The sequence below is a fragment of the Talpa occidentalis genome, unplaced genomic scaffold, assembly GCF_014898055.3.
Source record: "Talpa occidentalis isolate TD23 unplaced genomic scaffold, MPIMG_talOcc4v2.1 talOcc4.6, whole genome shotgun sequence".
NCBI lineage: Eukaryota > Metazoa > Chordata > Mammalia > Eulipotyphla > Talpidae > Talpa > Talpa occidentalis.
The window spans coordinates 114878044-115022222 of NW_023604972.1; the positions used below are offsets into that span (position 1 = coordinate 114878044).

General features: G+C 37.3%; 1 protein-coding gene and 1 long non-coding RNA gene across 2 annotated transcripts; one reads left to right on the plus strand and one right to left on the minus strand.

Moving 5' to 3' along the window:
* Window positions 1-2667: 2667 nt before the first annotated feature.
* ISL1 (ISL LIM homeobox 1) lies at window positions 2668-13611 on the minus strand. The gene is made up of 6 exons (XM_037530156.1): window positions 13083-13611; window positions 12065-12254; window positions 9182-9441; window positions 7064-7350; window positions 5685-5852; window positions 2668-3637 (listed from the first exon to the last, which is right to left on the minus strand). Exons 1-6 carry the CDS (start codon window positions 13108-13110, stop codon window positions 3521-3523), a joined length of 1050 nt encoding a protein of 349 aa, XP_037386053.1. The 5' UTR covers window positions 13111-13611; the 3' UTR covers window positions 2668-3520.
* On the plus strand, window positions 12798-61242 carry LOC119260979 (uncharacterized). The gene is made up of 3 exons (XR_005128874.1): window positions 12798-12895; window positions 12983-13065; window positions 61209-61242. It is a non-coding gene; the product is annotated as an uncharacterized LOC119260979 (long non-coding RNA).
* The last annotated feature ends 82937 nt before the right edge of the window (window positions 61243-144179 follow it).

The following is a 144179-nucleotide window of genomic DNA, read 5'->3' on the forward strand; positions in this document are numbered from 1 at the left end:
GTTGCACTAAATTTTAGCTTGCTGAAGCTAGAGGAAATGAGTCATAATGTCCAGAAGGAAGAATTCAGAGTAATAAGAGGAGGGAGGATCAAAGATAATACCAAACAGGAGGAATTTCATTAGAAGCGCGCAGCTTAAAACTAGGTCTCCAGAGGTGCGCAGAGAACAGGAGAGAATGTGCAAGAAATGGTTTGCAAACAAGAAGACATTTCAGCTACACATTTTAGAGCGCATGCTGAGGAGTCTAGAAGGGAACACACCTTTCATATGAATAATACAAAAAATGAGAATGTTATCGACCCATCAATCCATTCTCAGTCATCAGGCAACAAATATCTTGAATCTAGCAAGTGAAACCAAATCATTCATCACTCCCTTCCCAAATTACTGTACTTAAATTCAAGCTGTGGACTTCAGAAATAGACTGACATCTATATATATATAAAACATCAACTCCTTCCCTTCCCACCCCCCACCCTGATCTTAGAAATAAATGTCAGGATGAAAAAGCATCACAAAGCACAAAGATGTGCCTCACTTAATTCCTTTCATTGCATTCAAACTCTAAATAAAGTTTTTTTTACATCTTTGGGTCCTAACTTTCTCCAAAGCTCCTCCCACCAGAGGCTTCTGGCTGAAGAGATCTTCAGGGTTCCCAACTTCAGGTCTGGGCTAGCGATAACTTTGCACATGTGACACCAATATTAAGTTGGGCCTGCCTTCCTTGCCCTTATTAATAGTTAGCCATCTCAGGTATGATGGTGAGGAAAAAGTAAAGCTGAAAAGAAAAGCAAATAGATGTAATGTGCTGGGAGCTAAGAGTCAAGTCCGGTGTGAGAGACTGGAGGAGACCAGAGAGAAAAGAAAAGGAAAAAAAAAAAAAAAGAAAAAGAAAAAAGAAAAGGGCCTTTTCCGAGAAGATCCGTGTGAGATAAGACATAACTCCTGTTTTTCTCAACAGACTAGACTACAAGCCATTATTACCGCCGGCCAAATTATTACCCCTCTGTCAAGAATTAGACACAACAATCAAAGTAATCAACGGGCATGTCTAATGCACTGTAACATTTTCAATGCAAAGTTTGTTTTCTCTCTGCCCCCACGTTAGAGCCTGTAATTAACCCGTTATGTAGAACGATGCCAAACAAAAGCCTAATTGAGGCTCGTTTCCCGACTTGCGGCAGGTTGGGAGAGGGTGGAAGCGACTTGAGAGCGGGGGAGCCGTGGGGCTCACCCAGTCTGCAGCCCAGCCGCCACCCTACTCCCTGTAGGGGGTCCGAAGGGGCACATGGCACAGGACACAGGATTTGGGTATGTTAGCTTTCGTATTTATTAAGAGTTATCAGATACTTAAAAACTGTATTACACGTACGCATACAAAGGCATCCATTTTCTAAAGAGTCAAAGTAGGGAGGAAAGGCGACAGGGTGGTGCCCCAAATCCGAACTCTACACCCGCAAACGAAGAAGTGACTAGAAGCCTGATTTCGAGCGGGACCATTTATCTGTCCCTAGTACCTGGCTTTCACGGAGATCTAGTGCCAAATGCCAGGAGGGATACAGTCTTTGAGCGCCCATGTCCAGGTAACTCTGCCCGAAGCCCCGATGCAGAACAACCCACCGGCCCCCATTTCCTAAAATGCGGTTTTCCAACAGCCTCCGCGGAGGTCTCTGCCCTAGCCAGTACCCCCTGGCATGGGTTTTGGAATTGGAGTTGGGGAAGAAAAAGGAAAGGGTGGGGGTAGGGAACAAGTCGGGGGCGGGGTGGGACGCAGCAAAGATACACTGGCTGGCCTGGGAATTGCTGAGAAAACTCCTCTCTGGGCCTGTTTTTACTGCGCAAATAATGCAGCATTTCTCAATGGACTGACAGCCGCCGCTGGTAAATAATGGTCATACCTCACTGGCCAGGCAGAAAACCTCTTTTACCAGCGCTTATACCGCTTTTACCTAAAAATGTGGGTCATTTCAACAGTCATAAGGTGCAGACTTAGGTTTAAAACACTCTAAAGAAGGTAAATAGTGACTCAGAACCAAAACCTACTTTGACCAGGACTCTTCCTAATTTGGGTGAAGTGCTGGGCAGTGGGGGTAGGGTTAAGAAAAATGAAAAAAAGGGGGTGGATAGGACAGAGGGTATTATCTCATTTAAAGACAAAACAAAACAAAACCCACCAATAACGTTATCACAGCTGAGGGCTAAGTTTCCAAGCAGTTTTGAGCCAACTACTGAAAAATGCAAACTTGCAAGTGCAACCCTATTTGCAATAAAACATCACACCTATTGTATGTCATTTTACCCCAATTCACATGCAGTCCTTAATTTCAGACATTTTAACGACTTACTTGTAAACATATAAAAGAGGGACCCTGGATCATTGCGTTTATTTATTTATCTATGCCAAACGTTTATTAGTGAAATAGTCCTGAAGATATAATTCTACATATGGCGCTTTGATTTCACATAATATTTAAGAAAAAAGACAAAACACATAAAATTCAACATATAATTCAAAGACCACGGTACAACCTTTATCTTTTTTTTACTTCAGCAAACAAAAAAATGTCAAATGACATGAAAAGTGGCAAGTCTTCCGACAATAAATAATAAATTACTTTATAATTTTTGCAATGCAAGAGCAAACAAAAAAAGTTTCCTTTTTTCCTCTTTTATTTCCAGAGAGAGCGAAAACAGTCATTTTAACCAATAACTATACACATCTTTGGGGGAAAAGTTCTTGGACAGACACAAGTCAAACACAATCCCGAGACGCTTGTGGCAAAATAGAGGTAACCTTGTTGCAATGCTTTATAAGTTGGTTTTTAAATCTGAATTCAAAAACCTTTAAAGTCGATTCAGACTTCTTGATAGAGGAAGGATCTCAAAAAAAAAAAAAAAATTGGGGGGGAGGGGCAAAAGTAAAAAAGAAACCAGCTACAGGACATGCTAAGAGACCCAGGATTTCAATTAACCCCTTGTTAAGTCAACTAAAAACATCACAAACCAATGCAGCTCCACCTTCCTGAAAGGACTCTTTCAGCCTAGGAGGCCAGTTTCTCTTCCTGCTCATTTGCTGGAGCTCCTGTTTGGCAAGGCAATGACCAATATAGAAACAGCACCATTCAGATTAGGATGGACTAGAAAAATCTCTATTTCTGCTTTTCTCTAGATGTGCAGTGAAACGAAAATGCTTTTTTTGAGATCCTTGAATATAAATCCTCTACGTTTTAAAAACGTCTTTTTTTTTTTTTTTTTTTCAGTACTCCTAAGGTCATTGGATAGCGTATGTTGGGTTTGGGTTTTGTTTGTTGTTTAATTCTAGTAAAATCCCATGATTGTCTTCACAGTGTTGCTACCATATCACCTTGTCATTAAAACAGACTTCGTGCATTTCATGGAGCATTCATTTCTTGATTCAGTTTTCATTGACTGGGTTGTTAAATACTTTTGTTTCGGAGTTCAACATTATAATTTCCCACTTTCTCCAACAGGGAAAAAAATACATCTGAATGAATGTTCCTCATGCCTCAATAGGACTGGCTACCATGCTGTTAGGTGTATCTGGAAGCTGAGAGGACATCGATGCCACTTCACTGCCAGTGGAATTAGAGCCTGGTCCTCCTTCTGAAAAATTGACCTGCACAGAAGGTTGAGAAATGAATAAAGTAGGCTGTGATTGTATTCAGAAAAGGATGATAAACTTGTCATCTATGTGTATGTGCATAAAAGGGTCTGTGTATGTAGAGCTATGCAGAGACATCTGCATCTACAACTGAATTGTAACAGGCTTAAAGGAAGCCTGAAGGAAAAAAAAACTTAAGAAGAAATCATCTTGCTTTCCCATCTTCCAGGAGATCTCTATTTTAACTCAACTGAATTCCCAACATTATGTTGTATCAAATTATTTAAGGACAGATGTGTTTCCTACTCTAAAATGGCATGGAAACTCTACTGTGCATGCTCGAAATAAAATTATCCTGCTGGCTGCATGTTGCCCTGGGAGCAGGCGATCTCTGTGCCCGCACATCAGAGCCTTTCTTCTTGAGTTGGAAAATTCATAACAAACTCAGATCTGGTGACAGTGTGACAGGAGATTCAGAGGAGGCTCTGCAGAAGAATGATTAACTCCTCAGAGGGTTCATAGCATGGACTTTCTTACTCCTTGTAGGTCCTGTTGCCTTTTGGCCTGTCTCTATGTTTTCTCACCCCCCTCTCTCCTTTCCTCTCCACAATATATTTTAACATCATGGCATTGTAGATATCTGCCTCCTTCTTTCCAGTTGGAAGTATTGTGTGGCTGTAGTACAACTCTTCACCCTGACCTGCCCTACCCCCTCCTGCCTAGGCACCCTTCCACTGCTCTCATGTGACACCAAAGTTTCAGAAGGTGCAAACACTTGGCTGTCCTGAACCTTCCTTTTAACTGCAACTAGTGATCCAGGTTTTGCTTGAATAACTCATAAGAGTTATAACCTGACGTGAAAATAAGTTATTTTTCCTAGTTCCAGGTTCCACCGTTCTTTCTTCCCTAGTAAGCCTTTCTATTGTGAGATAATGTGGTTTCTCAAATTTGCTTAGCATTTAGACTGGTCCATTTACAAACAAAAGCATGAGGCAAAACCCTTTCAACCACTGCCTCTGGCCTATCACCTAACTATGGTTGAAGATACTAAAAATGCCCTCCAGGTAAATGTGAGGGTAAAATTCTAACCTCAATTAAAACTTTATTTTGAAAGGAAGGAAACATTTTAGCCGACATCCTATAAAATAGAACAAGCATCATTGGGCTGTTTACTACATAAGAAAAAAAAGAATTATACATATACAGAAGGCTTATGTTTAATAAACTTACTGATATTGACTCTTACAACTTTTGTAGGAGAAAGGTAAGTCAATTTTCTTTTCTCTGCATGTGCAAAATATACAAATGTTGAAATTTGTTTTCTCATATTATCGGAGTGGTAGAGCTCATGTTCCTTTTGCTATACATGTCACACCGTATGTGACTGTGACTGTTATGACAATTGAACTCATGCAGTTAAAAATGAGGCTTGCATTTTCAAACTGTCTATATTTTAGATTAATAGATTCCCAGAAAGGGATATAGTAACAAAAAATTTCAATCATATGTTATACTAAACTATGTTAATGATATAGGTGAAAATTGTACCCAGACAGGTGTCTGCTGCTCATTGATAACAACATTGATTATGCATTACAACACCAATGATTATTCCAATCACCTTGACCCGGGTACTAAAATACACCATTCTCCAGGAGTTGAGAAGAGGGTGAATTTACCAATTGCTCATCAAAAAGCCAAGGTGATCTCTGAAAGCCCTTCCAGTGCAGAGGGTTGAAGAGGGACCACTGGGCAGCCCCGTGCACTTTCCCATGCATGTCTATCTAGTCAGTCACCTTGAAGCTAATCCCTCAAAGAGGCCCTGACTGATAGGAAATTCAACCTACATGGTCAAATGATGCAGCCTCCTAGAGAAAGACTCATAAGCTTTGTTTTCTTTGCTCTTGCCTCCTTTTCTGCAACACACTCCCTCATCTCTCCCCAACCCTGAGGCCAGGGAGGCACTACTCCCTGCTCCCCAATCTTTCATTGTGTGACAGTTAAACCAGAATCTCTTTTTTGTTGGAGATTCAGCTTCCTCTCACTGGGAGTTGACACTTACCAGTTGCTGAAAAGCAGGCTGATCTATGTCACTCTGCAAGGCGAAGTCACTCAGTACTTTCCAAGGCGGCTGGTAACTTTGTACCTCCACTGGGTTTGCCTGTAAGCCACCGTCGTGTCTCTCTGGACTGGCAGCCACCATGGGAGTTCCTGTCATCCCTTGGATATTCTGTGAATAGCCCCCACCCCAATCCCAACATGTTAATGAGCAAACACCCTCCCTCCATTGTCTCCACAGACTAAGCAAATACACCCTGGAATTATCTTATCTATATAGTGGCTTTTATTGACTCAGCTAATCCGCTGCATACTGGCTATTAACTGGAGTTCAGTTTGTTTTATTGTGTTTTGTTTTTCCACTTCTGTGAGATGGACGAGTTGGTATTCTGGACTTCACTAAATCTGAGTCTACCAATTTTCTTTTTTCCCTTATGTTCACAGCTCATCCCAGTTCCTTCCATCTGCCTTCTAAGCCTCAGCATTCCACAAGTAGAAAACTGAGGCCCAGTGAGAGGCCACCCTTGAGTCCTTGCACATGATGGTTTCCTAAGATGTTTCAGTGAGTTGAATTTCTGGTAAGATTTTCTCCAGGCAGCTCTCCTGGCAGAGTAAAGCCCCACCTTCAAGCATCTGGGTCTGGTGGTTATTGTGCTATTATGTACTAACCAACTTAGAAAGTGCCCTGGCCCAGTCTTGGCTGGTCTGCCAAGTTTAATGACAGCAGATTTTATGGCATTTAAAAATAGGTCCAAGGCAGTAAAAAGAAAAAAAAAAAAAAAACACAACAAAAACTATATAGCTTAACTTAACCAGGAGGCCTACAGGATGGGTGCAGCATGGTCCTGGAATGATAGTGGATAATAATGCCAGGAGCCAGATGTTTCTGGAGAGCTGGGCAGAGGTGCCCTGTTTCCCAGTATTACCTTGGGGGCCTCACTGGCTTACAGGCACTGTACCAGGCCTTGCCTGCTAATCTGTGTGCACCCAGGGGACCTCCAGGGTGATTCACCCACCTAATCCCTGGATTACACAGGAAGCCAAGGAGTTGTCCTGTCCCTCTCTCCTTTCTGGTCTTTTGGGGCTCCAGGCTGCAGTCAAGGATGAAGGGCAGGAGTTCACCCACCCAGGCTGAGAGGAGCACTACTCCAACCCACAGGAGGGTTGTTCCTGACCAGCCAGGCCTTCAGCAGGGTGGAGGGTGCTAGCTGCCTCTCCAGTGGGCATGAGTAGGGGGTGAAGCACCACCTGTTAGGGTGTCTGCTTCCTGCTTGGGAACAGGGTGGAAAACAAACTGAGGCAGGCCTGGGGGGGCTGGCGTACCCCTCAGAGCCCTGTGCCTGCTTCCCCTCCTGCTCACTGCAAGGTCCCAGGGCCACTCACAGTTTTGTCATTCGGCTGCTGCTGCTGGAGCTGCTTCATCATGATGCTCCGCTTCTTGTCCTTGCAGCGCTTGTTTTGAAACCAGACCCGGATCACTCGGGGGCTGAGGCCGGTCATCTCCACCAGTTGCTCCTTCATGAGCGCGTCGGGCCGGGGATTGGCGGCATAGCAGGTCCGCAAGGTGTGCAGCTGCTTCTCGTTCAGCACAGTCCGCACACGGGTGGTCTTCTCAGGCTGCTTGTGGACATGGGGCCGCAGGGCCGGCTGCCGGGCGGAGATGGGCTCGGCTGTGGGGCAAGGGGCTCCGTGAGCACCGGGCCAGGTTGCTTCTGTGCCCGCGCTACTCCTGGACAATGGCCAGTGCTTTGCAGCCTCCACAGACAAAGCATGGGAGGCAGAGGTGAGTGTGAGCGGAGCAAAGGGGAGAATAAAAATCTCACTCTCTAATCTCAGAGGTCAATGCTGAGTAATCCGGCCCTGAAAGCAGCTTCCTCCCTGCTGGTGTCAACACAGTATTAGCAAAAGAGCTCAGGTCTCAAGGGCTGCCCCCCTGTTCACAGCAGGGGTGGCATTTTTCAGCATCGTTCCTCTCCCCCAAACCTTTCTTTAGACTGGGCCCAGGTTCCATGCCCTCCCCATATATCCACACCCTGGGGTGAAGACAACAGACTGTACTAGGGAAGGAAACAGAACCTCAGTGACAGGGACACCCCACCAGCTGGGATACCGGAAACAAGAAAACCCAAAAATTCTACCAGAAAGTCATGAACTTTGGTCTCCAGAACAGTCATGTCAGTGGGCTAGAGCAACTCGGTTATTTCAGCCACCTCTCCAACCCTTTCTTAGCACTAAATCTACCTGAAGATTCCGAGATACGTTCACCATCCTAAGCAAAGGAAAACCAAACCTCTGTTGAACTGCCTAAGCTCTAGATAAACTGACAGCTGAGATGCCTTCTGTCTCCTCCCTCCCTCCCAAATATTTCAGCCTCCTGTGTTTTCCCACAAGCAGAGAGAGCATAGGGTTCCAGGAACAGAATTTGCTACCTCAGGCCTCATCCCCTTGCAAGCTAGTCACAAAATTTCTCTGAACAGAATTCTTAAATCTGCCAAAAAGCAGAGGGGTGGTGAGCAGTAATTTCCTTAAGGCCAGTGTTTAGTGCAAATGAATACTAAAATGCAAGGGGGCAGATCTATTCATAAGAGGAAGGCAGATTTGTAAACACTGTCTGCCTTCTTACCCATGACCTCCCTCCTGGCCAGCTTGCTCTGTTTCTACTTTCCTTCCTGGGGAAAAGGCCCTCAGTTCAATTTGATACAACTCTAGCACCTTCCAGGACCCCCTAGTTAGGTCAACACCTATGGGGTCAATTTAGTGTTATAGCCTGCAGGCCCAAAGATGAAATTCTCACCAAATCAGGTAGAATGAATGGTTTAAAGAGGCAGGCTCCCTTTAAAAGGCAATTACTGCAGATTAGCTTGTTGACAGTTTTAAATTACAGCTCTGTGCAATGGCCTGCAGTTATTAAGACTGTATCTTTTCAGGTCCATTCTCCCACAAAAGGGTAAAAATAAATTTAAAAAATGTTTTGGGGTGTGGGGCAGTTCACAAAGAACAAGAAATTTGGGAGGTTAAATGACTTGAGGCCACCTAAACGTCCTTCATTGGGTTAAAGGAGGAAACTCCTGGGCCCAGAGCTCCACCCCTTTAATTAGGCAGCAGCAGGAGACTACCTGGTGGGGAGCTGAAGCCCTTTTTCAGTAAGTCATGGCTTGGAGGCCAAGGTGAACTGGAAGTGCTGTTTGGGCGTGTGTATACCTGTATGCATAAGTGGTGTACATTAACGTGTGTGTACCCACCTATAGACACGGAAGTGTAGGTGCGCTGGGGCGTCAGGGGGGACAGTGCACTGAACCTCCCTGCAAGAGTGAAGCACAGGGCAAACTCACTCCCGAAGACTTTCATTTAACTGCCTGTCGCTGCCTCAGGGACTGCCCAACTGCCCAACCGGTGGCTGCAAGGGCTGCAGTGGCCTCCCGCACGTAGGCAGGAGCCGCGGCGCCGGCCCAGCCCAGCATCTGTCGCCCAAGCCGGGCCTCTCTCGAGGCCAAGGAGTACCTGCCATTTGCAGCGGCCGTGCCGGGTGCAGAGGGCTGAGCGGGTCACCGGCGCCCAGACTGGCCCTCTCCACTACGTCGTGGTCCGCGCGGCAGAAGAGCCCGTCCTCCCGCAGCGCGAATTCGTCCCCCGGAATGAGCTGGCGGCTGCAGGCCACGCAGCGGAAACACTCGATGTGGTACACCTTGGAGCGGGCGCGCATCACGAAGTCGTTCTTGCTGAAGCCGATGCTGCACTTGGCGCATTTGATCCCGTACAACCTGCACAGGGCCAGGCCCCAGCCAGGAGAGAAGCACAGGGAGAGGGGGGTCACTTCAGGGGGGCGCTGCCCAGGCCCCAAGTCGCCAGCGACCCCGGCCACAAAGCCCTGAGACACTGAAATCTGTATTAGCAGACAAGCTGGGGATGGGGGACGGAAATGGTTAGATTTCTTCTTTTCTCCCTCTTCCTCCTTTTTACCCTTGCTATGAACCTTTGTGTCTCTGTAGGTACCTCTTAGCGCAGAACATCAAGGACAAATTTTTGATGTATTCAGAACTTGAGCCGCTGTTCTAGCAACCAGCCAGTCCTGGCTTGGCCCTTTCAACTCTTGGCAGAAAGGTTTCCACGGGACTCCAATAGCCACTGGCCCCACACTTTTACCTCTTCGTCCCCCATTTTCCACAACTAGAAATGTCTCTTAAGTTGCGACAAAAAGTCCTCCTTCCAGGAGAAAAAGGGGTTGGTCAATGAGATTGTCACTCCACTCAGTTCGCAAACACACAAATGCACAAGCAGAATAACAAAACGAAACCTCTGAGGGTTTCCAGCTCCCTTTCTGAACAAGCCCACTGCAGTTTTTTCCAAGTAAACATATTTTTCTTAGGCAATAACCTTAGCATAAAGTTTCTTCCTCTCTATTCCCTTTTATTATGCTCTAAAGTACCCATTTCTGCACCCTCCATCTTTTTCAAGTGAAAATTCTACCTCTATCTCCATTTGCTTGAGAGCCATGGCCAGCTGGAAAAATGAAAAGCCCATGTCTAAGGCTTTTCTAAATGCTGACCTTTCCTCACCAAGGGACAATCCTTGCAGGTTCCATCTAGGGGGACCTGCCCAGGCATACTCTCCAAGTATCGGGAATAACAGTAGCAAGGGCATTCCTACAAACTGAGAGACTAGAAGCCAGGAAAAGAGCCACACAAAAAGGGGGTTGCAGAAACCTTTCTCCCCCAAGGGAAGCAAGGCATTTAGAAATCTAAATGGTCTCTCTGTTCTGCTTTTACAACAGGATTTCAAAGACACACACACACACACACACACACACACACACACGAGTTGAGAGTGCAGAGAGTAAAAGGTAAAAGCCATTGGCTCCTTCTACAAACGTGTATCTAGGCACAAGGTCTGAAGGCAACTGAGCAAAACACCCTCTCCATAGGAGTAAAGATACTGCTGGAGGTGCGAAGTGGGATTTCCCTCTCCAGAATCTTTGAGTTCACACACCAATCAAGTAAACAATGAAAGCGGCTCATTTGTCAGAGGTTAGAAGGTAGATTCAAAAGTTTTTCTTCCCTCCGCCTACTCTGTGTGAGATCTTTCATTTCATAGGATGAGGACTTTACCTTGCCTGTGACCAAACAATTTAGAAAATCCCTCCCCCTTCCTCCTGTTTCCCACTTGCCCTATTTCCTCCCACCCTTCTCCCTCTTCCAAAAGTATTAATAAAATTCATCTGACCCCGGTCTATCAAGATTAGACCTTACAATTTTGAAATAAGAAAAAAAATGCTGTAAGTTAAATGAGCGAGAACTGTGATTACACACTTAAATTTAACTAAACTTGAATGCACATTCCCAGCTTCATAAACTCTAAAATTAACAAAGCTCATTGGTGGTAATAAGTACTGGAGAAAAAAATTTGAATAACATTTTAATATTGAACATAATAGAGATGTTATCTCTTCAGTCTGTTATTAAAATAATTTTCTCTAGAATTTCTACTCACTTTCTAAACAGAAAATTAAGTTTCTGACATAGATACACGGGTCAGAGAAAATTTGAGATTAACAAAGCTTGAAATTTAGACAGAACAAATTGAAGGGAAAAAACAAAAAGTTCCTTACATGCTTTTAGTCTTGTCAGTGTGGACAATTCGCTCATTTTATCAGTTACCAGATTTTAATGTGAGAAAGGAAGCTGTTCAATTATCTAAATATACCAATTGTTCGTAGACAGATGATGGGCAATTTGATCTGCTCTGTCTAATTCATCAGCACAGATAAGATAAGAAAGAAAAGACAGTCAGATGTCACCAAAGGGTTAATATTTAAAAAGATTAAATTTCCGGTCTTTTTGCAGGGAATATTTAGGATGGCTCTGAAATTTTCCAGAAAGGAAATCTTACCCCCAAAGTAAAAGTGCTAATACCTCCACTAGCTCTTTCAATATGTACATCTAAACATGCTAAAGTCAAACTTTTGTTTTTATTTTTTAAAAAAAAGAAAAACACTGCCTGATACAACAAAAACCAAGCTTTTAAAAAAAGTTTAGAAACCCTAACTTATCCATCTTTAATTTTTTGTTTTGAAAGGAGGGTGAAAAGAGGAAAACAATTTAAGCATCACAAATTCCAATAGCAATTAAAACAAGCTTCAACAGCACACAATTTATGAAAACCACTATTGACTTTTAGTGTTTTCTTTCCTAGGAGGTGAAATGAACAGCATAGTTTAATTTATGTAACACACTTACAGGGTAACTTTTGCACGCTGCACCCCACCAAGGCAAACTTCGAAAAGAGACAATGCTCTTTTCGAATGAGTGTGTGTGTGTGTGTGTGTGTGTGGAGGGGGAACGGGACAGGAATTCTCACAAAATTAAGGAAGCAGTGTAAATGGCGTACCTGATATAATCTCTCTTACAGTAGGTTTTCCCATCTCTAACAAAGCACGTACAGCTCTCGTCCAAATACTGATTACACTCCGCACATTTCAAACATGCCGCATGCCATTCCAAATCCGGCGAAACCCTCAGTATATACTGATCGTGAATTTGATTGCCGCAACCAACACATAGGGAAATCAGACGTTTTTCTGAAATGAAAATAAATACATGATTGACTAACCGTTTACTTCCTACAGAGATAAACACACTTTTAGTGTCGTTCTCTTATAGGGCGTACTCCAGGATTTTTTTTTTTTCCCTTTCTTTTTTAAAAAGAGTATTGCACTTTGGGATGGTAATTGAAGTGTGCCATCAAAACCTTGACTCATTTAAAAAAAGGAGGTGGAACATATGTAAAATGCAGATCTGAATAGTCTGCATTTGTAAGCCTCGCACGCAATCAAACCCGTTCATTTTGTAGTTCTATTTTCCTTCCCCTCCCTCTTTGCCATAATCATTGGGAAAGATTATGGATAAGTCAAGTCAAAGAAAAGGTTTTGACTAGAAGCGTTAAGTGAACGCGGGGATGTCTGTATTTTCCAGGAAGCACGCTCTTAAATAGCGCATAGGACTGGATATTGTTAGCAAGAGCAGACATCAATACAGTTGTCACTCGCTCTTTTTTTGCAAGTCTAATGCTAATTCCCATCTCCGGGCATTGTATGTGCAGGCAGACCTTAGCCACAGAATAACCTTCTCGGGGAGCTCCGGCTTCCCGAGGAGCAAAACCACCGCTCCCCACCAGCAGGCTGGGGCTCTGGCGGGGTCCACAGGCGAATTCAAACCCAAGGTAACGCTCAGTTTCCCGAAGATCGGAACCGACAGCAAGCATGCAGGCGTGGCGGCCACAAGAAAAAGCCACTTTTTCTCTCTCCAGGCCACGACTCCAACTCGGGAGGAGCCTTGACACCCGTGCCTGAGAGCGACCCCCGCACCAGACCAGCACACGAGCCCGACAAGGTAAAAGAGCCTCTTACTTTTTGGTGGATCTCCCATGTCTCCCATATCTGTGAGAGGGAGTAATGTCCACAGTGAAATGGTGGTTGTACAGTTGGTGACCAGCCCACAGAGAGGATGCTGGAGCTGGGGTTAAGTGGGAAACAGTGGCCCCTGGGGCTGCCAAGGCTTGGAGAGCCGCTGCCCGGCTGCGCCGCGCCCTCGCGGAGCGGGGAGTCCAATTTAAGCCGGCGGAGTTGGCGGAGCGGAGGCGCAGCGGCGGCGGCAGACTCGGCGCGGCTCGGGCACCTCTCTTCCTTATCTCTTACTCAAACTTCTCTGCTCCAACTCAGCTCCATCGCCATTGGTCTGACGCAGCGCGCGGGGACGTCAGGCGAGCGCCGCGCCCATTGGCTGCGGGGCGCGCGGCGCAGCTGTTCTGATTATCATATTTCAGCCTCGCTGTCGCCGCGCGCCACTGACCGCTCGGCGAGCCGGCGGGAGAGGATTAGGGCTCCCGAGGCGACTCGCTCCGGGCTCCGGCTGGGGCTCCCCGACGCCCGGGCGGCCCTCTCCTCTGCGCCGCGCCGCCATCCGCCCCCCCCACCCCTCGCTCCTTCCCGGCCGCGCCGTCTGCGCCCTCGCCGCCCGTCGCGCCGCTCCTGCGCCCTGCGCCCTGCGCCCCCCGCGGTCCGGCTGGCCGTGTTGCTCGCGGGGTCACTTTTCTGTCGCCGGTGGCGAGTGGCTGGTGGGTAGGTCTTCCTGTTGACGAGGTTCCCCCCCTCACCCCCGGGTGCGAGAGAAGGGGAGACTTGGAACAGGCCGTGTGGCTTGTTTTGCGCCGGGGCTCAGGTCCGGGCCCGGCGCGACTCGCCTGCCGGGGAGGGTGAGTTCCCTGGACGGGCTGCGCACCGCGCTCTGCGAGCTGCCCCGGGGGGACAGAACCGGGATCGGGAAGAGTCGGCCCAGAAGTGTTCGCTGCTGCGACTTCACTAACCCGTTACCTACCTTCCTACCCCCACCCCACCCCACCCCAGAGCTCTCCAAAAGCTGGGGTGGGAGGGCAGGGCGCTTCTTGTCTGAGCGCAAAGTCAGTTTGGAAGCGCACAGGTGAAAACGAAGTGGGCTCTGAGAGCTGCTCTTTCCGATCCACTGGTCTGTTTGGCAGTGGGGAGTTGGAGGCAGCGCACTAACCCGAAGCCAGAGTGCAATGATCTTCTGGTAGCTTCCAAGTTTGCAAAGTGATGATCTCCTCTCCAGTTTCTTCGTTCTGCTAAGCTACTCCACTCTGTTTTTAAGCAGACGTAGGTAATTTAGCTAGTGGTGTTTGGATAATTATAACAAGTCTCAATGTCTCTAGAGATTTTTTAAAATGCGTTAGTCTAAGGGCGAGAGTAGTGGGGCGCAGTCTAATACTACAGCGGGACAGTAAAATGTATGTTTCACGTCCCCCGGAGTGTTTATCTGATCATTTTCTCTTGAGAAACAATCTGGAGAGAGAAGAATGTTGACTGCAACTTGCTGGTAACCGTTTTTCAATAATGTCGTACAAGTTCCCATCATCTTTACAGATTACCCCCAAACACAGGAAGAAGCCCACATTGCGTCCAAAGCTTCTAACTAGCCAGACCTTATCTATTGTGGCTGCCAGTTTTATCTAAAGAGACCCACAAACCCAAGTGTAGGAGGCTTATTTTGGGTGTCTTGTTGCCGCGAGAAAACCCAGTGTTAGGAAACTCCTTTCTTTGTATCTTTCTCCACATCTAACCCTCGATCAGAGCTGTGAGCCACCAAGCCGGCCCCAGTGGCTCGGTTTGCGTGGATATACTCCTCCAGAGAGTTAAGAGATGCAAGATGCATTGAGTTTCCTCCTGACCTAGCTGGGCCTTTACCAGGAACACGTATTTGTTTTCTTTTGTTTTCTCTCAAGGAAGATTTCTAATTGGATCTCTCCCTTCTATTTTTAAATTGTAAGCTCTATCAAGAGTGCGCATGTGAAATCGAAAGTTGGGTAGACATAGGTTATACATTTACCAGATTTTTTTCGTTTTTTGCTTTTACAATAGTCAAAGTGTCTAGTCTCTGGTATTGTATGCATGGTAGCTTTTTTTTTTTTAAAGGCCACTTTTGCAGTAATGATGCTGCTAATAATAATACGAAGCAAGTTTTCCTACTATAGGAGTATGCTTCCAGTATAGATAACCAAGTTGACGCCAGTTTAAAAAAAAAAAAAACAACACAACACTATAACTCCAGAAAGTTAATAGAGGATTTTAACCAATCATATTCCATTATGCCACCTTTAAAACATCTAGTTAAACAATGGAAGCTGCCAGAAGCCTGATGACTTACATTTGAGATCCACAAAGCACCCTCACTATCCATCCTCCTTCATACCAGTCAAATACACAATGTGGTATTTAAGTCCTTAAACTAATAAGCTAGTTCAAAGAATTATTGACAATGATGATAGCAATTTCAAATAGAGAAGCTGGCATGTGACTTTGGGGAAAATGTTTAGTAGTGAGCAATTTCATCGTAATGGTAATGAAGAAAAGACAAGGTGTTTTCCTTTTTTCAGCTCACTCTGTAACCTTACACAAATATTTTCTTAATAGGTTCTTAAGTTGATAGAGGTAAATATCATACAGAGTATTCCCCCTGATAAAAGGGAGAAATTTGAGGGAACCCCCAATTTTTTTTTTTCCATAATGGATGTGCTCTGTATTTTGTGTGTTGCAAATACATTTTGCATTACAATCAAAGTCAGGATAGCAGGCATTGTTTCTCTTCCCCTTCAAGTTCAAAGTGATCACACATTTTTGCCCGGTTTCCATAACTGATTGCTATGTGTGCATTTTAATGCATCAAATATATCTTAAAAATTTGTAATGTTTTTATAGACTACATCAAACTGTGATTAGTATTTCCTACCAGTGCTTGATCACAGGAGCGACCTCTTGTGTTCAGAGGGGGGAATAAGACCCTCTATGGTCAAATATGGACTCGTTTTGACCTTTGCATATTGTTGGGTCAAAATTATATACTTCAAAACAGCAGTTGTGTGAATGAGTTCCTCTACTGATGATAAAATGCAAAGAATATACGTAGTTAACTAAGTTTAATCCCTGTTACTTTCAGGCTACATCAGTGTATGGTGTCTGAATATAAAATTGATGCTAAGATTTCATTTCTATTGGCTTTGGTGTCATCTACCCATGTGCATTAGCAAACATGTTCGAAAATACAGCTTTTAAACCTAAAACTTTTGGTGGGCTCTTATGTCTGTGTCTTTGAGTGTTATTGCTTTCTTTCTGTGCTTTAATTAAAATTTAAACAGTTCACATCAAACTTAATGCCAGATAGATTCCTTAACAACATGTTCTCAAGCTATTTTTTCAAAAATCTAAAGAGGTTTTCATTGCAACTGAGAAGTAGCATTACATATTTAGGTTTTATTATTCCCTAGTAAGCTCTGGAAGATACGTGAATTTTAACTTTTTTAAAAGAAATGTTGAACAATAAGGAACACTTTTTCCCAACTAAAGAAGATGCGGAAAGCGAGCTTTTATCAACTTTCCCTGGATTATAGATATATTTGGGCACTGATACCTAGGGAGGTGATGCTCTGCTTAGCCGGTATCAGAATCCGGTTTGAGAGAGTCAGAATAAAACAATTGGGATGGATGCCAATTTCTGTGAATAAGGTACTTAGATGGAAAAAATATAAGGGAAGGACTTATATTTTCTGATAGCCACAAACATGGTATTTGGCGGTCAAAATGAAATGTGGACATATTTTATGTTTACGTGTGGAACATACGAGTATGTATCTCACTTCCTCTTTATTTTTTGTGTCGTCTAATTGTGTAAAATGAGATTGTATAAACCATCAGCATCTTAAATCACATCCTAGGGTCAGATAAAATTGTACGTGTTTAAAGGGAATCAAGATTAACCATTTATATTCCACTCAGAGTGGGTGCGGGTGTTCAGAGCTAATTTGCCTCTCTTCCAGTTGTTGGTGGCTTACTGACGATGCGTCAAGAGAATGGACACTCTTATTTCAGAGAAAAACAGAAAGGATCTCCTTTATGTACCATTGGATATGAATGATTATCTTTTTACCTTTTTTGAAAAAAATGATACTATGCAATGATAATAAAAGGCAGTTGTTAACAAACCTTTAGGATTCTCATTTTATTGCCGAGGGGAGGGCTCCTGCTGCGCAGGCTGTTTTGTTGAGTGTCAGTTGCTTCATTAATCGGTTAAAACAATCTGGGTAAATTAGCGCAAAAAAAAAAAAAAAAAGCAATCTTATGCACGCTTCGTTTCCTATCCTGGGTTTCTGAGTTCTGGGAGCTGTTTCTGTCATCAGCGTTCTGGGTAGGTATTCTTTACTGGCAGACGGCAGCCCGGGAGGCAGCGTTCATGTGCGGTCTGCTGCTCGGTTCGCAGCCGAGGTAGAATTCCACGCTCCCGGCAGCAGCCAAGCCGCAAACCTCACTTTCGTCTAGAGAATGCGCAAATGCGCAGTTCATCGCCGCGAGTAAGTCGTTCGATCAAGCGAGGATAGAAATTTGCACCCTCCCTTTAAAACCGTGCTTTTGGAAGTATTTATGATTTCTCAAAAGCGGCTAGCAGTGTCAGGTAAAACCTTTTCCTATTGAAGTTTTTGGTTGGTTTTATTTTTGAGACCCTAAGTGGCTAGGAACAGGCGACTTTTAACTGCACCGAAGTTCTGCGTGGAGCCTAGGTTGGAACCAATGAGTGCAAAGTGCTGACTAAGAGGTTCTGGCCCAAGGACACGCTGAACCCTCCATCTGGCAAAGCCGACTTTAAATGGATCGAATTCTCGCGGGGGAGTTTGGAGAGGCGAAGAAGCTTTATCTACCCAGTCCTGGGCGGTTCAGCCGAAAGCTACCACATCTTCACTGAATCTAGCAAAACACCCACGGCCCACCCGAGCTCTTGGGGAAGCCCGAGAAAGTTAAACTGAGTGTAGTTGATCAAGTGACATCCTTTCTGAAAGAAGTGACACCCTTTTTTTCCCCCCCCACGCAATCCGGGCCATCGGGCAGCTCTGAATTTGGCGCCAAAGGATTGATTTCCACCGCCCGCTAGAGGTTTACGGGGAGCCCGGGGGGGAGGGGAGGAAGGGGTACCTAGGGGGAGGTCAAGAGGAGGAGGAGCAGCAGCAGCAGAAAATTACCAGCTAAGCAGGGGAGGGAACTGGAAGCCGGGAACTCTACCAGGATGCCTCAAATAACCTTGCCTTAAGTCTCAGAATGCAGCGCTGGGAAAGCCGCCTGCTGAGGTGCGCTGGCTGGAGTCCTCGGGTGGGCTGCGGAGGTGATGTCAAGTGTTACAGTTACTTTCTGGGCATCTGGTAGCTACAGCGCGTTGGGGTGGTTCAGTCTAGCAGAGAGATGCGTGGGTGGGGGCTATGTTTAAGGGGAGGGGCAGTAATTAGTGGCTTCTACCAGCAGAATCTGAGCCTTGGAGAGACGGTAAGGTTTCGGAGCTGGAGAGAAAAATCTTCAAATCCCAGTAAATGACTAGTCAGTTCGGGAGAGAGAGACTAGCCATAATTTTGAAGGTCGCCGTCTGCTTCCACTCTCTGGAGGTGAATGGGAGGATGAGCTTCAGACGTGAGTGCATTTAGAATTACCTCCGGATCCTTGCTGTTAGAAAACGCATCAATTCTTCTCGACTTCAGGTTGAGATAAGAATCTGCCCAGCCCCTCTACTTGCTAAATGCCAACTGAGAAAAAGAGCCCTGGAGGCGACCCCTCTCAGAAAGAACTACATTTGATCAATTCAACTGATTTAATAACTTGCTTGTGAAAGGAGTTAAGAATGCCTTTCCTTTCCCCCCACCCCCACCCCGCGCAGCCTGGCGACACCGAGGTCAATTGCTCTAACCAGGTAGCCTCTCTTGAAAGGCCCAGAAAGTCCTGTCCTACGATTGTTTTCGGGCTCAGAACTCTGTGATCAAGTTTCTGTTTTTACCAAGAACCCTACTCGCTGGCGTTCAAATGTATGAGCTCCTAGAAATTTTGCCTCACCGGAGTATAGGAATAAGAGAAGAAAAGCATGAAACAGAGACACCCTTACCTGCGAGCCCCGCGCCTCACCTCCCACCTGCGCCCTCCCCAAGTTCCAATTTGCAACCTTCTAGCTGGTTTACCCCAAAGCTATCAATGTTCTCCGCTCAAGGGCATTTTTCTGTTATAGCTTCCCAAATGACACAAGTAGAAAAATCATTCTGCACCCCCCTACCCTAACTCCAGCTAAACTTAAGGAGAAAAGCTAAGTCACGCCGCCTCTCTCCTTCCCGCGATGAGACCACTCAGCTCCTAGTGTGAAACTGCTTTTCCACCCACATTGGGGTCCTGAGTCCTAGATGGCCTCGCCTGGGGCGCGCAGTAGTGGGCCTGGGTGGGGACGCGAAAGCAAAGGTGAGTATAGTCGCCTGCGGCACAGATCACTAAAACTGGAGGGATCCCTGCCTACCCTCTGGGAGCTCTGCTCAGACCCTCCAGCCTCCTAGACTAAGAGAAGGAAAAAAATAAATAAAACCCGCAACCTCTGGAAGCCGACTCACATGCAAGCCTTTCGGCAGGTTATATTTTCAGTCTTAACGTTGCCCCCTCTTTCACTCATGCCCCAACCCCTAGGGTTTCCCCCAAAGTGAATCCTCCTATGAAAATGAAAGAATCAGGTACCTTTTTTAATTGCTTCAAACTTTCTGTCAAATCACCTCCTAATTATCTGCCAGAGGCTCAACTTTCTCTAAGTGCCTACATTCCAGAAAATTGTGAAAACATTCCCTCTGCATTTGCCTTGATGATAGGATCGGGAGATGATAGCATATTTGCTAGTGCATTTGAGCGAATAATTTAATTGTTAATATCACCCCACACTCAATTATGAATATCAACTAAGTATTATTCAGCATTTTTCTTGGGGTTTCTTTTATACACTTTGTGTTGCAAACGTTTGAAATGTAAAACCAGAGAAACACGAAACCTAGATTCAATTCTGTATTTTGCTGTCATGCAGGGGTTTCACACCGACTGATTAGCCAGAGAGGCGGGTTCCTTTGTTGATTTAAGAGTTCATCAGTCAAGATATTACAATTACTTTGTTGCCTTTTCTCAGTTGTCTGTTGTTGACTTATATCTGGACCGCCTCCATTGTAAAAAATTGAAAACAGAAAAATATTATTTTAAGTTTATAAGGTAATAATCATAAGAAACGTCTGTTTTAACTAGCTTGGCTTTTGGATTATATATGCCTAACACACATATTACCTAAAGACTTCGAAAGTGTTAGCATGTCTTTTATGTATAAATTGTGTATAATACATGCTAATAATAATATCATTTAATATTCCAAGATAATCCCATAAAGATAAGCTTGAAACCCTATTTCTAATATAAATAACACCTTTCTTCTAAGAAAATAATAGCAGGCTTAAAAATAATATTGAGGGGCGCTTTTTAAAAAGAAAATACATGAAACTTCATGAACCAAAATATTAGTAAAATAGGTACTACAGGTTATACTATAAGAAAACATGCCTCTGTTCTTCAGTCTCATTTTATTTCAGTTATGCATTTAAAATGTGTATCTTGCCATTTACAATTCTGAAATATCCAATCCCATAATATTAGCAGGAAATAAAATGTGAGTAAGTCCTAGATCATGCTGAAGGGAGAGCTGATTAATTTCTAATTTTTGTGTTTTTACTATATTGTACTCATCATTATTTAAATGTAAACATTACTATATTGAAATTAATAGGAGATATCACAATTTCATAAATTATAAGAAATTAATATAAGTTAAAGAGCAAGGATAACACATCTAGTTACTAAAATACTGATGATGTAGCTAAACTGATGCTGTGCCATATTTTAAGACTGTTTCCCTCCACTCCCCAGATTATATTGAACAACTTAAGATCACTGTAATGCTAACTTGGTAGTTGTATTATTACCCATAATTAGCATCCTGCTGGCTTTCACTTAAATATCAGAACCCATGTTATTTTATGTCTCACTTTAGAAAGTCCTACAATGTGCTTTTTCATCGTGGCCAGTTTTTAAGATTATAATAAACTTCCCTTATTGTGACCTTTAAAACTGTTGGTGGGAGTGATGAGAAACATTGTAGATAGTTTCATTAGCTTTGGATTCTCATATAGTATATAGGAAATAGAAATCCTATCTTCTACATCTTGGTGTGGTGTGTTTCTTCCAGCCCTGAGATGTTGATTTAGCTGTCCAAAATGTCACATGATGTACTTCTGCATAATCCTGTACCCGGGCTATTGCAGATCTCCTGATGTGACTTTAGATATGCTGTGCCAGGGCAAATATATTCTTTTTAATTATGCCAGCAGTGAGGAAAAAACCTAAGCAGAGCTCTCAAAGGGAAGGAAAAGGTTAGTGTATGGAAAATCACTTTTTTTTTTATATGGTGGTAGGGGAAGAATTAAGTCTTCATGACTTTATCAGCCATCAAAAGAGAGGATAAAAGTAGATGTTAGGCTAAGGTGACAAAAACATTCAATTTTGAGAAGAGAAAAGCTTATTAAGGAAAAGGAAAAAAGGTGAATAAATGTCAAGATTAAAAGAAAGGCATGGTCTTGGTGATCCTGTTTATGCTGATAGACAGTACATTTAAAGGTAAAACACAGATCTTTATTAAGGATGAAGATTAAGAAACTAGGTTGAAAATGGGAAAATGTAGACTTTATAGTTATTTTAATTTGCCACTTTAGCACTCTATGAGTTTTTTTGGTAGAAAAGTAGACTTTGGCAATAATTTTTAACAGTTGCATCTTTGAATATATAATAGAATGCTTACCAAAAGTAAACTTGCTGTTGGTAAACTTCATCAGCACAGAAAATACAAAGTAATAGTACTAGAAATACCATAGAATGAATTCTAACTTTTTGAAAAAAAATTTGCTAAATTCATTTAACAGTAAGACTCAGGACTCCAGGACTCAGCAGAAAAACCTAAACCCCAGAAAGATTTTTCAGATGGCTTCAAAGTTTTCCACTTTTTGTTAGCCACCCCCTCCTTGTAGAATGTAGTATACCAAAAAGTGTAATTCACATATTTGGAACTGCTCACTTAAACCACAATAAAAATGGAAAGATGTTGTGAAAACATTGCCTTATGCTCAGATTCATGCCAGGCAACTTGAAAGGCTGCCAGCAACACTGCTGCTGTTAGCGTTTCTGACCTGGCTGCATGTTCTTCTACACTAGTTAGCTTCTGATGTGAGAAGAATGTAAGCCAATGCCACGAGGGAACATTCTTCGCACCTATGTACTTGGGAAGAGTTTGAGTGTCCAAAATATTAGAAAGGTCATATACAGTTGTTCTCATAGACTCTATTCTGGAGGTCACAGGGTCAGAATGTCTGCACATGTGCATAAATGGACAGGCCCGTAAAAGCTAGAGAGGAGGCAGCAGTGCCCCATAAAAGGTCACACCCAGCCAGAATCCAACAACATTGAAAGGTGTCTGCTATAGAGACGAAATATGAGACTGACAGCATTGGCGGCGGCAGCAATAGCAGCAAAGAGAGATGGATGGGGATTAATCATGGTAAAATACTGAGCAAAAGAGACAGCGGATTCTGCCAGGCATGAATACTTCTCTACTCACATGTTTCACAAAGTACACTCTTCAAAGTACTAAGCCAATTGGCCAAGGTCAGGTTGATCTTTGCTAGGCTAAAAGAAGCAGCTGCTGAGTTTATCCCATGGCAGATGGGGAACACCTAAGGATTCTTAGTGTTACTTTTTTGTAAAAAAGAAAATTCTGTGGTTCAACAGTAGAAATATTGAGTCACATGGTAATAAAATTGCTTTCCTTCTCGGTGCTCATGTCATTCACTTTGGTGTAACATCAATTTATAAATAGTATTAGTTACTATTAGCCTGTGGATCTCAAGGACTTTTGTTTTATTACATAAACTTCGGAGTTTCTAGATTTAGCATCTGGCCTTATTTAATAAATCTCTCCTCACTGAGACACACTTTGTATAAGTAAAACATGCTACATAACAGCTTTTGGAGGATTAAGTAGGTAACTCTAAATGCTCTAAATGGTAAGGTATGGGATACTCTAGGCAAGGCCACCAAGACTGAAATAGCATCCCCCAATATCTATGAATGCACTAAATATTTATTTCTTTAATTCTTATAAAGTTTCTTGCATCTTCAGAGCCTTTTCTTTAATTTTGTTTGTTGGTTTTTAATTCAAATACCAAATTTCTCTATAGGTGATTTTTTCCCTCTTTCTTTACCCTTCTGTACTATTATGAAAGTTTCTTTAAGTAGTTGATCAGAAAGAAAAAGGAAGACAAAAATATGTTAAAAAGAAAAAAAAAGGATAGACCTAGAAGTGATACAAATGGAATACCACTCACCAATGAAAATAATGTTATTGATACAGCCTATAATATGGATGAGATTCAAAAAATGCTGAGTGAAAGAAGTAAAACCAGCAAATGGACACACTATATGACACAGTTTATGTAAAATTCTAGAAATTATAAACTAAAGTGCAGTGACAGAAATTTCATCAGTGAAGTTGAGACTTGGGAGTTGGGGGTGGGGGTGTAGCAGGGAGAGCAGCAGAAAGGGATTGCCATGGGACTTCAGGAAATTTTTTGAGGTGATATATTTTTTGGAGGTTCATTATTTTGATTGTGGTGATAGTATGACAGGTGTATACATATGTCAAGGTTTACCAAATTATACACTTTAAATATGTACAGTTTATTCTATGTAAATGATACGTCAATAATTCTGTTAAAAAAATAGACCTCACCTCAAGAAAGAAACCGAGGATTGTGTTGCCCAATTATTTTTTATTATTGTTATCATTATTATCACTACTATATACTGCTAAAGTGAGGTGATAAGGAAAAGGATATATGAACAGCACTGTAAGTAATGAAATAAGCTGCCTGAAGGAAAGGAGAAGGGGTCAACTCATTAACAACAAATTTGAATTTACTATAATCTAATCCTATAATTTTTGGCACTTTCTCTACTTATAAATCCAGTATTGGGATCCTAAACAGATTTTCAAGAAGCCTTCTCTAATATCAGCTTTCCCCAAAGTCAAATTAGTATATAATATACTTTGTGGGTAATGTTTTCTTTTTTAATGACACATCACTTACTACTTTGTTTGGCATAGGTCTGTCCGCCATCTTCAGATTCTTTTGAGAGGGTTTAAATCTAGTTTATTATGGAAGCTATTAGCTTTCTATATATCTTTGGTGAATTTTTGAATGTTCCCCCCACCCAGAATGCCAGAGTCCTATCACCTTTGCTCAAATTCCTCCAGATGTCAAGGGCTAGTGCCCCTGAACTCACTTCCTGGGCACTCTCTTCAGCTGGCCATTGGGTCCTGGAGTTAGCTGGATCCGTGTTTGAGCTCTTGTGCCCTTTGGACACAGCTTCTAATACTTGTCCACATACCAGGGCTTTCCATACAGGTTAGCCACCTTCCTCTTTTTGTCCTTTATGGCTAAGTCTCCAGCATGTCCTTGAAAAATTCAGTTGCGGTGAGCTGATCTCAATTTCTGATCTTTAGGTAGTTACACTGATTGTCTCCCAAATCGTTCACCAGCACACAAGCTTTTCTGTAAAGCAGAGAGGAGAAAGAGAAATAATTTAAAAGTAATGGTGCTTAAAACTAAGATTTATTTCTCTTCATGTTTTGGATTTGAAGTTTAAAAATCACAGATCAGGGAAAGAGGCAATTCCTTTGCCTGTAGCTTCTATTGGTGGGTCTTTCCACAGGGCAAGGTTTATACCCAGTCAGTGAACAAATAGGGATGATGTATAAGGCAGTTATGGGCAGAAGAGATGTAGGAAGAGCAAGAGCATTAGCCTAATTACCTAGACTCCTTTCTTCATATACTGGTGAGAAAATTCTTTTAATATACAACAGATCCTCAAACATTATTTTTCCATTTTGTCATAATGTCAGTGAGAAGAAAAGAGTTGAAGTTGAATGAAACTGTTATTCAGGGCCTCCCTGGTGGCACAAAGAGTTAAGCACAGCATGGTGAAGCTGTCCGCAGCCTCTGTAGCAGAAGTGCTATCCTTTCCGGCCAGGGAGCTACCCACATGACGCAGCAGACCTCTCCTGTCTCACCCACTGCTCCCCTCAGAAGTGTATATCAGTCAGTCTGCCTGTTCTGTTCCCTGCACTGTCTATGGTGAATCCTCTCACCCCCCCACCCCCCACCTCCGGCCTGTACCGGGTTCTTGTATGCATGAATAAATAAATCTTAAAAAAAAAGAAACAAAGGATTTTCAAAATTAATACAAAAACATATGGTTGCATATGTTTTTAGAGGTAAAGTCAAAAGAGAAACACCTCCTTCAAACATCCCCTTATCTCTTCATTCCCTAAGAATAAATATTAGAAGCTACTGGCTTTTTATCTGTGCTTTTATGTGCATGCACACACACACAATGAATACACTTCCACATTTATTAAAAATTGAATTATGCAATGCATAATATTATTATAAATCTTTTACATGTGTTAATGCCTTCCAGTCAAAGACAACTAGAAATTCACCTGTAATGGAGCAAGTTGTTTTTTGTTTTGATCCTTGCAACAAGGGAAACTGCATACCATGGACAACGATGGAATGAATGTCTTAGCAAAAAGAAATACAGGATTTGTGTTTTGGTTGGGTGATTTGGGGAGCAAGGAAATAGGGGTTTGTTCACTCTGCATTGGATGTTATCGGAAAGTAGGGATGATTCTATCTTTGAGTGACATAGTACATCCTTTCTAGAAGGAGGGAAGACTAGAAAGAAAATAAAGCTGGAATTGGTAATGAAGCAGCAATCATTTAAATTAGTCAGGAGATGTTTGCTATTTCTGTGGTTTATACAGTGGACCTGACTTTTGACTTGTGCTTAGACAAAATTATCAAGTCACAGAGAAACCGTGCCTTTTGTTGATATTCTCTGAGTTTGTTTTACGGAGTCCACCAGGAAAATGCCAAGCCCAGCTAACGAGTAATACTGAGGCCCAATTCCAAGTTTCTGATCAGTTCCTGAGCGTTTGTGGTTGCTTCTCTCTTTTTCTGGAGAATCTCTCCAGTGAGAGAAAAACAAAGTTCCAAATAGGAGGATATATTGTACTGAACTGGGGGTAGAATATTTACAAACTGTCCCTTACACACATAATTGTATTTGTAGGAACATAATATAGTCGATAATTCCAGACTATGATAAATATCTTTCAGTGTTGTTTGAAAATGCCCTTATGTAGGTGGGATACACACAAACACACGTATGAAATATCTCTTTTCTATATGTGTATATGTATATACATATATGCATATGACTTGCTAAGGGCATGCTGTGGTTGAGAGAACCAGCTAGGACGTACAGAGTGCTAATCACATATGTACTTGTATCTATATATGTACTTGTAAGAGAAAGAAATACCCTAAGGATGTCTACAGACTTGTTTATAATATATATGTAAGTATAAAATAGTACTTTTATATAGAAGTACTAGAGTACTTTATATATTTATATAAAGTTATGTATACATATATAACTTTTTAAGAGAAAGCATTGTAACTATCACATCCTGAAGTTAATAGTTAGAATTTGTAGGATTTATCTTGATTAGTCTTTGTTTCAAAATTGTATAAAATAAACAACCAGCTGCTGCCACTAATATCAACATTTTCTAAAAATATGTTGAGTATGTTGTGTCCTTCTAAATATTTATCTTTTTTTTAATAATCTCAATAAGCTATATTTTGGGAAACGTTTTGGGTGGGCACATAAAATACTCCCAACTGAAACCAAATGAAGAACAGTTCCTGTCTCCTCGAGCCTTTACAGACATTCTCTTTTTCTCTAGTATTTGAAATATGCTTGGTTCACAATAGATCTCGTCTACAATGATTTTCTTTTTAAAGTTGGGAGAAGTTAAGAGTCTACCCAAGCAACCAACCTGGTTCTTCATCTTTTCTATTAGAGGAAGAGGACTTTTCAACTTCATTTTGAAGTTCTAACTAGAGCAATTGCTCTTGTCTCATTTCTAGTCTTTCAAATGAGGGTTAGAAGCCTTGTCTACAAAGTAATTACAGAGTTATCTGAAAGGGAATGGGGTGTCACTTGTCTGAGTTAGGATAACTTGTGAAAGAGTAAGAAAACGAAAGTAATCACTGAGTGTTTGGATTGAATTTCAGTATTCACAGGAAGAAATCTTTCACAAATCTTATTTAATGTTGAGAAAAGGTGTAATGGAGGCACATTACTACACCTGCATTTCGCTCTGTAATTCCTGGAAAGATGCCATAGAACATGTGGTTTACATCAAGTCCTTGCATGAGATGAGTAAGTTATTACCATCCATCAGCTTAGCAACCAAAAGGAGACCAAATTCATTATTCAGTTGCCTAGTCCTTGTTGTTGCCAGGTGTGTCTGGCAGTGCGTAAACTGATATGCTACTTCGTATCCAGGCGACCTGGTGAATCAAGGGGAAGCGGGAATAGGCATTGCTGACCCTTGACAAGGCAGAATGATGAAACAGGCTGATTTTTAACATCTTCATTTCTTATGGTACTGTTGCCAGCATGCCTGGGGAGCCTGCTGAGGCATCCTGCCAAACTCCTCTATGTTCTGAATATCTTCATGGGAGTGCAATTGGATGCCAGTGCTGGTCCTGATTGAGCTCATGTGCCCCCAACATTGTGACCTGGGCTATCAAACAGTAGGGCACATTCTTCCAGCCCTGATTTAGTCACTCTAGGTTTGTTCCCTAGTCCTATTTGACTGCTCAACTACCCTCATTGTTTTAGTTGATGCCTCTGGTGGAGCAGGCAGCCCCTTGGCTGAAGTTTGGCTGACTTTCCAGCCTCAGTACAGGGAAAGCATTTTGAAAGGGTCTGCTTCAGATTTCATAAAGGCATGGAAATTCTGCTCACAGAGAAAGTAAAGTATATGACTAGTTGCAAGAGATACATGAGACATAAATAAATCACATTTTTCTCTCATACCACCCACAATGCATAACTCTGACATTAAAGATTATATTTTAAATTTTTTTTTTATAGAGGCATATTTTTATTTATTTGTTTGTTTGTTTGTACATGCACTGGGTACAGTCAGAAGTGCGGGAGGGTGAGAGAATTCACCAGAGCCAGAGCGGGGAGCAGAGCAGGCAGAAGGACCAAAGTACACTGCTGAGGGGAGCAGCGGGCGGCAGGAGAGGTCTGCGCGCCATGTGGGACCCTCCTCAGGTGGCTGGGGAGCAGCCGGGGATCGAACCGGCGCCGCAGAAGCCGCAGGCAGCTTCACAACCCAGTGCTCAACCACTGCGCCACCAGGGAGGCCCTAAAGATTATATTTTAATACCATATGAAAAAAATAAAATAATTGATGTGAAAATAACGTAAGTATGAAGTGGGTTGGTTCTAGGGTTATTGCAGTTATAGCTGTGTAACTGCACTGTCAGCATTGTCATTGTTATTGCTACATTATTATTGGTAGTAGTGAGTGTAGCCCCAGGAAGGGTACAGTGGATAAGTTCTTTTCAAAATGGCAAAAGACTAAAGAATGGGAACTATACTAAGGATTTAATTGCTAGTTCGTTATTTGCTCCCGATTATAATAATAAAACTATCTTTGACATAGCCAGGAAAGACAGCTGATTATATCTTTTCTGGCTATGTCAAAGATAGTTTTATTATTTTCTTAGAGAGGCTAAAGAAATATTACATATATGAAATACAGAAATAAATACTAATATGAGTGCATAGTTTTTAGTGTTGTGCATTGATTTTATAAGTACTATCCATCATTATAATGTAGACTCTACAGACATATTATATTACCCATCAAATTAAAGAGGAGCCAACACCTCATACCAAAGACACACCAATTATCATATACATTAGACTCTTATCTTTAGTTCTCTTGTAAAGTACAAATTATTTATTGCACTATTATGTAAAACTGTTAAATTGTCCTTGGAAATGCAGGCATGCACATACGTACTTGTGCAGTTCAAGCACATTATGTTTTACTAACAAGTACCAGTAAGTCTGAAAGCAGCTCAGGATAGTTCAAATGATTAACACAGACACTATGAGTTTAAATTTAAATTTTTTCTGCTCTTTATATGCCTGTAGAGATAGGAACCAAATTTATAGCTAAATGCAAGTATTAAAATTATAACTTTAATGTGCATATTTAATTAGCTTTATATTTTCAAAAGCCTGTGACTTGAAGCATTTTTATATGCATTATCTAGAGAGTGGAGTCATTTCTTATGTGTTTGTTTCAGTGAGAATGGAGAGAACATTGTGTCTCTATGTGTATGACTTTGTGGCATTTCCAGAAGCAGTAAGTGTATGGAGTCACTGGAGTCCTCTGTTCTCCTTTGTAACATTGCCCATGAGTAAGGTGGAATAGGATGTGGTGTTAAGATTTAAGTTCTATTTTATTGCAAAATAGCATTAAAAAACACTTTCAATTGATGTGAGAAATCCCAGATTCAGTTGATGGTGGATGTTGGTTTTATTTACCAGTATCTTCTTCACCTACCTGTGCAGCATAAATTAAATCCCTAGGGCTTGGTATTTTTGAGTGGAGAGATAATTTTATGATTTGCCTGATACAGCTTTTTAACCATTTGAAGGACCAGATGGAGGATTTAAAACATTTTGCTATCTTATTAATTTACCTAATACATTTAATTCAATGGAGTATGAATGCTATTTATGATACACAAAGGAAGGTTCCTTCTACTGACCACCTTGATACAGCTCTTAATTGGGCATAATTAAATTAATCTATGTATATACACAATATAAAAGAGCCAGGAGACAAGTGAAAAATTCATTTTGGGTATCAGTTATCCTGATTATTTTCATATTATAGCAAATCTAAGAAGATAGACTAGATATTTTTGATCAATTCAGGTATTTGGCATTGTATTGATATAGTTTATAAATGCAGCCATAAAGATAGTTCTGACCCATAATTATAGACTATAAACAAAACAAATGTGCTCCTGATGAGCAGATGCATTTTTAAAATCAAATCCTATTGATCATGTATTTATTCCCGTAAAGATGTAATCTCTGATTGATCTTCAGTATTGCAGTGAATTGCATTATTTCATGAAAAGTATCTCTAGTCTTTCTGCCTTTCTACAAGTGCATAAAACATATTTTTACTCATGGTGTTTTTTTTTTTTAAATGGAGGAGAATTTGGTTTTTCTAAAGAGGTGATGATATGTTGTAACTAAATTCAAAATATGAACAAATTAAAATTTTAATTACTGATAGATTATTGTACTGTCTCAAATGTTCTTGTGCTTGCTATATTTTCAGTGCAATACAAGGGAACTTTAAGACTCAACTAGTTGAGTCTTAAATGAATAGTTTTGTGGAATAATATCATGTGTTGAATCAGACAATGTACTGGCAGCAAAGAAATGGCACACTCAAAGGATTTAAATGGCAAATTATTGATGAAACCACTATGGAAGTATGTGGACAGTATCAAGGGTACCAACAGGGATAGTGAAGTACTCTGGACTAGCCACAGTGGGGAGTTTTTACCACCCTTAGGCTGAAGATCCTGGAAGCTGTGGAAAGGAAGATGTCAGTTATGTGTGGCAGCTTAAGGAAACATACTCAAAGTCACAAGTTTTAAAGATTTTTTTATTTCCGCATACAAGAACTGGGGTACAGGCCAGAGGTGCGGAGGGTGAGAGGATTCACTAGAGACAGTGGGGAGCAGAACAGGCAGATTGACTGAAATACACTGCTGAAGGGAGCAGCAGGCGAGACAGGAGAGGTCTGCTGTGCCATGTGGGTAGCTCCTTGGCCTGCTGCAGTGGTTGTGGGTGGCCTCATAGTGCTGCATCTTAACCCCTTGTGCCACCAGGGAGGCCCCACAAACTGTAATGGTCTATCAGTAGGTTCCCAGGGATAAATACCCCAGCATTCCTTTTGCCTGTCACTGCCCTATCGCCCACCAAGTCAATGATCTCAGCCAAAAATACAATGGTTAGCCTTCTGCGGCACAGTCCAAGTCTGCAAAGGGTGGCAAATGGATCTGGGGAGTCAGAGAGAAACAATTAGCATAGATCCTGGGTTAGCTTCTTATTTCTCTTAACAAATTACCACAAACTTAGATATAAATGAAAATAACATAAATCTTTTATCTTACAATTCTGGACACTCTAGGAGAGAATTCCTTGCCTTGCTTTGCCTTTTTTGCACTTCTAGAGATTGCAGACATTCCTTGACTCCTGACCCCTTCCTCGAATGCGTCCAGTCTTTGCTTCTGTCATCGGATCTCCCTCTCTCACTCTGACTCCCTTGCCAACCTCACTTGAGGAACCTGTGGTTACACCTGGCCCATCCAGGTAATCCAGGATAATCTCTTCATTTAGAAATCCTTAACTTAATTCCAGCACGAAAGGCCCCTTTGAAATGTAAGGTAACATATTTACAGATCCTGAGGATTAAGATACAAGCATTTTTGTGGACCCATTTTTCTGTCTGCAGATTACAGATCCCCTACTTAGGATGAATATAAAGAGAGGTTGCTATAGGGAAATCAAAAACTAGAAATTTAAAAAGAATTACTTTTTATGACTTGAAAATTATTTTCTTTTTTAAAAAATGCAAAAAACGATAAACTAATGTTATATTTAATTTAACATCATTGTATGTATGTAGGCCTTGATATTCTGAATATCTGCTAAATTTTCCACTTACCCAAGATACTTTCTCCACACTTCATGACATGAAAACTTTGACATTTTTTCATTAAAAAGTCAGCTTGGGAAAATCAATGGTAAGATTCATTGAATTGTTATGATTTTCTAGCCACTTTTCATGTATTATTATCACAGTGTCCTTATAAGGAGATACTACTATTAATTATATTTTAGAGAAGATGAAGCAGAGACCTAGAGTAAGTAATATGTCTCAGGAAATATACCTAGTAAGTGGGTATGTGGGATATCATTTTCTATTTGCTTTCCTAGATCAATTTTCTACTTTTCTCTGCCTAACCGTGAGAGACTGAACCAGTCAAACTGCACAATCGGGCCTCTCTGGTGGCACAAGGCGTTAAGCACAGCGGTATGAAGCTGTCCGCAGCCTCTACAGCACGAGTTCCATCCCCAGCCAGCTAGAGAACTACCCATATGGTGCAGCAGACTTCTCCTATCTCGCCCACTGCTCCCCTCAGCAGTGTATTTCAGTCATTCTGCCTATTCTGCTCCCCACTCTGTCTCTGGTGAATCCTCTCAGCCCCCTCCCCCGCACCCCTGGCCTGTACCCCAGTTCTTGTATGCATAAATAAATAAATCTTTAAAAAAAAAAAAACTGCACCATCCCAGCTTCCTTTCCCCTGGTTGATGGCTTAGTCCAAAGAAGGATGATCTCAGCGGGAGTCTGAAGGGTGAAAAGAGAGAAGTGGTATTATTTTTCCCTACCCTACTGCCATTCCCTGCTCACTTCCTACCTTATCATGTGGAGATCTGCTTCCTTACTTCCTTATATAAATTTTGCTCCAGTTGGGTACTCTTTCTTCTCTAAATTTTTGTTTTTAAATTATATATATATTATAATTACATTATATGTATAATTATATATATAATTATGGTACCATATATAATTATATTTATTTATTTATTTATTTATTTATTTTAAAGATTTATTTATTGATTGATTGATTTATTGATTTATACATACATACATACAAGCACTGGGTACAGTCAGAAGCGCGGGAGGGTGAGAGAATTCACCAGAGCCAGAGCGGGGAGCAGAGCAGGCAGAAGGACAGAAGTACACTGCTGAGGGGAGCAGCAGGCGGCAGGAGAGGTCTGCGTGCCATGTGGGACCCTCCTCCAGTGGCCGGGGAGCAGCCGGGATCGAACCGGCCCTGCAGAGGCTGCGGGCAGCTTCGCAACCCAGCGCTCAACCGCTGCGCCACCAGGGAGGCCCATAATTATATTTATATATAATTATTTTATGAAAAATTATATTTTATATATAATTATATTATATACATTATATAATATATAATTATATTTTATATATAAATAATGGTACTATATATAATTATATTTTATATAGTACCATTATTTGTATGCAAAATATAACTATATATATAATTATATATAGTACCATATAATTTTATATATATATATATATATATATATATATAGTACCGTTATTTTGCACCCTTGTTAATTTTTTTCACAATATAGGTTTTCTCCCCTCAGGTGTGGTCACCAGAGCTCTCTCACCACCACAGCACCCATAATCTTCCACCATAGCCCATTGTGCTATCTCCCCTTTTTCTACCACTCTCCCTTCCCCTCTTCAGATCTATGGTCAGTTTTCAAGGATCAGTTTTAAAGTTTGCCTTTGTTTAATCCTTTGTTTGAATTCTGTATATTCCACATATAAGTGAAGTCACCCAGTATTTAACTTTCTCCTTCTGGCTAGTTTCTCTTAGGATAATTCATGTTACAGCATCAATTTATCTATTTTGATCACTGAGTGGTATTCCATTGTGTATGTACCATGTCTTCTTGATCCATTCATCTGTTATGTTCATTTAAGTTGCTTCCATGTTTTTGATATTGGAAATACTGCTGCTATCAATATGGGAGTTCAGGTTCCTTTTGAATTACTGTTTTGTGCTTTGGGGGTAGATTCTTAGAAGTGAATTGGGCGATGGGTCATATGGCAGATCTATTTTTAGTCTTTTGAGGGAATAGCCACACTAAATTCCATAGGTGCTGGACCAGTCTACTTTCCCATCAACAGTTTAAGAGGGATCCTTTTTCTCCATACCCTTGCCAGCACTCTCTCTTCTTGATGATAAGGGTTAATTATTCCTGTCTGCCAAGATTAAAAATTTCTCTACTTATTGTTGGTACCTTGGCAAAAGAGTCCAGAGTGCCCAGGCAACTACTGTAGCTTAAAGTTCAGTAAGAATCTTACTGTGATCCTGGGTGAATTGCAGAGTTGGGAATCATACAGCCTCCAAGTATGTCATGGAGAATAGTGGTAAGGGGGAGTGGTCCTAGACCCATGCATACTACCTGCTGAGGTCTTTATACTCTATAAAAGTCATTGATTTAGTGTGCATACTGTGTCTTGAAGGGTAATTCCCATCATCCTTGCAGTGTCTCATCTCCAAGCTGGCAGTTCAGGGATACAGTTCATATTTAATAGCCCATTACATTCTCAATGAGGCCATCAGCTACTGTGTGTGTAGCATGTGATGGGGCAGTGGTCTTAATGGTCATTTGCTCACTATCATACCACCTTTGCTGCAAAGTGGGCCTATATATCTGTTACAAGATTATAAAGGTTACTGTATTATTATATCAAACATTCTCCAAGTCCTTGGATGGTAATGCTAGTTGGGACTCTGTAGATAATAAAGTCAAACTCACACCCAGAATTTTTTTTTTTTTATATAGGTCTTTCATCTCCTTTGTTAAGTTTATTCCCATGTATTTAATTTTGGGGCTACAATTGATAACCAAATGTACCTTGCCATTTTTTCCACAATAGAAGGGATCAAATGTAATAAGCTTGCCACCAAATCACTAATTGGTTTCCTCAAGGAACAGTTTATTAGGTGTTTAGCATTGATCTCTGTTGCTAACAGGTTGGAATTTTAGTCTACCCTTTGCCCCCATCTTTGCCACCATGGTATCTCCACTTAGATGTCCATTGTATCAGTACTGTGATGGCTAATGATAGATTTGAATTGTGTCAACTGGCTGAATTGTTCTGTATGCCTGGCTATTTAATGTTCTTCCCATAGTGGGTGTTCTCAGGATCAACATTTGTGGAAGAAGGACATAAATTAGGGTTGGGCTAAATAAGAAGTTGGACCGTAGGACAGTAACGGTAAGGCCTTAACTGATTTTATGAGGGGTTTGACTGTAATGGACATTCAGAATTGCCCACAGTTGGGAAAAGAGAGCTTCACCCTTCCAATGCCTAATCAGCCAGTCATGGATTGTGGACCTTCCTGGGAGCAGTGTAGGAAAGTGTTAGAGCTTATTTGAGACATGACAAGTAGAAAGTATGGTGGGAATGTTAGCTCTTCAGCACACTATGGGGAAAAAAGGCAAGGAGCAGATAGAGTTTGTTAAAAATATTGTCTAATTCTAAGAAAATTGTAAAGCAAATAAAATGATTAACATAGGGGAAGATGCAGTATTAACACTTGTAACTGAGTTATGAGAAGAGACACTAAAAACATAGAGATGGTTATAAGACTGTTTTAATATCTTAGGCATACAATTTGAAAGTGTAATTTATTTATACAAGAACCGGGGTACAAGCCAGATACGCGGGAGGGTGAGAGGATTCAGCAGAGACAGAGTGGGGGACAGAACAGGCAGACTGATGAAATACACTGCTGAGGGGAACAGCGCACGAGACGGGAGAGGTCTGCTCGCCATGTGGGTTGCTCCTAAGCTGGCAGGGATCCAACTGGCACTGCAGTGGCTGTGGACAGCTTCACAGTTCTGTGCTCCACTGCCTGCGCCACCAGGGAGGCCCTGTCTACTTATTTAAATAAAACTATTGTGAAGAATTTGGTTTGAAAATTTTGGTACTTTAAATGGCAGCAAAGCAACCTGTGGAAAAAATGATACTAGTTGGAAAATTTAGAGTTGAAGAGAGAGGCTAGGTTAAGAGACTAAGATGTGGTTGTGAGCTACATGGAAATAATAATCAAAGCTAAATTAAATGAAACTGAAACAGATTGACCTGGTAGTGTCTACCTTAAATCCATCTGGATTTTGGGATCATGTATCTGTAGTTTGAAGAAATTTCCACAAGGTGGTGGTGCATTCTTATTTGGTAAACTTGACACATCAAAACAAACACTATCAGGCATATAAAGACAGCGATTTTTTGCCCCCTCCTTGACATTCTTGTGAAGCTATTTATCTTGTTCTATGGAAATGTTCTTTACTGATACAATATAACTACATAATTTATATTTTTATTTTCTAAGATAATATCAAAGGCATAAAGATTACTTGGCACGATAATTAAACCAAAAAATAAAAATCTATAATCAGTTAGAACTCCCAAACTTTCTATGTGAAAGTAAAACTAGATATTTTCTCAAACTTTTGGCATAACTCATCATAAATTTAATCTCTCTTATGTTTGCTTTTCTGACAGAACACTCATTTAATCTTATTTTTCAGATCAATCTTTCATTTCTCCACTGGTCTCTTATTTTGAAATGTGAGTAGTATTTTTTTACGGGTTGGAAAACAGTGTTCTACCTCTACCCTCAAGAAATTAAAATCCTCTTGACAACCACCATCCACCCACACTTACGGGTTCAAAGAAAAACATGTTCTCTTCTCATGTTAGTGAGTCATCAATGAATCATATAATGTTGCAAATATACACATATTTCTAATTGTCTGAACTCTTAACTATGTGTTCACTATAAATACTTACAAATTTTCTCCCACGTTCATTATTGAAACTATCATCATCTAATGTACCGGTGAAAACATCTAAATTGCCTCAAGAGTTTGAACGAGAAGAAGTAGATTGTGTCATAGTCATTTCTTAGCTCTTCTCCTAAAGGGATCTTTTTTAAAAATTACTGTATTCTTCCTGTTGTCTTCTTTACATGATTATGTAAACATGTCTTTTAATAAATGATGAGAGCCTAAATTCTGGAAAATTTCATCCATTGGAAGACAAGTTGTAAGTATTAAATTGAATTGAGAGAGAATGCATAAGAGATGTATGTCTAACAATGAACTTGTTTTCCTTCATTTGCCAGACATGCGCTGAATTTTTATTGTGAGAAATAAAAAAAGAAAAAAATATGAAAAGTGTTGGTATTAAAAACCTAGAAAAATAACCATGTGCTTTGTATGAATAACCTTGGTCATTGTGGAATGCCATGGAGAACCAGCAGAAGGCTATATCAGAAAACCTTTAGATACAGCAGAAGGCATTGAACATCCTCAAAGATCTGAGGAGAAAGGAGAGAGAGGAGAGAGATAGCCATTAAAACACCTTCATTTGAGTAGTTTCAGGATGCACCAGAGGATTTAAAAACTACATATGACCATGTAATCTGAAGGCCAGCAGACTGCAGAAAAAGATTGATGACTATGGATATTCTGCAAAGCACATTTTCAATGTCAATAAAACTAGACATTTTTTGGAGATAGATGTAATCATGCATCCCAGTTATTTTGGATAACTAGGAGCAAAGATAAACAAATAATGCTTTTAAGTGGAACTATGAGGTATTGTTAACTTAAATTTTTTTTTGGTTTATCCCTCCCCATATTGCATGGCCCCCTATGAGACTACTGAAGATAGTTTTGACTTTTTTTTAAATTTATTTATTTATGCATATAAGAACTGGGGTATGGGCCAGAGGTGCGGGGGTTGAGAGGATTCACCAGAGACAGAGTGGGGAGCAGAACAGGCAGATTGACTGAAATACACTGATGAGGGGAGCAGCCAGTGAGACAGGAGAGGTCTGCTGTGCCATGTGGGTAGTTCCCTGGCCAGTCAGGGATCAAACTTGTGCTGCAGAAGATGCAGATAACTTCACAGTACTCTGCTTAACCCCTTGCGCCACCAGGGAGGCCCGATAGTTTTCAATTTTATAAGTGATTTAATGATTATAAGAAGCATTGTCTTCATGATTATTCAAAATGGAATGTGATAAAGGAAAATCTTGCAAACAAACCTCTTTTGATAACATATAACATTCTTACACATTTTGTATTATTATTGTTTAAGAACATCCTATTTGCTTGTTTGTATTTTGCTATAGTGTTACTAATTAGGAAGAGTTTATGAAAAAGGTCTCTTTTGCCTCTCAAATACTATGTGTAACATCTGGTGTGACACTACTCCATTAAAGGATTTATAGAATAGTTTTAACATCAAGAAGGTCCTAAAACTTATCAATCAGGCTTGACAAAATATATCACAACATATAAAGAACAAAATATGTAAGACACTTGTCTCACAGTTTTGTTCCTTTTTCTCAAAGTTTAAGGAAATGATTGATGCAAAGCAAAAGATCTTGGAGATTGCAAAGATTAGATATATTGAAGTAAATGGTGAGCATTTGTTGGAGAACTGTTAGCTTCAAATGGCAAAGAACCTATCACAGGAATTCATTTAACCTGATGCTCAGTTTTAGACAAAAAAAAAAAAAAAAAAAAAAAAAAAAAGAAAAGCATACATATTTGACACTCAAAATAAACATAATATCACATGGATAAAATGATGACTGTTGCCCAGCAATCCTGATATAATGGAATAAGTGTGGAATCTCTGTTATCCAATTTGGTTCCTTAAGGTACTGTTTTTGCTAGTGCAATCTGAGCGGACATTTACAGCAACCTTGGCTTGAGAAGGATATGATTTTCAAGAGCTTAGCACACTCATAGACCTTTTCCCATGATGTGGGTTTCCACCCGGTGGAACTCCAAGTCCCAAGAAAGAGTTAGGCAGAAGCTATATTTTAAGTGCTTGGTCTCAAGAGCTACACTCCATTATATCCACTACATCCTACTGGTCTGATTCAATAATAGGAGGTAATCACACAGGGCATTATTTTTTTTAAAGATTTATTTATTCATGTATACAAGAACTGGGGTACAGGCCCGAGGTGTGGAGGTTGAGAGGATTCACCAGAGACAGAGTGGGGAACAGAACAGGCAACTTGACTGAAGTACACTGCTGAGGGGAGCAGCCAGTGAAACAGGAGAGGTCTCCTGTGCCATGTGGGTAGATGTGGGTAGCTCCCTGCTTGGGGATCGAACTTGCGCTGCAGTGGCTATGGAGAGCCCCATAGATTGGGTCTAAACCCCCTGTGCCACCAGGGAGGCCACACTTGGGCATTATTACCAAGAAGTATCACCAGGGGCCATCTTAGGATCTGGCTAAGTCAGTCCAAATGTAACAGAAAAAATTATAAATCTTGAAAATATTATGTTAAATTGAAACAGTAAAATGTAGAAGGAACTCAAGAACAAAATATCTTTATAAATACATGTACAAAAAAACAACAATATACATTGTATAAGAATGCATGGAAACAAAAGGCTGTGCATCAAATGTTTTAGAATGTCTGGTTATGGGAAGAGGACCACAGTCTGGTTATGGGAAGAGGACCACAGTGAAAATGGAGAAGTGATAATTAATAAAATTAAAAATAAAAAATTAAAATTTTAAAAACAAAACAATTTGTTATTATTAATGAATGTTTAATTTGAATATAACTTTCCATTACATTCAAAACTATGTCTACATGTCAATATGCAAAATATGATTGGATGATGAGGTAGATTAAATAACTCCATTAATTTCCTAGAAGCAAGAACTTAAGGCAACATGGAATTCACCCAATCAAAGCATTCCTTCAGTTTCTATCCAGCAGTTAAATGTGGTTTGTACATCTTGCAATTTGCCCTAATTAAAGTTTCTTATGTGTTGAAGACTGATCAATATCTTAATTCATAATGAACACTGACCCCTTAGAAATGATGACTTCTCTGTATTACTTATATTATGTACATGTAAACATTGAAGATAATAAATATATAAGTGATATTTTGCATGTGAGAAATTCCTGCATTTAGTTGATAAATTAATTTAAGAATAAGAAATATTTGTGAATTATAAGGACACAGATATTTGAACTTGAATGTTTTTTTAAAGTATTTTCCTTAAAACAATGATTATGTAAAATGGTAATATAATTTTTCATCTTTAAAGATATAGTTAAGTATTTTTGCAATGTAATATTTCTTCTTTCATTATAAAAGTACAATTTCACAGAGTATTATAGCAGGAGTTATGGTAATAATTATACACATATACATTGTTTTAATTTCCCTAATTTTTTAAACCTCTACATACAGATTCCTTTAAAATTCTTACTTTCACCATTGGCACCTAGTCAATGCTGAACCAACTTCCTGCAAAGGGACATTATTTTGCATGTCCTTGGAGATTGGATAATTAATGTGTAATGTTTTACTTAAAACTCTAATTAAGTTTAAATTAAAATTCTTTAGGGTTTTAATAAAGGAGGAAGCATTTTGGTGCCTTTTTCACTTAAATGTTCTATTTGCCAGCCTGTCTGGCCAAACCACCTCCATTTATATATACTTAATATTGTTGTTTTAATGCTGGCATTTGGTCTGGAAACTTTAAAAAAACTTTGTTGTTTTTTCCTACTCCATTATAAACAATTAAAGTACAGTTGCTTAACTTTAGTTTGTATTGCAGATACCATAAAACACTAAAACACTCGTGGTCATTTACTATTTACCCCCTTTCTAGAAACTAGAAGAGTGCTATCAATTCTTTCCTCCTGACTTCACTTATAAACATTATTAGCTGCATATGTAAATTTTTTCTCCATCACCTTGACATTGTCTTTTCTGTCCCCCAGACTGATTGAAATTATTCGAATGTGAACATTCGTAAAGAAGCTTCATCAAGTTCCTCTGTCTGTTCTTGTCTTCAGTTGAATATGTAATCCACCCTCATCTTTGTGGGGTACCACAATATTCTGAACTTGAAATGTTGCAAATTAATTTTTTCATTAGTAAATTATGCTACTTTTACCCACTCTATACTCTCCTTGCCTTTCTACCTACAGTTCTCGGAATTAGGAAAAACTAATCATTTCTTATTATTACTACCCAAGAATGTTTTTTTTTAATGTTTTTTTTTTTTTCTTTCTTTCTTTAAATATTTATTTATTTATTTATACAAGCACTGGGTACAGTCAGAAGCGCTGGAGGGTGAGAGAATTCACCAGAGCCAGAGTGGAGAGCAGAACAGGCAGACTGAGGAAGTACATTGCTGAGGCGGGGAGTGGGCAGCAGGGTCTGCGCGCCATGTGGGACCCTTGCCTGGCAGCTGGGGTTCAAACCGGCGCTGCAGAGGCTGTGGGCAGCTTCGCAACCCAGCGCTCAACCGCTGCGCCACTGGGGAGGCCCTAACCAAGAATGTTTTTAACTTAAAAAATGTCTGCAGTCCTTGTAGAGAGTAGGCCAGGCCCATGTAAAGCCAAAGACATAGACGCTTATTGAACATGAACTGGTACATTAAATAAATCTCCAAGGTGGATAAAAAATTTATTGTCATGGCCAGCATGACTAAGGAATGATCATTTCTGCAATAAACAGGTCAACTCACTTACAGAAAAATTCAGACAATTTGAATTCTGACTTTGGCATTTATACTTGTAATCAAGTGGAATCTTTCAAATATGTTGAATTTTCTTAGTTTTGTTGTACTGTCTTCAAATGCCCAGTAAGAAACAAATGATAAGTTCTCGATTAATTAATTAGGATTGAATGGAGGATTTTGGAAATTATAAATGATATTTTAAATGTATATAGCTATTGTTCTTTATTATGTGTGTTTAAAGATACAGTATTCCTTTTTTCTTAAAGCAAATGGGGTTCAGTACACTACTCTAGTAGACATACTTATTGTCCCAACAAAGAAATTAAAACAGAAATTTAAAAAAACACTATTTTTTCATGAATTTATGTAATTATTTGCAAATTCAATTATGTCATCTGTAAAAGTAACTTGTAGCAAAGTAAATACAGGGAAAATCTATTTCAAATAATAGGAACTAGTTTAATCATATTTGAAAGCAACTCAATATTTTCTGAAGTAAAAATAAAACTGTAATTCTTAGTTTCATAGGAATTTATCTTGGCCTTTTGCCAATAGAGGTTTTTTTGGCCTGTTACTTATACAAAAAATTTATGTTAACTTATCAACTGTAACAGGGTGCTTTTATTTAGTATAACTTATTTATCTCAAATAGTTACATCTAACATTATTTTAAGATCCTAATGCAACATTTTTGGGTTTTTTTTGTTTACATACCAAGATGCCTAAAATAATGTATCATTAAAAATTTACAGAATATGACATTATTTGAATTTAAATCCTTAATGTATTTTGCTAAATTTTCATATTAAATATTATACATTTTATATGTTAAATGTGAACTTCAATAATATTATCTTGATTAGACTATTTTTAGATTGACTGTACATATACAAGTTCATTTAAGATACAAATTTGGTTGAAAATAGCATTTAAGTTATTGATATACTTTATAAAATAACCATTTGATTGAATCCATGTGGGTGGGGGAGAGTGAAAAAGAGAGAGAGGGATGGAAGTGAGGGGAGGGAAAGGCAGAGGAGAAAATAATTTAAGATAGTGAATAAATTAAAGATCATCCGTTTGGTAATTTGATCCCAGTACAAACAATTTTGAGCTTATATAATAATATTGCAATGATTTATTAAAAAAATTGAATACTTACATGGAATTTATCATTTACTACTGGTTTATCTTCTTTAATTTCTAAAAAATGATGTACTCTTGTCTTTTCAATTAAATATATAAATCCTTTGACGTCATTGATATTTTCTACTTCCCTGTGCCTTCCAAAGCATATGTCACACTGGACACACATGGCTTAATATATATGAATTGGCTAATTGAGGATTGATCATATATATTGATTAGGTCTTCCTCTATATAATTTGCATAATGTAGAATGATTTACAATTATAATTTTCTTAAAAATAACGTTTATATCATTATTAGTAGATCATTATTTTAGAACTGAAGAAGAAAATAAGTACATTAACACATAGTTACAATTTATACATAGTAACAAATTATACATTGTGAATATGAAATTAATTGTTGCTTCTCTTTAAATAGATTTTCTACATGTCTTAGATTTAAGAAATGAATTTAGACTTTTAAAAATTTTTATCAATATAATATATAATTTAGGATCTATTTTAAAATATAGTTCCTATTAACTTTAGATGAAACTAATTTTACAAAAAATTGATTAGACATGAAAAGAATTTTTTTGTTATACTAATTATTATTCATACTGTATTTTAGGTGATATTCTGGATTAACATTGAAAGTACTCTGTTTTCATGTTAATATTAAAAACTGGTTTCATGAACTGGTTTCATTCTTTCCTATGATTCTGTATTTGCAGACTATCAGAAGAATTTTTAATTTTAGATACTTTCTTATATTTGCAGGATGGTTACATTGAAAAGCTATTTCTTTGTTTATGCTGTTTTCTGTTTCTTTGTTTATGCTGTTTTTCTTAATAACTTTTTTCCTTTATTAATTATGTCTTTAACTGTGTTTAATCTGTCCCTTTATCTTTAACTATTTTTTTCTTTATAGAAGTCCTATTGATAATTCTATCTTAATCTAGTCTGTTTTTTTGGTCACAATCTCTTGTTATTAGACAAACTTTTCTTTTTCTCACTTTAGTTTATTTGAAGATATTAAGCATTCTGCCACATTCCGTTTCTGGTCATTACAGTACCTATAGTTTTAGTGGCAGTGTTTCTTAGTTTGGTATCTGCTGACTCAGTGTTTATGTTTTTTGAAGCTTTTATCTGTGGGAATTCCTTGGACCAGGGTTGATATTCATCACTTCAGAAAGCCTTCCAGTGTTATCCTTCATGAACTTGGAGGAACTATTGACACAGGACTATATTAATCATAGTTGTGTGCTTGGAATTTTCAGATTTTGTGAATATAAGAATTCTGGTAATAGATCCAGATGAGGGACTTGTCAGTAGACATTTTCCAGGAAGACTTTTTTGTTAATTTTCTTTCACTTAGATCCAAGATCAGACAAACAAGATTTTCCTCGAGTTCCCTGTGTGAGGCAGGCTTTTCTCCAGTTTTCCCACTGAAATTATTATCTTGGGGAATGGGTTTTGTTAACGTCTCTGGTCTTTTTTTTTTTTTTAAGATTTTATATTTTACTTATTTTATACAAGCACCGGGTACAGTCAGAAGCACAGGAGGGTGAGAGAATTCACCAGAGCCAGAGCGGAGAACAGAACAGGCAGAAGGACCGAAGCACACTGCTGAGGGGAGCAGCGGGCGGCAGGAGAGGTCTGCGCGCCTTGTGGGACCCTCACCCTGCAGCCGGGATCGAACCAGCGTTGCAGAAGCTGCAGGCAGCTTCGCAACCCAGCGCTCAACCGCTGCGCCACTAGGGAGGCCCTAAGGTCTCTGTTTTAATCCCTCTCATTTCATGGATCACATGTTTGTCTTCTGACCATTTGTGTGCCCAATAAAAATGGAGCCCAAGGGTACTAGAGATCTCTGCATGTCCCTCCAAGAAGCTCTTACTCCAAAACTGACTTATCCTTTGTGTTTGGGCTTTCTCCTTGATTTTGACCTTTGTTGGCATTCCTGATTTTCCTATCATCTCAGAAATACTTAGCAAAAGACTTTAAAAAGATAGTTTGTCTAGAATTTTAGGTTATCTTTACTGATGTACCTTTTTGTTAAAAATGGAAAAACTTCAGAGACAAATATTTTTCAATATTCATTGTTTTCACTAACTCAAAAATAAATCTTTTAACATAGTCATTATAAATAAGTCATTAATAGCACAGACTTCCTTTATCAGAATTAAATTTTCTGTGTTAGAAATACTATCATTATTATTAAGTACATCCTTCCTATAGTGCATTTAGTTAAGTCAATGGTACTAAATTAAAAAAAAAATTGACAGTGAATTTAAAATATTTTTTTTTGTTTGAACCATTCTCTTTCATATTACTTGAACATGAACCATGCTTATCATGATTTTTATCTTATTTTGTAAGGTGAAAGATAAAATGGATCCTATTATATATACTCCTGCAATAGAGTCCTACAATTTTAAACCAGCTGCCCAGCATTTTCTTTCAATCACTATTCCTAAATTTTTTACTGTCATACTGCAGGTTTCTAGATTCAGAGGGTAATACAAAACCCACATCCATTCAGTATACTATGAAAAGAAAAATGGAGCCTTAATGTAACCGTGAAACCTTGAGATCCCATAAATTGCATATTTCAAATGTATGTTACAACACTAAGGATCCAATAATCTCTTGGCAGCTTTTCTGAACAAAAAGTCCTTTTGCAAGTTAATGTTATGTTGAGTCTTTTCCTTGAGGAAGGGAATAAGGAGAATTTTGAAGATAGGTTTCAGGATTCTAGATTTATAACTCCTTCTCTTTCCCAGATTTACCATGTAATCTTTAATCTCTGGAAAACTTTCCTTTACATGTCATCCAAAAGACACTAACTTTATGATCTCACTGCTGCAGCCAGAATACCATGAATCATGTGGCCTCAAGAAAATTACAAGTATTTCTGTGTACTTAGAAGAGAGAAAACTTTCATGTTTGCCTCTTTTTTTAAACTTTAAGTATAAAAACACTAGAAGATGTGATAACATTTTTAGCAAGTTGAAATTGTGTTAATTATATTTGAATACTAAACATAATGCTGTTGTACTTTTTATTGTATATGTATATATTGTAATTGTATATGTATATATTGTAATTGTATATGTACCTTTTAGACGTATTGTTACTAATATGTCTCCTCTAAAATTAAAGCTACTGATTAAGATTCTAAGATTATTTCATTCTGGCCTTTTTCTAATGAGTTGATTGAATATTCTTTGTCTTATGTGACATTTAAGAAAGTTTACATGCTTTTCATGTTGGATAACGCTATAATCGATTTCACAATATTTGCTAATTTTCTTCTAAGAATTGTGCTTGAAATTCCATACTCTTAAGATGTAAAACTGCCTGGTATGAGATAAAATCCCAAGGACAAAAGGAATTTTTAGAGTATTATAAGATTGTATTTCATTTTATAATATCAAATATGCCATAGAAAAATATTCATAACAGTTAAGAACTATGACCTTTAAATTAATCACATGAAATTCTAGACATGAAAGTTAAAATTAACTGATGACTGACCTTTTCCTGCAAAAAATAAATGCCATAATCAAATTTCAAAATCCTTAAACTATAAGGATCTTTTAAAGAAGTGGTTACCCACATAATTATGTAGAAGTAATTCTAGTGAAGGATATGAGCTAGGAAGTTTTAAATTAAGGCTTGAGAACGGATTTTCTGACTCTCAATTCTTGTATGTAGATACAATTATGATATTTTTAAAGATGTTTTTTCAGTAGTGGTTGTGACTGTGAACCACAAACCTCCTGTTGTGTCTTGTTAGGCTTTACTTGTTACTAAAAGGAATTTTAAAGTTGGTAGCTGAAGAGTAAGACTGCAGTATCTGGTTAAAGCAAATTTAATAGATATTTGTGAGAGTTAGAACATGCACTGTGGGGGCCTCCTTGGTGGCACAAGGGTTTAAGACAGCACCATGAAGCTATCCGCAGCCACTGCAGCACGAGTTTGATCCCCGGCCGGCAGACCTCTCCTGACTCGCCTGCTTCTCCCCTCAGCAGTGTATTTCAGTCAGTCTGTCTGTGCTGTTCCCCACTCTGTCTCTGGTGAATCCTCTTATCCCCCACACCTCTGGCCTGTACCCCAGTTCTTGTATGCATAAATAAATAAATCTTTTCAAAAATTGTTAGTTTCAACGTCAATTTATTAAGAAGAGGTCATTAGGATATGAGCTCATATTTTAATAGTGTTGCCAGCTGTGCTGCAATAGGTGCTCCTTTTCTGACTGTATAATGGGTTTCCGTGATGTGCCATCTTTGACCAATTCTATAACTTTTCATTTACTTCTCTTTATCCAGCCTCGTTTAAGTTCTTAAGACTCAATACTGTTGGTTTTAAAAGTTTTATTTCATATTTAATTCAACGGCCATTAGCACAGGATCATTGAAGGGAAGGGGTGAGGCTGGTAGTTTGCTCGTGTTTCTTCTCTCTGCACACACATTCACTCGCTCACCCCTTCTCCTTGAGTTTCCTCCTCTACTCTCAGAGGTAATAGAAGACAAGTTCATAGTCTTGTCATCCTTACTTGGCGGGTAAGGGCTTGACATGGACAGATTTTGTTTTCTTAAAGATTTTATTTATTTTTGTGTAGAACAATTGGGGTGCAAGCCAGAAGTGCATGGGGTGAGAGGATTCACCAGAGACAGAGTGGGGAACAGAACAGGTAGATTTACTGAAATACACTGCTGAGGGGAACAGCAGGCAGGAGAGGTCTGCTGCTCCATGTGGGTTAGCTCCCTGGCTAGGGATTGAACTGAGGTCTTCCGGTGGGCTTTCACAGTGGTAGAGCTGTGACTTAACCCCTAGGCCACCAGGGGGGCCCTAGATATTGTTTACAGTAAGACTCACTGAGGAGAAGTCCTTCTTGGTGACTGCCTGTCTGTCCCAAGCCAGCCACACATCCCAGATCACTTTCCTCTGTTTCTAGTGATGGTGTCTCTTTGCTCCACAGTGTGGTTGACCTACCTAGACTATAGCACACAATATCGTCTGACTTACAATGACTCTGAGCACCCCTTTCTTCTCACTCCAGTTCTAGATTTGCTTTAACCTTTGGGATCATGTGTCTTATTTCCTGGGCAACTTTAAAACTAAAGAATGGAGGACATGGCATTAGACTCCACTTCTGGAATTGCCCACCATGACATCTCTCCCAATTGTCCTTTCCATTTCAGTGTCTAAATATATATATACAAGTAAGTGATTTTTTTTTAAGGCCCTTTTCCTTTTGGCTTGAAAGAGGAAGGCACTTCTCATCTGCAGGGAGTTTAGAGGAGAGAGCTCTCACTATTCATAACGCCATAATCCATCAAGAGGCAACGCTTTTGCTTTACATGGACAATGGTTGGTGTGAAATTGGTACTGTAAAATGGCTCTCATCTCAGTAAGTCTTGTAGCAAGATGACTAGCCTCCACAGCTAGTTTTTAATTTGTAGTTTGGAGCACTTAAAGCCTGAAATTCTTAGTCATGTACCTTAGGCTCCAGTTTCATTCTGAGCATCTAATACCACCTGTTAAAATTTTTCTTTTTCTTTATTGGATCATAACATTATTATCAGAAGCCTCTAAAATCCATGTTTAGATAAATGTTGAGATGCAGGGTAATTTTTTTTTAAGCTGAATGCTATTCCATTGCGTACATATATGACAACTCATTTGGCTAGTGTGAATGCTGCTATGAACACAAGAGTACATACATCTTTTCATATTACTGTTTTCATATTCTTCAGATAATGCCTAGGAGTATAATGCTGGTCACATGGTATTTCTATTTTAAGTTTTTAAAGGAATCTTTATGCCATTTTCCATAGAGATGTGCTTGTTTACATTCCCATCAATAGTCTAAGGGAGTTCTTTTCTCCACACCCTACCAACACTTGTTTCTGGACTATTTGGTATAGACCATTCTTAATGAATATTCTTCTGATATTCTTACTGATATGATATGACATGATCTCTTATTGTGTTTTTTATTTTCATTTTCCTAATAATCATTTTGAGCAATTTTTTCTTGCCTGTGGGCTATATGTATGTCTTCACTGGGAAAGTGTATTTGGACCTTCAGCTTATTTTTGTAGTTTAGGTCGTGTTGTTGTAAAGTTGTATGAGTTCCTTGATAATTTGGATTTTAACCCTTGTCAGATGTGTGGTGTGCAAATATTTTCTTCCATTCAGTAGGTTGCCTTTCATTTTAGTATTTTTTTCATTGTACAAGAACTTTTAAAGATTTATTTATTATTTTATGCATACAAGAATGAGGATGTACGCCCCAGGTGGCGGTGTGTGTGAGAGTATTCACCAGAGACAGAGAGGGAAGCATAATAGGCCAATCTACTGAAATAAACTGCCAAGTGGAACAGCAGCTGACAGGAGAGGTCTGCTGCACCATGTGGTTTGGCTTCCTGGCCAGGGATCAAACTCATGCTGCAGTGGCTGGTGATAGCTTGATAGCGCTGAGACTTGAACCCCTGCACAACTAGGGAGTCCCAATAACTTTTAAGTTTGATGTAGTCCCCTTGCTTTAGTTTTGCTTTCTTTGCCATTGGAGTCAATTCCCCAAGGACAGCTCGGTGGTCCATGTCCAGCAATGTATTGTCTATATTTTCTTCTAAGTAGTTTATGATTTTAGGTCTTATATAAAACTCCTTAGTCAATTTTGAATTAACTTTTGTGTATGGTGCTAAATAATGATTTAGTTTCATAAATGAGCACAGATATCTTTCCATTTCTTTATGGCTACTTATATTTATTTTAACAATGTCTTATAGTTTTCTATACATAGGTATCTCACCTCCTTTGTTAAGTTTGCTTTTGGGTATTTTATCCTTTTTGATGCCATTATAATTGAAATTCTTTTCTTAAGTTCTTTTTACTCTAATTCATTGTATAAAAATGTAACAGATTTGTGTGTATTGATTTTATATCCTTCCACTTTACTATATTCATTTATTATTTTTAGCATTTTTTTTTGGTTTTGGGGGGATGTCCAGCGGGTTGTCTTTATTATCATGTCATCTGTCAGTAGACTTAGTTTTACTTTTTTTTTCCAATTTAAACTCCTTTTATATCTTTATCTTGTCTAATTGCTTTATCTTGTCTGTTGCAGACCTGGCAATAATGTCAGCTGAGTGCACTGGGAGCTCTGGAGCTGAAAAGACTAATTACAATTGGGCTGAGTTGGGCAGAAATGGTCTGGTATTTATAACCTTCCTTTGATTTTTTTAGTTCATAAATTCCCCTCTCTAAAGGGTGTAAACCTGACTTTCTGAAGCTGAGGCAATGCCAAAAAAGCAGACTGGTGAAGGCTATTTGTTGACAGCACTCTCCGTAGTGGGGACAACTTCTTTAGTGAAGGAAGATCTGGGCAGTATGTCTCCTTTTATGTCACTTCCCCCCAAACAAAATTAGATAATTGAGCTAAACAGCATGCCCTAAATGTTTGGTATCTTCTACTGACCAGAACTGCTTTACAATGTCAATGACAGAAGTCTGTACCCCATTCTGGAGAACAGCGAACTCCATTTGTCAGCAATCTGTGTGATGAAGTATGAACAGAAGAGTGAGTTTTATTCCAGTAAATGACTCTCTTTATATCTGCGAACTGGTCAAGGAAGCAGCGCGGTTATCACCAAATAACAAGACCTCTCTCCATAGTCATTTGTTTTAATAGCTCTTTAAATGGCAAAACAAACTGCACAAAGTTGAGGGACATAAATCAAAAGTGCATTTTTTTTTATGTACTCCACTTCTATCTTAATAGACTCAAAATGAGACAACTTCTCACCTCAAAACATCACACAATCACATTAGCAATTGAAGGCTATTGGTAATAATAATTTCAAATAGCTTTTTGAGAGACTTAGCCTTATCAAGGATATTCTCATAGTTTTCCAACAGTTTGAATCTCTGTATTCTCTCTGAGTTGTAATACCTTATGGTGAACATTTTCTGTCAGAAAATTAAGTGTATTTATCTGAAGCTAAACTCGTGCAAAGCACAAGAGTCCGCTACTGAAAAATTCAACTGACTGGACACTCATTTAAATATCTTTTTCAATATACAATATCAGATGCTTTTTATTTTTTTTTTATTTTATTTTTTTTTTAAGATTTATTTATTTATTTATTATTCATTTATTTATACAAGCACTGGGTACAGTCAGAAGCGCGGGAGGGTGAGAGAATTCACCAGAGCCAGAGCGGGGAGCAGAGCAGGCAGAAGGACCGAAGTACACTGCTGAGGGGAGCAGCGGGCGGCAGGAGAGGTCTGCGCGCCATGTGGGACCCTCCTCCGGTGGCCGGGAGCAGCCGGGGATTGAACCGGCGCCGCAGAGGCCGCGGGCAGCTTCGCAACCCAGCACTCAACCGCTGCGCCACCGGGGAGGCCCCTCAGATGCTTTTTAAAAACTCTCACACCTCATATATTAGGTTTCTCATTCTGTAATCAAATAATACCAAATGGTTGTAGTTGTTGCCAGTGATTTATCATGTTTGTCATCATAAACATCTCAGTTCAACAAATTCAATAAATATTTATTTATTACATGGTTTTACGCTAGGCACACAGTGGCATATCAATAGAAACATAATTCAGACCCTGGGCATTTATTGAATTGAATATGTGAAAGCAGTTTTAGAGTATATAAGAGAAATACAAAATTCCAAATAGCTATAATTAAATTGAGAACAATATTAGTGTTAACTGAGGGATAGGTAAACTTTTCATGAAAGGTATGGCATTAGTATTTGACCTTAAAGATTGGGTATTTATTTATTTATATAAATTTCACTGGTAAAAATTTCTTCATTATAACAAATTAGGACATATACAAAAGCTAAAGGCATAATAAAATTTAAAGTGTGCACCATCTTACTATTAATAGTTTGTTTTAACTTTGATCTGTGCTTGTCTATCAAAACTCTTCAAAGGTTTACTGAAATCAGGTGACTTTCATTGACATTTTGTTCATGACTTTACACTAAACCAAGACTCAGAGTTACAAAACCATTTTAGTTTCCTTATTATGAGCATAGTTGATTCCCTAAGTTTTTCTATTCTAATACAAGGTTGTGTTTTCACTTCCAGACAGCAGCTGATCTAAGACTCAGTCCAGGAGTGAGTGTTACTTTGAGTTTTTTAGCCCAGGAAGACTGGGTTTATGGCTGATGAGGGCCATGAAATCGTCTCAGAGGCAAACAGTTATCTCCCCCAAAGAATTCTGAGATTTATTAGGGAAAAAGGGTGAGCTGATAATGACTTGGAATTTTCTTAATATAGTCTGGGTTCAAATTGCACACACAAAGAGAATACAAATGGCCAAATTTCCAAAATACAAACAGAATGAAATAAGGGGAATAACTATGAATCAGCAGTGACTTTTTTGTCACTTTTTTCAATTTATAAATTTTAAGCTTTGTTAAATTTCTAAGTTCAAATGCTAATAATATCAGAAATAACCTCAATGCCTTAAACTTTAAATAATAAAAATCCAAATGGGTTAATTTAAAAGATCTAATTGGCTTTATAAAGGATTCTTAAATCTGGCAGTGTTCTATCTAGCAAGGAAAGGTACAAATAGAAGGTTTTATAGTCAGAAAGAGGGTGAGACAGAATTATTAGCAAAAGCAAAAGCAAACAAACCAATGGAACTTTATTTTAGGCAATGCCACCTTCCCTTAAATGGAAGAAGAGAGGGCTTAGCATGCAGATTACCCCACTAAGTAAGAAACTCCAAATGTGTAGTATAAACTTCCACTTGGGGGAGAGGCTGAAACCATAATTAGGTCACTTGTTAAGCCTTGGTGAGGCTTGGTGTGAGCAACTTCATTTGGGGCCTGTTGTTTCTTTTTCTAACAAGATGATTCTATGTGCAACATCTCTTTTGCCTCATAATGAGTACATAAAAAAAGATGGTATTTTCTTAATTTTACACTTGAGAAAATGGAGATGTTGAAAGGTCATGTGAAAATTCATTGTCAAGTAGCAAATTATGTGTGAAACTTGGACTAGAAATCAGATCTCTAACTTCATTTTCAGTGTGCTTTAGTTTTTGATGCAAAATCAACCAATTTTCTTCTTTCTTTTGAATAATAACATCTGGTGAATCATCTCAGAAAAGAAGCATTTTCATAACTCTCACCTGAATGAACTATTGTTTAAATGCTATTAGTTTTTGGCAATAGGCCTAAACTGAAGTGACATATGGGAATAGAAAACCTTTTTGCTCCTTGCAGAAAACATTTATTTTTCCTGACAGTTTATCTTCAAGGTAGCTGCTGGATGGTGTTAATAAGCTCAGGAGGAAGAATCCAGAAGGGTGGCAAACATAGGTGTGAAATTCAGCTGCTCCTGATGTAAAATAAGACGCTTAGGTAACGAAGAGCCCTGAACCAAGAGAGAGCAGTGTGACTCACAACTTAACACAACACAACTGAAATGTTACTTTGGGAGTTAGGTGAAACATGCTAATTTAACTTCAACAGTTTATCAGTGTGACTTTTTCTCATTTTTAAGTTAAAAAAGAAAAAAGTCATCAAGTTCAAAATGAACTTTCTGGCCATGCTTTTGAAAATTGTTTGTGAAAAAAATTAAATTTAAAGATTTATTTATTTATTTATACAAGAACTGGGGTACAGGCCAAATGGGCAGGAGGGTGAGAGATTCACCAACGACAGAGTGGGGAACAGAACAGGCAGACTGACGAAATACACTGCTGAGGGAAGCAGCGGCCGCCACAGGAGAGGTCTGTCACGCCATGTGGGACCCTCACTGGGCGGCCAGGATTGAACCTGCGCTGCAGAGGCTGCGGACAGTTTCACAGCACGGCACTCAACCGCCTGTGCCACTGGGGAGGCCCCCCAAAAATTAAATTTAATTTACAAAGCATTCAGTGTCTTGATGAGAATGATACAGAGAAAATATGCTACAAAGGAAAGAGGACAGTTTAGGAAAGTGACTTTGCAAATATAAATCTTTTGGTGGGGGGGTGTGAAGTAATTCCAAATATACTTCTATTTTTTTTAAAGATTTATTTATTTAATTATGCAAGCACTGGGTACAGTCAGAAGTGTGGGAGGGTAAGCGAATTCACCAGAGCCAGAGCAGGGAACAGAACAGGCAGATTGATGAAACACACTGCTCAGGGGAGCAGTGGGCGCTCAGGAGAAGTCTCTGGGCCATGTGGGACCCTCCCCAGCAGCTGGGGATCGAATCCATGCTGCAGAGGCTGCGGGGAGCTTTGCAGCCAAGCACTCAACTGCTGCGCCACCAGGGGAGGTCCACTTCTATTTTTTTTTTTAAGATTTATTTATTTATGCATACAAGAGCTGGGGTACAGGACAGAGATGCGGGGGGTAAGAGGATTCACCAGAGAGAGTGGGGAGCAGAACAGGCAGATTAACCAGAGTACACTGCTGAGGGGAGCAGTGGGCATGATAGGAGAGGTCTGCTGCGCCATGTGGGCTGCTCCCTGGCTGGCTGGGGATTGAACTTGTGCTGCAGAGGCTGCGGATTGCTTCATAGTGCCTTGTTTAACCCCTTGCACCACCAGGGAGGCCCCCAAATATACTTCTAAAAGGATAAGTTGCAAATTCAATTTGAGTCTGCAAAGGGTGGTGACAAAGATGACTGAAGAGCTAGAAATTAAGATTTACATGGAAAAGAACTTGAAAATGCTAACTGAAGAAAGACATGGCTAAGGATGACAACATTCAAGTACATTGTATATTTTGGGAGAATTTTTAAATGATGTTTTTTAATACTTCTATATTTAGTGATATGGTAAAGTATATTGAATATTTTCAGATGCTAGTAATCATTTATCTCTCAGTTTTTCTGAATCCAAATTAAATTATATAATTTTAAAAAGCAGTAGAAGATTTCCATAGGATAGGAAAGAACATTTTGTTACTTCGGTAGTATGTATTAGGTGCTAGGGATATGTAGATTTTTCTGACAGCTATTTGGTTTATAAATGTGAGTGTTATGGCTTGCTATGCATCTCCCAAAAACGTATTTTTGAAGTCTTAACCTTGGATCCTTGTGAATGTGACCTTTTTTAGAAATAGGGTCTTTGCAAGCTAAGATGATCTCGTTAAAGTTGGCCTTGCAATTATGATCAGTGATATACTTGTATGCACTGTTTTGAAACACATCCCAAATGTGTGTAGGGTAAAATAGGTCAATTGAGCATCATGGAAGCCTCCAGAAAAACCTTGCAGGCTAGAGACCTTAGTCTATCCCTAAATTAGCCCAAATTTTTTGTCTAATAGACAAATGGTGCTGTCTACTCCGCACTGACTGTACAGTGTAAATGTAAAGAGAGATGAGGAGAGAGAAAGAAAACAGATACAAGAATATAAACAATAAACAGAAGGAAGATATATCTATCAGACATCTGCTTCTGTAAGGAAATTCATATTCTCTTTACATATATGACTCCTCACCTTGATTCTACTCCTCTATACCCTGTTCTCTATTGTAATAACAGTGGATATTTCAAATTTTCCTTTTTAGTGACTTAAGACACTTATCCTGATGAACATTAGAGAAAAGTTACTGCTTGAAGGGGTTGAAATTATTTCAGTGCATTTTTGACAATGTTCCAGAAATAGAATTCACAGTTCTGCAACTGGCATAAGAAAGCAGGCAATACTACTGAGCCAGCCTAATAGTGATGTGTAATATATTACCATGCCGAAATTCTCCAATATCAACATGCTATTTTGAAAGAATGAGGTCGCATGGTTGACTTATAGGCAAAATAAATTTTACCTGAAATATAGGATGCTTCCTCTTCCTCTGCCCCCCATCCAAACTTGCTCTCCCTTTTCTGAAAGCATCTGTTGAAAGAGTTTGCCAAAAATGTCACTGTCAGATTTTGCTAGCCATGGGCTCTGATCATTTCCAAATGACAGAAAATCAGCTGTGGGATTTATGCTCAAAGTAATCATTAACCATGGGCCTTGCATTGACTGGATGGAAAATATAATGTTCTTAATCTGCCTGATCTGAAAGGTCAAGCTGTGCCACATGCTGCCTGCGCCCAAGGAGTCGATACCAGCCACAATGGCTGCAACAATAAGACAGATTTGGTCTGAAAGATAACACATTCCTTTCCCAGTGACTGGAAGCACAAGCACCCTTGCAGATACTCTCCAGGTTAAAGTTAAGGCATCAATAGTGCTTTTTTCATTTATACAAGTGGAGACTCAAACAATAGCTTTATGAAGTAAAATAACGAGTGTGCCAGCATCAGTCAGTACAGAAGTCACAATGTGCTTTATTTCTCTTCTAATTGAATGTCTACTTTCATGATATATTCTCTCTAGGTAAAATATTTCTAAATCCCCCCAAATGTTCTGCAAACATTTCCTCAACAAATGTAATTTCAAGGCCAGAATTTACCCCAAATTCCTATGTTAATAACTATTATCTGTTAGCTATCTAATGGCAGAATACCTAAGTTCTAATTCTTTTGTTAGAATTTAGATAAAAATCATTAAAGATACAATGAATTGGAACTTCTAGTTTCCTTTTGGTATGGAAGGAGCTAGAAGTGGCCATTCCCTCAGAAGATCAACAAAAACTGAGCCAACTGAAAAGCCAACAACTCTTTGTAGATCCATCAAGAAGGTGGTTAGAGAGCAAATTGCTGTTCCCCCACATTGTAGAGACATGGATAAGCAAATATTTGGAATCACAACACTTAGCTGAGGGAAGCCTATGCAGGGCAGATGTTCCTGTGGATAAGTCTAAGAGGGATCCAGTGATAAGAGGACCCCACATTTAGTAAGTTTTATGTCCAGGGTTCCACCAGGATCTCTTACCGAATAATAGAGAAAAAGACCTCGATGCTTCTGGCAGGGGCAAGTGTAATAGCTGACTCTGAAAAATGCCAGTGCATTCTGCTTTCATAAAGCCTGCCCCAGGAAGAAACTATTTTACCAAATCTTAACCTGGTGATTTCTAGCAGAGTTTAACTTAACTGGGGAAAGGGAAAAAAAAAAAATAAAACAAACCCACAATGGAATACTACTCAGCCATAAAAAATGAAACCTTGCCATTTGCAAAACCAGTATGAAACTGGAGGGCATTATGCTAAGTGAAATAAGTCAGCAGGAGAATGACAAATGCCAGTAGTTTCACTTATATGTGGAATAGAGTGAAACCAAACAAAGGGTCAGACTAAACCAAACACAATCTGGGAGTTTGTAGAATTGAGGCTACCAGGTACAAAAGGGGAATATGGAGAGCAGAGTGGCCAGGGGAACCAACGAACTATGGTGGAGGACTGTAGATGCCTTGGTGGTGGGTGTGGTGTGGTAACATACACCTAAGGAATGTCATATACATTTGGAATCATATACAATGCACCCAATTAAAAAAAAGAAACTTTACACATGTTCTCCATGGTGAAATAGAGATTGTTATTATTGAATCTGTAAAAAAAAATTATTTTCCCATGATTTTTAAATGAATGTGAATTTGGGGAATAGGTTCACACTTCTTCAGGTATGAAAACTATGTGTTGCTTCCTGGGAAGAAGTAGACAAGGAAACACCATTATTAGCAAACTATTTTTCAAGGACTGACTACATACCAGGTGCTATAGGTATAAGGAACTGTGCAAATTCTACTCAAGAGTGACTTTTGCAAACTGAGTAGAAATTAAACTGCAACTTAAATACCAAAGTCAAGCAAAATCAAAGTGCCAAAAAAAGGGCAGAAGAAAGTAGTTGCTGCAAGACGACATAGTTTAGAAAAGCTTTGTAGGGAGGTAGGTCAGATCAAGGTAACAAAAGCAAGGGTTGTGCAGGGTGGCCTTTATGCAGCTTCCCTTGCTGAAGAAAGGTCCTGAAATGCAAACTCCTTGGAAGCAGCCAGCACCAAGGAGAGAGCCAGACAGAGCAGCCATCCAAGGGGGAGCTCCCAGCCCCCGGGCATCTTGGCAAGGTCCCATAAGCAATAGTTGTTGCTGCCAGGAGAGTTCAGGAAACCCCACCAGAGCCCTGGGAAAGATAAGTGGCTTCTTTCCAAGAACGCTCAGGATATAGTTCTTATGTCACCTCTACATGAGAAACATGAATTCTCCCAGACAGTAATGGCTTCCCCACATTTTTTAATCTGCTTGTTTGCAACTTGAAGTTGATAATGAAAAAGGAGTTGCTTTCAATTTTTCTATAAATGTAAAGGAATGGAAACATGAAGTTCCATACAACATTTCTTTGATTATAGCCTAACCATTAGCTGAGGGATTCTGTTTTGCTCAATCTTTATGCTTTTTGGTATAGCTAGCTTTTTGAAAAATTCCTTTCCCATAAAAGCACAAGATAAAATAAAAAATACATTTTTAAATTAATGCTGCAATAAGACACTTTCAAAAAGATGACCTAAAGCGGAGAAGCTGGAATAAAATCACACACACACACACACACACACCGCCATACACACACAGTGCCGTATGCACTTTACCCAAGTAAAACCATGTATACTGTTTCAAAATATTTTGCCACACTTGTGGATTTTCTCATAAGAATACCGAGAATAAAGTGAAAAAAATCATAAGGCAAGTTCAGTGACAACTCAGTGATTGCAAAAGCATAGTGATAAAGGTAGGAATAATGAAAAGTAAGTAAGGGGAGGAGATAAACTGAGATAATGTTTCATTAGTTACTATTCTCTTGGTCTCGATTGTTGGATCTTCCTCATCTTTCCTGGTTGCTCTGCCAACTCAAGCTTGCCAACCCCAAATACAAAGTCATTTAATTTTCACTGATGAAATGGGATGGTTTATGCAGAGTCAGCAAAGAATTTTTTCCCATCAGTAAGGTCTGTTGGAAATTTTTAAAATGGTTAATTTATGGTTCAATTCCTTCATGGGTAGAGCATGAGACCTGGTTCCTTGGAATACGCTGCCCCTATTGTCAGCAATAAAATTGCAATACTTTAACTAGCACGTGGATCCTCCACTCCAGATTTTTCTAGTGCCTCGGAGACAACGTTTGCATGACAGCCTAGACCCTAGAAAGTGTTCCATGCCTCTCTCCTAGGTCTTAGTGATTTGCTGATGATCTTTGATTTTCCTTAACATTTAGGCACATCACTCTGCTCTCTGCCTTCATCTTCCTATGGAACTTTCCCTTGTGTGTGTTTATCTCTGTGTCTAATTTTTTTTCCTTTTTTATAAGGGCACAATTCCATTAGGTCCACTCTAATGAACTCAGCTTAACCTGATCATCTATAAGAACCCTACTGCCATATAAGGTCACATATGCAAGTGCTAGAGGTTAGAATCTCAGTATCTTTTTTGGAGGGGAAGGGTGGGTATAATTCAATCCATGATGGCATCCAATTACTTTCCATGTTTACAGAGACAATTGGCAATGAATCACTTCTGATGCCAAAGTAATCTGCAGTTGCAGAAATACCATTCAACTTTCTGTCTTTTATAAGTCATCCTTTCATTCGAGTTCATTAGCATCTATTTTTTGTAAAGATTTATTTATTTATTTATTTATTTATTTATTTATTTATTTATTTATTTATACAAGCACTGGGTACAGTCAGAAGCGTGGGAGGGTGAGAGAATTCACCAGAGCCAGAGCAGGGAGCAGAACGACGACAGATGAAGTACACTACTGAGGGGAGCAGTGGGGCAACAGGAGAGGTCTGTTGCGCCATGTGTGACCCTCGCCCAGTGGCTGGGGATCGAACCAGTGCTGCAGAGGCTGCGGGCAGCTTTGCAGCCCAGTGCTCAACCACTGTGCCACCGGGGAGGCGCTTAGCATCTATTCTTAAATTGAGTTTCTTCACCCAAGTAATTAGTAAGGTGAAACAGAAAATTCTCAGGGTGGGGCACCAAGTATAGAACTAGCCCATGGTTGCAAAGCATTTGCTTACATAGGGTTAAAAAGAAGAGTTCACAGGATGCGAAGATGAGATTTTTATTTTGTGAGACCAGACACATACAGTGCCATCCACTTGAATTATGCTGCTTTCAGTGTCAAACATTTATATGAATTATGTGTTGTTGTGTCTGACCACAAAGTGCAAAATGGCTCCAACTTGTGCCAGATTTGTGTGGACATTCACAGTTGTGACAGATAAAAGATACAACTTTGTAATTGACTGAGCTTCATGATAAGATGCTATAATTGGAGTCTAATAAAGTTGATCAGTCTTTAGAAACCAGAAAAGACCACCACCGAAAAATGGTTGGCTAGAGTTATTATCTAAACAATCTAAGTAGCTATGTGTGAGCCATGGGTTTTGAGCATAATAGTTCTGTCTAGACTCTGAGCTTACATAATGGTTTATTGCTGTTTTTTCTGCACTGGCTGGTCAAACAAGTTGCTGATGACTTCTTTAATGGGAAGCCCTATGACAGCCAGAACCTGCCAAATCTTAGGATTCTTAAAATACAAGATTTGAGAAACCTAACTTTTTAACCCTTTGAAATAATTGGAATGGTTTGGTTAATATTTGCAAATAAATTCTTTGATGAATTTGGTGGTGGGTGTGGTGTGTTAACACACATCCCAAGTGTGCAACCCTGTACCTCTAAGTCATATATAATATTATAAACCAAGTAGCCTCAATAAAATAAAGAAGAAAATTATTTGATAAATACCACCTTACTATTTCCTGTCAATGTTAGAATAAAATCAACAGGAAGTCAACACTAGAGTGCAGGACATGCTCACAGAAGAACAGAACAATAAGGTGAAGTAGAATTTAGTTTCTGGTGCCAGATTAAATCGGGGTTGAATCCTGGTTCAGATCTGAGTTTGAATCCTGGTTCAGATATTTGCAAAATCATGTAATCTTAGAGCTACACTGTAACCATCTGAAAAAATAAAGAAAATATTCCATCATAGATTGTGGTGAGAACTAAAAAACAAAAAATATTTACAGATACTGGAACAATGATAATTATAGGTAAGATTTCAATAAATGGTAGCTACTATTGTTATGAAAAGGATGAATCATGTTTTTTTTTTCTCTTCTTAAATTGACATGACAGTATTTTTGGAAAAGTACATGCAAGCTCTTACTGAATCTTACTTTTCATGCATTTCTATGGACTTGTGTTGGGTTTTCCAGAATTAGACACTGAGGAAAGAATTCATGTACAAGAGAATATTGGATGCTCCCAGGAAAAGGTGGTGTGGAACAGTGAGCTGTAGATCCATGCAAGTAGAAAAGAGACTAAGAGGGGTCACTGCAGGTAGATCGCATAGTGAGCACTGAAATATAGAAGGGACCTCAGGATGGTCCCCACCTATGGCAAGAACTAGGCTATTCTGCTTTTTCACTAACCATTGACTGGCAACAAAGGCAGTAGGTGGCAGTGGTAGAAGGGATGGGATCTGGAAGGATGCCTGCAGTGTTCACTGCAAAAGCCTATCCTACAGCATTTAGCAGGAAACATTTTCTGCATTTATACTACATAATAGATTTAAGAAACTCCTAGAAAAAATATATATATATAAACATACATCCAGATGGTGACTTCAGTTCTTCAATTTCTGCAACTCCTTCAACTTCTACATTTTTTTAAACATTTATATCTCCATCAGAAATGAGAAAAATGAAGCACAAGGTCATATATTTCTTAATGTCAGATCTGGGCAAAGAAGCCAGTTTTCCTATGAAAATGACTCTTCTAACTTCTCTTAAATTTCTTCTTTTTATCTTCAACAGGAATTATAATGTCATCACCATGGAAAAAATTAACACACAATATCTTAAAATGCAAAGCAAACTAAGGTAATCTACTAAATGTATATAGGAGCAGTACTAAATGTTTAAACAGAAATGACTTGCTGATTTTTCTGTTATTTCTAAGTCATAATTTATAAGTGATATGATGTAAACTGCTGAGAATGCAACAATTAAAGTCAAGAAAATATTTACATATGATAAATCCTTATAAATCACTTATTTTAAACAAATTAAATTAATGAGCATCCTTGTTCAAACCCTTATAAAAATTTCATCTTTTGCATGAAATGTCTAAGTTTGTGAAGGAAACTGATTATTTGTGTTATATATTTTAGAAAATAGAATGACTTCCATTTTCTAGATAGAGTCAACAACTCTAACAGAATTATCACAATTGATAATTTAAAACCTTACAACAGGGCCTCCCCAGTGGCACAGTGGTTGAGCACTGTGTTGCGAAGCTGCAGCCTCTGCAGCGCTGGTTTGATCCCCGGCCACCAGGCGAGGGTCCCACATGGTGTGCAGACCTCTCCTGCTGCCCACTGCTCCCTTCAGCAGTGTACTTCAGTCCTTCTGCCTGTTCTGCTACCTGCTCTGGCTCTGGTGAATTCTCTCACCCTCCCGCACTTCTGACTGTACCCAGTGCTTGTATAAATAAATAAATAAATAAATAAATCTTTAAAAAAAATAAAAATAAAGCCTTACAACATTCTGCTCTACCAAAACAAGAGAAAGAGAATGAAAGAATAAAAATTGCACACACAGTGACACTGTCACTTTAGACAAGATGGGCAAGATTTTACTATCTCTATAATTATATGTCCTGTATTTCCCCTTTCTAGTTATTATTTCCTCTTTAGTTAAGGATGATACACATGACTAAATTATCCTACTACACTATTAACTTTTCCTGATACTACCACCATCTTTGCATTAACACCTTCAATAGCTCTGCACTGCTCACCCTTACCCTCCTTTTAAAGCCTTATACAATCAAATCTTCTAGTCTATTCTTTCAGATTTACCTTCAACTATTTTTAGTTCCAGTTATTTAGATAGTCCATGAATATAATCCTGTCTTTCCCACTTCCCTGCATTGTGCTCCCAAAGTGTTCCCTCTTTGATCACTACCTGTTAAAATTATACCCAACTAGTAACAAACACCCTCTAGTGTGATTGTTTCTGATGTGATGATTTCTATTCTAGTTTCTATGATTTTCCATACTTCTTGAATTTTCTACAATAAGTATTTTTATATTCAAAATATAACAATACAACTTTCAAAAAATGTCAGTCTTTTAAGAACCATGTCCTATATCTCCACTTTCCTGAATTTTTCATCTGTCCTCTCAAGCAGACCATGTCCACTCTGTTAACACAGCCTCCCCAGGCTTCAGCCCCAGGCACCATACCAGTTGACCCTCAGCCGGCAGCATCACCCTGAGTCTGCCCCCAGGTTACACCACAGTGCGGACATGTTTCATCCCCATGTCTGGAAGGTGAGTTTCTTCAGGTTTTCTCTTCTGAGGTTGGGTTTGATTTATTCTAAATGAGCAGCATTTAACTCTCATGCTGTTTTTAGCTAAATGTGAATAAGAGAAGCTTCTCAGAAGCCTCTTGATTTATATAATTTCCAGAAAATATCTTTATAGAGGTAACGTTTTGTTGTTGTTGTTGTTGCCCCTAGTGAAAGCATAAATCAAACAAGGAATCTCAAGTATTTCTGAAGAAAAATATTAGTGTTAGGCTCAGGTATTAGATTTCTTAGTAGGTTTTGCTGCTACCAAGTAGCTCTGCAATATTGGACCTAACTTTTGTTATCTGAGATTTCTTATCATAAAAGAAAGATTTTTTTTTTTAAAGATATAATTCTTTTTCTTTTTTTTCACTTTTGCGTAGAAGAACTGCGGTATAAACCAGAGGTGCAGGGGTTGACAGGATTCATCAGACACAGAGTGGAGAGCAGACAGGTGGATTTACTGAAATACGCTAAGGGGAACAGCTGGTGAGACAGGAGAGGTCTGCTGTGCCATGTGTGCGTTAGCTCCCTCGGTGGGGATAGAACTCAGGCCATGGAAGTGACAGCACTGAAACTCAACCCCCAAGCCACCAGGGAGATAACATTAGCATTAGCACCTATTACTTAGGGTTATAGTGAGGGCCAGATGGTCAATACTCTTAAAGCACTTAGACCAGTAGCTGTCATGGCAAGATTCCATAAGTCCTAGCTATTACTAGAAAATAACCTCCCCTATTTCAGTGTAGAATGTATTATAGATTATCAAATGAAGGAACTCTGAACCCAGAGTTTCTAAGCTTATGTAGCCAGTGCATTCTTAGTGTACCTATAACCCATCAAAAACAGCTTATAGACAGCTTAATGTTAACATTATATAAAATGGAAAAGAAAAAAAAATCACGGTTTCATGGATCTTGATATGCCTTTCCAGAATTAAAAAAATTGAGACTTAACTGCCACTTAAATTATTGGTTATTTTTATTAAATATTAATTAAATTAATTTTAAAATGACATTTATGTATATGACCTTTTCCCACCAAAATTAGAATCTTTATTATTTTTGCTGATATAGGAATATGACAAAAATCTCTTTATAAAATTTTTAATAATGCAAAATTATATAAAGCAGTACATGAACGTATCCCTGCCAAGCGAAATGTGTAACTATTATCTACATATCTATACTGCACACATTTTTAGAAGTTCTAAACACATTTTTGTAGTTTATTTTCTACTTTTCTTTCCTCTTAAAAAATTATATATCATTAACATCTTTCTCTATCAGTGCAAATAATCGCCATCATTCTTTATAATGACTGTATATTCATTAAATAAATGACCAGTATTGTATTGATAGACATTTAGGACACATTCCAGCTGTTTGTTGTTATAAGCAATGCGGTAAACATCCTTTCACTTAGATTTTTTGATGTGCTTTTCAATTAATTCCTTGGGATAGATTCTAGTATTGGACTTGACGGATCAAAGGGCATGCACATTTAGCAATGTTAATAGACAAGCCAAATTGCCTTCCAGAAAATTGGACCAATTTGCACCTCTAGAAACAATGTATGGAAGTCTCCATTTTCTCTCTTTGACCACATTAGATATCATCATTATTATCCATTTTGAAAATCTGATTATTAGGTAATCTTTTATTTTAATGAATCATGTGGATTTTTTCTTTTGTGAAATGCCTAACAGTTCCTCTGTTTTCTCAAAATATAAAGCCCCAAAGAATGCAGATTGAATTTATTAATTTATCTGCATATGTTTATTTTGCCAATTAATTCTATTTCCTACCTCCATTGTAAGGAGTATTTGCATTATGTTTCACTCAGCATTCTTTAAAATTTATTTGAGCATTGTGCTGTATTTTTTTGCTCCTGCAACACCATCCCCCAAGTCCTTTACTCTGTCAAGATAATGATGCTCTTGTCGATGGCATGGAGATCCAAAGAACACAACATTTGCATCTCAAATATAATATTGCTTATATAAAAGAACTGCTATCTCCTTTGATTAACAGTCCTGGGCATGTGAGTGTGGGATCTTGCTAAGGAAATTCTCACTGAGTCTAATATTTAGAGAATATTCCTCTTTCTATTTGTAATGGGGTACACAAACACATATTATGTTAGGATAGGAGCTTAAAGGGCTAGCAATGTTTAAAAACAGTTGTCAGGCTCATGTGAAACACCTGGTGAAAACATGGATCTTTTTGCCTGAATAGTTCTAACACTATCACTGCAAAAATATTAGGAAGTAAAATTTTTTATCTAAAAGCCTGTAGAAGCCAAATAATCAGAGGTAAACTGTCATTAAGTTTAAGATATAGATTTTTAGTTAATTCCTGTATATTTTTTTCTTGAATTGGGAGTAAAGTTTCATTATGAATGGAAAAGGAGAAGCTTTGGGTTTTATTAGTGTCTCTCCTGATTACTAGGCTAGTTATGCAAACTCTGTCTCTAAACTCACTTCCTTTCCATAATGAGAGAATGAAGCCATATGTTATCAAAGGTCTGTCCAGTTTTACCATGTTACCATACCCTGTGCCATATTAACATGATGGTTTAGAGGATATATAGTGTCCAGGGATACAGTTCAATGTGATTTAGATAGAAAATAAAGTGCTCTACAAAAGTAGAGCAGCGCTATGTTTATACCATTCTAACACTTGAAGTCTTCAAAAACATAACCAAAAATCTTTCTGCTAAGGGACTGGAATAGAAAGCAAAAGGTCTTTTCATGTTATTTTGTGCTTCCTTGAACAGTTTTATTCCTAACTATGCACGATATATTAAAAGGTGCATCGTTAAAATGTCAACTCAGATTATCTAGAATTACTTTGTTTTTGTTTGTTCCTTATGTATTTCAACATTCAAAAAACTAATTCAACTCATATTTCTTTACAGACAGTTTTCTATACATAAAGAATCTGGGAACGTTCACTGGGGTGGTGTACTACCCAGTCTTCTTGAATGAAATCCAAGAACCTGGGATTCTCTTGTCTCCTCCATTCAACCTTTCCTTGGGGAGCAACATCTTTATTAAGCACCCTTATTGTGGTGACATTTTAGAGGTCCACATTCTTGTGGGGAGTTTCAGAGAACAGATTATTACAATGAAAAGCTACCAGTTCACATTTTAGCAACTAAGTTTTCACTAAGTCTAGACCACCCCATGGCATTATTGATCCTTTCTGGTTTTTCACAATCTGTTAGGTGGAAAATAATTCTTTGATTCTTGATGATACTGAGGTAGAATGTCTATTTTCCCAAGCTTATTGTCCATCTATCCTTCTCTGTGTGTCAGTGTGTGAATCTTGTGATTACTATATCCTTAATCAGAACACTTGAGAGCAAGAACAAGAGAGCTTACTCGGCCGTCTCTCTGAGGCCAGGGAAGGGTCTCCTAGCTGAAACTTGACGAATGCATAGCGATAAGAACCATGATCATCATCATTAAGGTGAGATGAGCTAAAGTCCACCTTTCTATACTCTGCGTTGTAAGGTTGGGATTAGAACTCTGAAAACATTTTTTCAGCTACCTCCCTGTTAGGTTTTCCCGATGGGAAGCAGGAGGAAATTGGAAAACAAGATTCGAGCCTTCCATTGCATTTGCTGTTATAGGCGGCTGCTGCCTCCCTTGGGAAATCCATTCACCCTGACAATGGCAGTTGGTTGTAGTCTCTGGCTGTTTTGTTCTTGTTGGTTGTTTGTGTTTGCATTCCGAGAACCAGCTTCTTCAGAACTCCTCAGAGATACTGTCAACAACCTAGAAGTGCCTCTTCCTCAGCGTGACCCCCACCCTTGGTATACCAACACTTCACAGATTTGAGTCCAAGGGCTTCCGTCTATAAATTGCTAAGTTTGGGAACTCAAGCCTTTTCCCTTAGTTCTTCCCAAGAAGCTGTTTACTTTGACAACTATCCAACACCTATTTAACTCATTTAACTGATTTCAATTGAAATACCTACTGTGATTTTTGTTTTCCCTACTAAACCCTGATCATTTCTGTGGGGGAAATGTGAGGTTCAGCTTTTGCCTGTTGAGATTGAGGGACTGGAGGACAACTAACTGGATTTCAAAACTAACAGGCAATTAGAAATAATAGGAGTTCAAAAAGCATGTTCAGACTAGAAATACCAGAAAGGTCTACTTCCTTATCCACAAAAATCTGGGCTTGGTATAAACAAACAATCACATCTAGTTTTAAATTTTCTGACATGTAGAAATATATAAACACTTTCGTTATATGTTTTTGCTATATGAGTAGTTAAACAGCTGTCTGTTGGCTATCTTATGTTATGGAATACTAGGGAAAATATAAATTCAGAGAAAAATCTTGACACTTCACGTTATCAATTAAACCAGAATTTTTTGCAGCTATGTGGTCTCTAAAGTTTTCAGAGTGGTGATAGGAGTGCAAATGTCCTATTGTTTTGAGTGGCTTGAGTAAAACTGGAGTGAAGATGCTAAATGCTATAGTTTACACAACAGAAGAGCTTAGAGTGGATGAGCAGTAGCCTATTACCTCTCCATGAGAGGCTAGCTTCTTTCTTACACCAGTTTTCACAAAAGGAAATCTAAATACTTCTGGAGAGTTTTAGACATTAAGCTAAAGCCTTTTTAGATACTTAAAATGGAAGAACAAGAGAGAGGTCGAAAAAACAAAACACTACAAAAACCATATTATAGAATTATTAAGTCATCAAAAACTTTCTAGCATACTTGAGACCTCTATTCTCTTGTGTTGCCAACCAATCGAAATGGCCATCATAGGCTAATAAGCTGATAAGAGATGGTACTTTTGAAAAAGATGCTGCTTTGGGGAAAGACCTCTCTGCACCTTTGTAAGACAGTAAATTCAAGGGAAACCTTGCTGAAGCGCCCCGACGATTTCAAGGCAGTTTAAATGTAATAAAATAGGCGTGCAATACTCTAATAAGTGCTCTTAAGTCAGGTTTCCTCAGTCTGATAGGTAGAGGTTTAAAGTAGAAAAGGCTTTTTCAAATACAACAAAACATGAGGCAGGATAAAGAGTGGTGTATATAAAACCATCCTGAGCATTGTTGAAAGTGTTTAATGTGCTACAACCAGAAAGGAACTCACTCTGCGGCTCAATAGATTTTTTTTTTTTTCATTTCTTATTCTCTAGTTTGACCCAAACCCTCTTTCACCCTTATCTCTCCTTATTTTTTCATTGTCATTTGTTGGGCAGGAAACATTGTCACTATTAATTTTATTGTCTGTCAGAAAAATCTGCCAGTTTTTCTTTGAGAGTATGAATTCACATTTTATTTTCACTGACTGTCTCTTGTGACTAGTTCCTTTGCAAATTATTTAGCTATAGACAGAATATATAAATTGGATCTTATCATGATTTGAACTTGAATTCTGAGAAGTTATAAAATGTTTCATTTTACATATTTTTGATCTTTTGAGTCTTTTATTTAATATTATGAGTTATTTCTATTTTCCTAATTTTTCTTTTAACTTTATAGAAAATTAAAAGAATAGAAACTTTAGGAACAACATTCTGTTTCAAGTATGAAGCGATTTATTGTTTGATGAAGACAGAACTCTTGAATTAATATTTCAGTATTTAACACTGTCTTGCATTTTTAATTCTTGGCTCAGAAAGAATGTTTTTAAAAGAACTCATACTTACTTAAAAATATACAAATGAATCCATTTTTTTTGGTGTCCACGTTTGGTTATTGGACTGGCCAAGACTATGATGGACTAACTTTCTGAGCAATTAACAATTTGGCAGAGATAGATGATCACAAAGCCACAGTAACGAGAAAATGATCTTGTCTTTCCAGGTCAGAACAATGTGTCAGTGTTGGGGCCTAGACAGAAGAAACTTTAAGAATGGAGAAGGTTTACCCAGGAGAAAGATTACAAGGAGGATCAAGGTACAAGTAGTCTGGAAATGTTGATCATATGCATGTGCTCCCGTAGCTGCTGATGAGGAACCTGGACAAATGGAGGGAACAGCTTTACTCTGCTAGAACTTGTGCAGCGATTGCTGAGTGATACTATTTTATCTTCATCCCAAAGTGAAAAAACTGTCTAAAGATAACTTCAAAGAGCAATTTAATGAAAATAAGACAAGATGGGGATTTGAAGATAATTTGTTCTTAGCTATCATCGAGGTATGACCTAGCAAAGTCACTCTGTTTGCGACTTAATTATTATTCTTCATTAGCAGGGAATATGCTTTTATTTGTTATATTTGTCGCTAAAGCATTTATAAACTTTTGAAAAGTTCAAAGTTTCATATTGAACCAAAGCATTATTAATTAAATGGTCAATATTATTATATTAATTACTTTTAGCAGTGTATACTTTTGTAACCAGTAAGAAAAGTAAGTCATAATACCTATCTGAATATAAAGACAGAACTTTAAGAGACAGCATAGTTGTGTAAAAAATATGGGGTTAAATGTTCGTGATTACAAAAATACAAACAATTTCCATGAAGTGGAGAAAGATCTTGGCATAGATAAGGTCATGATGAGTACAGATTTGTGAGTAGTTAAACATCCTTTATCATGAGTCACAGGATGATTGAGAATTGACACTGGAATTGGCAAGATGGAAATCACACACACTTCTTCCTGCATGGAAATTATATTTTTAAAACTCCATAGACTGTTTCTTGAAGACTACTTCTTAATATATAAAAAAAAAAGATAAAGGAATATGTAAAATACTTTTTCCCTTTTATGAGGTACCATTTTCAAGCCTAATTTCTTCTTAAAATCCTATTTCAATTATTAGATTTTGAGTAGAAACTCTTCCCTTTTCTTTGCATTTCTTCAGGCATACGAACCTTACTACTTTTACCATGTACACATGTCTTTGACTGACTGTATATGAGGATTATAAGAAAAAATACATTATTTTTCTAACTAGAGTTAGATTTCTATCATTTTGCTATTTATTACTACTCTATATTAATCTATACTGATTATTATTTCATCTATTGCATAGATCATCTGTAAATGAATGTGGACTTAGTACACAGCAATACTCTTCTGTTTATGTACATGCAAAATGACATATCTGGAATAACTTTTAGCATACACTAATAACATTTTTTCCTAAGTGGTAAGATTTTGGGAATATTGTGTTCTTCTTTGTGCTTTTATGAATTGCTTGATTTTATTTTTACATGAAAAGGGTATATTTTTGTAGAAAAAATATTTTTCTTATAAGTGAACTATAAAAAATTTTTCATTGACAACATGCAATAATAATAACAGAATTCATCTCATGGTATTGTGATGATTTGATAAAATTTTAGGTCTTAAGTGCTTCCCAGACTTTTCATTGGGGCTTTGGTGACATACAATTTGTTTTCTTCAGGTTTTTTGGTTGGCATAACATTAGTTTACAACATTGTTTGTGCTTGGGAAGTATTGGGTTTCCTGCTAAAAATCTCACCATATTTTCTGGAATTGCTGGAAAATACCACCTTTCATAAAATAAATTTCGACTTTGGTTTGAAAAGTGGTATCTAAAATAAATCAGAGGTAACTTTAGCAACCAACATGTGACAAAAAGAGCAATTTAGTAGAGAATAAGGCAGTGTTTACACAGAATAAAAATAATTCACAGTTGAGCAAGACTTCAAAGAATTTATAAATCTAATCATAACAGGAAAAAAATCTAACGTTCATACAAACGTTTCTTCTTGCTCGGTCTATAACTTTACTAAATAATATATTATGGAAACTTTGAACTCAGTTTGGCCTGCATAGCTTCTGTTAAAATCTAAAACAAATTAACCATTTAAATTTACTATTAAATCAGGCAAAACAAGACTATGAGTGCTCAAGAATAAAGTGCTGCAGCAACAGAACTGTGTGGAAACTGATTCTTTGTAAGATTTTTGACTCATATAATTCCATTTACAATTGTGCTTCCTTCTTTGTTCTTTCTCCTGTCCCAACCCCGCCCCCCAGTCTTTCAGTTCTGTAGTCACTATCAAGGGTTAATTTTATTTTATCTTTTTAATGAGGACATCTAGGTTCCAACTATTTCACGAAGAGGACTACTTGAAAGTTCCTTGAACATACTACCCGAGATGCCTGAGACACATAAGAATTGTTAGTTTTCGTAACTTTTTTTCTAAACTGAGAAAAATTAATATATACTGCTCACTTTGTTAATGCAAATCTAATGAATTTTCTGGGTCATGATATTGAAAAGAGCCAAATATATACTCAGTCATTCAGAGGAAAAAGGAAACTTTCTAATTCCTGAGCCATGAATTTCCCATTAACGTTTTAATTCTTTAATCCATAGAGGAAGCCATGGCTGGCTAATAATATAATAGAAAGTTTGCCTATAAATCTTCTAAAAAATAAATTGCATGGATAATAAAGGTATAGTCATATTTTAAAAGTAAAACAAGAACTTACTTTATGTATAACATCCTGTAGCGACATGAGACTTTTAAAATGAACAATTATTTTTATTACCCTCTTATTAATTTTAAGGTAGACCTCTGGGTTAAAATAGTCAGATAAGGTCAATAGGACCATCTCATGAAAAACAAAAGCTTAGAGCTTATGTTTTCATCATTGTTATTTCAGGAAACTGCCAGAATTTCTAAGGATTTTTTCTTCAAGTTCCCTTGCTTTTGTTTCTATAAAGTAACAAAGATAGAACTGAAAACCAATCATTTCTTTTTTGTTCATGTGTTCTGCATTACATGACTGCAAGATGTTCTCATTTTCCCTTATTTCTTAGCATCAGCTTATACTTTTAGAATTAAGAAGGTGCTGACATTGGAAATCTTCCTAAAAATTAAGTTTATTAAAATAAAAAATATAGTAATGAAGATTCTGTTAAAAACTGGCGTAGCTGGCTTTAAGTAATATTGCTATTAAAGAGAAATATTATTCATAGTTCTTGGCCCACAGCCTATATAAAACTGAATGAAGAACACAGAATGAAAAAAATGTTAAAAATATATCTTGATAAGACATTTGTTCCCTTTTCCCTGTAAATTAGCCATGGGAACCTCCCACTGGTACCAAACTTGTTCTGAACACTCACTGTTAGACTTCCCTGGAGCCTCCATGGGTTTTTATATCTCACTTTAATTAATTTCCTCTACCCACATCTTTCCCTCCTATCATTCCTCCTTTCATAGGTACAACTGGCAATGAATAGCATAAGAAACTGATAAAGTAAATGAACAAATATGCATAAAAAAAGAATACAGTATCTGACAGAGTAAAATAATTTCTATTGAAATTCTAATTTAGCATCTCTGCATTGATATTGTCAGCTAGCTTTTATTTCTGATTCTTTTGCTGCTCAGGGTATAGTTCTTGGACCAGCAACCTTGCATTACTTGGGAGCTTGTTAGAAAAGCAAACTGTCTCCACCCAGATCTATGAGATTGAATTTATATTTGAGCAGATCTCCAAGTGTTTCATGTGCCTGTTGAAATTTGACAAAACTCTGCTTGGTGAACAGAAAATGATAGCAAAAGTTTTCATCTTTATGTTGCTTGGGTTTAAGACAGAAACCACAGACAGACTTTTAAAAATAATTTTATTTTGTCAGGTTTTAATGTTTAAATTTTTTTAAAATTACCTTTTAGTGTGGCCAAAATTATGTTAGACAATATTGTCAGCTGGGCAGAATAATTCAATTAACTCCTTTGGGCTTATTTTATTTATCTTTAAAACTAATTTTTTTAACTAAGGTAACATTGATATACAACACTGCATTGATTCAGAGGTACAGGTTTACACCCCTTCAGATGTGTGTTACCACACCACACTCACCCATATTTTATTTCTTTAAATTAATTTGAAATTTCAACTTTAATACGGGCTCTTTGAGGCAAGTGAAATGATAAAATAAAAAATGTTTAAAGACAAAGCTAAAAACACCCCCCTCCTAACACGAATCACTCAATTTTTTTTTTATAAATTTTAATTTTATATTCCCCATACAATTGCAACCCCCCCATTCTGACCCCAATCCCTCCCCTCCCGCCCCCCACCCCCCAAAAAGTGTCTCTGGTTCATAGTTTTTTGTTGATTTTGATTTTCACTTTCTTATAGTTATTCATTTTCCTGGTCCCTTATTTAAAATTTTTAAAAAGATGTCATTTCTTTGCCTTCGCTCTCACTGCTTTGGGTGATGAATCTTTAAAGATGCTGCTGAGGTGTATGTCATGTAGTGTTTCGCCTATATTTCCTTCTATATATTTTATGGTTTCAGGTCTTATGTCTAGTTCTTTAATCGATTTTGAGTTGGTTTTTGTGCATGGTGTGAAGTAGTGGTCAACATGGATGGAGCTGGAAGGGATCATGCTCAGCGAAATAAGCCAGAAAGAAAAAGAAAAATACCAGATGGTCTCACTCATAGCAGAAATTTAGAAAACCTAAATAAGGGACCAGGAAAAAGACTAATTAATGCAAAGTAAAAATCAAAATCAACAAGCAACTATAAACCAAAGACACACTACGGGGTGAGGGAGGGTAGGAAAGATTAGGGTCAAAATAAGGGGGGTGGGAATTGCATGGGGAATATAATCAAGATGAAAATGCATACATTGTGCAAAAATGAAAAATGATGTAAAAAAATATATAAAATAAAATAAAAAGTTAAAAAAAAAAAAGATGTCATTTAATGATGCTGTCAATGTCTTGTTTTCCACTAGGCCCCAGTTACAACGTCTGAGAAGTTTGCTTACGACAGGATTGTTCCAGCTGCACTTCCCACACCACCATGGCAGCGGGAGAAAATTCAGGTTCTTGTCCTTTTCTTCCCACCTTTCACCAGATCTGGTGAGTTTTTCAGGAGATCTCTGACTGTCATCCTGTACTTTTCCTAGTCACCAGCCATGTTTCATCCCTAACAAAGCCGTTGGCTTCTCTCCAGTCTCTTCCCCATTCATTGAGCTTCCTAATCATGTTCTAAAACATGTTTCCAGGAAAACCCACTCTACATTATATTGCTAAGTGTGACTTCCCTGCAGTGTTTAGCGGGTGAATATTTTTAGGAAATGCTGGGTAAATACAGAAGGACTCTTAACCAGCAGCAGGGCTAGACTCTGAAGAGCACTGAACTAGAGGAAGCATAACCCTCAGGCTGGGAAAGATTAGGATAAAAAAATTCAAAATTAGACCTTGACTCTAGCTTTCATGAGCTTGTACTCATTGGTAATCACCCATGGGTCAGTGTTTAAAAGTGCTTTCAAACTTTATTTGACCACAGAAACTTCATTTTCACAGAAATTGGGGTTCTTGGACTGTGTTTTTTAAAATGCTATTAGAAAAGCCTGTTTTCCTTATGTCCTTCTCCTGGTCTGTATCTTAAGATAGTGTCTTATTCTTTATCATCTCAAACTCAGATTTCTGGTTTTTTCTTCAGAGATATGATTCTGTTGCAGAACCTCTGGAAACTGGTACTCACTTGTGTTATTGAGTTAATCTGGTCCTTGTCTGTTACCTTTCTGTTGCTGGAAACCACAGAACTGTGGCGGAGCAGGACCCTGCTTTCCCCACAATACGAGGAGCCCCTATGTCTCTCAAACTCAAGAGTATTGCTCAGGGCAGTTGTAGTTTTTCTCTGATTGTGTGAGCCACAGTAAACATTCCTCACTTGAAACCAGTTATTTTTCAAATTTGTGTGGGGTTAATTGGTGGAAGGCAGACAAAACACTTCAGAATCGGTAGCAGTTCCAGAGAGGATCACTGGGCTCGGCCTCACAGGGAGCTCAGGTGTCCTGACACCTCTGAACTGAATAGCCCCCTTCCCTTTCCCCAAGACACTGCTTAAGAATGGTGTCTGGATGGGGGAGGGGAAAAATTTCACAGGCACCCCCAGCTTCCCTCTGACAAAGACACCGTGGGTTCTGGCTGCTGAGATGAAAACATGTGAGCATCTGTGAGTGCAAAATTGGAAACATGAAGGCGGCAGAGCACTGATGGCTTTAGCTATAACTTCTCTGTTCCTTTCTCTAAACAGTGTGACTCTCGGTGATTGAAACCTTACTAAACTTGTTACAAACATTCCTGTGTTGCACCTGCTTCTTCCCTATTTCTGTTATCCAGCAATGAGCTTGTTACTTGATGTGCGTAGAGAATGATGCCATGACCCAAATTTTGAGAAAAGAAAAAAGCTTCATAGTAAATCTATTGGCAATGGGGCTGATGGAAAACTCGAAGTGCCTTCCAGTTCAGGAGAGGGAAGGGTTTTGTACTGGTTGTGAGAGAACAAAGGAGTTTGGGGTAGAGAACAAAAGAGTCCACTTTTATTGGCTAAGAAGTGGGCTAAAGGTAAATAAAGTAGGCTTGCCTGAAGTTTACTGTATAGTTCCCAAATTGGTCCATATATGGAGAGGTTTCTTTAAGTAGATTTTCTGTTGATGGGTCCTTCCCCTCAATACTGGGCAGTTCCCTCTTTACTGCATAACACCAGCTCTGCCTTTACAGTTTCCCAGCTCTGGCTCGTCTGGCTAGCCTGGGTCTAAGCTCTGGGTTAGAGGCTTCTGCACAGACTCAGGTTGTATCATTTGCAGATAAGCATTCAGGCTTTTATATGTCTGTGAATACAAGCCTTAAAAAGAGAAAGTTAGATTTGTTTATTATCTTTTGTGCTCTAAGGTCTGAGAGTAATTTAACCATTTGATTTCAGTTTCATTTTCCATCTATACATTTTTTCCTAAATTCAGCATGATTGTAAGCTCTTCCTGGACAATGGTTGTGCGTGATAATTATCTTGTAAACCTGTGCTTTCTCAAGCAAACTCATTTATTTAGGAAGCAGAGTGCCAAACAAAATTCAGCTTTGCATATCAAGAATATAAATATGCTACTGACATAACTCCAATGTTTATTGTTTAATGGACTAGGTAAGGTAGCATTTGGGATTCTACATGAATCATAATTGAAAGGAAGATGATTATTTTCTACTATTGAATAGAAATTAAACTGGACAGAAATAAAGGAATGAATTTGTTTCCTTGATATTTTGATCATGATAAAATAGCATCTCCTATTCTGGGTTAAAAAAAAAATGAACAAGGTTATTAGATTGATGTGAAATGAGCTGACAATGCAATTTTAAATAAGATCTAAATCAGTGATTGAACATCACCACTTACTTTACACTTCAGATGGATTTTAAAAATTTAGGAATTTCATTTTTTTCTAACAGGGTTAATGGCAAAAATAATTTTTTCCTTTTTATACCTGGATTTTGAGAGATTAGTGAAATATAATGCATAAGAGGACATCATAAAGCACTGTGTCCATTTTCGTAATCAAAATAGTTTATTAAGCAAGTAAATAGAATAAAATTTTACTTGAACATAAAAAAAAGACAGTTAATTTTTTTTTTTTTTTTTCAGAAACCAAGTAGCTCTTAACCAACTCAAAATTCTAAGTTGATTTTCATTTACTTAGGATTTCTATATAAGTAGACAATATTTAATAGAGTATTGCCAAGTGAAAGACAGCATGCTGTTTAAAAGCTCTGGGATGGCCTCCCTGGTGGCGCAGCGGGTTGAACTCAACGGCTGTGAAGGTGTCTGCAGCCTCTGCAGCGCCGGTTCCATTCCCGGACGGCTAGGGAGATGCCCACACGGTGAGGCAGACCTCTCCTGTCTCGCCCGCTGCTCCCCTCAGCAGTGTACCTCGGTCCTTCTGCCTGCTCTGCTCCCTGCTCTGTGTCTGGTGAATTCTCTCACCCTGCCATGCCTCTGGCCTGTACCCCAGTTCTTGTGTAAATAAATAAATCTTAAAAAAATAAATAAATAAAAGCTCTGAGATGGTAATCTAGCAGTCGTTCCAGGCTACCTGTTTCAAATTGTATTGAATTTCCATTGCATTTCTTTTTTTTTTTACCACTATGGTAGCTTTTATTTATTTATTTGTTTGTTTGTTTGTTTTAAAGATTTATTTATTTATTTTATACAAGAACCGGGGTACAGTCAGAAGCACAGGAGGGTGAGAGGATTCACCAGAGACAGAGCGGGGAGCAGAACAGGCAGACCGACGAAATACACTGTTGAGGGGAGCAACAGCCGAGACAGGACAGGTCTGCTGCACCATATGGGACCCTCACCCGCCGGTGGGGATTGAACCGGTGCTGCAGAGGCTGCGGACAGCTTCACAGTGCTGTGCTCAACCGCCTGCGCCACCAGGGGAGGCCCTATTTATTTATTTTTAAAGATTTATTTATTTATGCATACAAGAACTGGGGTGTAAGCCTGAGGTGCAGGGGGTGAACGGATTCACCAGACAGAGTGGGGAGCAGAACAGACAGATCTACGAAAATACACTGCTGAGGCAATCTAGCAGTTGTTCCAGGCTACCTGTTTCAAATTGTATTGAATTTCCACAGCATTTCTTTTTTTTTACCACTATGGTAGCTTTTATTTATTTATTTATTTATTTATTTATTTATTTATTTATTTATGGACAAGGCAGGAGGGGTCAGCCACGCCAGGTGGGTTGCTCCCTGGCCTGCTGGGGATCAAACTCATGCTGCAGTGGCTGGCTATAGCTTGATAGCACTGTCGTTAACCCCTGCACCACCAGGGAGGTCCCCACTATCATAGCTTTTAGCAGAGAGGCTTAGAATTGCCAGTGAATTAAAACTGTTGCCCACTCCCTTCAGTGGGACATGCAGCCCTGATTGAGCTCTGCTGCTAGGTGTGTGCAACCTTCCAATATCAGTCTCATTGCCTAATTGGTTGCACGATGTAATACTTCTCAATATGCGGTCTGATGAGCCAAACAAAAAAACAGAAAGTCTCAATTTTTCTATATGTTTTTGATTTTTTAGATTTATGTCACATTTAATCTTTTGAAAAGGTCTTTGAATAATAATAAAGGGCTTTGGATAATTGGGAGACACATGTTAGATTTTGTTCTGTTTAATATTGGAAGCATTCTCCTCAAGTTGCCCCAGAGAGGACAGTAAATAATGCTGCTGGTAATCCAGGTTTTCTGGCCCACTGCCAAGCAGTGCCAAGAAAAGGGAATGCAGAAAATGCCTCTGAGCTGTTCCCGGGCACCATGCATTAAGTTTTTCGCACCTTTGCAGTGAGCTTTAATTCCACAGACTCATCAGTGTGAGGTCTTTCATGGAAACTCAGCATGCTCGTGCTACATTAGTGGAAATATGGGATCCCAAATTTGAGATGGAATAGCCCCTGTGTCCTGAACTTTCTGTATCTTGAATGCAGCCTTTAGTTTTGGCATAGAGAATTTGATAAGAATAATAACCTTTAATGAGCATTTATATTTTATCGGAAATCATGACATGCTCTGCTTTTTCCCATTTGACTCCCTATTTTAATTCAGAAACAAATACAATTTTGATCCCTTTTACTGTTATGGAAAATGAAGTCTATAAATTATAACCAGTTCTTATCTTCTGCAAGTTTTCCTGAAACAGAACCAGCTATGAGGTTTCTGGTGTGAGTGAGTAAGAAAGTTCTCCCAGGAGAAACCAACAAGAAACTGGGGGAAGCTGGGCAGGGGAGAAAAGGAAGCTACATAAGGAAGAAACATGGCAAAGGGTTAGCTGTGGTCTTAGCCTTATAGTACAGGGAAGCTTTGGGTGTGAGTTAAACATCAGGTAACCAAACTTGAAGCAAAAGAACTCAGATCTCCTTAGACCTTACTGGCAGTCATTTGTAAAATCTCACCCCGGGCAGGCAGGATGGGGTGGGGGGTTGGGGGGGTGGTTGTAAATTCCCAAGTACTTTAAACTTAGTGTTAGCAGCCAAACCTACTTCTAAAGTCTGAGGACACTGGGGGGGGAGTCGTGAGGGGAAATGGTGTAGATTCTGGTGAGTGGAAAGGAGTTCATGAAGGAAGGGCTGAGGTTATCAGCATAACCTAGGCAGTCACATAGCTAAAATGCAGTGAAACTGGGATTCCAACCTAGCTCACTCAGATTTTTATTTTCCTAAGTGTTAGACAAAAATGGTCTGGTGTGTTGGCAGTCAGGGTAATGGAGGTGCTGTATTTTATGCCCCATGATGAGTTGTTGACAAAAGTTAGCTGTAAGTACCTAAAGTAGGGAAAGAGTAGAGAAAGAAATGTCATGATACTTTAAGGGTTATCAAGCTCTTGAAAGTAGGAATTTTGAACTAGGTTGCTTCCAAGTGTAGGTGGAAAGAACAAGGGTATAATCTACGGGGAACAGATTGAAGCTTGGTATTACAAAGACTTAGAGCAATAGGACTTTAATAGTAATTGAATCTGTTGTTTCTGTAAAGAAAAATTTATCCATATTTCACATTTCTAAGCTAGCTAGAATATCATCTGTCAAAGATGTCCCATCATACGGGAGTTAGACTAAGAAAGAGATTGATTTCAAAAGTCCTCCAGTTTTCTAAAATGAGGACTTAGAAGAGGAGCTGTTTGACTTGTTACCTTGTCATTCTCTGTCAATGTATGTTAGGGTGATATCACAAATATAGCCTTTGTTTTAATGCAAAATTCAAGTGCACTAATTTCCACTTGAAATACAAATTCAGAAAAGTCAATTGCCCTGCCTACCCTCCCCCCACATCAGGTTCCTATAATGACTGTTCCTTTGTAATAAACAAATGAGTCAGGAGATAGGGTAGGGAGGGAACCAGTTGTGTGCAAATGTCCTCTAAATTGCTTAGAATTAATCTGAATTTCATGAAATTGAAACTAGATGATGGTAAAATAAAGTTTAAAGAGAACTGAACATCACCACATCACTGCAAAACTGAGTCAAAACATTTCAAAATAACTAATCGAGTACAGACAAGTTCAATAATTAATAATCCCACTTAAGAGGAAACTGATTGCAGGCTATCTACAAATATTTTTACTTATGCTTTTAAGTTTGTCAAAGGCTGAGACTGGAGGTCTTACATCATTCAAAATCTGTGTATTTATTTTAAAAACATTGAAAATCCTGGGAACGACTCCTTTGTTCCAAAAAGAGGTTTTCTTTCCCTTTTTAAATGAAGTGTCACATCTAAATACTCAATTAACAGGAACATTAAAGGTAGTTAACCAACTGATTGGAATTAGTTCTTATCTTTTAGTGCTACTTCAGGAAAGGCAGAGGGAAGTGTAGAGTTGAACAATTAACTGACTTTAGTTAACAGAGTCAGCAGGTTAAAAGCTTCTGTGTTTTCCTTAATGAAAATGATTATCAACATTTTCTCAGAATGGACTTGATTCTGATTGGAGACATATTTTCTTAAAACCTCTGCAGTTCACTCTCTCTCTCTGCCTCTCTCTGCTTTCTAAGTCACTTAAGGAAGAGAAACCCTCTAATACAACTATAACTTTTATGTTCCCTGTCTGAAAACAAGTGTACATTGGGAAGACAAGGCATTTATTGAGATTATGAGGGTTTTTCCCCCCCAGAAACAGGATAACTTTACAAGAGTCCCCATTTGATAATGGCAGCCTGATTCATGGCAAGATTCCTCCCATTCAAGAAATTGACTGATAAGATTTCCTAAGGTTTGTAAAGGATGTTATATTTAATTTTTTCACTAATATTATACTTTTAAATTTATCCATATTAACAGATACATGTGTAATTCATTGGTTTGTTGTGAAATATTCCCTTCTGTGAGTATATCACCATGCATTTATACATTTTCAAGTTAATGAAACTTTAAGTTATTTCTAAGTTTTTATTTTTTATTGATGATGTTTCAAAGAAGTTTCTTATATGCGCTTTCTCATGCACATGTCAATTTCCTCAAGGTTTAGGACATGATTTTCTCATCTATACTAGGTGGTGCTATTTCCCCCTCCTTCTGTGGTTGCTCTGATCTACACTTGATGTCCAGTTGGGAACAGAGGCTGTTGTGTGAACATATTGTCCTTTGTGAGCTGCTTCTATGATGTACATTAGTCAAGGAGATAATGTGATAGGATGGAGTTCTAAAGGCAAGACAGATGGCTAAAAGTCTATTACAGATAATTGTATGAGTGGTATAATTAAATGTATAACTTAATTATAAAGTCAGTTTTGAACATCCATGTTGGTAGGCATAAGACACAGTGGACACCATGAAACTGAAGATAATTTTATCAATACTGGGGAAGTAGTGAGTTATAATTTCATGTTTATCATTGGAAAGTTGTACTTTCTCCTTCCTAAGGATATTTCTGCTTTTCATATACAACTGTTTAACCGTTTGTAATAAATTAAGCCCTTGCCTCATTTTTTCTACCAGCATCCTAATTTCATAAGCTGTCTCACCTTAGTATTATAGAGTCTCAGATTCAAAATTGTTTCTCAATTCAATTTTTTTAAAGATTTATTTATTTATGTGTACAAGAGCTGGGGTACAGGCCAGAGGCACAGGGGGTGAGAAGATTCACCAGAGACAGAGTGGGGAAAAGAACAGGCAGACTGACCAAAGTACACTGCTGAGGGGAGCAGCGAGCAAGTCAGGAGAGGTCTGTTGTGCCATGTGGGTTGCTCCCTGGCTGGCCAGGAATCGTCCTCGTGCTGTAGGGGCTGCGGATAGCTTCATAGGTTGCATCTTAACCCTTGTGCCACCAGGGAGGCCCTCAATTCAATAGATATTTATTGAACATCTAGTGAGCATTTCTTAGCCTCTGAAGATTTGGAAGTAAGCAAGACAGAGAAACTCATTGCACATACAGAGTTTACAGTTTAATGGAGAAAAATAGACCATGAAAATTTCATATTGTATTAAGAGTGTGGACGAAATGAAACTGACAGGAGAATGTCTGGAACTGGCCGACAATGTATTTCTTAAGAAAACCTTCCATGTTCCAATAACATGGTATTGATTCTTATCAGCATTGTATAGTGTATTGTGCAAGGTGCTGGAAGATAAGAGCCTTTATTTTTGAACTTGACCTGAGATGACCTAAGGATATTATTCACAAGAGGGATGTTGATATCATCATATTGTCATATCATGATAATTACTAACATAATAACATTATATTTATTGTGTAAAAGATGAATAATACAGTTATTTTAAAAAAAGAAATTTATAGCTCAATAAAGATCTCTCACATCACACATGAAAAGTAACCAGATGCAAAGTCGTCATTGCTGACTATCTAGAAGGAGGTATATAACATGGAAACTAAAGGAGTTCAGGAAAAAAACCCTTTCATTTCAAGATTGCCAAGAAAGAATTACTCAAGGAGGTGAGATTTAGACTTGAAGATTGATTGCCATTGATTGCAAACTTGGATCTGTGTGGCATTACTATTCTTATAGAATTAATTCATTTACTCAAACAGCTTTTCTCTTCTCCCTAGATTCTATTCTGAATTAATTGGACTTCAATCTGGCATCTGCTTTTCAGGCCTGATCTTTTGCCTGGAATGGCCTTCAATTGTTCTTTCCTAGTCTCCTCTTATCCTCTTGGTTTTTTTACTTCTATTGTGGTGGGCGGGTCTGGAATTCCTGTGCCCCAAATCACCTGCATGCTGCCAGGCTTATCCTAAAATGGCTTCTCCCTTCCCTCCTATTACTTGCCACAGCGACAATCAATGTGTAGAAAAGGAGTCACACAAAGGAAAACAAAATCATAGTGATTTTCTCTGGCTCAGGAAAAAAATACGTTGGCAGCAATCTTCTTTCAGAGTTCCCTTCTCAACAGCTACCTTGACAAGTTTTCTTCAGTTTCATTTTATTTTGGTTTAAAATAATGTCGGAACAAAGTAAAGGGACCAACAAGTTTTACTGTGCTGACAATGAAGAGGCCCAACTTAAGAGTAAGAAGGTGTTTGAAAGTCAGTCTGAGGGAAAGTGAGAAGAAAAGGAATGTGTTAGGAATTCCACATAAGGAAAAAGAATGAATGAAATTATAAGGGAATACATAGTATTCTAAATTATAGCAAGCAAAAAATAAAAGATTGCTATAAAAAACAATCCCAAGATTTTCCTAAAAAATACTGAGGCTTTCAGTATTAGATTGCTTCAGGACTCGCTTTTCAAAAAATAAACAAAAGAAACAAACCCACCTAGATTCATTAACTCACCATATTTATAAAATCTGGGCAATCTTGCAATCATTGCAAAACTGAGATAAGGAGCTGAATCTCAGCCTTTGAACAGCATGTGGTCTAGAATGGAGAGGGACGTTCAGACCATTACAGTGACACACAATCAGGAACAGGCGACGGTAAGGTGGGCAAAACCAAAGTGGATTCGGCATTTACATAAGTGTTCTCCGGATAATAACATCCAGTCTCTCAGTGGCCTTAGAAACTTTTGGCATGTTCTCAATTTTGCATTATAATTTGAATTTTAAAACCAACTTCGTTGCCCCTTGAATCTTTTCATTTTTATTTTCTGCAAAATGAGATCCAGATCCTTCTTGGCTCCTCACTTCTTTTTACAACTGCTTTCCACACAGTTATTTTTTCTCTTCTTACACTCCAGTGTCTCTTTTTGTCTTTCTGATTTTATGTTTTGAGCATGGAAACATAGTGTCCACCGCTTTTTCTACTTCACTGATCTTCCCTTCCTAGGTGTTGTGCCTAGTGTGGAGTTCCTCAAGAAAACTTTTTGACAAAATGTGGAGAATTTCTAAAGCCACTCCCAACACAGAGTGTTACTGCAGTGCTATCGTCTTATGGATTTCTGATAGAAATCAAGGGAACTGATTAAACAGCTACTGTATTTTTACTGCGGAATCACCTCCCTGAGAATCAGTGGGAAGTAAATTACAGGAAGGAAGCCTGCAGGGAAAGTTGTTCTTGATTAGACATCACTTTCACTGACCGTTCAAAGAGAAGCCCAGTGCTCAGCAGTGGAACATTTCCACACAGAGCACAGCAACCGTGTGAGCCCCTGTGAAAGGAAAAATAACTGGTTAAAGCAACTGCATTGGAATTCCTGTTTTAGCAAGGACAGGAAGCCTAGTGATTCATTCACAGGTCAATATTTGGGAAGAGAAATACAAACTCATCATGTGTGAGAGTACTGTTTTCAAGCAGGAGCCCCCTGTAAGCCTATTAACATTTTTAAAAATAAAACATCATTTATTTTTTAATTGTCCTCTGTACAAAATTCCTATATAAGTGAGCATTTCTATTAGATATCAACCATGCAGAAATGTGAAAAGAAAAATGTTAAATTTCTTTTCCGTTCTTCCCCTTAAAGGTAACCTCCATCAGCTGTTATCATCATTCCTGTTTCTCATTTTTCCATGAATGACAAATACTTGAATTTTATAATACATTGAGAAGATATCATACAGAATTTATATTAATGTGTAATACTGTCTTTTTCCGCTTAAACTTCTTTGTTTACATCAAGTTAGAGCTAGAAATGTATACTATACTATTACAATGAATGAAGATTTATACAGAATATATACCAACCAGATTTTGCAAGACTAAATTCTCTATTCTGCTTTGCCAGTTTTCAATGAGGGATCTCAATGAGGGATTCACTTGCTGTTTGATATTTGAAATAACTTAAAATAGGAGAAGAATAGTTAATTATGGAGTTTGATACAGTGCAAGTATTTAACATATACTTGTTCAGTTATATTCAATTAGTTTCCCTTTGTTGTTACAAGTGAGTGGTAGACTTCTCACTGTTAATTTCTCCCTATGTTGTGAACTATCTTCCAAGTAGCTAAGTCTGTATTATTTCTTCAGTCTGGAAATATTTATTGACTGCTTACTATGGTCAGTCAACAAACTCACCCACTATATGAGTCTTTTCTATATCAAGACTTTTGGAGGTGGGAAATCATTCTCAAATCAATAATAAGATCAATAATAATATAAACTGTTACATTTGTAGAGTGCTTTGCTGTTCATAAGACACTTTCACATGCCTCATCCCATTTAACACTCACAACAGCTTTGGGAGATGGTTATCATTTCCATTTTATGAAAGTGAGCCTCTGATGGTAATTGATCATCTCAAGCACTGAGCATAGAAAACTGAAAAAGCTAAAACTTATATTTCCTACGCTTCAAATTCCGGGTTCCTCTGGTGTATTTCCTTCTTGTATAAAAGTTACTGCTCTGTAAGAGAAGTCCATTAAAAAAATAATTCAAACCTGAAAAGCTATTTTTATAGAGTAGGAAAAAGGGTCTCTGTTTACATAGAAAGACCCAATTTAGCACATTATGAGGATATATGCACATTAAGTAAATAGTACACTCTACCCTGTAATTTCAATATGTGGTCCTTGATCAGGAGAAAGCCCCACCCCTAAGAAATTTGCTAGCAAAGCAAGGCCCCACACTAGACCTTGATTTAGGATCTGTTGGTGGGGGGGCCCAGCAATCTGGTTTTAATAAATCCCATAGGCTATTCTGATGCACATTAAAATTTGAGAACCATAGTTCTATTCAGTAAACTGGCAGAAGATGAATAACTCGCTTTTCAAATCTAAGCAACTATCTGTTTGAAGCTTCCTGTTGAAACATATCCCTCTTATAGTCAAAAGATAAACCTACCGAGATCAAAAGACAGCTACCTCACTGTCTTTTGACAGTGTTCTCTGTCTGGTCCAGGTCAGTGTTTATTGCTTCCAGGGACAGTAGTAAGATTTTATTTCCCTTAATGTATTTCCTATGATTTTTGCTGTTATGAAAACTTTTAAAAAGGCTCCTCAAGATATTTCTCTATTAATTTCCATATCCTACATATGAAATAATTTTATGCTTTTTTACTGATTTGTCTTACTCCTAAACCTTAAAAAAAAAAACTACAAACTGCATAAGAATAAAATTTCCCAAAGCTTAAAAAGACTATTGCACAATAGTAATGACGAGCAAGATGTTTACTTTTGTAATGTGAAAAATAATGTGCAATAAAGAGTCCACTAATAGTTGTTTCTATTAAGTCAGAGGGGTTTCAGCCTCCATAGACATCCAATATTCTATGTATTATCATCCAAAGAAAATATTTGTTGAATGAATTAATGGACAAATATACAAGAAGCAGGTTTTGAGCATAGGTCTATTTCTTCTGTGGAAACGAACCAGTCAAATAGGTATGCTCTGTAAAAACTTTGATATGCTTTTATAAAATAAATTAATACACTTTATTATTAAAGTACTTTTAGGTTCCCAGAAAAATTCAGTGGAAAATACAGAGTTTCCAAATACCTTCTGTTCCATGTATGTACAAATAGTGGGTATCTTGCACTACAGTACTTTTGCTACAATTGATGAAGCTACATTGACACATCATGACCACAAAGTCCATAATTAATAAGGGGGTTTATTCTTGATCTACAGTCTATAGATTTGGACAAATTTATAAAGACATGCATTCATCACTGTGTTGTCATACAGAGTAGTTTCACTGCCTGAATAATCTGCTGTTTTACCTGTTCTTGCCTCTTTGTCCACCACTGATATTTTTTTTTGTGTGTCCATAATTTTACCTTTACAGAGTGTCATATCATTGCAATCTTACAGTATCTACCTTTTCAGATTGGCCTTTTTCATTTACTAGTATCTATTTGTTTCCTCCCAGTCTTTTCATGACTTGCTAGCTCATTTTTTTTTAGTACTGAATAACCTCCCATTGGATGTCCCAAAGTTTGTCCCTTCACCTGCAGAAGGAAATTTTAGTTGTTTCCAAGTTTTGGCAATTGTAAATAAAGCACCTCTAAATATCAGTGCAAAGGTTTTTGTGTGGACATGAAATTTCAATTCATTGAAGAGCATACTCACTGGATCGTGGATTGTATGGCAAGATCATGATGAGTTTTTAAGAACAGCTAAACTGCCTTCCAAAGTGGCTGTACCATCTTGCATTGCCACCAACAATGAATGAGAACTCCTGTTGTTCCACACATCACCAGCATTTGGTGGTGCTAGTGTTTTGGATTTTGACCATTCTAACAGATAAATGGTTTAATTGGTTTTTATTTGCAATTTCCTTATTACATATGATGCAGGGTATCTTTTCAATGCATATTTGCCATCTGGATGTCTTTTTTAATTTGGCTTTTTTTTTAAAGATTTATTTTTTTATGCATACAAGAAGCTGGGGGTACAGGCCAGAGATGCAGGAGGTGAGAGGATTCACCAAAGACAGAGTGGGGCACAGAATAGGCAGATCGACTGAAATACACTGCTGAAGGGAGCAGCGGGTGAGACAGGAGAGGTCTGCTGTGCCATGTGGGTAGCTCCCTGGCTGGCTGGGGAGATGGAAATTGTGCTGCAGAGGCTGCAGATAGCTTCACAGTGCTGTGCTTAACCACTTGTGCCACCAGGGAGGCCTGGATGTCTTCTTTAGTGAGGTGTCTATTCTCCTTTTCCCCATTTTCTAATGGGGCTAACATATCTGTCTATGATTCTGATGTTTCTTTAGCCTCTTTAAAATGTGTTTTTGCTTTACACTGTGCCTTGTAACTTGTTTGTTGAGAGATAAACAAGATACTTTTTTAAAAAAGATTTATTTATTTATGCATATAAGAGCTGGGGTACAGTCCAGAGGTGTGTGTGTGGGGGGTGAGATGATTCACCAGAGACAGATAGGGGAACAGAATAGGCAGATTGATGGAAGTACACTGCTGAGGGGAGCAGTGGGCGAGCCAGAAGAGGTCTGCTGCACCATGTGGGTTGCTCCCCGGCTGGCCGGGAATCGAACTCGTGCTGCAGTGGCTGTGGATTGCCTCATAGGTTGCGTCTTAACCCTTGCGCCACCAGGGAAGCCCAAGATACTCTTTTTTTATAGATATATATTTTTCATATCATTGTTTATTTTTGTACAATGTTGGATTTCTCCCTTCAGATGTAATCCCCATAAAATTCCCACCACCACATCATCTTGAACCATCACCATAGCCTCTTGTATTCTTCCCTAGATAAGATATTCTTGAGAAAAAGTTCAATTTAAGCCATTAGTATTCGTGCAGAGGTAAGGTGTGTGGGGAGAGGAAGTACTCTATAATTGTATATATGATAATATCTCTGCTTTTTTGTGGGCCTGAATCTCTGGGCTGTGAATTTTACCAGGTTCTCAGGACCCTGCTTGCATTTCCTACACCCTCTAACTCCCCACAGGATGGGAGAAGAGGAGAAGAAGGGGCAGGAATTGGGTGGGTCTCCTATTAGGGTAGGCTCTGAAAAGAAACCAGTAGTTTAAATTTTGGTAAAATAGTTTTTCCTGGGTGCAGGCCTTGTTAAGAACAGAATATGCTCCAGTATATTTACAAGTTTTGTTTTTTTTCTCCCCAGCTGACAGCAGAAGTGTTTCCTCAATATTCAGCATTTCTCGGGCATCCCTGGTGGTACAAGGGGATAAGCATCAACAGTATGAAGCTACCCACAGCTACTGCAGCATGAGTTTGATCCCCAGCCAGCAGACCTCTCCTGTCTCACCCGCTGCTCCCCTCCGCGGTGTATTTCTGTAGATTTGCCTGTTCTGTTCCCTACTCTGTCTCTGGTGAATCATCTCAAACCCCGCACCTCTGGCCTGCACCCCAGCTCTTGTATGCATAAATAAATCTTTAAAAAAATATTCAGCTTTTCTCAATTACAATTTAGGATTTCATACCCTGGCCTAATTCCTTCAGAGATGTCCACTCTAAGTTGTAATTCTCTCTTCCTCCGTGTCAGTGTCTCCAACTTGGGGGGGGAGGGGCAGCAGGTTCCCAGATAACCTTACTTCACTGAGAAGAGCTGATTTGTTAAGGAGAGTTGATTTTTCAGTTTATTCAGCTTTACTTGTCATTAGAATGGATTCATGGCTTTTAACTTACTACATATTAGCCCAGGGACCTTGATTTTTTTTCAGGTGAAAAAATACAAGATAAAATTGAATTGTTTTTACACTGAATAGTATTTGACTCAGGGAGCAGGTGATATAAAGCTATATATCTGACTGAAATTATAATAATGCAAAATGTGTTCCTTATAACATAATCAGGTTGCTACTTGGAAAAAGATTAATCACTAATCGTAGTACAATTTTTAATTAAAAAGGAGGTGGGAACTAGATGAAAAAAATTAGGGATGTTCAGTAAGCTAGTGATCAGTGCCAAACATGAAATTAAAATGTTTTCTATGAAAATATGAATCTGCTTATGCAGATTATCCCACTGAATTATTCTACCATCTGCAGAAGTCATGCTTTTTTGTTTGGCTCATTTGTTACGAGTAGCTTATCAACAATAGCACCCACTATTAACATAAGCAAGAGATTCTTAGATGAAGATAGGAGGAGACAATTGGAAAATCACACCCTGTTTGAAAAATTAAAGAAACCAGCACTTTGCTCTCATGCCATGTATTACAGTATCAGAGGAACTATGCCCTTAAGAAATTCAGCTGTGTTCCAAAAAAGAAAAACAAATGCTAATCATATCATAGAGAATGTTGAAACATTTGAAAATGTTCTTGTTGATGTAGTTGTAATTTTAATGAAGAATATGCATAAAGATGAAAGCCTGTTCAATGGTAACCTGTATTGATGGCTGTGGTCAGTTATACTGACATTGAGGAAATTTAAAAATCATGTATTTATTTAAAACATTAACAAGAAATGTCTCTAAAGACAGTATGCACAATGTGATACCTTTTGTGCATCAGCAGATGTACTAGTCCTTAGCTCTTGTTATGTTAATGAGTTCTTCAGAGAAGATGTGAGCAGGTTTGCATAGAGTAGGTACTGTGATCCCTTGATCTGTGTCTCTTAATTTGTGGAAATAAAATGAGTATACAGAGACATTAAGAAGATTTTAGCTGTCCTTCTATTCAGCTACCAACCTAGTTAGCTAACGTCTATTTTTGTATACATATTTGAGGAATTAGAAATAAAGATTCCTCTTCAACCTTCCAAATTTTCTTCTATAAGGAGTAAATAAGTTCACATGCTAAAGCAAATTACTTATAGTGAAGTCAAAACTGGATTCCATATTGGGAAGTTTGGATAACCAGAAGTCCATGTATAATCATGGAAACCAGCAGGCAGGGGAAAAGATTACCACATGTAAGAACAACACAGAAAAGATTGTGGAGTGTGTTAATAATGAAACCATTCCAAATTTGCATTTTGTTCAGATTTCTGAAAGAAGTGAGTCCTTAAGAGCACTAAATTTCCTCACCCTGTGTTACCTTTAGTATGATCTCTATTGATAGTCAGCCTCTAACTTTTCTATATCAATAGGAAAGATAATAGACAATTGTTTTTGAAAGGAAAGATGCATTTTAAAATAGCTAATAGTTGCAGATATTGTTTAGAGCGGAGGATATATTCTATCTGATTATTTGATGATGGAGACTATGAGACTTGTCAGCATTTAATGGAAGGTCTAAGTTAGAGGCCATCTTAGAAAGATTTAGTAATGTGTTTTTGGAAATTTATATGACCCTTTACTTTAGTTAGTGAGTCCAAGAGTTCTTGGGGGAAATCTAAATTTGCCATAGCTCTGATCATTTCCCTTATAGGGAGAGAGAGGTAGTTTGAATTAGACATATACCTGCTATTACTGAAATATTTTTTTTTAAATAATAAATTTTTTGACCCAAGTATGTTTCATAAATAGTGAAAAGACTTCATAGCATGAAAACTTGGAAAGCAGTGCTGAAGCCTGGACATAAAATAATGTTTTCTACGGCTCAGTTAGATAGAGTTCATCATCTCAGAAGCATGCCAACCAACAAAAATCAAATAAGATGGAGACCATAAGGCAGGAATATAATATATTAAGAATACTGGGAATATTTTGAGAAATTCCCATGCTGTTTTTCATTAAGGATGGACCAGTCTATACCCTAGCAGCAGTGTAAGTAGGCTCCTTTTTTGCTACATCCTTAACAACACTTGTTTCTGGACTTTTTGATATGGGCCATTCTCACAGGTATGATATGGTATCTCATTGTGGTTTTAATTTGCATTTTCCTGATAATAAATGATGATGAACATTTTTCATGTGCTTGTTGACCATCAGTATGTCTTCTTTAGAGAAGTGCCTATTTAGCTCTTCTGGCCATTTTTTTTGTTGAGTTATTTGTTCTCTTTGTATTTAGTTGTATGTATTCTTTATAAATCTTGGATATCAGCTCCTTGTCAGATGTGTGGTATACAGATAACTTCTCCCATTCCACAGGGTGTCTTTTTGTCTTAGTGATAATTTCTTTTACTTTGCAAAAGCTTTTTAGTTTGATATATAATAGTCCCAGTTGTTTATATGCTCTTTTGTTGCTCTTGCTGTTGAAATTGAATCCACATAGACATCACTGAAGCCTATATCATGGAATGTTTTGCCTTTTTTTTTTTTTGTAAGACTAATTTGTGCTGTTTTTTTTTTAAATTTATTTTTTTATTTTTATATTCCCTATACAATTGCAACTCCCTGATTTTGACCTTTATCCCTCCTTTCCCCGCCCCTGCCCCCGCAAAGTGTGTCTCTGGTTCATAGTTGTTTGTTGATTTTGATTTTTTTCTTTCTTATAGTTGTTCTTTTTCCTGGTCCCTTATTTAGGTTTTCTAGATTCCTGTTATGAGTGAGACCATCCGGTATTTTTCTTTTTCTTTCTGGCTTATTTTGCTGAGCATGATCCCTTCCAGCTCCATCCATGTTGCTGCAAATTGCATAAGTTTATCTTTTTTGATTGCTGAGTAATATTCCATTGTGTATATGTACCATATCTTCTTGATCCAGTCATCTGTTTTGGGGCAGTTGGGTTGTTTCCAAAGCTTAGCTATTGTAAATTGTGCTGCTATAAACGCCTATGTTTTTTTCTACATATTTTATGGTTTCAGGTCTCATACCAAGGCCTTTTATACATTTTGAGTTATTTTTGTGTGTGGTGTGAGAGAGTGGTGAAGTTTCACTCTTTTGCATATGACAGTCCAGTTTTTCCCAACACCATTTATTGAAGTGACTTCCCTTTTACCCATGTATACTCTTGACTCCTTTGTCATAGTTTAACTGTTCATTTAAGTGTGGTCTACCATATGATCCAGCAATCCCATTCCTAAGTATGTACCCAAAGAATTTGAAAATACTAATCTGAAGGGACATAAGCACTCCTGTATTCATTGCAGTATTATTTATAATAACCAAGCTATGGAAACAACTTAGGTACTCACAGACAGATAAGTGTATTAAGAAGAGGTTACATATATACACAATGGAATACTAGCTATACATATATTAAGAAATTTAAATTATTGACATTTGCACAACATGGATGAATTGGAGAGGATATGTTAAGTGAAATATGTCAGAAGAAGAAAGACAAGGGCTGGATGATTTTACTAATATATGTGAAATGTAGAGAAATAAAACAGAGGGTCAGAAAAAAGCAAACCAAAAACAAACCCTGGAAATCTGATTATAGGATTGAGCATACCAGAAAGGGAGGGAGAGTGGGGAGAGCAAAATGTGGAGGGGGTGCAATGGACTATGGTAGAGGATGATGGTGTGTAGTGGGTGTGGCATAAATTCAATCTACCAATAAATAAATAAATAAATAAATAAATAAATAGACTATGAGGAGTTTGTTAACACTTACATGGATAAAATCAAGTAGGGATCAAAGCAAACTATTTGCAAAAGAAATTGAATTTTAAAAAATGCAATTAGCATTAGTGGTTTTTTTTAATGCTAAATATTTGGTTGCAAAACTCAGTTTATCCTACTAACTTCTGAGCCCTCCAGGAGAAAGGTAAAGAAGAACATATATATGCCTGTTAGCCACAAAATGGGAGAATTGGATAATTAGGATGTCCTGCAGTTCGTATATGGTGATATCAGACAAAATACCACACACAGAAAAGGGTTTGTAAGCAGACTGTGTCAGCAATCCCATTCTTGGAGGCAACGGATTATAAGCCTAGCACAAAGTAAATATTCAGTTTTGCTTACATTTACAGAAGGCTGGACGAAAGGCTGCAGACAATATGGGCAAAGAGCTAAGTTAACTCCCAAACTCAAGATAAGAGGGTGCTAGATGTTGAAGGATAAAAGGGATTTAGAAATCTATACTTGAACTCTTCTAGAAACGAAGAACCACGGTATGTTTGTGCGCACATTGTCAAACGTGTACATTTGTGGATGCTAACATAAACATCGTTAGGTGACCTATATATACAAAATATAATGCACCTTTGATTTTAAAGTGGACTCTTTATTTTATTTTTTAAAAGATTTATTTATTTATTTATACAAGCACTGGGTAAAGTCAGAAGCGTGGGAGGGTGAGAGAATTCACCAGAGCCAGAGCAGGGAACAGAGCAGGCAGAAGGACCAAGTACACTGCTGAGGGGAGCAGTGGGCGGCAGGAGAGGTCTGCGCGCCATGTGGGACCCTCCTCAGGTGGCCGGGGAGCAGCTGGGGATTGAACCGGTGCTGCAGAGGCTGCGGGCAGCTTTGCAACCCAGCGCTCAACCACTGAGCCACCGTGGAGGCCCCTAAAGTGGACACTTGAAATGTGTAATGACATCCAATTTTCACAAAGCATAGAAAAACTTTTATTCCTTTTCTGATCTTGATTATAAAATACTACTTTAAATAGTGACTATTTTCAAATGTAATAAAATAATACTGGTTTAGCCTCTTCTACATCAAATGGCAACTTTTTGTTGCTTATTTTTTGAATATGCTGAATTTCTTAAAAACTCCCTGGTGGTGCAGGTGGTGGTGGTTGAGCGCGGCACCTGTGAGGCTGTCCGCAGCCTCTGCAGCGAAGGTTCTATCCCGGCCGGTCCTGGAGAATCCCACCTGGCGAAGAAGACCTCTCCTGTCTCGCCCACTGCTCCCCTCAGTGTATTTCTTCAGTCTGCCTGTTCTGTTCCCCGCTCTGTCTCCAGGAATCCTCTCACCCTCCCGAACATCTGGCCTGTACCCTGGTTCTTGTATAAAAATAAATAAATCTTTAAAAAACAAACAACTGGAAGACCATTATTTGAGTCTGGTTGAGGAAATCTCCAATATTCAAAATTCAGTGACCCAAGTAGGTTATGGGGGAGTTATTTAACTTTCCATAACATCTCAGAGACATGTTTCTCTGAGAACATGACTTTTTTAAGAGTATTGAATTTTGCAAAAACCTTCCAATTAATTTTGCATATAAGAAGTTGCACATCAACAAATATGTGGATCTTAATACTTGAGAGTAACATTCTATCTGTGAATAGAACATCAAATATATCACATCCAAATTGTTATTATGAACTAAAAGGTGCATACTTCTTTCAGGCACCTGATGCAGTAAAGTAAGTGACATAGTAATTTACTTTTAACTGAAAATATGAAACTTTTTCTAGCAAAATGATTATAAACCTCTCACTGTATCAATTCATCTATAGACATTGATATTAAAATATGGGGGTTGTCTAAAAAAAGTTCCTTATAGTGGAGATTTTTTTTAACTTGTAAGAAAATAACTTTATTGAACAGATCATCAATTAAATAAGCAATGATGAAAGAAAAGATAAAAATTAAATATACATGAAAAAACAAATGAACGATAATGGATTCCTGGCAGTACCATAATCTGATGCAACATAGGAACTATTGTTTTAGTTTCCCAATAGGCATTGGATTTTTACCTTCCTTATTTAGTAAATCTTCAAAGATTAAGCAACATAAGTAGTTTTTTAGAGTAACTATTTGCTGAAACTGTTTAACTGTATAGGTGCTAAATTAGCATAGAAATTTTCTGCACTAATTGTATGTTATAAGCCTTTCTATTACTAATACATGGACTGACTATAGATTTCCTGGACAGATGGAATAGAGAAGAAAGGCTGTTAGGTTCTTATGTTTTGTGATTCATTCTGATTTTATCTCTGCATGTAAACTGCTAGCTATGAGATACTCATATCTCATATGCACTTCATTGATTCAGCAAACATTTGTTGTGTTGTGTGAGGAGCTTCAGAAACAGTGAGTTTGAGTGTTGAGAAACAATTTGAAAAAAATAGGAAATGCATTTTGAAATTTTGTTAACTATGATCATTTTCGTTATCATTGTAAGGGTATTATAGTGTCAACAGAGCAGGCAAATTACTTTGATTGAGTAATATTTTGAAGATTTTTGTCACCTGATCTCAAAGACATGTTCAAAAATGTCTGCTTCACACTAAAAATCACTTAAGGAGAGTTTAATAATATATTTCTTTGCTATCAAAATGTTTGAGTGAAATAAGAATCTGGTTACTGCTGCTCCTAAATATTATATTTCTGTACTCTGTAAGTAAATTCATATTATCTGGAGCCGATTGGTTAAGACTGCGAGAGCAATTAAAGGAGCACGTTGCTTACTCACTGGCGCCAAGTCGTAGTCTCAAGATTAAAGGTCTTACATCTTTCATTCATAGTGTTACAACCTGACTGTCACAGTCCGTTTGCTTCATGTACTCTGAAGAATATCTAAGAAGTAAAGGAGTGATTTTACTCTCAAAATTTCTCAAGATGAAAATTTTAAAAGGTCAGCAATTTTAAGAAAACTGAGGGTGTCTTGGATATAGATTTTCTTTTCAGATTTGAGCAGATTACAAACAACACCCGATCCATTCTTTTATCCTCCTCCTAACATAGAAGCAAACACAAAAGAAAGGTTTTAGTTCATGAATTTTAAAGAGATCCTCTTTAGAGCCATTCTGTAAATGGAAATATTTACCTCAATATCATAGCACATCAAATATTGCTTTTGAATTAGCTCTCAAATTGAAAGAATATATCTTTTGATATAAGAACAGTCTTATTTCTAATAATTATCTTAAAACAATCACCACTTCCACCCCTTTGAAAAATAAGATATATAGAAGACATACAAATATATATGCAGCACATATATAAATATATATACATATATTTAAATATTGCACACTGCCAACCCTTTACTCTGACAATTATAACATTGATCTATAATTATATATGTGTGTGTATTAAATATACATATTTAAATAATCCCTTTTCTAACCATCTATTAGAGGGATGAATTTGTATGTTTTTTATAGGCAGTGTTTATTTTTTTTACCAAGTATGAGCTTATGGGGTTAAGACATATCACATTGCCATAACTTACATCTATCTATAATTATATTTTAATTTAAAAAGCCCTTCATTTACTTTTATTCTTGAAATAATTAAAATAAGGTATCAACAGTTTAGAGATGAAAGAATAAGTTCCATTTTAATTTGCTATTTTATTTGGAACATCTTAATTATATCTATTGGTAGTAATAACTAGGTGATAATGACTTTGAATCATCAAAAAAATGACAATAGAAATAGTGACTATTTCCTTGATCTCATAATTTAAAATCTTAAGTACATCAACATTGTTGTCTTCATATTACACCAAAATGAAGTATAGTGTTTTTTATTTTTTTATTATTTTTTAAAAGAGCTTTATTTTATTTTTAAAAAATATTTATTTATTTATGGATACAAGAGCTGGAGTACAGGCCAGAGGCGTGGCGGGGAGGCCGGTGAGGGCATTCACCAGAGACAGAATGGGGAGCAGAACAGGCAGAATGACCGAAGTACACTGTTGAGGGGAGCAGTGGGCAAGTCAGGAGAGGTCTGCTGCGCCATGTGGGTTTCTTCCTGGCCGGCCAGGGATCAAGTTCATGCTGCAGAGGCTGTATATTGCTTCATAGTGCGGTGCTTAACCCTGCACCACCAGGGAGGCCCAGTATAGTGTTTTTTAATTGCTTTATGATCAGAGGTATAATGTTAGGTCTCAAATTATTAAGCAAATAAAACTGTGCTATTTTGAAACATGTAACTTGTTTTTGTAAGTAGAGGTTTGAGTTGGAATTCGAATGCTGAATTGATGTCCCCAGATATTGCCAACTACCTCTGAGATTCAGTTTATTCACTTCTGAAATAGGATATATTTTACTTATCACCTAGTATTCTTGAGATTGAAGGAAAAAATGGGAATATAATATGTAAGTTATGTGCTATGACATATGAAATAATATAAATTTCAAGTCAGCTTGAGTTTGAATGATCTTCAGAGATAGAGAAAATGCAACACTCCAGTTGCACAAACATTGCACTTCTGATTCACTGGGTCTGAAAAAGGAGTCAGCAATATTTTTAAACAGCTCCATAGGGAATTCTGACAACCAATAAGTACTTAGGTATTGTTGTTTTTATCAACATCATCAACATCATCATTATTTTCATCATCATCAGCTGAGTTATTCTGCCTTCTCACAGTTTTTTTTTTTCTTTTCTGCTTGATTATAGGCAGAGGGAATGAGAGCTCAGGATTCCCTGAAATATGAGGTCTTCGGGCTGTTGTTAATTCTCCGAAGAGGAAGAATTTTACAGTAAACCCACTACAGTGATTGCATTGCAAGGTGTAGGAAATAAATCTACTCTATTCCTGGCATTTAGAAATAAATACCCTAATATTAAAGATAAGAATTCTTGACATCTTTTCCTTGAATATTAGAGTAAAATTACATTTTCAGATTGCAAGAAGTTTAATAATAAACACTACAGCTGTTCAATAAGGAGATAAGAAAGAATGTGAAAATTCTTGTCTAAATCAACTCACCTTCTCACAAATCAAGTGATTTGTCTTACATAAGTTAATCACTCTTTTTTTAAAAAAAGATTTATTTATACATACAAGAACTGGGGTACAGACCAGCGTTGTAGGAGGTGAGAGGATTGACCAGAGACAGATGTGGAACAGAACAGGCAGACTGAGTGAAATACACTGCTGAGGAAAGCAGCAGGCGAGTCAGGAGAGGTCTGCTGCGCCATATAGGTAGGTCCCTGGCTGGGATCAACGCATGCTGCAGTGGCTGCAGCGAGCTTCATAGGTTGCATCTTTTTTTTTTTAAATAATAAATTTTATTTTTATATTCCCCCATACAATTGCAAACCCCCCGTTCTGAACTCTTCTGCACTGTTGGTGGGAGTGCAAACTGGTCCAACCACTATGGAGAGCTGTGTGGAGATTTCTGGACCTACTAAACATAGAGCTTCCATATGATCCAGCAATTCCACTCCTAGGCATTTACCCAAAGGACACAGAAACATCAATTCCAAAGAGCACCTGCACCCCTATGTTTATAGCAGCACTGTTTACAATAGCTAAGCTTTGGAAACAACCCAAATGCCCAAAAATAGATGAATGGATCAAGAAGATGTGGTACATATACACCATGGAATATTACTCAGCATTCAAAAAAGATAAACACATGCAATTTGCAGCAACATGGATGGCGCTGGAAGGGATCATGCTCAGCGAAATAAACCAAAAGAAAAAGAAAAATACCGGATGGTCTCACTCATAGCAGGAATCTAGAAAACATAGGTTGCATCTTAACCCCTTGCGCCCCCAGGGAGGTCCTAAGTTTATCACTCTTGATTACAGCTAAATAATAATAGAGTAGCAGTTTTAAAAACTCCATCAAACCAGTTATTTGGTATCATATTACATTCTCAACTCCACAATTTAATGAACCTAAGATTACTCATTTTTATGCAATTACTTCTTCCTACACGAAGCAAGACAAAGATGCCTTGGCTTTCTATCCACATTCATTCAAAGTGATGGTTCGCATCATTGTAATGATATGAAATAAAACTGTAAATGCTTGAAATTTCAAGAGAATCATTGCCTCAAATATTCTCAGTTAAGATTTTTTTTTCGGGGGGGGGGAGCTAGAAGAGGGGATATAGTGAATAAAGATTTAGATATTAAATAAGAGATAAATGAGACACAATCCTATTCTCAAGAAGCAAAGAATCTATTGGGGAAGATGGACGAATAAGTAGCAAATTATAAACTGTGGTATTGTGCCAGAAACTGGAAAAGGACATAAAAGATTTATTAGTCCTTAGTTTAAAAAACTTTGCCTTTGGGCCTCCCCGGTGGCGCAGTGGTTGAGCGCTGGGTTGCAAAGCTGCCCGCAGCCTCTGCAGCGCCGGTTCGATCCCCGGCTGCTCCCCGGCCACCAGAGGAGGGTCCCACATGGCGCGCAGACCTCTCCTGCCGCCCGCTGCTCCCCTCAGCAGTGTACTTCGGTCCTTCTGCCTGCTCTGCTCCCCGCTCTGGCTCTGGTGAATTCTCTCACCCTCCCGCACTTCTGACTGTACCCAGTGCATATATAAACAAAACAAATAAATAAATAAATAAAACATGCCTCTATTTAAAATAAATAAATAAATAAATAAAAAACTTTGCCTTTAAAAATTGACAAATGCCTTAATCAATATAGTTCCCCCCAAATAAGATGCCTAATAATAATACAAATAATAAAACATATGATGCCTAATTATTTTGATATTGAAATGGTCAAAAGAACTTCTTAAGAGGAGGTAGTTTTGAAACTTGATTCTTAAATGACAAAGCATTGTCCAAATTAAAAAGGAAGAGAGAGAAAAAACAGTCCACGAAAATGGAGCTGTGATTATAAGGGCATGGAGAAGGAAGAGATACTGCGGTGACTTAGAAGATGGAGTGAATTTCAGTGTAAGTTAAGTATAATGTGAAAAGGAAAGAAAGTAGGGCAAGATTGAGAAGGATCTTCGATGGCATGCTAAGGAACTTGGGCTTGTTCTTGGAAGCCAAAATAACCCATTGAATGATTTAAATATGCTTGTTTACTTATGATGAAAAGAAACATCCATTAATTGAAGTTTTTTTCATCATTAATCATGCAGAAAGAAGTTGCTGAATTTAATAAAGGTCACTTAATGTCAGGGAAAGAGTGCTACTCAGGGGGAGCAGGGGGAAAGATCATAGATCATTTGAATTTCTATACAGCATTGTCATTTTGCAGTTGCCAATATTAGATAGTCCCACTTACAGAGGCATATGTAACTTCAATTAATGCAAATAGCTCATCAGTGTAAGATAAACAGAAACATCTTACACTCTCCATTACATCCACTCAAAATGCAAACAAATTTCTTATCTGCCAAGTTTAAATAACTTGATCCTTTTCTATTGAAACAGTTGCAAGGTCATAAAAGATTTATTAGTCCTTAGTTTAAAAAAACTTTGACTTTAAAAATTAATAAATGCCTTAATATAGTTCCCCAAAATAATGAACTAAAATAGTGGTTGATTCTATTTATACTCAATTTCATATACTCATTCACATCAAAATTTAGCTTAGCGTCCTTTATAAATTCTTAGAATTCACATAAAAGTCTCTTATACTTGCCTCCCCTCCATTTTAATGCAACTAAATACATAGGTGATTAGGTCTATAGACAAAAATTGGATAATTAAGAAAAGCTTGGATAATATATATTAACATTATAGAACAGTACAAGCTCATAAAGCATGCCACACATTCTTTTCGGAAATGAATTATTTTCCCTAAAATAGCTAATAACACAACCAGATTTAAAACTCAAGAGGGCAGAAAACATAGAAATATTGAGAAAAATAAAACATGTGCGTCAGTGTGTCAGAGTGAAAACAGAGGAGGTGGTAGTGATGTGATTGGATTCTCTTTCATTTTTAACACTGATAGAAAGACACAGGTACACTATAAGTTATAAAGAAAATCATCATTAATAAGAAAGAAAGGAAATATGTAACTACTAAATTATCAGAGAAAGAAGATAATAAAACATGGATTGTATAGGTGACGACAGAAAATTAAGAATAAAAAGAAAAAGCTAGAACAAAAAATACACACAACAAAGCTAATAGAAAAAATGGGCCATACATCAGTTATCTCAATCAACATTAATGGATTAAACCCTGCCGTCAATGCTCTACCACTGAGCTATACTACACTAATGGAGTAAACTCTGATATGAAATTGCCAATGGAAGATTGTATTACAAATTATAAGTAACTATGGGTTCTTAAAAGAGACATTTCAACACTTAAAACACTGAAAAAATACAGGATAAGCAAAAAAAAAGAAAAAAGAAAGACAATTTTTTTTTTTTTTTTTTTTTTAAATATTAAATTTTATTTTTATATTCCCCCATACAATTGCAAACGCCCCATTCTGACCCCAATCCTTCCCCTCCCGCCCCCCACCCCCAAAAAGTGTCTCTGGTTCATAGTTTTTTGTTGATTTTGATTTTCACTTTCTATATTCATTTTCCTGGTCCCTTATTTAAGTTTTCTAGATTCCTGCTATGAGTGAGACCATCCGGTATTTTTCTTTTTTCTTTTTGGCTTATTTCGCTGAGCATGATCCCTTCCAGTGCCATCCATGTTGCTGCAAATTGCATGTGTTTATCTTTTTGAATGCTGAGTAGTATTCCATGGTATATATGTACCACATCTTCTTGATCCAGTCATCTATTTTTGGGCATTTGGGTTGTTTCCAAAGCTTAGCTATTGTAAACAGTGCTGCTATAAACATAGGAGTGCAGGTGCTCTTTGGAATTGATGTTTCTGTGTCCTTTGGGTAAATACCTAGGAGTGGAATTGCTGGATCATATGGAAGCTCTATGTTTAGTAGGTCCAGAAATCTCCACACAGCTCTCCATAGTGGTTGGACCAGTTTGCACTCCACCAACAGTGCACAAGAGTTCCTTTTTCTCCACATCCTCGCCAACATTTGTTGTTGCTAGTTTTTTTAATATGTGCCATTCTCACTGGTGTGAGATGGTATCTCATGGTAGTTTTGATTTGCATTTCCCTGATTACAAGTGATGTTGAACATTTTTTCATATGTCTGTTGGCCATTTGCATTTTCTATTCAGAGAAGTTTCTTTTTAGCTCTTCTGCCCATTTTTTGACTGGATTATTTTCTTTGTTGTTGCTGAGTCTCATCAGCTCTTTGCAGATTTTTGTGATCAGTCCTTTATCATTAGTGTTGGGTGCAAAAATGTTCTCCCAGTTGGTGGGGTTTCTCTTTGTTTTTGTTATTGTCTCTTTTGCTGTGCAGAAGCTCTTTAATTTGATGTAGTCCCAGCTGTTTATCTTTCTCTTCACTATCACTGCTTTGGGTGATGTGTCTGTAAAGATGTCTTTGATGTGCAAATCCCGTAGTGTTTCGCCTATATTTCCTTCTATGTATTTTATGGTTTCAGGTCTTATGTCTAGTTCTTTAATCCATTTTGAGTTGATTTGTGTATGGTGTGAGGTAGTGGTCAAGCTTCATTCTTTTGCATGTAGCGACCCAGTTTTCCCAGCACCATTTATTGAACAAACTTTCTTTGCTCCAATGCATAGTCTTTGCTCCTTTGTCAAAGATTAGTTGATCATAAATCTGTGGGTTTATTTCTGGATTTTCTATTCGATTCCATTGGTCTGTATGTCTGTTCTTGTTCCAATACCATGCAGTTTTGATGATTATGGCTTTGTAGTATAGTTTGAAGTCTGGGAGTGTGATGCCTCCATTTCCTTCTTTTTTTTTCAGTAGAGCTTTGGCTATTCGGGGTTTTTGGTGATTCCATATGAATTTCATCAATAATTGTTCTATTTCTTTGAAGAATGCCATTGAGATTTTGATTGGAATAGCATTGAATCTGTATATTGCTTTTGGTAGGATGGCCATTTTAATAATGTTTATTCTTCCAATCCATGAGCAGGGGATGTCTTTCCATTTCTTTGTGTCTTCTTCTATTTCTTTTAACAGTGTTTTATAGTTTTCTTTGTATAGGTCCTTTACCTCTTTTGTTAGATTTATTCCCAATATTTGATTTTTTTTGTTTCGATAATAAAAGGGGTGGTTTTTTTGATTTCTTCTTCTTCAGATTTATTGTTTGTGTATAGGAAGGCCACTGACTTTTGCGTGTTGATTTTGTATCCTGCCACTTTACTGAATTGATTGATGAGTTGAATTAGTTTTTCTGTGGAGATTTTGGGGTTCTCTATGTATATTATCATATCATCTGCAAATAGTGATAGTTTGACTTCTTCTTTTCCTATTTGGATTCCTTGGATGTCTTTCTCTTGTCTTATTGCTCTGGCTAGGACTTCCAGTATTATATTGAAAAGCAGTGGTGAGAGTGGACATCCTTGTCTTGTTCCAGATCTTAATGGAATTGCTTTCAGCTTTTCACCATTGAGAATGATACTGGCTGTTGGCTTGTCATAGATGGCCTTTATGATGTTGAGGTATGTTCCTTGTATCCAAGAATTTCAAGGGCTTTTATCATGAATGGGTGTTGCACTTTGTCGAAAGCTTTCTCAGCATCTATTGATATTATCATATGGTTTTTATATTTCTTTTTGTTGATGTGTTGGATAACGTTGATTGATTTTCGGATGTTAAACCATCCTTGTGCCCCTGGAATGAATCCAACTTGGTCGTGGTGAATTATCTTATGGATACATTGTTGGATTCTGATAGCTAAAATTTTATTGAGGATTTTTGCATCAGTGTTCATTAGGGAGATTGGCCTATAGTTTTCCTTTTTTGTGTTGTCCTTATTCGGTTTTGGTATTAGTGTAATATTGGCTTCATAGAACGTGTTTGGTATTGTCCCTTCCTTCTCAATTTTTTGGAAGAGTTTGTGAAGGATAGGCACTAATTCGTCTCTGAATGTTTGGTAGAATTCATTTGTAAATCCATCAGGTCCTGGGCTTTTGTTTTTGGGGAGGTTTTTGATTACCATTTCAATTTCGCTAATTGTAATTGGTCTGTTTAGGTGTTCTATTTCTTCTTTATCTAGCTTTGGGTGATTGTAGAGTTGTAGGAATTTGTCCATCTCCTCTAGATTGTTGAACTTGTTTCCATATAACTGTTCATAGTAGTTACTGATTATTCTTTTTATTTCTGCTGTGTCCGTTGTGATTTCTCCTCTTTCATTTATGATTCTGTGTATTTGTGCTTTCTCCCTTTTTCCTTTGTGAGCCTGGCTAGGGGTTTGTCTATTTTATTTATTTTTTCAAAGAACCAGCTCTTGGTTTCATTGATCTTTTGGATTGTTTTTTTAGTTTCAATTTCATTTATTTCTGCTTTGGTTTTTATTATTTCTTTTCTTCTACTGGTTCTGGGGTTTTTTTGTTGTTCTTTTTCTAGATCTTTGAGCTTCGAGATTAGGTTGTTTCTTTGAGTTCTTTCTTGTTTTTTGATGTGAGCTTCTATTGCTATATATTTTCCTCTTATTACTGCTTTTGCTGCATCCCATACATTTAGGATATTGGTGTCCTCCTTGTCATTCAATTCAAAGAATTTTTTAATTTCTTCTTTGATCTCCTCGTTAGTCCAGTGGTCTTCCAGTAGTGTGGCTTTTAATCTCCATGAGGTAGGATAGTTCCTTGCCTTCTTTTTATGATTTATTTCTAGTTTGATGCCTTCGTGGTCAGAAAAGATGGTTGGTATGATTTCAATCTTGGTGTATCTGTTGATGTTTGTCTTGTGCCCCAGTATGTGATCGATCCTGGAGAATGATCCGTGTGCGCTTGAGAAAATGTGTACTCCGTTTTTTTTGGGTTTAGTGTTCTATAGATGTCTGTTAAGCCCAAATGCTCTAGGTCTTATTTAGAGCTTTAGTTTCTTTACTTATTTTTTGTCTTGTTGATCTATCCATTGTTGATAGTGGTGTTGAAGTCTCCCACTACATATGTGTTTTCTCTGATGTCTGTTTTCAGAGAGGACAACAGTTGTCTGATATATTTTGGTGCTCTTTCGTTTGGTGAGTATATGTTAATGAGTGTTATTTCTTCTTGAAGTATTGTCCCCTTAATCATAATGTAGTGACCATTGGGGTCTCTTTTTATTTTTTTGAGTTTGAAGTCTGTTTTATCTGATATAAGTATAGCTGTTCCTGCTTTCTTTTTTGGCCCATTTGCTTGTAGGATTGTTTTCCATCCTTTGACTTTGAGCCTATTTTTATCTTTTGTAGCTAAATGTGTTTCCTGGAGACAGCAAAAGGTTGGGTTTTGTTTCTTAATCCAGGCTGCAACTCTGTGTCTTTTATTGAAGAGTTTAGTCCATTTACATTTAGAGTTAATATTGATATGTTAGCATCTGTATTTGCCATTATGTTTGTCTTTCCTTTGATTTTATTTATTTATTCTTTTAATAACTTTTTTTTTTTTTGGTCTTCTTTCGTTGTTATTCGTCCCTCTGAGGTTCTGGCTTTAGGATTCCTTGTAGTATTTTTTGGAGTGGGGGTTTAGTCGCAATGAAATTCCGGAGTTTCTCTTTGTCTGGGAAGGTCCATATTCTTTCTTCATGGAGGAAAGAGAGCTTTGCGGGATAGAGTATTCTTGGTTGGCATCTGTTTTCTTGGAGTCTGTTGACTATGTCCCTCCACTCTCTCCTTGCCCGTAGTGTTTCTTCAGAGAAGTCTGATGTCAGCCTGATTGGTTTTCCTTTGAATGTTATCTGTTTCTTCCCTCTTGTCAGCTTCATTATTTTTTCCTTGTCCTGGATTCTTGGAGCTTTACTATTATGTGTCTTGCTGTGTTTTTCCTTTCGTCGTGGAAGTTTGGTGTTCTTCTTGCTTCTTGTATATCAATTTTCAGCTCCTTCTTCTCATTTGGGAAGTTCTCTTCAATTATATCCATGAATATTTTCTCTGTTCCTACATCTCTCTCCTCTCCTTCTGGAATTCCTATAACTCTTATATTTCCTTTCCTCATGGAGTCAGATAGTTCCCGAAGTCTTTCTTCATTCTTTTCCTTCGTACTTCTCTTTCCTTTTCTGTTTTGGTTCTTTTTATTTCTGTGTCTTCAAGATTACTTATTCGTTCTTCCATTTCATCTATTCTGCTTTCATTGCTTTTCCCAGAGTTCTTTAGTTCCTCCATTAATTCTTTGATCTCCTGCATTTCTCTTACTTCCCTCTTTAGGGACTCAATTTCCTTCTTCTGATCTATCACTTTTTTAATCATGGCAATTTTAAATTCTCTTTCTGGAAGGCTCAGAAGTTCTTCCAAGTTGCTGTCGTTGCAATCTGGGGAGTGGTTTTCTTTTTGTGGTGTGCTTCTTTCCTGAGGAGTTTTTAGGTTGCGTGTGGTTCTTCTACTCCCTACTGTCTGTTTTCTAATTTGTCGTATGCGTTGGGACACTGTGTTGCTCGGACTGACTGACATCTGGGTGAACTTCTCCGCTCCCCTCTGGCTCTTCCAGGAGCCATCTCTGTCTTCTGGGGGAGCTTTCTGCTGGTTTTAGGCAGTTTTTACTGAAGAAATGTCCCTGTTCTCAAATGGTGAAGCGGGATGCAGTCCCTGCGCCTCCGGTTTCAGGCACACTCTTCTGCGCACCCGGTCTGCCCCGGACGTGGGTGCCTGCTCCCTCTGTGGGCTCAGACTGCTGGTCGGAAGGGGCCTGGCGTGGAATAACTTCCTGGCTGGCCACTGGGTCCTCCAGAAACCTTCTGCCCTTTTCAAGCAGTCTTAAGAAATGTCCTGTTTTATAGGGTGTTAGTGACTTTTTTTTTCCTGGTCGCTAGGTGGCGCCAGAGATCTCTCCTATTGTCCTTGGGGGGCTGTTTTTCGCCTCCCCCACCCGTGGGACAGAGAACAGAGCGGGAATGGTAGGGTACACCTCAACAGCTTTGGGGTGCTGTGTCTGCCTTGTGCCCCACCGTCGTGGAGAAACCACGCCCCGAATTTTCGTGCCCCGGGTCTCAGTTCAAAGCCCTCAGTTCCAGGACGCGGGCTGTAGCCCAGTTCATTGGCGCGGGAATGGCGCCTTTTGCACCGCTCCCGTGCCTGGGCGCCTGGTTTCTGCTCACTCAGGGAGGGACCTTCACCTCAGTGAGGACCTCCGCGCGTCTCCCCGCAAGCCTAGGTCGTCTCCCTGCAAGCCTAGGTCGCAGGCGCGGGGACCTGGGCAGCCGCGATCCAGGTCTGCACTTGCTTTTCAAGCGCGCCGAGCACTCCGCGTTCCCGCGCCAGCTTACCGGCAGCCTGGGCTGTGTGCGCGTCTCCCGGGTCTTTGTTCTTCTCTAATGGCGCCCGGAGCCGTTCGCTCACCGCCGCGGCGGATCCTGCAGGGTTCGCCTCAGCTCCCGTTCACGGGGTGTGGTGGCTGCAATAGTTCCTTTCCGCTCACAGTCCCGCTTGCTGCGTCGTTTGTTCTTGTGGGCCGTTTTGGTTTGTTGTTTCCTCCTCTCTGCGGGTGGGAGAGTGCCGCCTCTGGGGGCGGGGGAGGGGGAGCAGGGTTCTGCGCTTCCCTCCCTTCTAGTCCTCTTTTATGGCCACTTTCTTCTTCGGGTAGTTTGCTGGCGTCACCCGTTTATCTTCCGTGTCCCAGTTCTCACTGGGACCTGCCGCTTTTCCTCCCTATTCACTTTTTTTAATGGGAGATCTTACTCGCAGCGTCTCCTCGCCGCCATGTTGCTCCGCCCCCAGAAAGACAATTTTTTAAAGAATGAATAGTTATTGACAAGATAGAATAAGAGAAACATTTCATTTCAAAACAAAAAATTAGATGAGATTTATACAATATACACAATTAATATATAACATAGTGTTTACATGCCAAAAATTCCAGAAAAGTATTTATCAAAATAAAAATTTTGATAGTTTGAGATATTTGCTCCAATTTTTTTTTTTTTAAAGATTATTTATTTATACAAGAACCAGGGTACAGGCCAGGTGCACAGGAGGGTGAGAGGATTCACCAGAGACAGAGTGGGGAACAGAACAGGCAGACTGACGAAATACACTGCTGAGGGGAGCAGCAGGCGAAACAGGAGAGGTCTGCTGAGCCATGTGGGTAGCTCCCTGGCTGGGAATTGAACTTAGGCCACAGTGGCTGGCGATAGCTTCACAGTGCTGTGTCTTTAACCCCTGCACCACTAGGTAGGCCCTCAATAACTATTATTAAATGGAATTTGGGCAGCCAAAGTTATGGAGGCCTTATTGTAGACCATTAAGGAGGATAGAAGAGGAGCTATCTACATGTTTTTAGGACTCTGCTGAGAATGTATTAGATTTGTAGTCTCGTCATCAAGTATAAAACCAGATCAATAGGTGAGTATCACAAAGGAAGTGGATTCAAGCTCATTAGAGGGAAGAATTGCACTTAGTGAGGACTTTCATTGGTGCCCAGTGAGGACACTTTGGAGATCTAGTGGCCCTGCCAACACTGGTTAAAAGATTATAGATCTGGCATAGATGATTCACATATAGATGACTGGCCAATGTAATCTTGACTATAAACCAGTGGGCCTGTGGGTCAGATTATCAGATTTTACTTGTCAGGTTGATTTGTTTGATTCAGCTAAGTTTTTTCCAATGATGAGATCATTTTTAGAACCTAAAGACAGTGACACTTTTCTTTTTTCTTGTGATAAATGTTTGCATTTCTTCTTCTTATTACCCTGGAAGACATATATGAAGTAAATTTGCGTCATTTATTGTTTTATCTCCTATGGTGTCTTCCAGTACTTTTAATATTGATATTTATTAACTCATTTATTCTTTCATCTAACAAACTTTACTAAGCACTCACTGCAAGTGCTGTGCTGATTCCTGAGATGTAAAAATGAGTAAGACAGCAATCCTCAAGGATTTTCCAACAATCCTTAAGTATTGTGCATAAAAGCCAGTCAAAATACAGTAGAAGATATACTAGGGAAGAGGATATCTTAGAAGCACTTTATTTAAATCAAAGTCCCACCGGATGTTCAGAAAGGCATCTAGAAGTAGCCCATATTTAGCAGAGATTTTAAAAGTGGATAAATAAAACCTCGCAAAATGATTGAATTTTAACTTAGATCTGGTTCATAGCTCCAAGATCCTCAAACATCAGCTAACTGGAGTTCGGATCCTTAAATTTACATACATAAACATTGGAATTTAGAAATTATATGTCAGTTTGCTCATTAACTTACAATTGGTTAGTGGTAAAAGCCCCCCTGGAAGTCATATGTTCTCTTAGTTTGATTCAATTTCATAAAGTGATATTAAACTTGTCAATATAAAAAATAATTGCATGAACTTTGTTTTCATAAATATTTTAGGGTAGAAGTGCTGGTGTTTAAACATTTGGATTCAAGTACTAACTTTTCCATTTCTTAGGTAGATGAACTTGTAAAGTTCATTTATTCCTTTTAGATCCAGTTTCCTCATCTGTTAAAAGGGAATAATAATTAACAAAGGTTATTGTAAGGATTACCACAGGAGCTAAAAAGCAGCTATATATAAATAGAAATTTCTAAATGCTTTTTATAAAAAATGTACCTAATTATAGTTACTAGGTCATTATTTTTTAGTAGATGTTCATTATTTGGCCACAGGTTAAATTATGTTTAGAACCTTCACTTAACATAATTCAATACCTAGAAATTAGATTAAAGCACAGTGCTCTCCTTCCTTACTCTAGGTAGGGACCACATCTAGAATCACAGACTTGGAGATGGAATAACTTTACAAATAGTTTAGTGTCACAACAACAAATGAAAATCTGAGGTTTAGAGGGGGTGAACTGTTTTAGCATTTCATTTTAACAAGTGGTAGAAAGGAGACTAAAATACAAACTGCCATTTCAGACATCTTATAATATCTAATAATCCAGCCAGACTGTTGAAACTAAACAGAAAATTTCAAACAAATCAACATCTATATCACACGTCTCAGGATCAGATCTTATACTTATGAAAGCCCTCATTTTCCTACAACCCTTCATTTTACACTTGACAGAAGAACTATTAGCCCCCAGAGGAAAGCATTTAATTGGCATTGGGCTAAGATCATATCTCAAATTTCGAATTTGAAATTTCCCATCATCCACCATTACTCAAACCTTCTTCAGAGAGTTCTGGCAATGCTTGCTGAAACAACACGATAAACCACCAGTGCTGTATTTAGTGCTTCCTGTTCCCTGGCAAGTGCTTCCTCTTTATAAAAATGGATTTGGAAGACTTCCAGATTGTGCTTTTGCACCTTAGAACATGACGTCCGTTTCCAAGTGCTGGATGGGATGACAGCTTGTATTCATAGTAAACTGAATATGTGCCTCCCTTTCCTCCTCTCAATGCTTACAAATTATTTTGTAAGCTGACTACTATGAACATCTCATTTTTAAAATAAATATGGAATTTTATACAGTTTTTTTATTCTCTAATGTAAGGCACGGTGGAGGACAGAGAAGCAATATTTATTTTAAAAATGAATGGTTTTATCTTTTTTTCTTGGAAACACTTGCAGATAATGTCCCTAGAATGTGAATTCTCTAAGACAATGTATCTACTAAATGGAAAGGTCTCTAATGGCATCCTGTGTCTGGATGACTAAGACATTTTTCAAATAATCTGTTACTAGATTATTTAATGCAAGCAAGTGGAAATTTTTTACTTTTTAAAATATCTATTTCTAAATTATTCAATTCTAAGTAGTCTTATAGCCCTTGTGTTTCAAAAGGAACAATCTGCATACATTTATTAAAATACATCCCTCATCGAAAGAACATCATTGTGGAAGAAACAAAGGATTGTACATACATTATTAGATATATTTATTTATTGTTCAGTGAATGAAAGTGTACCAGTTTGCTGTCATTTATCAGTTATCCCAAGAAATGTTTCAGTAATCAGTCTACCCACAGAGACTAGCACTGTGCCTGGCACAAAGTAGGTGTGGAATCAGTAATGTTGATAACAGAATAAATGACATGTAAAGATGCACTAGATCAAAAGCGGGCCTGCACCTGAATCTGCAGATACTGTCCTTCCAAATTGCTTACTATCACTTAGAGGAAAACAATTCCCTCATGCCAGGCTTCTCTTCAAAGTTGCTAACAAGTTGCAACAGTTTATGGAACACAAAGGAATTTTACCTTTGTTGTGTAGAAATAATCAAAGGGTAGTTCTTCTTCCTTCTCCCCAATATTAACAATAAAACCAGTTGTTTCTCTCTGAGCATCTTTTATTAAAGTTACTGAAATATTAGAATTTCTGAGACATTTAATGATTTTAAATTACATGAAGAATAAAATGTTCTCATGGAAAATATTTAAAAATACTGATTAATTTAGAGTAAAAAATAAGTCTAGAGGTTCCGGGGATTTATAAAAACTTTATATTTTTTAGAGATGTTTTTCCTTACCAGAATGTACAGACCCAGCTGCTTCTTTACTCTTACATAATATTCTATAGTATGAATATGCATTTCTATTGTTACCAACATTGATACAACGAGCATCTTGGTATATGCCTAACAGTGTACACAGGTTATTATTTCTTTAGATGTGCACCCATAGGTAGAAGTGTTTCATCTAAATTATATGTGCGTTTAGATTTCAGCGCCTTTTTTGACCTACACTGCATATTGTTTAGTTCTGATTCTGTGCAGCAGTGCTTTCCCGTCTGTGCTTCTAGTGTTGCTAGGAATTGCTCTTGCTGTTCTTGTTTCATTTCAGTTGCCTCTTGATCACCAAAGATGTCACCCTGGTGCAGTACTCCACTGGGTCCGAAGGCCTCTCCCATCTTTACTTAGGTGATCTTGTCCTGAAAACCCAGAATGCACCTGGGAAGCCTGATTCACAGCTCCTCTTGTGTCACCAGGGTTCTAGTCTATGCCAAGGAAAATGGTATAAAACCACCGTGGCTTCCTCTATACCTCTTTCCTACAATTGTCTGGCAGTTCAGGGAAGTCAAAATTCAAACTCTGCTTCTGCCACTAACTACGTTGTAGCCTCTGCCTGTTTTTGTGCCTGTCTCAGACAAAATCCTCAGTTATAAATTATCCCTTCTGGTGGGTTTTATGAAAATATGAAACAAGGTAATGTGTGCTGAGCACTAGTCAAAATCTCTGGCACTTGGTTGTTGCAAAAATAAATATTCTATCTGATTAGTGTAAGTCCCTGGTGTGGGCTTCTAGTAAATAATAATAATGTTAGCAATGTTGTGAGCATAGATGCTTCACTGCTTCTTTATAAGATTCTATGAATTAGGCAGGGAAATTTGTGTGAAAGGAAACCTTCCCTCCTACTCTTTTCTGAGTATTCTTTTGTCTTCTTTATTGGGGACTTTGTGCGTATCTTCAAGAATGAGGTTATTCCCTAGAAATATCCGAAATCTCCCCTTCTTTCCTATTGTCCATCATTCAAGCTGCCTTCCGGACCAGGCAACAGATTCGTTCATTCTTTAACTTGGGTCTTGGCTGTCTGAAAAATGCAATTACAATTCCCTTTAATTTTTAAAAGCCATAAAGGAATTATCTATTTCATTTATGCACCAAATCACTCATAGAATTTCTTTGAATAGAATTCATACGCTTTCTTTTGTTTATAAACATAAAATCTACAAGGCAAAGGAATAGGTGGAAGTTTATATATATATTTGTTACATACACTAGTGGTTGTGTGTATGCAAGAAATTTGGAAAGCCATTCAAATACAAAAATTCCCAAAATGTCCTTATGGGGAAAATTTTTGAACTAAGTGTGTGTTTTTTATGATAGGACCACATTCAATAACAAGCAGCTAGAAAACAGCGCACATTATCTATCAAGTAATTCCCAAAATGAGGCTCCTACTAATTTATTATTGAAAATTGATTTTATTTGACATGTTAAAATCTATGTTATTTAAATGAATTTTCATGCTAATTTAGAATTGTACTATATAAAGACAATACATACTCTCTTTAAACATGTTAAGACCCCAAGTCTCTATAAATATGATATAAAAATCACTAACATGAAGGTGCATACACAAATGAATTTGCAGATGATACTGTAACTCATGGAACCCCAAGTCCTTCCAAGACTTGAATTCAAGGTAAAGAATTCTTATTCTTAATGGATATTTGATCAAAATTCTGGAAGCATATGACCCTTCAAATCCATCTTTTTTGGTGCATATTCCTACCTCTCAGTTCCAATGGAACTTCCAAATGTTTAAAATTCATAACTTACTATGCTGTAATCGTCCTATGGCACTAGGTTTTATTTTCCCTCCTCAATTGCCATCACTTATGGTAAACAGTCATGCCTTATATTTCCACTAAAATATTCCTGTTCTCTATCGCATATTACGTTTTTAATGAAAAATCATCATATATAGCTTACACTTAATAGAAAGATTAAAATAGGGATGCAATGTCCCTTTTGAGTTTCCAGTAAATGCCTTTGCACTTTTAACAATGATATGTTAGCACCATACTTTATGCTTAAAGATATTCCATAATTACTTGTTAGGTTGATTTGATTTCTGTTTTAGATTCTTACTCCCTAAATTTTTTTCTTGGTGTTTTTGTGAATGGGTGGCTTTCTATAATTGGAAAGAAAGTAGAAAGCTCATGTGCCATATATTATATCTTTCTGAAAAATTATACTTGACCCATTAAACATAACTGAGCTGATATTTTTCAATATGGGTCCAGTAAATATTTCTAATATTGTAAGTACTTCCAAAGAGAGCAAGAAAGTGGTTTCAATACTTGCAGAGAAAAGTTAATTCACAAAGGAAGCTTGTGTTTTATGAGGCTTTCCTGAATGACAGAAATTAAAGATGGAAGGACCCATTAGGTCATTCAGTTCATTCCCTTAAGAGTGCAGAATTGCTCCCCGAAGACTATGCACTAGGGCTTTTCTGGAAAGGAAACATTAAAACTCAACTGCAATTGAGATAGTAAATTTGTAATTTATGCACAATAAAGGTTTTTCTCTTCAGATATTAAAACTACTGCATATTTTAAAATCTGGCTAAAGCATTAATAAAGTGATTAGCAAAAGTCAAGGAGGCCATTTGTTAGTGTACTTCCTGATGAAATAAAAAGCTCCTTAGGCAATTAGATTGGAAGGAAATGAAAATGAACCCCTAATTCCCCCTCCTTATGCCACCCTTCTAAGGCTTTTCCTCTTTGTTCCCCAAAAATACCTTTTTAGTGTTCTATTATTAAGGTCTAATGAGTTCTTCTTGGGAAACAACATGGGCAGAAATTTCTAGTAAGTTCACTTGCTCAAGTATTGTTGCCATGAAAATCTTTTAAAAAGACATTCTTCGAAATATTCATCTGACAAATCCATAGCATCAACTTTATAAAGAATGAAGTTGTTAGGATTAAAAGGTGAACTGTAAGAATCTCAAAGATAATTCTTAGCCTCAAAAGTACTTTTCAACCAATTTAAGGTGACACTGAGAATTTAACCTTGTATTTTATTTCTTAGGTCAACATTTTCTGGCATCTTTTTTTTTCTTCCCCAGCATATTTTTCCTGCAATGATTGTTTCATGGACAAATTTGGCAAATGATATTTTATTTTCTCTCTTAGAGATGCCCAGTATCCATCATAGACTTCAAGGCTGAAAGTCCATGATAAAGGAAGCTACTTAAGTTTGAGCAGCCAAATATTTAACTCAAAAAATTTCTCCATTTCATACCCATCTATTAATAATCATGGAATGTAGTTTTGGAAATGCTGCCTTAGAATCATCAAGATTCTTCCTTTACATTATAAATATCATGGGTGGGGGTAACACCAGTGTTTGTCTAGAAGAAATTTAATCTGTATGTGTATCTTTTTGAATTTTTTCCCGGTGGTGATATTCCTGAAGAGCGAGCTGAAGGAATAGCAAGATAATGAAAGGAACAGTATTGGGGCATGAACACTATGGATAAATTCCTTATTCACTTGTTCACCTCCCATCTATCTTAACCTTCTCTGTGTACTTCACATGGGCCTTTCTTTGGGGGTGCTGTTGATTATTTAAGACAATATATTGGTAACTGTTCTACTATTTTCTTTTTTCCTTTTTTAAGACTTATTTATTTATACAAGCACTGGGGTACAGGCCAGTTGTGAGGGAGGGTGAGAGAATTCACCAGAGACAGAGCAGGAAGCAGAACATGCAGACAGACAGAAGACACTGCTGAGGGGAGCAACAGGCGAGACAGGAGAGTTCTGCTGCGCCATGTGGGAATCTCCCTGGCCAGCCGGAATTCAACCTGCCCTGCAGAGGCTGCGGACTGCTTCACAGCGCTGCACTCAACCCGGTGCGCCACTGGGGAGGCCTCTATTCTGCTATTTTCAAGTCCAGATTGACTCTAACTTGACTCCCTTAGCCTAAGATGCTCTCATGAAATTTCTCTTTACACGGGCAGGTTTTGTGTCGTTGTTTTCCGACTATGACTAAACCCAAATCAGTAGAGAGCCTATTTCCCAGGCTAACTTCTGATGTTCTGCTTTTACATCAAAGAATATTTTCAGATTTAAGATGATCATTTAATAATAAAAAGGGTATCAGTTTGTAACATTCTTTAACAATTATGCACCTAATTTATGCAGCAAAGCTGTTAGAAGTATAAAAAGTACATAAACTTACAAATGTAGTAATAGATTTCAACCCCTCTCTCTTAATTAGAACAAGCAGACAGAAAATCAAATATATGGTAAGTTTGAAGAACACTACCAACCAACATAACTTCATTAATATGTATAAAACATTCCACCCAATATCAATAAAATGCACTTTTTATAATGCACAACAAACATACCAAGAAATGAATTTCAAACAGTTTTATGTCCCATTTATTGTTTTGATCTTTCTTTTTTAAATTTTTTAAACATTTCTTTAAAAATTAATTTACAATTATTTATTCTGCTCTCCTTTCCATAGAAATGAACTCTTCTAAACCATATCTTCTGTAGGAATTTTAGATGTATTATCTATAAGTTATGGTACTATACCCATTTATAAAGATATATTTGGGATTTCAAATATGTATCTGGCCTAAAGAAGAAGAAAAATGCTTTTATGCCATATTGAAACCAAAATCAAAACAGCAATTATTTACAGGATAGTATCACCCTGTAAAATCACTCTTTTACATTGGGAAAAATTCTTACCTTTACCAAATAACAGTGATATTCTAAGGATTGGGTGTATCATCAAAAGCTGTTACTTTTACAAATGTCTTACACTCATTTAAATCAGTGTTTTTAGCTTTTTTAAAAAAAAGCTCTTTAGAATATTTCTCAACAGTCTTTTGTCAAATACTGACTGCTGTTTTCAAGAGGCTTACTCAGTAGTCCAAGATTTAATAGCATCTGATGATCTACCACAAAGGTTAAACAGGGATAAAATTGGCAATAGCTTGAAAGAAACAGCAAAGTAGGGGAGTGAACAATTTAGGACTGAGTTGGCTTTAATGTCACAAATCAGTTTAAAAGTAAACTTTCAATTTGTTCAGAAGCAACCTCCTTCAGTAAATTCTGTCTGAGCCATGCATTTCAGCCACGGGATGGCCTAGAGTTTTATAGCTCTCCTGCCTGGCCTTGCTCAAAACAGAGGATTGCTTTTGCAATGCAGTATATGTATATAGGAAGAGGAAACAGTTCAAAACACAGGAGAGACTTGGGTGGTATGTTACAGAGTTAAGCCAACATTACAGTTACCACACATTTTCGACACATGTGTGGTCATCGGTAGCCCCTCAGTCCTCACCAAAGAATGATGATGTAACTTTTCTATCTCTGTTAGGTGAGGACAGCAAGGCACACAGAAACTCTGCAATTTATGTCAGTTCAAAGTCTAGGTAGGAAGTAACAGAGCCTTCTTTACAACACAGATTTCCAGTGCTTTGGAGATCTTCAGTTCTCAAATCTAATGTTCTTTTTCATCTTTAGTCTTTTGTTCTTTCTGGGTAGTGCTATATTGTTTCCCATGCTTAATTCCTCTCTAAAATAGGCTTTGTGTGAGCCAGTCTTGGGTTAAATGCTGCATACGTTACTCTCTAGTTACTGAATCTCAGCCTCATTTTTCTTCATCTGAAAAGTCGGAATCATAAAAATGTAAATATAACTGAACACACCTGAAGTACCGATTAGAATACCTGGACCACAAAAAAGATTCCATAAATATTCATTCTCATACCAGTATACAGATGTTTAAACCCTAGATTTCTGTATTTTGGTGTTAATAAACAATACTCTAGAAGTAGACATTAGAAATTCTTTCAGAGCATCTAAATATAATAATGGATATAAATATATGTGGACAGGGTGTCAACATGTAAGAAACATGTAAAAGTGATTTGGAACCATGATTTGTAAAATATTTCTGAGGTTAAATGTTATTTATTAGTGAATCTATCTGAAGAATATCTTGTAATGTGGAGTTTTGGATTGTGGCTGGCTGGAATTGTGTCATGATTACATTAATAACATAAGAACTATTGTCTAGATTTTCTTTGTCTAATGATGTAATGATTAGAAACCTGATTTTTGAAAAGAATTTTTTATGATCATACATTAAGTATGGAAACATTGCTTATGTTTCTTTCACTGACTTTCCAGTAAGGTTTGTTAGCTGATGTCAATTAAAGTATGTGACACATATGTTATGAGTATTTGAGACTCTAGAACCTACCTAGGCAATTTTCCTACTTGTTTTGTCAATTCTGATTTCCTTCTTCTAGTAAATTTATCACCAATTTATTATGATAATTAATAAGTATGTCCCAGTGAAAACTGTTTCCCTTTTTAAATACTAATAACTTTGCTATTTAAAATTTTATAGCAAACTTATCCCATGCAAAAAATGTAACATAAATTAAAGATACCCATCATTAGTAATGTATAGACTATCCAGTGTCAGACATATTAAATAGAGGGTACCTTAAAATAACCCTAGTAACTGTGGCTGTATTGTGTGTTCACTCTTTGTAGGCATATTAAATATCTGTTTCAGTGCAACGTAATCTTAGTTACTCTGAGTATTTTTTATCCAATTAGCAAGCAACTTGTAATCACTATCACCCTCAAACAGCATTACAAGGAAAAGAGGCTTTTCGTTTTGATCAAATGAAGCTGGTTTTTAATGGGTTAACTGGGATCATTGCTTCAGAGACTGTTCATGTGCTCAGACTTCACAGCCCTAGCAGAGGCTGGCTCTATAATAAGTCTCACATTACATGCGGATTAGATTTGTAGAAATCCTGTAACTCAATAGGTACCTGCCTATTCTCTCCTGGCGTCAGCCTGCCTGCACTGCTTTGCTCTGTAGACATACCTGGCATTCCACCCATGCCTCTCACTTACTAAGTGAACTGGAGTCTGCCTACCAAAACATTGGGGTATTGTTGTGGAGGAGAAAGCCCCTGACAGACAAGCAGAGTGTGAAGTTGAGCTTGGGATGCCTTGTTACCTTTCTCTGAAGTACACACGTTACTCTTTGAGACTTCCTTATATGCCACAGCTAGGTTGGAGTACAGATATTTTCAGGTAATTGTAGCAGAATGCAGCCACACTCCAAAGCAAGATGGAACGCTGATTGCCTCTTCCTGCTCTCCTCTACCTCCCCCACTCTCACTTCCGTGACCACTGGGCTTATCCTTGCTGGTCCTCTCATTCTCCCCTCCTAACAGTGCACCTTGACAAATATGTTTACACTCAGAGGTGGGAAAACAAAACCAAGCACCAAGCACAACAAAAAACAGGCTTGGCATCAAATCCCAGAATGTCAGTGCACTGCTTTCTGGGAACCGTGCCAAGCGCGATAAGCACAGCTATTTTAACACATATCTCTAGTTCTAAGCACAAATCGTTCATTAAATAATTAGCATGTTACCTTGTTAAGAATCTTTAAAACTAAGGTAAGGTTTTCATTCAGGAAGCACATCAGATTGTTTGGCATCTTTTTCTAATTAAGCATTAATCCCTCCCAGGAAGAATGAGTCACTCAAGCAAGTGAACTTTCAAAGATAAGGGATTTCTCTTTTGTAAACTGCAATTAACAGCTTTTAACAGCCAGCATTGCGCTGGTTTTCCCAGCAGTTGAAATGATTCTGATGATTTTTTTTTTCTTGTTGCTCATTAGGCAGCTAACCAAACTCAAGAAATGGAGATGTTGATGACACAGGGGAGATCAATTGAATAGTAAGAAACCCAACCCAAACCCAAACCTTAAATTGCATGGCAATCCTATATTGCATCCTTCTTGCAGATTTCACTAGTGTGTCAAATAGCAGCATCTTTTTGGGGGCATTCTGTGTGACAGCTCAGATATATTCTGCCTTTCACAGTTGTAAACTTATCCTGTAACATTTGGCCTAATTACAAGCATGCTATTTGTATAAAAATTCATTTTACAGCTTTGAAGAAGTCTTCAAGTCCTATTATTGTGTACAACTCAAATGTTTATTTCTAATTTTTAGTAGCAAAACACAGATTAAATCTTCATCCTTGTATGTAAATATCTGAGTTGAAGGTTTATGTTCTCACTGATGTCAGTGGGTGAATCTAGGAAAGTAGACAACTTTGTTCCAAGCGATTATGAGGAAAAACATAAGCTGTTTCTTTCTTGAAAACGTTCAGGCTTACTATATTAAAAAGGGGAAATGTGAAAAACAAAAGAGGGTGTGTCCATCTTATGCCCTTCAAAAAAGGGAAAACAGTAGTGAATTCTCATGACTATAAAACAATTTGTAATTAGAGTCTGTCTTAGTTGCCTCAAGGAAACAATTTTACTCACCACCCAGCTTTAATGAATAAGATACAAGAACTTTCCTAAAATATTTGAACTATTCTCTTAAAGAGAAGCATTAGCTAGATAGTTCCTAAATGTCTCCAAAGGTAGAATTTATTCTTAAGAGAGACTGACTCAATATAAGAAATAACTTATATTTTATGTTGATATTTTTATTGAGGTAACATTGGTTTACAACACTGTATAGAATTCAGAGTTATAGGTTCACATCTCTTGAGATGTGTGCTGCCATTCCATACTCCTAGAAGATGTGGTATATATGTGCAGTGGAATACTATGCAGACATGAAAAAGAAGAGAGCATAGATGGAATTGAAGGAGATTATACTAAGTAAAATAAGTCAGAAGCAAAAGAAATCTCTTGTAAATATTAATCAGAAATCTTTGGAAATAGAGTGGGTAACTATGGGGAGTTTTCCATTATGGGAATTTTGGAAACAGATTGCTTATGATGACCCAGTCAGAATGTCGAATAGGGAATTTGATCACTGCTGCCAGTATGTGGATTTATGATATAGAAACTAAATCTTGAGTTTCTATAATTACACAGTTCCATAGCATTGAGCATTTGATCATATTAAATGTATTATATATCACATTGTCCTGTAGTCCAAGTCTTTAACAACAATGACTCTCCATGTTATAAATTTTCTTCTTTGCTCATAGTACAGACCATGATGCTGTAAACAAAGCAGACACATAGTATATATTTTGGATTAATTAAATTGGATGTTGAACTACATGATGGTGGGATAGTGGTGGAAGAACTGGTATTACCCAAATCAACAGTTAAAGAAGCTTCATGCAACAAGGGTCTCTGGCTTGGAATTCTTTCATACTATTCTCTAATATGATGAATATGTTAATAACAGAGAAAGATACCTTCCTTTGTGGAAATATGCAGTTCTCATTCTGAAGCAGCTTTTCACAAAGACTTCTACCAGGATTATTGTAGCATACAGTTGCCTCCCAGAGTTAAATCCATGGAAGAGAACCATGGCCAGCAGCACAGCAAAGAGTGAAGGGAAGATGTATGGGTGCAGGTATAGTGGTGATGTCTCTGAGAGGTGCTATATCTGAATCAATCTTCAGCTTCTGACTAAACCTCAGCTGAAAATAAACCAACCTAATCCATCATGAAAAAACAGCCTTATACTCATTTATCTGAAGGAGCAGAATATTGGTTTAAATACAAATGGCGTGTCCCTTTTCTGAACTCAAGAAGAAGGTGGCAGACAACTAGAGAGAAATAAGCAATTGATGCTTAATTTATATGTCAGGGGATTTGGAGAGAGTCTAAGCTCCAGAAAGAAACCATAGGCACCAAATCCAAATGTTGGGACTTTCCTTTAACTACTAGTACAAAATAAGGCACTAGGTTAGGTGAAAGGATAAAAACCAGTAAACCTTTCATTTTACCTTCTCAAATCCTCCTCACACTTCCTGCCTTGACAGAAAATTAAATGTGGGCAAGTTGTTTAAAACGTTGAACCTCAGTGTCGTCTATAAAGAGGGAAATACCTTCTTAATCGAATTGTTGTGGGAATTAAATAAAATTCATAAAAACACTTAGTACATGTCTCGAGTACAGTAAGTCCTCAGTCACTATGAGCAAAAAAATCTACCATTGCTCTTCTGTATATATCACCCTCAGCACCAGGGGGACAGCACAATGATGAATATAAGCCTGAATCTCTACAGCTTCTATACATCATTTTCTGGATTGTGGATTATCGCAATCAATATTTCATGAGTATTTTACAACTCATATTCTCTCACAAAGACTTTATCAGCTTCCGCTGTGCATTATTTTCCAATTCTAAACATCATTGACAAAAAAATATGAGAACTATTCAATAAAATTTAAAGTGTTCCTTTAAAATGCTAAGATCTTTGAAATGCTAAGATCCCCAAATGCTGAGTCTTACCATTTGCAGATATCTACGTAGATTCAAAATATGTAATTTGCTTTTTACCCCTTAAGAAGATCCAGTTGACATCCACACATTTCCCAGTCTCCCCAACCCACATCGCATATATGTGTCGTTATGCTGGTATAAAATGAACAACTCTTGAGGCTTAGCATTTCCAAGGTGAGATGGGCTTTTTGAGGCTCTTCATTTCAGTTTGTCTGTATGTGAAATAGAGGACTGAATTTGTAAAATGGAGTGAGATTATGATGCATTAATCTTATTCCAAATGTTAATTTATGGGTTTCATAAGATCTACTACGCTTTAGAGCTCAGAAAGTGTTTTTTCTCAGTAACTCAATGACTCAATTTCCATGGCAGTGCCACTCCAAGAAAATTGAGTAGTTATCAGAATGAGGAATTTTGTCCCATAGTGTCTGAGGAACTAGTGATAAATTAAATCCTGCCCTAGTCAGAGCACTGTAATTTAAAACACACATGCACTTGCGCGTGCACACACACACAAATGAATAAACAAAGAGTACACTTGTGAAATAAAACATATTTCTATAATAGCGTCCCAAATCTTTCTTTTATAAAATAATATGGTTTTATAATTAGTGGAGGACTATACACACATACACACACCTACACACAAACATATACCCACATACATCAAACTGTAAATGTGAAAATAAATTACAGAACTTTTATTAAACTAATAGAAAGGACTTTATAATCACAAGAACAAACTGCAATGCAAGGTGCACTGGATTGAAGTCTAGTGTTCAGAGCACACATCCACCCATCACTACTCCATTGTGAAGTGAAAACTGAGCTGCAAAATTATTGATAATTGGCCCAACATTAGGGTTTTTCAACTCATCTTGGTTTGAGTGGACTGTCCTAATATTAAAACTGAGAATCATCCACCTGAGGAGCCCTTGCAGTTGGTCATTCTATGAGAGGAGGGGTACAGAGAGAGACTGGTGCTTATGCTTGGAAGAGGCAGAGCAAGGGGACCACCCTACACATAGTGGACTGGGAAACATACTGGGAAGATTTGCATCTTTTTTGGACTTCTGAAGACTCTTGAATTACAGCAAGGAAGTGCTGCTTAGAGTATTGCTGTACCAAGCCCTGTGCACCCTTTTCAATGCAGAGACTGGATTTTTCTGACTCTTAGGTGATTTAGAGCCACTTCAAGAGATGTCAGGTTGTGAAGACAGACATATCTGCCATCACAGACGTCTGTGTTTTTAGCGTTACCTGGTTGCACAGCCCTTTCTATGCCTTGCCTGCGTTCTTTGCCTTTTTATTTCAACTAACCTTGACTTTGGTCCATTTCTGTATTTGATCTTCTCCCTATTGTCTTTCAGGCAGTCTGTGAACTTCCTCTACTTGCATTCCAGCTGATCTGACTGCATTTTAACTTAATTTTCCATACTTGGACATTCTGTTTCATTGTCTGCCTTGTGGAGAAAGCCTATGCTATGGCTCCCAATTGCTGTATTTGATACTTGCTATTAGGGTTTCCCCTGTGGAGGATGAAGGCTTTCTTCTTACTCATTTTTAAAAAGCAAACACATTTATTGAAAAGGGAGTAACGCCACCATTTCCCTTTTTTTTTTTTTTTTTAAGAGGCATGTTTTATTTATTTATTTATTTGTTTGTTTGTTTGTTTGTTTGTTATACATGCACTGGGCACAGTCAGAAGAGCGGGAGGGTGAGAGAATTCACCAGAGCCAGAGCAGGGAGCAGAGCAGGCAGAAGGACCGAAGTACAGTGCTGAGAGGAGCAGTGGGCGGCAGGAGAGGTCTGCGCGCCATGTGGGACCCTCCTCTGGTGGCCGGGGAGCAGCCAGGGATCCAACTGGCGCCGCAGAGGCCGCGGGCAGCTTCACAACCCAGCGCTCAACCGCTGCGCCACCGGAGAGGTCCCCCCTTTTTTTTTTTTGGAGCCTAAATTACATTAAATGGTTTCAATAATATGTCTTCGTTCAGTTTTGTTTTCTTGGAAATAGAAAATTTCTCCCCATATCATAAAAAATCACATATTAATCCACATATTTATCCACTTCACAATGCTGTGGTTGTTTTAGTTATTCTTGGTGACTAGCAAACCTGAAAATGTATAAGGTACTTGGGTAGAAGGAGTCATCTTTTATATTTTAATTCTTCCTTAAACCAATTTTATGGTACAGGTATGGATCTCTGGATAGTAGGAAACAAGGTGAACCTTAGTAAGACCAAGGCCATAATACGGAGCCTGTCACATAGATACTAAAGTAATGATCAGAGATGTGCGAGATTATTAATTCATAAAAACATGTATTTGTCAACTTTTTATACTTTGTAGCTTGTTTGTTTTTTCTTAAGCAATGCCCTCAAAATTATGTATTCTCAGGTACAACATTTAGATCCACCTGTGCTAATTGGCCTATGGTAGTGGAATCTGGGTGCTTGGCAATGAGTGTGGTGTGGCAACATATATCTGGAGAGGTGTGATCCTATAACGGCTGAATCATATAGAGTGTTATAAAGTAATGCTACCTCAATTAACAAAAAATATCAAGTACTGCCTACTTCTAAGATCAAGCATGTCTGTGAAATATATATATGTATGTATGTATATATATGTATGTGTATATACATATATATGTATGTATATGTGTGTGTATATATATATATATACACACACACATACCTATACACACACACACATATAAATACACATATATCCTTTGGTTTCTACAGCAGAAACTTCTTGGCTACATTAAGAATTAATCTGATTTTGATAAATTAAAAATATTGGCATTAGAATTATAAGGAGTCATCATACTTTTGTGGTATAAAAAGTAGATATTTGTGTGGCTTGAAAAGACAATTCTGGTTAGCTTCTCAAACATTTCTGTCTAGCTGTTGATCTGGCCTTTACTTGGAGAGACCTTTCTTGTGGTCATGAAAAATTTTTATACTTTCACCCATTCCTCTACCAGTGATTTAAAGAGATTGGTGAAGTCAAATGGAAAAGAAGATAAAAGAGAAAGGTTTTAGCTTATCCCTAACACTACAAGTTTATTAAGTTATAAACCATGTGCTCTAGACATACCTCCTGTAATCTCTTACTTAACGTTTTTTGACAGGTTTAATAAGACAAAATTAGACATGCTGCCACAGTCCTCTGACAGCTACCTGTTTTTCATACACGAATACTACTGGCTTCTTGCCCAACACAAATACACTTGAAAAGAAGCCCATGGCACACATCGAATGAACACACCAGGAGCATGAAAATAAGAAGTGTATCTCAGCATGCAAACACTGAATGTTTCTGCAGAATCTGCAGATATGACTCAGCACTGACTGACGTAGACAGAGGGGCAAAGGACTGACTGCTTGCTCAAGGTATTTAAAGACTGCCTGCTCAATCAAGTTAGTCATCTAAAATAATCTTAAATTTAAAATAACATTGCATAACTTTTTTTTTTCATTTTGTATTCCGTTAAAGTCATTGGAATAAATTCAGATTAAATAATTTCATAATGAATCCATTGCTTTCTACATAAATAAACTTGGGAAGATGCATTAGAAGAAATGTATGAAGTCATTTTCTTTTTCCTTATATCAAAATAGATTTATCGTTTTTGTTAGTCTAGATGATTAATTAGACATAATTACTCAAGAAGACAAATGATAGATTTAAAACCACCTATTTTATGTTGGGTTGCAATCTTAGTGATAATCATATCTATAAAATGTTTGTAAATTACTGACATACCAACACCGTCTTAGAATCAGGTAGGGCAAAGTAAATATAGAATAAGGAATATTAGAAAAAAGTCAAATTCTTAATCTCTCATTTGCACCATTGTTCAAACATCCCAGTGTTATAATTTTATCATAGGAAGCAATTCAGGAAAAGGGAAAATGGAACAGCAATCCTACAAAATCAATGTTCAGTCTAACAATTTCCCTTAGTACATTTTCTTTTTTTGTTCATTTATCTAAAACCTTACATTTTGGAATTTTGGATTTACTCCATCACATACTGAGTCATATTCTATATTCATACAATGTATCTATTCTCTTTGTATTTTCAATGTTAGCTCTGAATAGTATTTTGTTGTTTTTTTTTGGCATTACATTATCTGTTAATAGGCCATTTTCAAGCCATTGATATGGTTTGGTGAATAAGGCAAATAATATAACTGAATACAATCAAAGGATCAAATTTAATAAAATCTATACAACCACAAATAAGGAACATTTAAAAAATTATTATTATATTGTTCATAGCAAATGGATTGACTGGTCATTTAACAAAAAATATGTGCTCAAATGCCATCAACATACAAATGTGTGAACCACCATTTGTAACAAAGCAAATGAAAATTAAAACCAAAGTGGAAAATCATTAAACTGACATAACTTTTTTTAAATTGACAATACTAAGTACCAGGGAAGTGGTTAAGCAAGTGGAATTCTCATAAACTGCTAGCAGAAATGTAAATTGGTACAAGCAATTTAACATCATCTCTAAAGCCGATACACAAATATTCCAATCTGCAATTCCATTCCTAAGTCTATTGTCATAGAACTATGTACATAATGTACCAAAAGATAGTTATAAAAATTTTCATAGCAGCATTTTTCATTTTTAGACTGAAAAAGGAGATCTAAATATCTATCAACAATACAACTAAAAAATAAATTGATATATTCATACAGTGAAATACTATATAGTAATAAAAATGAATGAATCATTATTGCACAAACCAATATACATGAATCTTATAAATACAATTTAAGCAAAAGAAGCAAGAAACAAAAGATAAATGCAGTATGATTCTTATTTTATAAAGTCAAAACAAAACTAATATAAAATGATAGGAATCAATACAATGTTTACCTTTAAATACCAATGCTGTTAGTGTTTGTTGTCTTTCACTTTTTGTAAATTTGTCAAGCTGTTCACCTCAGAAATATGTGCTTTTCCACATGCAATTTGCAGCAACATGGATGGCGCTGGAAGGGATCATGCTCAGCGAAATAAGCCAAAAAGAAAAAGAAAAATACCGGATGGTCTCACTCATAGCAGGAATCTAGAAAACTTAAATAAGGGACCAGGAAAATGAATATAAGAAAGTGAAAATCAAAATCAACAAAAAACTATGAACCAGAGACACTTTTTGTGGGGTGGGGGGCGGGAGGGGAAGGATTGGGGTCAGAATGGGGCGTTTGCAATTGTATGGGGGAATATAAAAATAAAATTTATTATAAAAAAAAGAAATATGCGTTTTTCTATGTGAATAAATATACTACTTTTAAAAAGAAGCAAAGAAGTGTCTAGAAATAAAAATATTTCTCTAACATAACATTTTGGAGATGAGTTAGATTGTTCCATAGAAAATAAGGGGAAAAAGGTGTAGAGGATGAAAAAGAATGCTGAAGTCAAAAGGCAAGAAAAGTGACTTGATTCATTTTAAAGAATATATCCATGGAAGTATCTGCACAGAAAAATTAGGATGGTCATTTATGAGATAACTAGCAAATGCAGCATGTGCAAGCTTTCTGGTGGCGATTATTACCCATGCATGCATTCCTGACAAGCCTATTATAGCTGCTCAATAAATGTTTAATTACTTGTAGAACAGTTTTAGATAGGCAACTATTGTTTGAAAGACAACCATGGAGCCAAGTGGGGCAGGGAGAGAAATTGTAACCACATCTTTCATATTCCAGGACTTTAACCTCCACTTTGATGTTTGAGCAAGTTCCACATATAGACAGAGGGTCAAATTTTATAGGAACAAGGAGAAACAGGACTTGTATCAAGTTAGTTTTTTCTCCTCTGAGTAATAACAATTGCATTGTATATAATCTGCTTTACTTTTCAGTAATCTGTTTAAACATTTTTAATTGTATCATATTTAGTAACATGATTTACAGAGAATTATCAGAACCTATAGATTTATTTTATTTTATGAATGATCAATGACCATATTGTGCCTTGAAGCGCAATGACATAATGCTGTGAGTCTGAAAAATATGGGTGGTAGACATACAGTTAACATTATACATCCTGTTGATCCCAAACCTCTTAAATCATTTAAACATAAACTCATAAATTGTATATATTTATTCAAACATTGAAAAAGCACAATTAAATTTAGCTAACCGTTGGTTATTCTGGTAGGAGTTTTATTAATTTGTTGTATAGAACATATCAGTCATTACTTCTAAGTTCACTTGTGATCTGCTTATCTGCCAGTCACTCTGCTTTCAAGTGAGGAGTGAGTCTGGGTGATTCGGGTTGGTTGGGTTTTCTGAGTGTGGTCTCAAACCAATAAATGTTCACCCCTTTTTTATTTTTTGCCCACTTACTATTTTCAGCCATAAAACTGATGTATTCATTTTTAAAGGTGCAGATGTGGGTAAAATAAGAAATGAGGCTTCCTTTCTCTTTCTGTCCTTAAATCCCTCAGAGGCAATAGTTCTTTCCAACTTGTATTTTCTTTAAATTAGGAACATTTCTGACAAAAGATAACCCTCAATATAAAAATAAATACAGAATTTTAAGGTCCTACTTAAAACAGTCTAGAGCATCAGTTTCATCAGTATGCTAAAACGGGGGAAACAATGCTTGTAAAATTCAGAACTGATGATTTTCTCTGTGGAGATGAGTAACTAAGACTGGGAGTTAGGACTAAAGACCATTTCAATCATTGTTCTATTCTTTTGTCAGCAGAACACCAAAAGTAGTAATCTCAAGATTATAATTACTTAGCTTGCCAAATTTTGCATTTGAGAATAATCAAAAATTGCAAACAAAGGTAATGTTAACATTCATAGATCTTTGTTGAAATGCTTCAGTGGCCAAGTCTTCATATTTTCTTCAAACAACACTCCCCTCTCTGTATCTTCTAAACTTCAACAAAACTTCTATTTTGATTGATGACTTCCTCAGACAACTTCCCTATAAATCTTAAACATTGCATTTTCTTTTCTATTTGACTGTAAGCTCTTTTTGCTAAGGACTTTGGTTTTATTATTCATTCCCCAACCCCATGCTTAAAATTATGCCTGGCATTTTGTGCATTTTGTATTAATAAATGCAATCTGTACTAAAAAAATAGGAAACAGAGAACTTTGGATCTGTTTATAAATAGTCTTAGCTACACGTAAGAATAAGCTATATTAAATCACTACTGTCTAGAATGTTAACTAGCTGTTCAGACACTCATTCCTTCAGCAATCATGTTCAGAACTATTTATGTAAAGGTTTGTTCAGTAGTTAATCAGGCATTACAAGAGTTGGATTTAACTAATCTAAATAACCATTATTAAATGTGACCCAACTATCTTGCACATGCAGTTTTCTTTGAACATGCCAGAATTCCTGTCTGTGAATTATGACAGAACTGTCTTAGGATTAATTTTTAATTAAACTCAATTTTCAATTGGTGGTCTCTGTGGACTAATCATGTCAGAGAACACCAGGGTCCCTACTCAGATGTGACCTTCACACCAGAAGCCTTGTCTTCTCAATCTCATTTTGGATTTTACACACACACACACACACACACCACACACACACACACACACCCCTTTTCTTATCATTTGCCTTACTCATTTTAATCTGATTTTTTTTTTAAGATTTATTTATTTATACAAGCACCGGGCCAGATGCACAGGAAGGTGAGAGGATTCACCAGAGACAGAGTGGGGAACAGAACAGGCTGATTGACGAAATACACTGCTGAAGGGAGCAGCGGGAGCGACAGGAGAGGTCTGCAGTGCCATGTGGGACCCTTGCTGGCCAGCCGGGATCGAACCGGCACTGCAGAGGCTGCGGACAGCTTCCCAGCGCTGCGCTCAACCACCTGTGCCACCAGGGGAGGCCCTGCCTTACTCATTTTAGCATGTTAATTTGGGAAGAAGACATTTATTTGCAGTTGGCTTTAAAAAATATATGTTTGTTCAGGAGATGTGTTTGTTTTGTTTTCATTCATATCCCAGTTTTACTGAAAATGTCCTAAACACTTGCCATGTTTTGTATCTGTTAATAGCAGTAAATGGATTCTAAAGCAGTTCTACTAAAGTGTAAAGTAACACATTTGTTATTTGTCATGTCTTTTGGACGTAAGTTCAACTGACTGAAATTTAAACACTCGGTTAATTGCCCTAAGAATAAACTCTGGACTAATTTTTTTTATGTTAAACTGATTTTTATTTTAACTCAGAATCAATTGATTGTAAACCTTTAGGGAATACAACATGTCATCTTATTGACTTAGAGAACAAATTATAATTTATTAACTTTCATTCAAGTCATCATATAGTTACTAAGCAATGGTTTCAGTAAAATTTTAACAATTTCTTGTGGTATAGAGAGGAAGAACAGAAACAAAAGCCGAAGACATTGGAATAGTTGAGAGCACCAAATGGTTCAAGTATGGGATGCTATGGAGGGAGGTGGAAGGAGATTGTGCTATGTCATGCAGGGCTTAAGTACCATTAATAATCTTAGTGTCAAGATTATTGGTGCTGGATGAACTGTGAAAAAAGAGATCACTGTAAAATTATTAAAATACAACTCAATACATTTTATTGAAATTCTACTGGATTTCTGCCTAATTAATATATTCTGAGGGTAATATGCATCTTCTCACAATAGAAATATTTCAGATTTATATTAAGTTCACTTTTACTTAGCTTCTTTTATGTTTGCACAGGAGCCTCACTAAATCCTTTACAGCGATTTTGCTGATGAGAAAACTGAGGATCAGGAAATATAATGTTTCTAAGATCACACAGACAATAAGCCCCATTTAGAGCAAAAAGAGAATGAAATTAAACCAGCACTTCCAGGAAAAATAATTGAGAGGAAATACAGTCCAGGGACCCGAGGTAGGGAGAGACTGCAAATAAAGACGCTATTGCAATCATTTATATTTATTAGGAGCAGACATGCATTAACATACATTTCCTGGTCTGGTTAGAGTACTACACTGGACTTACCAATTCTCTTGGTAATAAAGAATTATAACAATAAATTTCACACATTTCAACCATTTTATTTTCTGATTTTTTGTTGCGGTTGATGTTGTATGTTTATTTGCTTGTTTATTTTGTAGAAAGTGAAGAAGGGTTCCCATAAAGAATCAATTATCAAAGTTGCTGAGTTAGATGGGCCTATTGCTTATTTCAAGTACCAATTAGCCCGGAAAAATAGAGTGATTTCCTGTCCTCCTTTTTCTAATTTGTAGAAAGGCATGTGCATTATTTGTCTCTAACTACTGCATGCTTTCTCTTAGAGTCATACCTTTCCAATGGTTTCCATAAATTAAAAAAAAATTAACCCAGGTAAAATTTTTGGAGGTAGGATAGCCCAGCCATGCTGAGAAGGTTTGTGTTATATCACTGGAAGTCAGTATTTGTCAATTAAAGCTTTGCATTTAAAAACCAAAAAATGAATTCTGAATTAATTACCCTTCTAAATCAAGCAGGTAAAGCTTAAACTCTTTGCCATGTATTGTGTAGGTGAATTGTTTTCACCGAGGCCTATTACAAGTTCAGATAAACTAAACCTACACAGTTTTCTTACCTTGAGTTAAATCACACTTCTACTTTGCTTTCAACAAGCTTGCTTATTTATAAATCAGAACTAATCCTGGGGAAAAAGATGACATAAATAAATGTTGGTGGGAGGGAGCTAATTGGGTATGCCAAAGTGTAGGAAACACTACACTGAAAGTTACAGCACTCTGGAATATGAAAGATGGAGCCAGCACCGCCTTTATGCTTCGGTCCTTTTTGCCCCAACTCGCATTTCTCACACAAGAGTGACCATTGGCCACAGGAAAGTGTAGTGAACCAGGCCTTAAATTATGCACTCAGTAATTGTTGACACATGTGTACTTTGCAGTGCTAATTTATTTCACCATGAACCCAGTGTTTACGAACACACAAAAGCAGATTTATAGTATGTGAGATTAAGAACATTTTTATTCTTTATTTTGATTTTTCAACCTAGATTGATTTAAAAACACAAAATATTGGAACTGATGTGGATCTACCCAAGGTGAAGCACAGTAAACTGAAAATGTTACTTCTTGAGTAGTTGAGAAAGAAAATAATTTCATTTAAAGGACATTATTGCTTATGTTTGACATGTTGAGATGATTTGAAGATCTTAGATCTAAGGTCATGTTAATAGATAAGATCTTGAGGGATCACAGGATTAAGTTATGTTTTTAGAAATGAGCCTACCTAACATTTACTGAACCCTCATTCTTTGCCTGGCACTGTGCTAAGCCCTTGCCATCCATTATCTCATTTCGACATCATAACAACCATCTGAACTGGCACCATTAATGTTTCTATGTAATGGATGAAACATTCCAAGTACAAAAAAGTGAGCTGATTTCTTCAGTGTCACACATTAATAAGTGGGTAAGCCAGGATCGAAACCCAGTTGCTCACCTCCAGACACCTGCTGGGGTCTCCACCCTCCACTATCAGAACAGGGCCTGTACTTTCCGGTGAGTATATAGAAATGATAGAGTCTTACTCAGTTGGTAAAAATGATAGAGTATATAGAAATGATAGAGTCTTACTCAGTTCTTAAAAAACAGTAACTCATTTCAAATCTGTAAGAACCGGTTGAGGCAAGGTAAACTGGAAACTAATGAGATTACATTGTAAGAGAGTAGCAACTCACTTAAGCAAAATCACTTAAACATTATTAAATGTGTTGCAAGGCCTGTTCTTCTTTTGGTATTACCTGTTTTATCCCTACCTTTCTTGTCCCTTTGTTTTCCTAGCACTCTAAAGGAATAAATGAAATTTAAAAGGTAAAGGCATCTTTGAGACAATTGGGAAGTGGAAATATGGACAAGGCATTAAATGATACTAAGGAATTGCTGTTAAATATTTAGCTGTAATAATGATATAAAGGTTATGTTTTTATTTACTATGCCTTTATCAGCTAGCAATGAAAATTTTAGGTTGTAAAAATAGAAAAAATAAAGGAATAATCAATAAAGCAATGAGAATGGCCCATATCAAAATACCAAAAATAAGCGTTGTCAAGGATGTGGAGAAAAGGAAACCATTGTACACTGTTGGGAATGCACACTCGTTAGCCCTATAGAAAAGAGTATGGAGTTTTCTCAAATGTTTACCAACGTCCTTGGCCTCTATCCACTAAAAGCCAGTAGTAACTCCCTTCCCAGGTGTGACAAACAAAAATGTCTCCAGAAGTTACCAAATGTCCCCTGGAGGAGCAAAATCACTCCCTTTGGGAACCACCAGAATAAAACTTACCCCTTTGTGTCTAAATGCATAATATATCCCTATTAATAACAGGAATTTTCAAGGTACGTAAATCACATAGTTTATGTTCAAAATGTGGAATTACTGCAAAATGTTCTCATTTGAAAATACAGTTTAGTACTGATGCAATGTAAGTTCTTAGGTATCATGAACTCCAAACTTTTAAGGAAAAGAGAATATGACAGAGTTTTTGAAAATCTGTATTAATCACAAACATATCAGCTTATTTGGCGGTACCCTTTATTCCTCATCTTTAAAAAAATCATATTTTACTCTATAATACTCTCTATAATATTTTTCCCTATTCCCCCTCATCTTCAGAAGTTTCTGGTTGACATTTTCTATGTGTTCTCTTTCCTCAAGTATACTGTAAGCCATATATACAAAATGAGATTTTGCTTCTTTATTCTTGGCAATTTTGTTTGCATTATCTCAGCTACTTATGCCATCAAAAACATGGTTAGTCAATACAAATAATACAAAAAATTGTAATTCCTAAAAAAAATTTGATTAAAAATAGAACACCATATACATCAGTATTGTAACACATGCAAGTGATAAGAAGTCTGTATACATAAGAAGGTGGACTTTGCTCTTTAATTTATGGGGATAACTATGGAAAGCTGACTGGAGGCTCCTCAGTCTACTAAAAATGGAGCTACCATATGACCCAGCAATTCCACTCCTAGGGATCTACCCAAAGGACACAAAGGATTCCAAGGACCACCTGTTTATTGCAGCACTATTTACAATAGGTAAAACCTGGAAATGACCCAAATGCCCAAAAATAGATGACTGGATCAAGAAGATGTAGTATATATACACAATGGAATATTATTCAGCAATCAAAAAAGATAAACTCATGCCATTTGCAGCAACGTGGATGGAGCTAGAAGGAGTTATGCTCAATGAAATAAGCCAGAAGGAAAAAGAAAAATATTGGATGGTTTCGCTTATAGCAGGAATATAGGGGAACCCAACAAGACATCAGTGTAAAAACATAATAACAGTACAAAACACAACAAAGCAAAAACAGACAATTATAAATCAGAGACATCCTGCAGGGGAGGAGGCGGGAGAGGGATCAGAGGGAGGGAGGGAGGAGCACAGGGGACTGAGGTGATGGTGCACTGGTGCACTGGTGAAGGAAACTCTATGGGGACTACACCTGAGGGGGTGGGGGAATCAAATATTGTTTAAAAATGAACAATGATGTAAAAAAAATTAAAAATAATGAAAAAAGAAAATATAAAATTAAAAAATTAAAAAAAAATAATTTATGGGGATAAATAAAACACATACCTTTCATCTTTTTCATTTGTCTCCAGGCACTGTGAACCCAGTCAGTTATGGTGAGAATGTGAATAAAGACCCAGGAGTGTCCTCTCAGAAACCCACCTGCCTGTTTGGCCATCTCCTGTTGAAAATGCAGTCAGCACTCACTGGTCTCCAGAGATCCCCAGACCTGGCAGGTCAGAGCTGTCCTGTGCAGTACCTTTTCACTGAACCAGTGCTGGTGTTTGTGGTTCTCAGGGAAGATTTCTCCTCTCCTGCATTGTGCTTAAGTTCCTTTGTTTTTCTCTTCCTCCCTCCAAGAGACTGTCCCATTTCTGCCATGGCAGTGCAAAATTCCCAGGCTTCCATCTAAGAGTGAGGTTTTCCCCATTGCTTCTGTTGCTGTCCTAATAAAGAAATGGAGTCCTTGAATTCTGTACCACTGTATGGATGAAGCTGGAGTTCTTACCCCTTCTTGGAATTTTCCTTGTCAATGAAAAACGCAATATTTCTAAAATGAATAGAAACTCATAACAAAAGTATCCTTAATATGAAAATCATTTGTCCCATCTTTTAATGGGAATGTCGTGTCTGGTACTAAGGAAAGGCATTTCATTGTTGAAGCACTGTACAACTGAGCATCATTTTCTGGTAGGTCAAACTGCAAAAGCCACTTAATTCAGTTATTTGACTTTTCTCTCTCATCAACACTAGAAGCAAATTGTTGGCATAAATGACTTTTTGTAATAGACATGTTACTGACCTTTTTGCCAAGAATACGTCCATCTAGTAAAGTTCCCTGTATAGGCACTTTAATGGGTTTTCCTATAATTCACCAGGTTGTGGGCAAACCTGTCCCTGTGTCTATATACTTTTGCATCTCAAAACCTAATCAGTTTAACATTGCTATTGGTAGTGTTGTCATAGCATGCTACTTCTATGCAGTTATTATACCTTTTATGCTTCTGGCATGACTGATTTTCAGGCAAGCAGTAGAGAAAGCAATCCTACTTCCTAAATATAAAAAGCTACATCTTCAGCTTCCAGCAATTTTCAGCTTGCCATTTCAATGAATCCAGGGTGAAGTACTTGAAACAAATTAAATGACTCATTATTATTCCCTGAGTCAATACCGTATTTATCAGCAACATATAAAGGCAGGGGAAGACTTGGTTCTCTCCCCAAATTCCCAATCATGTTATTCATGCACTTATAGACATTTCTCACATTGTATCATTGTACTGAAGCAACCACTGTGTGGCAAGTTACATGAAGAAGGAAGGAAGTAAAAAATCCCCCCAAACACATAGCAAATGAATTTGTACAGCCTCTGTGTCTTGCAGGCAGGAACATCTATAACAGCAGAGAGAAATCTAAGTGGCCACTAATAAGGAAATGGAAAAGTGAACTGTGATATACTCACATAATAGTATTATGTAATCATTTAAAATTAAATGTACAATGATAATGGCATAATGGCATGGGACAATGCTTATAATATAAAATTATTTTTTAAAATGCAGCCTATAATCTATTTACCCCTATTGATCTTAACAATTTAAAGGTACATGCATAGAAAATAAATGGAAAGTGAATGTAACAAAATGCTACCAGGGAGCCATTTTAAGTACTGGGATTATGTGTGTGATCACCATTTTCTTATTTACATTTCTGTTTTCTTCAAATTTTCTACCTGTGGTTACTTATTCATTTAATTTTCAGAAAGGAAAAGAAAAATTGTATTATTGAAAGAAAAGTTGATAAAGGAATGCTGTGAATTTTAAAATGCTCTGTAATGTTAAACACAGAAAAACTGCAGATTAAAGGAATATTTGGAGTAGAGCAGACTATCATTTAGGAGAAGAAAATCTTCCTGAGGTTGAAAAATGTTCAGTTATGAAATAGCAAATATCCAACCACTGGGTAACCAGACATATTTTTGACATTTGTCTAAAGTTAAAACTTGTAACTGAAAATAACTCGGTGAAACATTAAATGAATCCCCTTACAGAGAAAAGGCATTGAGAAGTTAGGGAGATTTGAGCAGCATTTACTAATCTTATAAAACAAAAGAAGAAAAAGCAAACAAGAAACCAGTTTCCCTTTTCATCAAAATAAAAATTTTTCTGCATGGCTCCAGTCATGTTTAACTTAGAACTGCTTAATCTAATCTAATTCAATTGTTTTAGTTCAATTAAGCAAATATTTACTGAAAACACATCTGCCTGATTCATTACTAGGTACTAGAAAAACCAGGAGAGCAAGACAGAAAAAGAAGTCTTCACAGAGCATGCGTCCTAGCATGCAGACTGTCTCATTCAAAGGTGGACCTTGGCAGGGAAGAGGAAGTGCAGGATATGCAAGGCAATGCAGAGTGTTAACACCTAAGCGGGAAGCCCTGTGTCTGGGGAAAGAGCTCTTGCAGGAAGTGAAATAGGAATTACATACATGTGCCTGTGTGTACATACATGTGCGTGTGTGCTGGTCTGTGAAGCTTGGGAAATGTGCAAAGAGCAAATACGAAGAAATAGCATGGTATGGTTGACAGCGTGAACCAAGTTTGGTCTGATTCCAGCTCAGAATCTGAATTAGGGACTCAAAAACAGTTAAAGGGGGTAGAAAAGAGAATCTAAGCATTCAAGAATCGGAATTCATCTTCCGGGAACCAGAAAGATGCTAAAAGTATTTAAACAGAAAAAGGATTTGCTAGTTTGAGAAGTCTATTCTGGCAGTAGGAGCTTTGCTTTCTGTATTTTTAAAATGAAAATAAAATTTCTTTCTCATGTTTTTCAAGTGAGTTCTCTCTTACAGAGTGATGTTTTCCCTAGGAACCAGTTTATACTAAAAGTGCAGCTGAGAATTACTGATCTTGAATGAAAAAACCTAGCAAACCTCAAATACTATTATAGTTAGGCTTATAGGATCAGGATCAGAATGGATGAACAAATTGGTAAATTTCAGAATCTCTGAGCCAGCTGAAAACAATTTCTTTTAAAGACAAGTTAGGAAAACATTTTGCAACAGAATGATAGAAAAGGACGTTATTTCCCTCTTCGCTCCTTTCTCTTTTCCTCTCCAACCTCCCTCCCTCCCAACCTCTTTCCCTCCCTTATTTCCTTTAACCCTGATTGTTCCCCTCCATTCCTTTTCCCTCATTTTCTTCCTTCTTTGATTCACCTAATATTTACTAAACGTTCATCATGAAAAGAGATACTGTGTTATGATGTTTATGATCTAAGTGGGTAGCTAGACAAATTAGTTAAGAAAATATAGTGGGGGACCATAGATTAAATGCCCAAAAGAGTGACACACAATTCTGTTTCCTAACTGTTCTAAGTGGAAAAGTTGTATCTGAGCTGGAATTGCTGGGAAAAGGCTAGATTTGACTTGACTTGATATGACTAAATTGGGACTAGATTTACTTAGAAACATTTTAATATATTCAAAACATGAAAAACCTTTCCCAACTGAGGAACAACCATTTGCAAAAGCTGTTATTGTTGTTAATAATAAAATTTTAATGTTGAAATGAAAAAGATTGAACATAGGAGCCATAGAACCTTCTCAAATTGATTGCTTTTTAAAAAATTAATTATTTGTTTTATTTTTTTACATCATTGTTTATTTTTAAACAATATATTTGCTTTCCCCCACCCCCACAGGTGTAGTCCCCATAGAGTTTCCTTCACCAATGCACCCGTGCACCATCACCTCGGTCGGTCCCCTGTGCTCCTCCCTCCCTCCCTCCCTCTGATCCCTCTTCCTACTCCTCCCCTGCAATATGTCTCTGATTTGTAATTGTCTGTTTTTGCTTTGTTGTGTTTTGTACTGTTTTTATTTTTTTACACTGATGTCTTATTGGGTTCCCCTATATTCCTGCTGTAAGTGAAAACCATCCAATATTTTTCTTTTTACTTCTGGTTTATTTCACTGAGCATAATTCCTTCTAGCTCCATCCACGTTACTGCGAATGGCAGGAGTTTATCTTTTTTGGTTGCTGAAAAATATTCCATTGTGTATATATACCACATCTTCTTGATCCAGTCATCTATTTTTGGGCATTTGGGTTGTTTTCAGGTTTTACCTGTTGTAAATAGTGCTGCAATAAACATAGGGGTACAGGTGGTCCTTGGAATCAATGTTTTTGTGTCCTTTGGGTAGGTCCCTAGGAATGGTATTGCTGGGTCATATGGTAGCTCCATTTTTAGTAGACTGAGGAACCTCCAGACAGCTCTCCACAGTGGTTGGACCAGTTTGCACTCCCACCAGCAATGTAGGAGAGTTCCTTTTCACCACATCCTCGCCAACATTTGTTGTTGCTTGTTTTTTTGATATGTGCCATTCTCACTGGTGTCATGTGGTATCTCAGTGTGGTTTTCATTTGCATTTCCCTGATTATATCAAACTGATTACTTTTGATGATTAGAAGGAGAAGCCCTCCTGCTAAACAGAGCCTTTGAGTGATATGGAATGAACAATTTGGCTTGAAAGTGTTTTGGTTAATTTGAAAATAAAGTTTAGACTTTTTAAAACTTATACAGGAGTTTAACATCAGTCATTTATTCAGTGGAGATATTCATCCACTTAATTGGTGCTATTTATAACACTTTGTATGAAGTTATTAATTTCTTCTTTAAATACTATTCATAATGTCAGCATCATTAAATAACAAAAACATTCCTGGCACTTAAAAATGTTCTAAGATAATAAAAGATCTCAGAAATTCAAGACACTCAAATTCAACAGTTCTGCATCTGAAATATTATTAATAAATTTATTGACTAGTCTGTGTACTAGGTTCAGAAACTCTTAGTAACATGAAGCTATTTTAATGACTCCTTTAAGAGCATAAATTTTTATATAAGCTCACTCTTCCAATCTCCAATGCCTCTTGCATTCTGAAGTAGATATTAATACCATTTGTAATAACTGATCAGCAAGTCTTACCCTTTCTTCATAGATATAATTCTCTATAATACATTTATAAATTCATTTGAAAACTTCCAATAAAATTATTTAAATGCATTCTATCTAGGGCAGGATTTGTCAACCTTAGTATTATAGTTCTGGGGTTGCGTTGTGCAATGAGTGGTATGTCAGCTGAGCTGGATTCAGTAACATTTTTCTACTTTGGACATTGAAAACTGTCCCCTTGAAGAGCAAAATAGCCAGGATTGAGAACCCCTGACTTGGGCTTCCCTTACAGTTCCAGCAGAAACTCCAAACTGGCAAATTCAAGACAGCAACTTTGATCTGACATATTAGTTTCATGAGGCATGGAATACAGATGGCATTAAAGGCTAATATTAAGTTTCCATTTTTTTTCATGACTGTAGCAATAAAAATTTATGAACTTAGATTTAGTCTGTGTTGAATTCCCTTTCTTTTGCACCACCACTAGAATGAAGAAAATCTACAACAAACAATCTAATCTTGCTAAATATGAAGTTTGAGTCAACAGATAGGTAAGAAATATTTTTTAAATTATCCAATGTTTCCAACCTTCCTTATATTATCCTTATTGTACTGTTATGGTAACTTAGATTTCACAAATATTTTCATTAAATTAATATTTTAATTCATTTGATCTCACTGCAAGGTAGAGCTGCTTGATTAGGAGCTGATTACTTAATTCTATCTTTCAATCCTGATTGAAAGACATTTTCATCCAGAGACCTTTAAAATCAGCCTACTTAAAAGTTGAGTTTTCATATATTTAACATAACACATTTAGAAAATCTAAATGGAATGGATATAATATCACAAAAATAATTAAAGCTAAGCTTATTGATATATCTCATAATTGTTCTAGGTACTTTAGGGAAGGTTCAATTTCAGTGTTATATAGCTTTAAATGCTGTGCAGAAATAATTCCATGAAGCATTCTAATTCTGTGATTCAGATAATACATGACATTTCATTTATATACACCAAAAGCCATTTATGTGCTAATATGCTCACTTCTAATTAGACACACTTCAGAATTTTTCTATTTAATTGCTTATATATCAATGATGTTCTTTTCTCCCCCAAACAGAATTGCTTTTTATTCCAGAACTCACTACCAGATTACCTAAACATTAGTAATTTCTTACTGTAATGGGAATATTTTCGTTTGAAAAATAAATTTTATGTTCTCTTCATTCTGTAAAGATTTCTGTCTCTAAGCATATGGCTAAGAGGAAAAATATATAAAGATATGCCTACTTAGTTTCCTTTCTATAGTTGATATGTAGTAATCTAATTCCATCCTTAAATGTTTAAGTGCAATTTCTTCCTAATGCTAGGATTTTCAATATATCCAAATATTCAAAACAACATATACATCTATATTTATATGTCAAATATAAACCACACTATCAAAAGATAATTAGGTGACTCATGTATGTTTCATCGTAATTAATATTCTGTCAATAAGTTAGATAAGAAAACTCCAAGGGTTAATGTTTTGCTGGGCTGCCAGAACTGTTGCCAGTGAATTTTTCTAGCTCACTCCATTAATCCAGTCAGCACAATGGATCAGGCTAGAGATGTGTCTCCATAAATCACTCTGAAGTGCTGGGGGTAGGAGTATCTAATTAATCAGCACTGTCATTATGTTTGACTTGTAGCTGCCTTACTGTGTTTGGGATGGAGATTCAGTGTGTTTAACCCACATGCTCTAAAACAGATCTCCAGTGGTGAGTAAATTTTAACCCATTTATAGAAAAAGTCCAACCAGTATGATTTGACCATATTTTCAACAGTAATATGTCTTTTAAAGATACGGCCCCTTACTATCTTTAGTTAATTTAACATCTGTCACAGACAGATCTCCTTTCCTCATGTTTAGTCAAGTCACATTTGAATATTATTTGTGTGTTAATGTCATGGTCATGATAAAAATCTATCTTGGAATATTTTCATAACCAAAGGACAGAATGCTTTAAACATGGAAATAACTCCTAGGCTTTAGTTGTCATCATCAGTGAAAATTTATTACTGTGGCTTTGATTTTGGCTCTTGAGTTTAATTATTTGGGAGTCATCTATTTTCAAATAGTACTTTTCCTTCATAAGAATATTCCTTATTGTTTTAAAATGTTAAAAAAACTAGATAGTGTCCATTTCTCAAATGAGTAAACTATATCAAAGACTTACCCGAAGGTTTATAGGAAGTATAAGTTAAGCTCAGTATAGAACATGTTTTATATCACTTAGATTATCAAGAACATATAAAGGACAGATTGTAAAATGAATAGATTTTCACAATTAGCTTGAAGAATCCACCATTACTTTTTGAGACCACCCATCATCTTTTGACACCTGATTACTAGATAATGCTATAAAATTAGAACTTTCTCCCACAAAAACACAAACTAAAAGTATACAGATAATATTATGAATCTTATAAAAGTAAGATAGCTTTGAATTTCATCTATGACTACATATGTATGTACATATACATATATAACATGCATATATACACATATATTGCTATATGTGGAGATATATACGCACACACATACAGAAAGAGAGAAAGAGATTTTCCAATAAGCATGTTCTTCATCTTAACAAGAATGAGTGGAGTTGATATTTTGGAAAACCCCTATTTCAATAATGATGTTTTGCAGTTGTCAAATTTTTCAAAATTTCTTTTTGATGACTCTGTAAATAATGGTAAAACTTGCTCCCCTAAGAATGGATTTTATTGTCAGTAAGAGCCAAATATCCCTCAGAAGTAAATATGGTGACTCAGTATGTAAACTAACTAGATACTAAATAGAATAAAGGAACTACGGAAAAATAAATCAATTTATCTTATAAAATTTTACTCAGAGAGCAGATTATACAGTATTTGTGCTAGAAAGGAAAGTTTTAATCTGTTAACAATAACATAGTAGCCTGAATAAAAAAAAAATCATATCTGGTTCATCTGTGCTGTTATTTCAGCCCTATAATAAATAATCAAACAGAGACAATAAATAATAAATATTCCTTATCTAGCAAATATTCACATTTGTCTAACATATGAGCAGATATATATAGAGATACATAGGTCATATGTTTTATACCATATCATACATATAACATGTAATTATATATATTATCTTTATAATAATGATTTCATATATTCATTTCAGAACATTTAATGAAGTCTAAAATATAATTACAGGATTTATTTATTAATTTTACTTTTTGTCATTTTTTTAATTGTTTCCTTTTGATTAAAGCTGGTACTGGCTCTCCTCATCACAAAAAGGATTGCTATGCTTTTCCTTTTCTAGTGTTAAGACAGAACGACTTATGATTCTCCATCCATTGTGGCTGAAAGCATACATTCACCAATTAAATGGCATGAGAAGTTTATATGTGATTATACTACAAAATCCATCTGAGAAACTAGTGAATTAGGCTTCTCATTTGGTCATACTGGTCTAATAAAATTTTCAGGGAGATTTTAGAAATCAGAGATTAACTGAAAAATTTACCCTACAGTTTCAAAACATCCCAATGACCAGAATAATACATTCTATAAAATGACTTTCTTCAAAGTCATGTAAGGGATGCACAATCCTCAGGTGATCCTGATTTTGCAAATGTAAATTTTCTGATGACTTTCTACTAAATGGTTAGTACTTCTTAGCCCACATCTACTAAGTGATAGAGCATACTTTGGACGTCTAAGAATCATCAAAAATGTCAAGGGAAACAACCCAAAAGATACATACTTTCCCATGATCTTGAGCTTTGGGTTAGAGGAGTATTTGGAGGTAAAGTGTCCTGCAACATGTCATACGCAAAAGCAAATGTGATATTTTAATGTTTAGTTCCATTTTACTATTATGAGGGTTATGGCTTTTCTATACTATAACATGGGAGAGAGAAGAAATATCTATCCATCTTAACTTTGGACAAACTTTTTAAGTATAGGTTTATGAGATCCTCAGTAACTCAGATTCCACTTTCTTTCGAGATACATAACATTTTGAATCTACATTATGCTCAGAATACTATGCATGTAACTGAGCAAAACACATGAATAACACTCATCAAAATACATGAATAACCTAATTTGGGTTATATTTATTAGTTTTTATATATGTAAGTATGTGATATAACTTTTATTTATTTTTTTTTGAAAATTTTGTGAATGTGGTCTCTCAAGATACCTTTGTGATATAACTTTTAAACATCTCTGCTGTCAACTAACATTATTTATGAGAGACATTTGTGGGTTTTTATCAAAGAAAAAGGTGAATTATGATTAGGATAAAATTTCAATTTTCCTAGTGTTTTCTAAATCTTAATATCAAGGGAAATAAATTTGTACCAAAAATATGCTGACTGTGATCATTTTATTTTTCTAATAGACAATAACATGTTTGGTTACATGAAGTAAAATTTTGCTATGGATAATATAGTTTAATATTTGTGTGAAATTTTTTATTTTATCAGTAAGCAGTAAAGGGAACATACCTGTATGATACGCACAGTGGAGAAAAGAGAAAAGAGAGACTCTGTTCTACAGCCATGTGACTGATAGCTAAAACATATGTAATCATAAATATAATACAGTGAAATATAGCACCAGGGCTAAAAAGCAGGACATTGTGGATAAAGAGAGATGCTGTGAGTGAGAGAAATTAAGAAGACCGTTTCAGTGGTGTTTAGAAGTGAGAAGGTCATTTCAAGTATGACAAATAATGATGGTGGAGGAGGCAGAAACAATGAAGTAGGAATATTTAGAGCACTTGAAGTAAAGCAGCCCAGCTTCAGTGAAGAGGGGCTGCTAATGACAGAAAGTGAGATTACAACAAGAAAATTCTAGCAAAGTAGTTCAGAGTTACCTTGACTAAGCAGCCAGAGGTAACCATCAAATACTTCTGATGAGTCAGCAGATAAAATGACAACTTTTAATTTATTATTGAGGTAACATTGGTTTCCAGCACTGTGAATGATTTAGGGGAATAAGTTCACACTTTTTCATTTGTATGTTACCACACCACAACCACTGCCCTAGACCATTGAGGCTCCTTTCCTTTTGTTCTACATCCCCACCTTCTCCCTCTAATAACCTCGATTCTGCAGTCAGATTTCTAGGGTTTGTTTTGATTTAGTTTTGTCTGTTCCTTTGTTTTGTTGTTTTCTATTCCACATAAGAGGGAAATCATCTGGTATTTGTCTTTCTCTTTCTGACTTATGTCACTTAGCATAATCCCCTCCAGTTTCATCCAGGATGTTGCAAATGGCAAGGTTTTTTTCTTTTCATGGCTGAATAGTATTCCACATCTTCTTAATCCAATCATCTATTGTTGGGCACTTAGGTTATTTCCATAATGTGGCTATTGTAAATCATGTTGCCATGAATGAATAATCTAGTGTCTGTGCATAAAGGTCTGAATGTGGCTTACAAAAAAAAAATTGGAAGCTGTTGCAAGAGGACTTTAGATGGGAAATGATAAGAACCTGAAATAGAGTAGTACAATTGGAAAACAGAAGAAGAGAAGCACTTGAGAATAGTTGCAAAGAAATTATCTTTAGACCTTTCAATTAATGGATGGTTACCAAGTTCTATAGCAGTTAGAAAGGGGGAGCATCCAAAATTAGCTATATCGATGCTGGGAAGATAAAAATCTTATGTAACAATATTGA

Coding starts and splice junctions, on each gene's coding strand:
- ISL1 (XM_037530156.1), bottom strand. CDS start 13,110: ATGGGAGACATGGGAGATCCACCAAAAA. Junction 12,255..13,082: donor CATGGGAGATCCACCAAAAA/GTAAGAGGCTCT, acceptor TTTTCATTTCAG/AAAAACGTCTGATTTCCCTA. Junction 3,638..5,684: donor AGCCTGCTTTTCAGCAACTG/GTAAGTGTCAAC, acceptor CCTTCTGTGCAG/GTCAATTTTTCAGAAGGAGG.